This window comes from Branchiostoma belcheri, unplaced genomic scaffold (genome assembly GCF_001625305.1).
Source record: "Branchiostoma belcheri isolate BF01 breed outbred unplaced genomic scaffold, Haploidv18h27 scaffold9, whole genome shotgun sequence".
In the NCBI taxonomy this organism is placed as follows: Eukaryota; Metazoa; Chordata; class Leptocardii; order Amphioxiformes; family Branchiostomatidae; genus Branchiostoma; species Branchiostoma belcheri.
This window is the reverse complement of record NW_017804575.1, coordinates 3,424,647-3,568,825: the sequence shown is the minus strand read 5'-3', so window position 1 is coordinate 3,568,825 and position 144,179 is coordinate 3,424,647. Positions and strand designations below refer to the sequence as shown.

Below are 144,179 nucleotides of genomic sequence, written 5' to 3'. Positions count from 1 at the left end.
TCGCGGCCCGGGTAAGATATAAAGAATGTTCTACCTGTCTGAATCTGGCCCATTCCTGGCGATGACCAGTTTGAGTTTGGACAGCCCCCCCACAGGAACCCTGTCACTGCCGGTAGCAAACATCAGTAACTGTTTCTTCTCATCCTCACTGAACCCGTGAACCAGCTCCCAGAAGTCCCTGGGGAAACAAAATGGTATCCTTGTAGTTGTGTGAACCAATCACAAGCTTCCATACATATAGCCGTAACGTCTTAACCATGGGTTTATAAAGAAGAAAGGTAGTGATTGGCCAAAAATGCACACTTGTGAACCAATCACAAGCTTCCATACATATAGCCATAACATCTTAACCATGGGTTTATAAAGAAGAAAGGTAGTGATTGGCCAAAAATGCTCACTTGTGAACCAATCACAAGCTTCCATACATATAGCCATAATGTCTTAACCATGGGTTGATAAAGAAGAAAGGTAGTGATTGGCCAAAAATGCATACTTGTAGGGAGGGGGGATTTCAGTAAGAAGGTATCAGCACGTCGGCAGAACGTACATACTGTGCCTGCGCAAAAACGCCCATTTTTCACAGTTTTCGTTGGATTTTTTTTGTCAACGTTGCATCAGAATTTTAGTATTAATTAGTATTTTAATACATGTATTAGAAGACGGAGTGTTCCCTTATATGCACAAATACAAATCATATGAGACGTTCTGCCTAAGCGCTATGCACAATACATTACGGGTTTAGCTCAGGTGCAGTACGTTATGCCGATGTGCTTCATAATGTAAAATGTAAGATCCAGCATATTTATAATTTATATATAGACAGTTCCTTACTTCACAGTTTGGGAGTCTCTAGTGAAGCCTCCGTCATAGTCGGTGCTCTCTTCCAGTGCCTTGAAATCAAAGTCCTGTGGGCAACAACACACAGTCACACCATCAACCTCAGCTCCTTGTTTGTTGGTCTTTCACATATACTTTCAACTGTATTTTGAATGTTTAAAAAATCTTTTACAAACCTAAATAATACACTCAACAAAATTCTCTGAGCTTGTACAGGTCATACGAATGTTCTTGTAATTATGATGCCTCGTGATATGAAATAGAGTGTATTTGCCATGATTTTATGTCAACTGTCTTCATACCATATGCTCTGTCTTGCATTATGTTCTTTCAGTAGTTTCAATTGCAAACTTACAACTTTTCCTTCATATCAACAATATGCTAATTCTAAAAGGTAATACTTTTTTTAAAGGCATCCAGTGCAGTTTTTAGGGCTTGGAAAGCAGATTTTTCAAAGTCAATATTCTAGTCACTTATCTATATACTAAGTTCAAACAACACTGTCCCAATGTATATTTACATTCGTCGATGAAGGTTACACATCCAGGTAATACGATACGCCAAAAAGCAGTTACTCAAGCAACTGGATATGATTTTGAAAACGTCAGACGTTTCAGCTAGTATCCACTAGCTTTAGCCTGTGAGAGACTGAGAGACCAGAGGGGAAATGCAGGTTTATAAGTTACCTATTGATTGATATGCAAATAAAGTGAAGACAAATTTTTGGAAGTCGAAGTTTTGCATATCAATCAATAGGTTGTGCTTATAAACCTGCATTTCCCCTCTCGTCTCTCAGTCACTGACGAAAGCTAGTGGATACTAGCTGAAACGTCCGTTTTCAAAATCATATCCAGTTGCTTGAGTAACTGCTTTTTGGCGTATATTGACATTCATGGAGCAACAGTGCCCAAAGTTCCGACGAAAAACAGTTACTAGTACTAGAAGGACCTGGGTTGATTTTTAAGGGTACCACCCAGAAAATAAAGAATTAATCTTGGGGCTTGTTTTAAATGCTTTAAGTATGAAATACTGATTCAAATGTGCTAATGTGGGGCAGTATGTGTCAATATCATACAGATTACCTTCTTCAGAGTATTTCCAGTTTTGCCACCCTGAAATTGCATTGGATGCCTTTAAACAAGGTTTTTTTACAGTTGCTAAGAAAACCGTGCCTACCGGACATCCACAGATGAGCAGTTCTATCTCCTCAGGTCGGAAGAACTCTTCCAGTGGGGACTCGTCCGTCACCATGTGGAATCCCTGCCGGAAGGCTGTGAACTGCTTCTCCACGGACTTGTTCAGGATGTAGTCTGCATACAGGTCCACATATTCCTGCAACAGGCAGCACAGGGAGCATTAAAACATGGAAAGCTGCAACATGAGGTTTGCAAACTCTCTAATACAAGTAGTTTGATGTTCCAGGGATGATATAATTATGACAATGATGGAAAAGCCAACTGCTTACTGGAAGTGTAACAATACATAGATAACAGACATATTCAGGATGTAGTCTGCATACTAGAAAGGTAACATTTGTAAGGCAAATGCAAAATGTTTACCTTCGCATATGGTTTGCTCTGTTAATTCTTACTCAAACACATTCATATACTAGTATATGGTGACAGGAGTCTAAATCCTGATACAAAATTGCAACATTATGTAACCAAACACCAGTCACCATGGTGACAGAAGTCTGGTTCAGGTCATTGACCTTATTTGTTTGGAAAAGAAGAAGAGGAAACAGAGCAAAAACAATATGTTTTCCTTTGGTAAACATAACAAGTTTACACATTCCTGGAACAGGCACCACAGGAATTGTTTTAACAAAGCAAAGCAACAAGATTTATGTACAAAATATTATCATACAAATTCTCCTGGCTGTTTTATACATGTACAATAAACAGTGGATTACAACCTTTTCCAGTAACACACAATTTAGGAGAGTGACAACAACCAGCATTTAGATTTTAACACTTTTTGTAAAGAAGCCTAGGGTCACTAACCACTAGACCATGTGCACTCTACTAAAGGAAAGTTTCTCAGTCTGACCTGTCTGTTGTCTACAGTGACAGGCACATTGTTGCCGTTCTCTTTCAGCTCGTGTGTGGAGCTGCCGCCAAACAGGTCCGACATCCCCACACAGAAGGTGGCCATGAAGTCTTCCTCTACATCTCCCTCATACTCCAACATGCTCTTCAGACTTTGGTGCAACACCTATAGGAACAACACAGAACATGGCGATCAGAGATGGCAGACTTCACCCCCTCCCTCATACTCCAAACACAGAACATGGCGATCAGAGATGGCAGACTTCACCCCCTCCCTCATACTCCAACATACTCTTCAGACTTTGGTGCAACACCTATAGGAACAACACAGAACATGGCGATCAGAGATGGCAGACTTCACCCCCTCCCTCATACTCCAAACACAGAACATGGCGATCAGAGATGGCAGACTTCACCCCCTCCCTCATACTCCAACATACTCTTCAGACTTTGGTGCAACACCTGTAGGAACAGCATAGAACATGGCGATCAGAGATGGCAGACTTCACCCCTCCCTCATACTCCAACAAACACTTCAGACTTTGGTGCAACACCTTTATAGGAACAACATAGAATATCGTGATCAGAGATGGCAGAACATACAGAAACTGCACTGCTCCCTCTGCCAGAACATACAGAAACTGCAATGCTAAAACACTTCCTAGCAGTATCTAGAATGGACATAATATTTGGCACAAGTGCATTTCTTCAAAAGAAAACAAGTAAAATCTGAGATTTTATACCTCCGGGCTTTTTACTGTATATTTTTATATGTTGTTCACAACAACAATTGTTGCGCACCGCAGGACTAGGGTTTTAAACAAAGAATTTATCGAGACCAGACACCCCTTTGTGCGAGGGGTCACCTTCGTGGACGAGACCGACAATACCTAATACACGCCAAAGGTCAATGGTCGCAACCACTTTCACGCTCAAAGGGGTGTTCTGGGGGCACCAAAAGGCACCATTTTCCCGCCCGAAAACACATATACAATAAAAACAAAAGAATGTGCATCATCTGCAGCCCAATAGCAAGACATATACGGAGTCTCAAAAGAATCCGTCCACCCAAACGCGAGAAACAGCTGCGAACATGAAAATCTAAATCTCTCACAAAACCCTTCCGCGGAAGGATGTCTCCTCCCCTGGAGGTAATAAAACAGTTACATTATCTTTATCAACATCACAGTACTTACAGGATGGGAGTCTTGCAGGTCTAGAAACGTTCCTTTCTTAGCCATGAGTTTGCGGTAGACCACCATGGGGAAGTGGACATCTAGGATGACGTTGTTATAGATGGCCAAGCCTAGCACAATGCCGATGAGTTTGAACTGGGCGTCTGTCTCAAACGACGAGGGGTTGAACCAGTACATGTGTGTCTGGTCATCGTAGATAAACATTCCTGTCAACAAACAACAAATTTTTTTAAAGTTCTATGTGAGGGAAAGTTCATGGTCTGTCAAATTTACAATTTCAAAATCAGTCCTCAACATATTATTATACAGAGTAAGCCTGAGTTGGAAAAATAAACTCTGATTGATGTGAGTTGTCATGATGTCCAAATACATTTACATTTAACTCACAGCTCTTCTAGAATTCATCTGTATCTGTATCGCCGCTATATGGCTATTTCTTGTTCTCTTCTGGGCTGGTATTAGGTACTTAGTAGTTGGGACGTCCACCAGTTTATTACTCATTTTGTACATCATGCACAGTCTGGACATTTTTCGTCTGTATTCTAGTGACACCCACTGTAGGTGTTCATTATTGCAAGAAAGGTTATTTTATGCTAGAAACAGTTTATACTTTTCCAGTTCTGCCACTTACTACAAATGTTTATGAGGAGGCTGATGTACAGTACATGTACTTACCATAGTCTGCATTGAAGATCTCTTCCACGACCAGCTGAAAGAACTCCTTGGACACTCCCCCCTCGTCTATCCCCTGCTCGCCCTCAAACTCCACGTACAGCTGCTTCTTCAGGTCAGCCGGGTTCTCCATGGAGATCATCTCCAACTGTATTTGTATGTTAATTTGTATTTATGTGTATAGTTACTACGTGAATTTGTATTTTGTACTTTTGTTGTTAACGAGACTTGAAAGATTAGCTGCATAAAAGGGCTAATGAGTATTTTAACAAACTCAACAGACGGTCAAAGTCAGCAGGGGTACAAAGGTCAAATACAACCAAAACAACATGAAGCTAACTACTCATAACTTAATAAAAGGAACAACAGTCATCACAAGTAAACAGTCAACAATCAATAAAAACACTAAACAATAATAATGGAAGTCTATTACCTACCCGAACAAGAGCATCATCGATGATGTGGTCTCTGCGTACCCTTAGTTTGAGATACGGCTGTACGACTTGTCCCTGTACCAGGCTGTACAGCACCGTCATGCGCCGCTCGCTGAACATGCGTACTCTGTTGTCGTAGTACAAGGCCAGGCTTTTCGTCGCCGGCGTCAGAATGAAGGGATAGTTCAGAAAGGAAAATCTGTCCTCCAGCTGGCTCTTGTAGTAGGTGTAGTCCTTGTCCACCTCTAGTTGCTCGTTGAGGGGTTCGTTGTGGAAGTCTGTGAAGGGGAGCAGCGGGCACCGACAGTTTATGACCCTGGCTCCCACCTCCTTCTCTAGCACCTGCAGCGGCGTGGGTTTCCTCTCCTGGCCCTCGTCTGATTCCGACGACCCGTGCCTCCTGCGTTGTAACGACACGTCCGGTTCGTCCGTGTCTGCCATCTCCACCTCCCCCGCCAGGATACTTGCTATGTAGAAAATGCTCAGCACCTTCGCCGCACACGTGATGGCCGACTCGTCGTTGACCAGGTGAACCCGTGAGAAACTCCCGCTCAGGACCTTAAACGTGATGAGCTGCTGTATGGTCTCCACCAGCCCCCGCAGTCGCTCCGCGCTGTAACCCGAGAAAAACCTGGCGAGGCGCGCCTGGGCCTTGATGGGCAGCTGGCTCATGGCTCGACAGAACAGGGGTAACGCGGTCTCTAGATACTCGGGACTGTGTAGGTTTGGGTTCTCCAGGATTATAACAAACAAGTTCAGGTACCTAGGGTCCTGCTGATATGCACAGTGATACCGCAACTCCAGTTCCACATTGGGGGACAGGGAAATGAGTCCGTTCAACAGGGCGTTTTCCACGCCGCTGTTGTTGTGCCTGAACAGGGCGGCGTACGACCTTCTCACGGCTTCTACGTCTATGGTTAGTTCGTCCTCCTTGTGGATTTCCTTCTCGGACAGTTCTCGGTCGTGTTTCTCGATCTCGGTGCTGGTGTCAGGCAGCTGGGACTCTGGCTGGGACTTACAGAAGCTGTGTTTGAGGGCCTCCACGCTGGAGAACACCTCCCCGAGGGTGCGTATGACAGGAGAGAAGCTGCCGTCCTTCTCACAGCTGTCTAACATCTCCTGTAACCCCGTCTCTGTCAGGAACTTGGGTTTCCTGGCACCTGCAACATACAGATGGACAACAGGTAAACATAAGGAGATGGAGAATAAACAGAATGTTTTCAAAATTCTGAATGAGCCAAACCATAAGCTCCCATTGGCCTTCATTAATTTAAATATACATTTGTACCAATGCATTTCTAATACACTGAGAAACTAACAGTTCAGCAACAGAATGGAAGAAATGTGCTTATCATAATAACTTCAAATGATGGATACATGATGTATAACGTTAAATATGTATATATATATATATATATATATAGGTATCATAAATTGAAACTGAAAATCTTTGATAAGAATACACAACATTGCTACATTGTACACAGACTCCAAAGTAAGGTACTATCTGCTAGAAGCCAATAATTCATGTAAAAGTATCATGACCTGCAAACATATACATGTACATATTATTTACATCATTGCAATTTGCAACATATATCATTGCAACATACTATACATGCCAAAATGTCAGCCTTCAGCTGCACAAATATATATTTGTTTATGTCAAAACATAAACAAACAAACAAGGCTTAAATCAATTAGTTAACGCATGACTTTTGATAAAACATCATCTAAGTCCTGATTTGGTCAATAAGTCATTCAACTATAGAGTGAATATAATACATAAACAAAGGTCATATGAATTATCATGATGTGTTCAAAACTTTGAAAGCAAATAAGCAAACCAATATTGAAATAGTTGCTTACAAAACAAACAGCTTTTGATGACACAATACTTGAAACAGACATATCTCTACATAGAATTTGTATATGCAATATTATGCATGTATGGATGGATGAGTTAATGTATAAGCTGTACCAGACTGTGCACATCCATACATAGTGTGTCAGGATCATGTTTCAGTTGCATCTATTTTTGCTACACATTGCAACTGTCTCCTCACCACCACTTATCACAGATTCCACTTTAACAATCCACTCACAACATGCTGCTAACAGAAATAACTTCCTTTTAGAAACAGGAAATGAATCTTTTTTAAAAATGCATGGCAGTATGAAAAGCTTCTGTTGGTTGTAGTGAGTTGGAAAGTACTGAACTCTTGCCGGAGCAGTAGACACAGCTGTCCTTGTGGTGCGCAGCTGTCGTGTCATCGGCCACCTCCTCGTCTTTACGTTCAGCGTTTTCGCCGGTCTCTTCGCCAAGCTCCTCCGCAGCTTCTAGTTCTGATGCGAGCAAGAGGAGGCCCCAGTCCAGGCCTGCCCCCTCTGCCTCCCAGGCACTAGCCATGACTACACCGGTCCCCAGACAATGCACCAGCCACCATGGACACCAACATGTCACAACAGCAGGGACTCAGGGTTAGAGGTCACACCACTGTTATGGCCGATGGGGGAGGGGGGCACAGACCTTGTTGTTGTAAACGTCATATCCTTTGAGGGTTGCGTCATACCCCAACACATTAACATTATTAAACAGCACTCCTACTCCATGGCTCACAAATACTAGATCTTTCCAAGGCTGAAAAATGAAGAGTAAGGCCAAGGAAAAAAAATGTTGTGTTTCATGTTTTGGTCCTGAAAAAAATTAGGGTCGGTGGATAGGGATAAACTTTTTTTTCTTTTTCTCTAGTGATCCAACTTATACAATACAGTATTTAACAAAGTAAAAATTGCATGAGGACACTCTATTTTCAATGTCAATGTTGGGAAACCGATTTTACAATGTTTCGTCACTCAGGTGTCAGATCATAGGAAAAGGTCGATCAGCTCAAAAAATGTATGTCCCTTGCAGGCGTCCACCAAAAAAATGCTAGGGTCGGTATTATTTTCTAGGGTCGGTCGGGAAACAAGAAACACAACATTTTTTTCCAAGGCCTAATGTCTGTCTCCATGAAATAATAATATTTGACACACAAAAAACAATCCTCCCACCTTGTTTTTCTGTCCCTGGCAGATTGGACTTGTGGCTTTCTTCACTACACTGTACCGGAGTGGATAGGCTCTCTCGTACCCCATTGGTCGTCTGTCTGTCGTTTGTGGTACGAGCAACCTTCCTGGGTTTGGGGCTGCACAGTGGCGCTTTACTCTTAAACAACTCCAGGGCCTGCACGGCTGCATCATTCTGTATAAGAAGAAAATCACATGAACCATTCCACATTCATATAGGCAGGATTGCAACCTAAATACATGACCCAAAGTGCTATGGACAAAACATTATGGGTTTTGAAAACCTTGCAACATAATTTTGCCAGTTGCAGATGATATATTTTTGGACATTTGAAAACTATAGGCTGGATGTCATCCTTAAATACGGGAATACGACCTTAAACAACATGCTCTGCCAATGAACCATATATTTTGGATTTCACCATACATTCTGCCGACTAATATACGTAATACTAATATGATGATCACATGACTCTCACAATGTATGTGACATGAACAAGCTCATCGGCAGAACGTACTGCGCCTGCGCAAAACCCCCATTTTTCACGGTTTCCATTGGACTTTTGGTCAACGTTACATCAAACTTTTGCCTGTTGCAGACGATATCTTTTCTGACACAACATTTGGAAACTACAGATGGAGTGTTAACCTTTATATGCGCGAATACAACCTTATATGAGACTTTCTGCCAAAGTGCCATGCACAATGCATTACAGGTTTTGCACAGGTGAGGTACGTTCTGCCGACATGCTACATGAACAGGCCCTTACCTTGCTGAGTGGACTGAAGCTCCCACTGGATGCACAGGACTGGTTACTGCAGGCGGTGTTCCCACACCCCTCAGTCAGCTGGTAGTAGTACAGCTCAATTTGTTGTTTCACTGCAGCTCGCTTCCTACAGTGGAGGTGCACAGTTTCTATGGTATTAGCTCTTTACTGGTTAGATTTTTAAAACGGTGGTTACAAGATGCCACTTTAGTTATTTAACTTAAAAGATAAAGAGCCTTCCCACAAGTGACACAGGTGGCACCCATCTCCATTTTCAATAGCCCTGGGCCACACTGCAATGCAAATCACTACAGCAGGGGGCTAGTCTACTGGTATTTAGTTATTTGCTTTTATTATACTAGGCATACCTCTTTAAAAAAAGCTATGTATATAGCATTGGTACATAATTTACTAGTATATGCATGTCACAAAACATATCAGTTTTTTTTACAACATACTTACAGTTAACAGGATGAACAGATCATTAATTAAATGTAACCTGCATCTTATCTTGTATCTTATAAACTTATTTGAAAAGTCTGACAGCTCAGAATGTGGTACATGTATTACATGTAGCTGTCTTCCTAGAGTTTGTAGAAATCTTGAGTCATTAAGCAATAAAACTAAGATTTTCTGTTGCAGAGCTTACATGTCAGCGTCTTCTGGCTCTTCCTCTGTACTGTAGAAAAAAAACAAACAAACAAGATTTAAGGTCTTTGCAATCGTTAACTACAACAATTAACGACAATGCCAAGTTTATAAACCACGCTGAAGCTACTGTAAATCATTAAGTCTTTGCGGTGGTTTTATGTTTGCATTTTTTGCACTGAGCATTACTGCAAACATGTGGATTGCATCCCTATGGTTGTTTCAATAGCAAATGTAAAACACCACCTTTCCCCTCAAACCCCATGAAGTTAAAAGACTTAACACTGTTCTGTATCTAAATTTACAAAATACAGTACATGTAACTCAAAACTCAGCAGTGATGCAAATACATATAGTCTCGTACTTACAATAATTAGTAATAACAATTACTGTAATTAGTATAACTTCAGTCATTAAACTTTGTGGGGATTTAATTGTGTGGAAGGAGGGGTCCAAAGAAGCAAAAGGATTAGATGATCATAAAATGTAAAACTGCCACAAAAATAGTGAATAATTTCCAGCACTGAGAATCTCCAAGCAGATATTGGGGTAAAAAATTTGCCAGGCTTTGCTGATAGGATTAGAGACTGCCAGAGAGGTGAAGCCACCAGATATTAAACATTGCAAACTTCCTCTCCCAACATCTGCTTGGAGCTTGGTCAAATCTGTCCAATCATGGATGTTCTGCAAAATCATTCCCACTTGTTGATACCACAGTTGAACATTGTGGTGGGTGTGGCCATTGAATGATTGACACCTGGCACTGCCATATGTTAGAGAAGATTACCTATATAATCAGTTACTTGTTGCATCGTATAGATCTTTCGCGAAGGAAAGGAACAGACCACATCTGGATATAGAAGTACAGAAAACATATCTGCTTTCACTTTCACATCTCCTGCATTAGTTGATCTGTTTCTAGTGTTAGTGTGTATCATTTACACAATATAAAAGCTACCCGAGCTACTAATGTTCTTATCTACGTTAAATCATATATTTTGGTTGATGATTTGAGGTCTGATTTCCCTACGTGCATGTTGTGTGGTCTACTGCAGGGTAACGCAGTCACCAGCATAGCAGCACATACCCAGGTTCCAAGCCTGCCGGGAAAGCAGCAGCTTGCACCGCCTCCGATTCCTCCTTTTTGCTCATAAGATCGCTCCGTAACAGCCTGAAGTTTCAAAGCACCCGTCCGGCACACGAAGATCGCACGACATGGGCGTCTTGTGTGACATACGACAAGAAATTCTTGTCCCTTCGGCTGGATTCTGTCTTCTGCAGTACGTCCCAGTCGTTCACGGCGCATGCGTGCAGCAGTTTATCAGCAACCGCCATTTTGGATTATTCCACAAAGTTTTAGGGGAGAAAATCTTTTCAGTTTGAGGACGAAATTAGAAACTCTAAAATAACTTGGCGACAAAATATGTCCCCTTTGTTAAGTATCAAGTTATGTAGGTTCAAATTCAAGATGATTCTATTTCAATGCCAAATTCTTATTTTTGCCCTGTCATGTCATTATGTACCACTTACTTTAGGCTTGGTCCATACACATAATAGGGGTGTCTAAAGATACTCTGTTTTTAAAATGAATAATACAAACCACACCAAAACTTACATTATATCAAAAGACACGAAAAAATATTACGCATTTGTCTAAATGTTTTTATTGGGCCTTTTTTTGTAAAGAATTTTGAACTGCTGTGAAAGGAGGGAGTCGTGAACATTTGACACCCCCATTATTGTCTTGGATTGTCCTTCGGAAAAATCAAGGCGTGAAGAAACCAGAAAATGGCGACCGCGATGGAAGTTGACCCACCAGCTAGCACTTCTGGTGCCTCTAGCAAGCCACCACAGAAGCGTTTCGAGGTCAAAAAGGTGCGTGTGTATACCCAATAGACTTAAGACTTTGTAGAAACGAATTCCACCTACAGATGATGTACTGCTGGGAAAAAACGGGAAGTCTTTGTTCGGTTCAGTTGCCCCCCTCCCCAACTTTTATCCTTGCTGCGTGCTCGAACATGTACACAAACAAGTTTACAGACAGTTGTATGATAGCTCTTTCCTCTATTTGGGATAGCTTGAGACTGCTTCGTTGGCATGTATTAAACCAAGGACGTACATACCAACTAGGCACACAGTGTGTTATAATTTGGTGATACACATTCATTTGTTAATATAATCAAAAATTCCAGTGAGCTTATGTCCAAGTCAATTATCATAAAAATGTTATAATAAGAAAAGTTCTAGCACATAGGTACTTTTCTTTTATCTTGAGAGAGACTACAAATTTGCAGGTCACTTGGCGTACTATGTCATCAGACTGCTGTATTATCTGTAGAAAATCTTTGGACTTCATCAGTTGGATACACTTTTTAAAACATTTTGTCAGTATATTAACATGTTTAACTTACAATGTCTTACAGTGGAATGCAGTGGCTCTATGGGCATGGGGTAAGTGCACCACTCTTATATGCTGGCTTTAATTTGCCTTTTTCTTATTGATGTACATTCCCATATGAACAAACGTTAAGTATAAGTGTAAGTGTAACTACCATGATAGTAAGATCATGTTTAACCATGTTGTGTTTTTTCTTCAGACATTGTGGTGGACAACTGTGCCATTTGCAGGAACCACATCATGGACCTTTGTAAGTGAAGTTTGGAAAAGTACTTTGTATTAACTGCAAGTTTAATATATTATGAATAAGCTAAGTATGAAAACTGCACATCAGCTAATTTAGAGTGTGATTGTCTTATGTGGTATTGTTTTTTCTTTTCATTCATAAGTAATTTACATGTTTATTGAATTCTCATCCTGTAACTAAAAATTCTGTCATGTTATGCTGATGTTTGATCTGATTTTCCATGACTTTCAGGCATTGAGTGTCAAGCCAACCAGGCATCAGCTACTTCTGAGGAGTGCACTGTGGCTTGGGGAGTCTGCAATGTAAGAAGTCTCCTCATTGGCTGCTTTCCTAATGCAGTTAGATAATTTAAGCAGTCAAACAACATAGAGAACAATACAGACTGTTGCTACTGAAAGCATTGTTGCAATTGATTCTTCTTGTAAAATAAATTGTAAACATCATAATTCAATGTATTAGCTAGAAACGTTATTGATATTTTTTGACTGAAAATACTATGTGATAACTCACAGTCTGGTCCTTTTTCATATTTGACACACATTTACTCAATACTAATGTAATACATGTACATGCTTTTTCTTCAGCATGCATTCCACTTTCACTGCATCTCCCGTTGGCTGAAGACACGGCAGGTGTGCCCCCTGGACAACCGGGAGTGGGAGTTCCAGAAGTAAGTGTCATCAGTACTTGTACATGTGGACATGCCTTTGACTTTAAGTGTTCACCTGGCATTCAGATGGTCTGGGGTTCAAACCCCAGCCAGGTCATACCAAAAAACTAGAGAAATGACATATACTAGTGCTGCTTTCTCTGCTTAGCACTCAGCACTTGTGAGAAAGAGTATTGTAGTAGAACACACTCCACTACCAGTGTACTAGCCCCCTACTACTCGAGAAATGACATATACCAGTAGTGTTTTTTCTGCTTAGCACTCAGCACTTGTAGCATATGGTAGTTGAACACACTCCACTACCAGTGGACTAGCCCCCTACTACTACTAGAGAAATGACATACAGTAGTGTTTTTTCTGCTTAGCACTCAGCACTTGTAGCATGGTAGTTGAACACACTCCACTACCAGTGTACTAGCCCCCTACTACTAGAGAAATGGCATATACTAGTAGTGTTTTTTCTGCTTAGCACTCAGCTCTTGTAGCATGGTAGTTGAACACACTCCACTACCAGTGGACTAGCCCCCTGCTATAATGTGGCTAGAGGGCTATAGAAACATAAGTGAGCACCACTACTACACACTGAGAGGTGTGGTATTTTAATTACTGGGTAACTCCAAATGACTTTGACTTTAAATAAAGTTTAATAGTGTTGAAGTGATTGGCAAAATAGCACACAGGGGAGTTTCTATATTACTTTTCTGTCTATTGCACATGGAAAAGTTTAAGTCTGGCTTTGGAGTTCCTGTTCAAACCACGGTGGTGATATTCTGCTGTAACTGTTTTCATTCTTGTCTGTTTGCAGGTATGGACATTAGAGATGGAACATGGAGCTGCAGCATCTTTGGTGTTGGAGGGAGGCTGCTGGATGATTTAGTAGCAGCTGTTAAGACATTATATTAAAAAAAAAAAGAAAGACACATTCATGTACAGGCACTTTTTGTCAGTTGCATCAAGGGTAGATTTTTAACCTCATTGGTTACATTGGGTAAAAAAAAACACAGGAGTTTCAAAAACAACAGAAAATGTAAAGACAAACATAATGTTTTGGCTACAGTTTGAGTCTAGGGTGAAACCGAATGTTGTTCATGCATGGGTATCATGTTTTGTTTGGTTATTATATATTGACTGTTTTTGCTTTATCATATATAAGTGTTATGTATCTTCTGTGAACAACATCACAGTGAGACATATGAAAATTTGCAACATGCATCATTGTCCATTGTTGAGAGAAATAAAATGTTGATGATGATGAGCATTGCCATGTTCTGTAAGTATCTTGTCAACAATTTCCTGTACTACTGTGTACTAGTACTTACATCTTATTACTCTCCAAGCAGAGGTTTGGGGGTATTTTTAGCATGTTTTTAGGCTTTTTTATCGGGGTTTCTCTTTTGCACTGAATTTTTTTTCCCACCAAACCCAACGTTTTTGGTGGGAAAAAAATTCAGTGCAAAAGAGAAACCCCAATAAAAAAGCCTAAAAACACGCTAAAAATTAGCCTGGGTACCATCAGGATTTTCGCTACGCAACGCTCGATGGTACCCAGGCTAGCTAAAAATTCCCCCAAAACCCAAACCTCTGCTTGGAGAGTAACATCATATGACAAAAATGATACATGTATTGTGTCTTGTGATTTCTTAGGACAGCTAGACCAGCCTTTATTCGTACTCCTCCTGGGCATACATTAAACTTTCGGCTCTTCACAATCTGGTCCTACATGTGATTTACTTATATAAGTAGATCTGATATGTAACGTACATGTAGGTGTCTGAAATACATGTAGCTTCTAAACACACAGCATACACCCCTTTTCCACCACAGGCTGAAACTGACAAGCAACCAAATATTTCAAAGATAAAAAAACAGATCTAGATATTTGCACAGTTTCCTTGTCTTTTAAATCATACTAAAACATTGTGCATAATATTCCAGTTATAAATCCAATTTTGGTCTCACAACGATAGCTTAGCAATCACAGTCTAGTGGAAAAGGGGTCTTCACAGCTGCTGGTGAAATAATTATATGGAAAAGCCAGTCCCACTAACATTATGCCAATCTAGCTAATACAAGTAATAGTAATTACCAATACCCTTTGACACAACAATTAATAATATACAACTTATTTCAAATTCTAAGGCATAACTATGTACAAATATTGACATTTGTAAGTGGACAAAATAGTAACAATCTAGTTGAGAATGTAACTTATCATTTATGTCATCTAAAATGCATGTAGTTCAATATAGGAAAAGAACTATCAAGTACTGATTACACCTATCAAATTCCACATACATGTAATACTTTGCTTTGTAAAGTACAATTGTACTGGAAAGCAGCAACAATACTTTGCATTGCTAGCGATTCGAAGAATATGTGCACAAACACATTTTACATAAGTTACAAACATTAAGAAATTTACTGTGAGATAAATATCATTTCAAATGATCCAAAACTGTTACATTTGAATTGAAAATCATTACAAATAAACCCTAGCAGTGACTTGGAATGGACCCTATAAGCTTTTTCATCATAAATACCCGTCAAAACATCAATTCTTTTAATATAATAGAAAACCTATGGTTTCTAGTATTCCATGTTAATAATGATCAATAATGTGACTAAGATATGGCTCGGTGCTAGATGGGGCATAAAGCAACACTATCAACACACTTTTTGATACAAAAAAGTCATCTGCCAATCTCTAAAAATTGTGCAGTGATCGAGAGAACACAAGCCATATTGCTGACAAAAAGGTCCTCTGACTTTGGGCCTGTAGACTAGTTGAGCAAGATATGTTCCTGGTGAGCTAATAATGCAAATAAAAGAACATAATAAATGTTTGCTACCAGTAATCAAAGTTTACAAGTATGTAATCTTTCAGGTGAGCCCAGTCCATCCGAATCAACACTCTAACCCGAATCAACACTCTCACTGCTACCCGCATGTCAAATGTTTTTTCCACATCAGATTTTGATACAGCCAGATCTTAGTTATTGTAAGGCCACTCTGGTTTGACTTCTCAGATTTTCCACTTATGTTATTTTGTTACAGTATGTACCTTAATCAATTGATTAAGAGCTAGAAGTTAACCAGACTAGTTTTTGGCTCCTGTAGCAGCATTTGAGTCTAGCACAGGATGCCTGTTTCTTCTGTTACACCCATTTCATTTTCAACAATTCATGAATTTACTTGAACTAGATCTGGACCATCAGATAAGTCACATTTTGAGGTAGACACACCACACCTTATAAAATGTGTTTAGGACATTTCAACAATAACCAATTACTCTTCATTTCTAAGAATACCTTCTTTATCATTTTATCTTTTTGTACAAATCCACAGACCAGCTGAGTGCTTGTATTCATTAAATATATAGGTGCATTTTTGTAAAAGATACCACAATGTGTATATGTAACTAGGCCACATTATAACAATACAAATGATGACAGTGAAAGCACAATACTAGAATATAATACTATACATGTATACAGTAAAAGATTATATTTTATCGAATGATATGTATCAAATACACTCTGCCATTGCATTTTGTTGTACAAATCCAAAGAGTAGCTGAAGGACTACATTCATTCATTAAATATATACTAGGTTCATTTTGTTATAATACATAACACTTTATAATAGTGTTTAATACCATTTGCAATATTTGTGTTTTAAGCTTCCCGAATGATATGTATTGTAGTCATCTCACAACCATGGTTTCTATTATTATCCAGTGATTTGTGTCCACCAAGCCATTATGTGTACGTGTATCTGCAAGTGCACATGGATCTTTGTCAGATCATTTAACCTGTATTATATAATCATATATATATCTTTTATATAATCATATATATTTTCGGCAAAACATGCCAGCTTCGCAGGCACTTGGTGGTGACTGGATACGTTACATTGAATCACTGTTACTTATGCCCTGTTTGTACCAAATGTCGTTGTTTTTGTTTGTGACCTCCTGTAAGGCAGGTAGTTGGGTGGTTGTTGTTGTTGAAGTAGAAGGGAGGTCCAGTGAGGCTTCTGTGGTGTCCATCTGGTCAGTCAGGCCGTGTGAACAGTACATGTCGTCCACCTGCGGGCTTCTGTCCAAGTCTGTCAGAAGAGCCATGTCCTGTTCCTTTCCCTTCAGTTTCTATACCCAGAAAACAAAAGGACAATATGTAAGCCTAGTGTTAATAATAATATGATGAACATAAAAATTAAAGAAGAAAAGCTCAACAGAAAATTTGCCAACATTCATCAAAAACAACAGTTCGTTGACTGAGTTTCAGGGAAGCCTGACCTAAACTGCACTTTAATCGACTGGCATTTAATTCTTCAAGCTATTTGTTACCATGGGTTGTTATGTGATGGGTCCAACTAAACTGTGTAGACTGGGTTTTGGTTCGCAAGTTTCCATTGCAGTCATTGGTAGTTCAGACATCCGAGCCCTGACTTTGTCTAACACAAAATCTGTCTGACCCACCTGCAGCTTCATAATACACTGGTTCAAGTCTATCTGGTTCTGAACCAGCTGCATCTCCCGCTTGTACTGCTGGATCTGCTGGGACAGCTGTCTCTGCTGCTTGGCCAGTCGGCGGTTGAACCGGTACTCTTCTGTCACCAGGGAGTGGGAGGGGGGAGTCAGGAACGTCAGGCTGGCTTCCAGTACCGGTTGGGTATTCTCCGAGGGACTGGTGAAGACCCCCAGAGGATCTGGAAGAATGCATTTTGGTTACACCCTATGTTAACACACCCTTATGTTGATACATGTAGTATGTTCAGACACCCCTATGTTCAGACTCCCCTTATATGTTCAGACTCCCCTACATTCAGACACCCATATGTTCAGACACCCCTATGTTCAGACACCCCTATGTTCAGACCCCCTTATGTTCAGACCCCCTATGTTCAGACACCCCTATGTTCAGACCCATGTTCAGACACCCCTATGTTCAGACACCCCTATGTTCAGACCCCCTTATGTTCAGGCACCCCTATATTCAGACACCCCTATGTTCAGACACCCCTATGTTCAGACACCCCTATGTTCAGACCCCCTATGTTCAGACTCCCCTATGTTCAGACCCCCTATGTTCAGACCCCCTATGTTCAGACAATGCTAACTCTATGTCAAACATAGATGTGCCAGAATGTAGGGGTGTCTGAATGCATGTACATGGCTGCCCCCAATGTATTTCCATGGCTCAAAAGACGACTGTACATATAAATGTACAAACAGAAACAGAATATCATCTATCCATGACTTTTATCAGGTTGATAAATCAATCAAGGTAACTAGAGGTAAATCTCAGTATATACCAGTATTTACATACCAGTGAGGGGCTGTAGGTCAGCTTGTCCATTGGACGATACCATAGCCCTTGCCTGAGTGGGGTGAACCACTGCTACAGAGGGATGTTGAGATCTTACTTTTCCTTCCTGGTCTCCTGTAGTAAGACTTCCCGACATTTCACCAGAATCAACTGCAGCAGATATCTCTGGTGTACCACTGATGAAGGCACTGCCATTGTGACCATTCTGGTGCATGCAGGTTGAATCTGTTGCCACTGTAGGAGTGACAGGGGACACGGGCGTCTGAGTGGCCATCAACTCTCTCAGCAAATCTGAAGCCTGCGATGTTGCGTTCTGGGTCTGTACGTCAGGGCTGGTGTAGGTGGGACTGAGCTGGAGTGTGTCGCTGGGCGTCAGGCACATATCCATCGGACTGGACCACGTTTGAGGACTGTTTTCCCCGCTGGAGACCGTTTTGGCAAAGCTGAGTGGGGACCCACTGCTGGAAATGTCCTGAAGATTGTCAAACTGTGCTTGCTGTGAAGAAGGTGTGTCCGACGGACAACTAATGGACCATGTTGCCGTTTCACCGTGCCCAGTCTTGTCCCCGAAGTGGGATTTGTCGCCCACGTGTACATCTGATGACAGAGTGAGATTCCCGAGAGTTTGGAGCCCAAAGGTGGTCCCATCAGGATCAGACACTTCCTTATCTGTACTGCTTCCTGCCGGACTTGTCATCTTGTGACCCAAGACAGCAGCCAAGTCAACAGAACCACTGCTGGAGGAGCAGCTTGAAGACATCGGGGACAGAGACTCGTCCTTCAGGTTGGTGTTTCTTCCTGGGAGAGACAGGGTTTGTTTTGCTGCCATCATCCCTCGGTACTCCTTGTCCTGTCTCTTCCAGCGCTGCCTGCCTTCCTTTTCACTGTAAAAAAAAAGAGAGAAACTTATATGAATGACTACACTTGTCCTGATAAATTCCTAGTTGTACAAGAACTTAGTACACATGAATAGGAAATGGTACTTCTGCCTTGCCAAATGAACACCTGAATTACTCCATACTTTGTGTGTTAAAGTAAAAATGAAAGAAAATTTTTTGACACTGTCTGTAACGCAGATTGAAAACTACACGTTAAGGCAGTGCATATACAGTGTGTCCATTCTGGTCATGGTAATGAGTTCTTGTTTTTTCCCAGCATGCATTTTTTTACCATGTACAGCACAGGAGTTAGGTGAACTTAATATGTACCGGTACATTTGTCATGAAAGTTCATCTGTGTTGGTAGTAATCACAGTAAAACGGTACATTTGTATCTCTAAGCTTTGAGCCAATCAGTGTGATAAAATATGATGTTGTAGTAGTGGTAGTAAATGGTTTATTGATACAGAAGGAACAAATTGGCCTTGTAGTAATAGCTGAATTGCGCCGAAGTTGACAATCATCATGTTCAGTAAAACCAATAAAAAAGTATATATTATAAGACATGTATATACAAAGTTCAATATTATCGACGTCATTAACAATACTACAGATATAACGTGGTGGTTGGAGATCATCACAATTAAAAAACAGCGTTATTGGAGTAATTACAGGAAAGGCTGCTCTTGAACAGTTCATAACAGTTAATAATATGATGATGACAACAAGTGAAAAAGATGCCCACAAAGATAGCGTAGGGCTAGTTAGCTAGTCTGTTAGTCTTCAAGTGTACATTCCTACCTGAGCACGCTGAAGAAGCTGAGGAAAGCCTTAGGACGACTGGTCCACCTGTCCTTGATGACATACGTCATGCTGTGGCAGTAACCCAGATTAACGTTCCGGCGAATTCTGAAGACGGTGCTTGTCTGAGACGTCTCGTAGACTGACAGGAAGACAGGAGCTTTCATCAATCCTACTCTTTTAGTCCACAACATTCAAGACATCATGCCAAAGCAAGTACTTAACCAGTTGTAAGCAAACTTCACCCTTTGAAAAAGCAGGGCTTGAAATTCATTTTTGGGAAGAGGTGCACTGGTACACCCAATCTAAAAAATTGGCAGCAACTACTAATTTTGTTTTCTTATTTCATTTTTAAAGAAAAGCAGCACAAGATTGATTTTATTATTTGATGTTAAGAATATGCTGTATACTACTATACGTTTAACATGTTGACATGTGTAAACCTACGAAAATATTTGGGTGCACTAGTGCACCCACAGAAAAAAATTGGGTGCACATACAGCTCCAAATTTGGGTGCACCCAGTATTTCGAGCCCTGAAAAGCCTTTGTGGCCATATATAAATACTGGTATAGTATTGAAAAACAATGAACAAAGTAAATAGAGAAGATACTTACTGACATTGTGTGCATGGGAGACATACTTGAGATCTGCTTTCTCAACTTGATCGTAGACTGAGCCTGACTGTATTTCTGTAGCCAGGGTTCCAAACTTAAACATCCTGGAAGGCAAGGGATTACACTTAGTCTAAGTATTACATTTATGACAGCCATAGCCTAACAACTGTCATCATGCAATCTAAGACACTACAGGAGGTGGGACATACATGTAATAGTAAATAGCAGCGAGCTACATGAATGATTCTGCAACAAAAGAAACATCAAAGTGGACTCAAAGCAAAGCAAATGCATATATTAATGTTTACCTTCGCATATGGTCTGCTCTGTTACTTCTTACTCAAACACATTCACATAATTATACAGTGTATGGTGACAGGAGTCTAAATCCTTCCTACTATAAAATTGCAACATGATGTATCCCAACACTAGTTACCATGGTGATGGACGTCTGGTTCAGGTCATTGACCTTTTGTGTTTGGAGAAGAGGAAACTGAGCAAAAACAAGATGTTTTCCTTCAGTAAACATAAAATGGTAAATGTTGTAGTCCTTCGGCACAAGAACAACACAATTACACACCTCTGGTCAGCAAACTCGCAGACTCCCTGTAAGTTGTGTAAGATGACGACTTCATTCTCCCTGGAGAAGAAGGAGGACATCTCCTTAAACACAGACTCCATGTAGGGTCGTACCACTGCTACCAACACCAGAGGGGGCAGGAGGTTTCCTGTGCATGGGCCAAGAAAAATCAGGTCATTCAAATATCTTCTTTTTACATTATACAGTTAGCATAGCCTGGGTGCCGTGACACCCGTATATGTTACTCCACTGCATGCCGCAATGGTTGCAAAGTGCAATTATGGAGTAACAAAATTAATGCAGATGATACCCGGGCTATCTTTAGCATGGCTTGAAACAATATATATTACATAATACATATAACTTATTCTTCATCTTCATCTTTGCCGGGGCTCAAAGATGTTATGTGAGCCCCGGCTACACCCCCATATAGCCCCTGATGGGGCACCTTAGGGGGGGAGGCCTTGGTCTAAGGCGGGCAGGCCTCCAGCCTGGCCCGGAAGGACTCAACGGTGGGAGCCATAACTACCGGGCCAGGCAAGGCGTTCCATTGGGGGACTGTGCGAGGGAAGAAGGAATATTTGTAAGCGTCTGTTCGCTCATACATATACATAGATAATTCTGGACCTGTATGGGCAGGAATGAGCAAATTTGTCGCATGGCAAGTTCTTTGCTTCTATAACCACTGTAAGGCATATCATGTACATACCAGTTTTGTATGTTACAATGTAAGTACAAGCTGCATAAAACCACACTGAGAGGTTTGATTCACTCAGGATCTAGGAGGTGTGGCATGGGGTCTCTTCATTCTAACTCTAGTCTAACTCTAACCATGACCACAGGGCAACTATGCCCCTGTGTGTATTTTAATCAATCTTGAATCACGAATTTTACCCACCTTCTCCAACATTGTCTTCCACCAGTGGCTGGGTGTGCCCGTTGAAGTGAGCAAACTTGTAGCTGAAGAAGCCTGCCTTGTTGGTGGTGTTACGGCACACCACTCGCACACAGAACGACAGGTGGCCATCTGATGTACTGGAGGATACTGGAAAAGCACCAAAGTATTGCTTCTAACTTGACAAGGGTGTGTTTTTGTAACACCATATATGTGATCAACTTTCGAAATTGTCTCCATTAAGAGTGGGAAAAGGAGACAGTTATAGGAATATATATATTCATACACTGCAAATCGGTGGTTTTTTTTTCACGGATTTTACAATGACCTCTTCACAACTATATTATGATACTGCAAACATGCTTTTCCATTGTATTTTCCAATCGTTACAACTGAAAACACAAAGACCTCCTTTCCCTCTACAATTTTTTTAAATTTACTTATTAATAATCATGTTCAACACAGACAAGGCTCATGAGAGCCACTCAATAATATTTTGGGTTACTGTACAGACAGCACAAAGGTTTAAAAGGTTAGGAGATGGTATTAAGTAGAGAGTATCTGTGTGAGTTGTGGTATGTTATGGAGATGAAGTTCTCACCTTTCCCACTGTCCTGAAATGGCAGCAGCAGTGGGACATGCTCATACAGGATATGGAGGTCATCCGGGTGTACCAGGGTCTGAATGGTGTGTCCGGTGATTTGATTCTACAAATGAGGGATAGAATTACAGTTAACTAACTCTTCAGATATACCTCTCGACTACACCCTATGTTTGGTTTGTATAGACCCAATGTTCATGGAATACAGTTAGATACGTATAATGCTATTTTTCTTTTAAAAAAGAAAAAAATGGATACATGTATTATATGGTATTGTAGTATACTGAGGTGTAGTAGTTAGTAATACTATTTCTCGACCACAAGGTAAAAGGTTCGAATCTTTTGTATGCAACAGGTAGTTCAAATCGTTTGTATGCAACAGGTGGTCTTTTGGGTTGGTGTTATGTTACAAAATGCATCTGCACATTGATAAATACAAAATGTAGTAAATTATAACAAGCCAATTGTTCAATACATGTATCATCTGTGTATCATCTTTGTAACAGCAAAAAGAAAAATTATATTATATCATCGATGTTAAATTTCTAAGTAGAAATAATTAGAGATACAACTGTTTTCTCTGTAGCTAGTGTGGGTGTGACTTACCCGGGGAATACCGAGATAATGACTGACTGATTCGTGCACGTGGAGGATGGTTCCTCGCTTGTCCACCACCAGTAGGAAGCCATCATTGCTCTGTAATTGGAATCACAACATACATATAACACCCTGACATGTACAATGCTGTTCTATATTCAATTGTGCAGTCTTGTATATGATAAAATCAATGGTATCAGTAGTTACCAGACAACAGAGGTTGTGTCTCAATTGTCTTATTATTTCCAATTTGATGCAGGGTCTGACTTAGTGTCAGTGAAGTTCAGATCTAGTTAGACTAGATCATCTTCCATGCGATATATCAATGCTCACCTCCAGCAGAAGCTTCTGTAGTTGTTCCTCGGTCATCCATGATGGCCACTGAGCTTGGAGCTTCTCATCTGAGTTGGTCAAGTCTGCTCGCAACAAAGGAGGATGAATATTTAGTTAAAAGTGATAGTATGTAAGATTTTTGTGCCAAAACTGAAAATATAACTAATTGAAATTTTCTCATCTAGATTGTCATTTCAAATAACTTTCAACATTTTAGCTTCGCTATTTCGCTTTTCCGGTGACTCAGCACAGCAAGAGAATAAGTTGCACCAGGCCCACTGTATTTTTGGGAGGCTCCTAAAAAGAATATAAACATGTTTTTCTGGCGCAACGTCATTGATCTTTTACTCCCTAAATGTCAGTATGAACCCAGGTTGGCTTATAGCGAAAGAAAATGTATAAAACAATGATGCTTGAAATAGGGAAAATCTTACATAATATCGCTTAAAATATATATATAAAATTTTAAACAAGAAGAATCGAACAGAACTACACTATTAGCTCCACCCCTTGGGTGTTGCCAAAAAGAGATTTTTTGCTGAAAGCAGGTTAATAAAACTTACATTTTTGCACTTTAAGATAGTTGACTGCCAGGCGCAGTATGTCACATTTGTCCAGCTTCTTGTCCGGAGTGTTGGCAAGAGGGAGAAGTGTGGACAGCTGGGAGATGTAACTGGTCAGTTTGTCTCTCCGGTGCTTCTCTGCCAGACTACGGATCTTTCTGTGTAATGAACAATGAATAAGACTCCTGTCACAATTCTTCTTTTCATTTTCTCCTGTCCCACACATAACTACATGTAATAAGAAACTGAAAATCATAGGGCTATCAAATATTTTTGTGAACTTTCTGACAATATTGTAAACTTGCTGATTCTGTCTAATGATGCCTTTTCCACTGGTTCCCATTATGGCAACAGACAGGCATACAGCAAGAAATTGCTGATGCAAAATAAGATAACCTTTTCTGGGACCTTTGACCTAACTTCTTGTCAGTGTCTCCACCTGCTTTATTATTAATTAATGTAGTATGTAGAAATAACTAAGCAAACAAAAGCAAGTCAAGCTGAAAAGCACAAAATTTAGGCATCATGTTTTTTTGCCCATCTTTTTTCCCTGCGCTTGTATTACTCAGTTATTAGATTTGAGCGTATGTCATCCATAAAACCTTCTCGCTGTGGCCTATTAAATACATGTCATGTGCACACTGTTAATCCTATGTCAAATTAAATACTCAGGATGTACTCCTGGGAGTGGGGTCAAAGGTTAGTATGTTGTTTTTCTCCTCCCTCATGTCCCATGTGGCCTAGACTACTGCATCAAATCTTTTAATCTAGTTCTTGGGCCACACCAATTTAATTTCTTGGTTAACGGATTTTTCTAGAAAAATAATGGAGCGGGCGGGCGAAAAAAAGATAAAAATAAAAACAAGCCTAGGCATCCTATTATGGCCCAAAATGGTACGATAGGAGCCATGAAGTCAACACATCAGGCTGGTTCAAAATTTAAACAATGCATTTTGAACTTTTAATGATACCATTGCATTGAAAGATGGAATAACTGTAACAACTAGGAAGAAAAGGACTGTTTTCAACTGTTCAGGGCAAAATATGAGCATTTTGCAGTTGATTCTGGATTTTTATTTTTATTTGCAAATCAGAAAAAAATGAAGCGGGAGAACCTGTTAACCAAGAAATTAAATTGGTGTGGCCTTGTCTATACATATGTAGTAGATGTCACAGATACTTAGGACTGCAAAAGGACTGTGGCAAAATGAAAAATTCTTCCGAAGAGTACTGTTACACTTCTAAGTCTACAATGAAATAGAAAAGGCTATTACTTACTATCATTATTTGTTTATTAGATATTTAGCTAAAGGTTAGCAGTAAAAAGCTTGGCAATTTTTTTCTTGTTTTCCTACTTCAGTCCAAGATGTTTATGGGTCACTGCCCAATCTCTGACGTCAACACTGACCCCACCTTGACCTGAGGAATGACATCATATTTGGAATCATCCCAGCAGCCCCCATGTGTTTGTCATAACATCCTTCACACCTGTTGATGTTCCCACATGTAGAAATATCTTAACATAATATCCACAGACTTCTGAAATTTAGCTGTGTGATTCCTGATACCTTTTTGAGGTAGTGCTGCTGCTTGAGTTGGGAGAAGCTTGGCTGGCGATGTCAGGGTAGTCAGTGCTAGTAGTACTCGTGACACCTTTTCTCGATTTTAGAACAGGTCCATCGCCGTAACTCGTATCCTCCTCTTTGTCGCCTCTGCAGAAGAAATAGAAATTGCGACATCGTGTACATATATTAAAACGGGTGGCAGATTTGGTGACGCCACGAAAAAATTCTTGTTTTTTTGTTTACACGAGCATGGGGAAGTTTACGTGCAGAACGTCGTACCTTGCATGGCGGCTCTCTGCGCGACGTTTCATCCTTCCCAGCTCGGTGTGGCTCTGCCGCCGCCCTGGCAACCTTGGCTCCCGTGTGACTGGGCCGACGCCACTTGCAGGTCACTCTGAAGACATAAAACCGGTTAACAGGAGTGGCAGTGGAGTGTGAGGCACCTGTTTGATGCTTCTCCTGAGTACTCCGAGCTCATCTGGAACAACATCACGTGATTTTTTTCACCCTTCACCCCCGGATCCTCAAATCTTGATCCCAGGGCACTGCATGCAAAACACCCTGGGCACAAGATCGAATACTCTCCAAGCAGAGGTTTGGTTTTTTGTTACCTCCGGGGAAGGAGATATCCTTCCGCGAGGAGGTTTTACTATGGTTCGAAACATTTCTGTCAGCAGCTGTTTCTCGCGATCCGCTGGACGGATTTGTCTGTGGTTCGGTATACGTATTGCTGTTGGGCTGCAGATGATGCAGAACGTTTTTGTTTAATTGCATATGTGTTTATGGGCGTGGAAATAAAAGGTTTTTAAGTGCTCCGGACACCCCCGCCATGCTGAAAATGGAATTTACCATGTTGTTAAGGAATGGGGAGGTTTCAGTTTTGGGTCTTACCATTTAAAAGGGGTCAAACAGAGGGGTGTCTGCTTCCGATATGTATTTTGAAATATTATCGCAGTTGTATCTCGCGTTGGGGTAGACTGGACTCGGTGTATGTTCTTTAATGGGCTGTAGATGGTGCAGGTTTTTTTGTTTTTATTGTATATGTGTTTTGGGGCGTAAAAAATCTGAAAATGATCGCGCGCGGCGCTGGGCTGGCTGCCAGCGCAACTTCCGGGTGGGCCAATGGGTCAGGGGTCAACGCCCTCTTGCGCAATCTTGGATGTTTTCGGCGTATAGTACGACTTCTTAACTTACAAATACCTTGGTATACTGTCTCAGACGTTCTCGACATGCATTTTTACCGTGGGTACATGGTATGGGCTGCAGATGAAAATGTTGACCAGTCCTGTATTAACACAACCAGGAACGCTAAATCTAACACATAAAATTCAACCGGCCATCAACTATACAGAACGAACAACATGGAAAAATATACAATAAAAAGCCCGGAGGTATAAAATCTCAGATTTTACTTGTTTATTTTAAATTTTGGCGTGTTTTTAGGCTTTTTATCGGGGCTTCTTTTTTGCACTGGATTTTTCCACCTAATTTCAGTGCTAAAAAGAAACCCCGATAAAAAAAAGCCTATAACACGCCAAAAATAACCCTAAACCCAAACCTCTGCTTGGAGAGTAAAGATAAAAATGCTAATGCTCCTTGATTGAACTAAAACCAAAACTTCCTGGAACAAATTATAAAGGCGTACTAATGTTAACGTTACTGACTATCACAGAATTCTTTCAACTCTGATTTTGAAGTATGAACTTCAGAATAATTTCACCTCCTGCGAAATTAGAACCCTGCAAAAGTAACGGGTTTAGGCATTATAACTGATGACCTGCTTTCGAGTCATCTGCTTGGAAATGGAATGTGGTGTTTTTCGTTTTCTTTAGGTCAAAATGTCAATTTATACATGTATTACATTAAATCTCAAACAAAGCAGATGTTGTTTCGTGGTGGAAGATTTTTGGGATCGCTGAGTTTCTCTGAACGCTGGGCATCTCTGACAACCAACCACGCCGACATTTTTCTCTAATAGTGTGGCTATCAGAGGTGGTCAGAGATACCAGTGAGTCGCGCTCCTGGAGTCTAGAAAGCTCGAAAGCAGACGAAAGGCTTGCGATCTTCCACCCAACATCTGCTTGAAGATCAATCCTCGCAGTGCATGCTGGGATGCGTCTGTTCGTCGCCACCTTCAGCCATGATGTCCTTGTGACACCGTAAAAACTCACTTCTCGTTAGAAATCTCTCTTCTATCCAGCATTATGGTACAGACAAGGGGTCCAGAGGAATGTTGGATAAATCCTTACGGCGCTCTAGGTCGTCCGGAGAGTCTGATCGTGGATGAAGTGGACCCGCCGAACTATCTCAACCGCTACACCGGGATATTCGTGGTCTGGGGGTTGGGGACAGCTGTCCTTACAAATGTTTTGAAAAGACGACCATATTACGCAGGTGTGTGTGTGCTTATTCGTTGCAAACAATGTTTTCTGTCGTGATGAGCAAACTGTCATGTTTTGTAGACTCGCCAGGTGTTTGTGTTCTGTGTGTAGAAAGTCATGACCAGACCGGGGGGTCATAAATTATTGCCATGCCAGGTATCCCCCCACACGCAGGTGCGGGGTTCTAGTCCCTGATTGGTCCCGCATACATTTCCGTCTGGCCTTGCCCTGTCTGTGGACCCAGGCTAATGTAGTAGACGTCTGCACCGGCCAGACACTCATTTGTAGTTTATAGCAGGCTAGGGTAGAGAGGTAGGGTGTGGCGGCGGCGCAGCGGGCACAAGTTGCCGGGGCCTGCCCGGCTGTCCCGGGGCGTGAGGGGGTCGGGAACCGTGTGGTCGTCAGGTGAGCATTCGGACAGGGGGGACCTCTTTTTTACTTGCTTAACAAAGGTGGAATTAACAGACAAATTAGCAATTTGGTGGGAATTTTTTTTTCTTCTTGGAAGATCCTTTGCAGGTTTGACATTTGTTTGTCCAAGAACGTTATACTGCACTCTAACGGCCTTGGTTGTAGAAAAAATGCACCAAAATATGGTTAAATAATTATTATATCTGCTATAATTTGAGGATTGATATTACTCCTGTAGCAGAAGAATGTATGCAAGCATTTCTTATTTGAATCTTAATCAATCCTTTCGTCAGACGGTATTTAGTTTGATATCTTTTCCTTTCATTTCTTGTTCAAATATGTTTGATTTCAGAATGCTCTGTAAATGGTAATAATGATGTATTGGGTCTTTCTCTTGCATCCCTTGAGCAATCATTCATTCCAATCTGTAGTCCTTTCCGGAAGAACGTTTGTTCCTCTGGCTAAGGCATTTCGTCTGGATGTCTGCTGGCACGATCCAACCGGAAATTTATGTCGACTTCTTCCAAGCGCAAAGATCTCTCGTCTGCCTGCACATTTCCCTCTGAACAGTTCCTCGGGGCTTGCAGAAAGCTAGGAATCCTGCCAAGCTACAGACTCCGTAATACTAGTAACTGCTGTAAAGCCCTGATAAAATGTGCCATACTGACTGCCTAGAAGCCCTGGGGTGTGGGAAAGCCGGAGACTGAGGTTTTCCTGTCTATTCATGTATTGTGTTGCCTGTAATAATACAGAAGAGTGAAGATTAGGTGGTTCCAGCCTGCTAGTGTGCGTGTGTAAGAGTGGGTGATGTGGGAAAGTTCCTACACTGACCTTCTCCATTGTGTGGTAGGTTTGGGAGGTGACCTAGGAGTGGGACAAGGTAGGGGGGTCCTTGGGGAGACCTTGTGCCCCCAGCAGGGTGAGGTCACAGGTGTCACGGTCTGCTGAATGGTGGCCAGACACAACAAATGACAGCCATTGTTCTCCCATTGATTCCCTCTCCAGACGTTACACACAAAAGCACATTCAACCTCACAAAAAATTCAAAACATGACGGTGGACGAGAGAAATAGAGAGAGAGAATAGAAGAGAACTTGACTGGTTCTAAGGTCACAAGTAAGCTCAGTCAGTCCCATGCTGACAGTTGATAATTTGTAACTTAAGAACTTAAAGAAGTATCCAATTGTTTCCTTTGAATGGCCACAGAAAATGATGTTTCTTCTGTGGTCTTTAGCAGCCTTGCTGTTTGTCATTTTCATTCACAGAACAATGATTCTTAACATCTTAGCAAGCTAAGAATGATTTCAATTGGCTTCAAGGTCGAACAGATACAAAAGGGTTGACAGCTGTCAAGGTGTTGAGTTCCCTTGCATTCAGGTGTGTGTTTACACCTTTGGGAATACAAGCATGGTTCTATTAGTCAGTTACCACTTGTGTCCACTGTAATACATGCCTACAGAGTCACCCCTACTGCCTGTCAGGAAATCGTACTGTGTACCTGGGACAGGTAGTGAGCGAACATTTGCACAGTCTCAGTGGTATGAAATATGATACTGGCACTTGACTGTAGGGGTTTCCCTTGGATTCAGACATCTGGTGCCATTGTATTGGCTTCTTTACTGGATACCTTTAGGCCGTACGTCTATCAAAGTTTAATAAAGTTGTGTGACAGAAAATCCCTGTCAGTCTGGTCTAGCAGATCTACACTATTGTTCAGGACTGATAAGGGAGACAGGGTTTTCAAATGGGTAGACTTTGTACCTGACCAGTTTTCCTTACACTAGGGCATTGTTGGGCCTTCCCTCAGATGATATGTCTAGACTAGAAGGAATGTTTGTATTTGGTGTCTGACCCCAGAGCCATTGGAGTCTGGGGTTAAGTCTGGCAAAGGCCTGCCATTGGACGGTGTTCCCCACACTGTCTCCGCTAATGTCTAGACAGTGTTTGACATCAAACATTCAATCTTTTCCTGCCACTTTTTTTCTCTTCAACGCCCACACCTCAGTGGAATTTTTTTGTTCCAACAAACATTTACCAAAAAATCTTTACCTAAAATATGCATAATGTAATTCCTTTGATCAAAGAAGGCTGCACTTGGAGCCATTCGGTTTTAACTCAAAGCTCATTTGATACAGTAATAGTGTCCTCTGGATAACTTCAAGTCAATTATTGAGATCTCTTGGTGGATAGAGCAGGATTTTGGGTAAGCCCATGAGTGGATAAGGGCCAGTAGAGCCCAGTAATTGGCTATGGTTGGATAGCAGTGTTAACAGGGCCAATCACAAGGGCATATGTTCTGTTATTACCTATAGACCTTGTCCAAGAACTATGTCGAGTAACTCATGGTTACCTTTAGTAGGTATGCTGTCAATCAGGACTGGTCCATTGTTCTAAGAGGGGTCCTTTACCTGTGGATGCCAGTCAGGACTGGTCCATTGTGCTGAGAGGGGTGGACTCACCTGTTCTGTCAGTCAAATGATGGAATGTAATGGGGAGACCAAAAAGAGCATGAAGGATACCCCCTCCCCTTTTTTAACACCACCCCTCATAGTCTTGAATGGGATGTCCCAAAAAGGCTTGCGGGTAAAACCAGAAAGGCTACAGCTGTGTAAACAAAACTCAAGACCAAGGTCATTGCTATAAAGTTAGTTATATTATTAGCCTCTTTTTCTGCTCACCTGTAATATGATTATCTGTTTCGTTCCTGAATTAAAAAACTAGAAAGGTAACATAAATTTCCAAAGCAAATGCATAAAAATGTTTACTTTCGTATATGGTCTGCTCTGTTAATTCTTACTCAAACACATTCATATATGGTCACACAGGAGTCTAAATCTCTCCTGCTATAAAATTGCAACATCATGTAACCCAACACTAGTTACCATGGTGACAGACGTCTGGTTCAGGTCATTGACCTTATTGGTTTGGAGAAGAAGAAGAGGAAGCAGAGCAAAAACAATGTTTTCCTTCAGTAAACATAAGAAAGGATTCAAGACTAACATGACTAAGCTAAAAATGTTGTCCTTTGCTGTTTCCACAGGTGTCCAGCGGCACATTCTCTTTGGTGGCCTTGGCGCGGTGGCTGCCTACTATTTCGCCAAAGCTGAAAACAACAGAACTGCCAGAAGAGACTTGATCGTCAAGGACTACATCAAGAAACACCCAGAGGACTTCCCAGACCCGGGTACTGCTTCTGTAGATAAACTTATCTTAGGGTGTACTTGTATAGATTAGTTAATCAACAGCTCTGATAATCTGTAAACAGCATTTAGAGAACAGTAATATGTTATAAAGATCTTGCGACTTTTTTTAGCACCCACATCAAAGTAGTCCCTCCAAAAATAAATTTACTGTAATTTGGCAAGTAAATATCACAACATGACGGTATAATATAAGGCTATACTGTCAGTGGCAGTTTTGATATGGTAATGGTCAACATTGAATGAAAGAGAGTGTCGTTACTTATAGGTCATTTGTTTTGCTGTTTTTCAGGAGGAAAGACGTTTAACGATGTGCTGTACCCGTGGGCTCCCATCCGCTGAGTGCGGCCATGAAGACAACAGACCACCAGCCCCCCTCCCCCTTCAGAATTTCAGCAGAGTTTAAACAGCAGCCAGGCAGGCAGGCCCCAGCAGCTTGTGATGGTCCATACAGCAGCAGTCTTGCTTTCGCTTCAGCTAACCTAGTAGTAACCCGGCGTTTGGCACACAGCGCGTCTCCTGTAACCCAGCTTGTGCAGGGCTTTGTTTATGAGAGTAGCTAGCCGTGATAGTTCTAGTCAATGTGGTTTATATGTTTATAGAGATAAGCACTGATGGAATGGTGCTATTTGAAGGAATGGACCTTCCCGTATAAAGGGAAGGCATTCTGGAACGTTTTGAATTTTCCTACTTCTTTGCTCTGGTTTTCCCAAGATCCAAAGGCAGCCCTCCTTACCCTGACAGGCTTTGTTTGGCATTGTGCTTTAGGCCTTTAGGCAATTTTTATTTGTCAGCTGCACAGGGTATGGACGGACTGCCTCTGGCGTTTGGGAGACTTCTTTCCTATCGTAGTACCACACAACCAACAGTGTAACAACAGTCAGTGATGTGAAAGGATATTGGAAGTGCTTGTCGTATGTACTAGTCATTGTGATATCACCTTGGCGTGTGATATTTTCGTTCGTCTGTGTGCCTTGATAAAAGAAAGTTTGCTGTATGTGTGTGTGTGTGAGTGTGTCTGGAAAGGAAACATTGAACATGGGGTTATAGGACTCAGGCAGGGAGGAAGAGTGACAGATTGTGAATAACAATGGAAGAAGGACTTCACCATTAAATGGTGTGCTTGTTACCAAGAGAGGTCATCTGTGAGAAATTACATTGATCTGGTGTGCGTTGAACTCCTCGCCTGAGAACACAAGTGGCCGAAAGGAAAACAGTTGCCTGTATGTAGACTGGACTTGAGGAGGGATCCGACCTCTGGACTTTTTTCTGTCTTTTCTCTATAATGTGTTATGATAACCAGGAGTTCGTAAAGAATTGTACATAGAAGAAACTGGACTTGCTGCTGTATAACCTGTTGGCTGCTTAAAATAAAGAGTAGTATGGTTGACAACTCTTTGTCCTAGTCATTTCACAACAATTAGGCTGATACCACTTCATACAAGACTGAGCATACGCCACATTTATTCTACTCAACATATATGTTTATACACGACCAATTTTTAAAAATCTTCTCCAAGGTAAACATAAATACAACACAAATTCAAAAGAAAATTCCAAAACTTTACCTAACTATATTTGATATCTAACAATAATTATTTTATCTAAAACAACCCTTCTATGACCAGCCAGATGTGTCAGACTTTCTTTTCCAAGATGAAGAATTGATATCTGAACAACCACAGCAACACTAGAATGCAAAGTACTAACACATCGTTTCAGGTGATTTACACCTTTCATAAGAATTCAGGTACATGTATTAGCTTTTTTTTTTCAAGTACATAATTCTGTGTATTTACACCTTTCTTTTGGGATCTCACAGTCCAGTTATTGACTAATTTCTAAATCCCTTTAAAAAGATAACATACCATTCAGGATATCTTCATGTTTTAGCACCAAGTTGAAAGTTCACATCTTCCTAGTTGGTACAGTTTTCCCATTCAAGTTGAAAAATCCATTGAAATGTTAACCAGTCTGGTTTCTTGCAAAGTTGCAGGATGACTGTTTTGCTATGCACTTTGCATGCATGTTCCATCAATTTGCTGCAAAGATCTGACAACCAAGAACTTGAATTAGTGTGGCCTAATTGATGAATGATTCACTGCATCTCAGTGAATGTTCAACTGGTTATTGGGTACTGGAGTATGTGGCCATTAACGACCACTTGTTAAAAAGTTGCATAACTGCAACTTTTCCTCCTTATCTACAAGCCAAGTCTTTGAACTGAGTGAAGTAGTTCAGTTGGACCCCGGTGATTTGGACTGGTCGCTCCGTGAGCTCCGTTCCGGACTGGGGCTTTTCCGCGGAGAGGGAGACTTCTTTAACTTGGGAAGCTTCTTGACCGCAGCAGTCTTCTTGATGGGGCCCTTCTTGGGGTCCAGGATTCTCTGGTTGTTGGGGACGTCTCGAGGAGACAGGCCCATCTTCCCCGTGACGGCGACCACGTCAGCGTCGAGCGACACCCGTGCCTGTCGCTTCTTGTCTTCAATCGCCAGGCGAGCCTGTCGGATCAAACAGAGTGAACAAAGAGATTCCTCCAATCGGTGACCCTGTCTTTCTGTACCCTTAATAGTCTGAAAGTCTTGTATTGGTTCATAAGGTCACACCGCCTTAATTTTATGGATGACATCCACACGCGCATTGATTTTCGTCTGTTCTCAAAAAAAAAAGATCACGTCATCCGAGGCTCTGGCCTGGATAGTCCATGGTAGCTTGCTATATAGCGACGGTACGGAGCCCGTGGTAACTCTGGAGGATGGCACCCAGGCTACCAAAGCTCCACGACTCAAGACCTCAGTACATACGTACAGTGTAAAAAAGCCAGCATGTGCTTGCTTGTCGTATATGTCGCTATGTTCTGCCGCAGTTCTGCCGCAAATTCACAATACCAGCTTTGCCTTTGTATTCCTGTGGTTTAGTAGCATTTTTATTTTTGGACGGATTTTTTATTTTTTTCGCCCGTGCGCACTAGTTTGGGGGTCTTCAGAGGATGTCATCCATAAAATTAAGGCGGTGTGGCCTAAGTCAGTCAAGTCATAAAATTAAACTATTAGTGCACATTGTATTACATACCGATGGCATACAAGCCTCTTGTCTTGCTGATGGTCTTATAATCAATGAATTTTTTAGGATATCCACACACACACACGCCCCTCCCATCTTGGACCGGTGTCCAGTCTATCGTGGTTAGGGCAGACTCTCTTCGGGGCTGCAGGAGCTCTTCACAAAGTTCTTACAGGTCTTAGCAAAGCTCCTACAGGCGTAACACTCCCGCCGGGCAGTCTGTTAAGCTGGGCAGGGGAAATTAATAGTTAAGACAGCCTGCCCCAGCCACGATAGACTGGATACCAGGTCTGAGGATACTTAGCAAAATCACCATGTACACTTACCTGGTGGATCTCTGTCAGATACTGTTTCCTCTCATCATTTGCCTTGTGAAAGGCCTGTGGCAACAAAAGTACAAGAACATGTAAGCCATACAAACATAACATGTATATTTGTCTCTTATCAAAAGTCTTAATCTGTACAACCTATCAACCCAACATCTGTACATGTTGGACACATTTGATAGACCCAATTCCTCATGCACGAGTAAAGAAAATCAAAGAAAACAGCTAACCCATAGCCAGGTCCAAACTGTCTACATAGTCCACATGCCTCAGCAACTCCTGATAGGAAAAGTCTGGAGCTGACATTCAAAGGAAGTCTTTAATAGTCTTGGAATATAGCCAGGCAGACGGAGACTTCTTTCAGAGCGGACTCAAGACGAATGTATGTCAGGTGTGACACAAGATACTTGAGCTCACTACATAGCTCCGGGACAGTTGGTCAGCTATAGCTTTTGAAGTCCTCACTCTCTGTGAGTTGAGCTTGTAAAAGCATGATATTTCAAACCTATCACACAGTCACGTTGGCCGTCATACAATTTTGATGTAGAATTTTCTGTAGTTTGATGTAGGTAGTGGCAGAATCAACAGTCAAGAAGGATCTAAGGTAACCTTTCTGTAAGAAGAAAGCTAAATTTTGCAGGACACATGCATGATGAGGTAGATGTCTTTTATGTACATGTAGTGTATAAAGATCTTTATTTTCCCAGTAGGGTAAGAGGAAGACAGGATGACTATCGACTTGACCTTGGACTCCTGGTCTAGTCTCCACTCATAGTCCCTGAGTTGTCCCTCAAGACTCTGTTTCTCCTTCTCCATCTGTTTCATCAGCTTCTTAAGACTGGCCTATAGGAGTACATGGGAATAATCACAAGAACATGAATTATGAAGACTTAAAATTTAAAAGTATGTGTATATAGAATTATGTGGACTTTTCTTCAAGCAGATATTGGGAGGGAAGATTGTAACCTTCTTTACTGCCTCAATCCTACATGTCAGCAAAAAATTTAGCAGTCACAAAATATCAGATTAGGATCTTTGGATACCAGTAGCATGAGTGAGTGATGGTTTGGCTAATGGTAAGAAATAAGCATAAACAGAAGGTTGTGTTGTCTGCAGACCACATCAATGCTATCCTAACTCATACTAGAGAATTCTAATACAGAGAGTTCAGTGCAAGCATATTGAATGGAATAACCCTTAGGCCACACCAAGTAAATTTTATGGATGACGTCCGCGCGCGCATTGATTTTGGCCTGTTCCTAGAAAAAAAAACAAGAAATTCCGCTCCTGTAACTATGACCAAAGAGTCACAACAGTGCCGCAAATAGGTTTGTACGGACCAAAGCTTATGAAGCATCAAGCAAGACTTCCATTAGGAATTCAGTTTGGTACATGCTGCCACATTTGAAGGAACTTGCTGACCGCTCCATCTATCTCCCCAAAGCACAGGACGACAACTGCTGTTCCACCTGATTTATTGCTGTTTTGATGATGAATAAAAGACTTCTTGCTTGTTACACTGTGTCACCTCATTCAATTTGTGTCCTAACATTTGTCGTCTCTTAGTATATTTCTAATCTAGGCATCTTGTTTTTTAGGGCCCTTCTTGTTTTTTTTTGCCCTCTTGCATTAGATTTAAGGTCTCCAAAGGACGTCATCCATAAAATTTACTTAGTGTGGCCTTAAGTATATCATCAAGTGGTTGGTGAGATGCCAACAAAAGGTACAAAGATAAAAATAAATGCAACAAAATACCTTCAGCATTGGCCTAATATGTTCAGACTTGGAAAGGAAAAAAATGCATACTATATTTGTACAACAAGCATCTACATTAAGCTGTGGTTGAAAAAAAAAAGGACAAAACACTTTTTACACACAGCTCACTACAAACATAGCTACAGTAGCAAAGTCAAGAAAATTGTGCTTTGTTCAAGCGACTTTCATGGATATGCATTCCTTGAACTTAATAAATGGTTATAGACTATGAGGTGTATTATATAAGCTAGCCACTGCACAAAAAAAATCATATCAAATCTGAATTCATGTTCTGGTGATATAGCGTTAACATCTTGCAATCACATGTCACCATATACTAGTAATACGACAATTGTAAGATTTGCGATGTTTTGTCCACTTACATCAGACAGCTCGTCAAAGGTGCGAACGCTGGCGGCGTTTTTCCCATCCTTACTGTTCTGTTTGGACTCCTCCAGTTTCTGTCTGAGCAGGACGATCTGTCTGTCCAGCTGGCCGTTCATCTCCTCCTGGGTCTCATATCGCGTCTTCCACTCGTTACCTGCACGGATACAGAAATGCCACTGTAGTGGACACCTCCAAACCCTTACAAACATGATGGTAGAGGTAATGACAAATTGTAAATATTAGATTTAGAATTTCTTTTGAAGACCTCTTACCTCTCAGCACAACTTGTCTTGTTGTGTGTATGCGTGTAATATGATTGTATTATGTAGCTGTAGTTAAGTTGTAGTTGTACATTTGTACATAAATAAGTGTGTAATTTGGGTGTAATTTTTATTATGCAAAACGACTCCAGGAAGACTAGTTTGTATAGGTCATCTCAGTCTGTACAAACAAATGGAGATCTATCGAATACAGAAAGAATCTGTACACATGTATACCGGCTATACATGTACACATAACAAGTATAGCCGGTATAACTACCCTTCAGTGTAACACACCAACTTCGCAGGCATGCAGCACAGCGGCAGCTGGCTATATGCCTTAATATATTACAGCAAACAAACACCCAAACTCTACACATCTATCTGCAGGCATTGTTTAAACTTAAATTTTTCTGGTAATGATCATGCCCCAACTGTAAGTAGTGGGAGCAAAAAAAGTTTTTGAACAACTCGATCCTTGGTTGATAAAAAAAGACTGGTATTTGAATGCAGGGCTATTTCTTGTTCTTAGGCCATGTTGATTTGATAATATGGATGACATCCACCGGGAGCCCCAAAACTGATGCGCGCGTGCGAATAAAAAAAAAGTTTTGCAAAAAAAAAGGTCTTTTCGTTATGAAATCTACGTGGTCATGAGGGTTGAGCAAATGGCACAGAATGGTTTGGCGAATAATCTAGTCTTCAAGTTCATTTCTTTACAATTTCGTCTTTTTTCGTTTGATTTTGGCATTCTACGACATTGGTATAGTTTTTATTAATTTTTTTTGTAACTTATGGTATATTTTTGCTCATTTTGCAACTGTTTTGTACGATTTACAGTATGGTTGAAAATTTTTTTTTTTAAACGGCCGAAAATTCATGCGCGCGCGGATGTCATCCATATAATCAAATCAACATGGCCTTATCTGAGCTTAGTAATTACCTTCGCCAAGAAGGTTATGTTTTCAGAGGCGTTCGTGTGTCTGTGTGTGTCTGTGTGTGTGTGTGTGTGTGTGAGCACGATAACTCAAGAACGCCTGGATGGATTGTCTTGATATTTGGTAGGTGGGTAGGTCTTGATGAGACGTGGAACTGATTAGATTTTGGGCTCCCTAGCGGCTTGTTATGGTACTGCAGCTGAACTTCCGGTTGTGATATCTCGTGATCTAGACATGCTAGGCTGACGAAATTTGGATGGTAGGTAGCTCTTGTGCTGGGGAACAAGTGACATGAGTTTGGGCCCCCTAGCTGCTTGCTCTGGAACTGCAGGGGCATTAGTTGAAAAATGGTTAAAGGCGGATAATTCAAGAACCGATTGATGGATCGTCGTGATTTTTGGCATGTAGGTAGCTGAAGTGATGCTTGACATGATGATATTACAATTATGCAAATATTAATGTAATTTGCATAATTAATGAGGAAATTCTATAAATCAGCTGCATTCCAAGATAGGGCTATTCAAGCTTGTGACATATGTAATTCAGAATGGCAGAAATACAGGCAGATATCGATTATGCAAATGATGACTTAATTTGCATAATTAATGAGAAAATGTTATAATTACATATTGGTAATATCTGGAATTTCATACTTGGGATATTTGAAAGTTATGTGAAGGTGAACATAATTAAACATAACTTATTCAAATAAGGACCTCATTTGCATAATTTATGAGGACATGATATAATGGCATGCATTGATAACATAAGACTGTCTTCTGGTGTAGAATATGATCAACAGATATAATTGATGCAATATAGGATCCTATTTGCACAATCAGGGGGATTAATCTATAATTTCTTAGTCATAAAGGCTAACATCATTTGGCGAAGGTATGAGATCGTGGAACTCTAGTTGGTACATCCACCAGTTTTTTTAGTCATTTTGTACATCATGCCTAGTTTGGTATATGATGCAACACAAGATCATTAAGGAATTAAGCTCATTTTACTGTTCAGCGGTTTATAATTTAAACCAGCACCTACATATTTTTAGTAATACTAGTACATGATTCCTGCAGACCAATTGAGTAGCTCAATTTTCATGTAGCGTCACTGATTGGTCCTCCAGTGTAGAAGAGGAGGATGATAGATGATACTTGTGTATCATACTGTACAGTTTTCATCTCACCTTCATCCTCAACCCCATCAAATCTCTTCTCCAGTTCAGACACTGTCAGTTTCAGCTCTGTGGTGGACTGGTCCAACATTTCCCTGGGAGGGGGTGAGATAATTGGTGGGATTTTACGCAATTGTTCAGGATTCTTACAAAAACAACTTTCAAAAGTGTGTGTCATAATTAAGATGCTTTTTGTCTTGGAAAAGAAACTATATGAAGCTGGTGTATGGATATTTGTTTCATAAACTACACTATTTGTAGGAGTAGGCTGACCTGCATGCCAGGGAAAGAAAAGTAGGGACTTTTTGGGACTAAAAGATTTCGATGCGTGACATTGCATTTTTTTTATACAAAAACTACAAACATACTGTTCAAAATCTATGCAGCTCGAATTCGACCTAAAACGTAACATGACATTAATGAATTAGCTTCTCAACATTACATAAACATCCATCAAATTCCACAGTTTGTTGTTCTTTTTATAGTCGATTGCTAAAGGAAATAAATTACAAATGATCGTATCTCTATTATTGTTTGAACAATTTATCAAAGCTAATATCCGCGAAGGTCTACAACTACGCAATGGAAAAAGGTCTGTCGTCTCCTAGACAACATAGCAAACACAAAACGACACGATGACGTTATGCGTCCGGCGTACTTCATTTGTTTTTCCTGCTGGATCTCGGCACGGATCCGGTCCAGGTCGTAGTCGGCGAAGTCATCGTCGGATCCCTGCCCGTCCGAGTCCCGGTCGTCCCCTCTGTCCTCGTCCGCCATGTTGGAAGCCTGATCTACCTGGGTGACACCTTAGCTGCTCAGCTTGTCCCGTTGTTAGGCAAGGGCGGGGCTTAACGACAGGTGTAAATACAAAACGACTGTTTGTGGACCGGTCAGCCACGCCGCGGTGCGGTTTGTAACAGAAGCGCAGTATACGGGTTTCGTTATGTTAAGTGACAAATTTGAATCAAATTTTCATGTAAAGATGCCAGGACCTATGGGGGAAATTTTCATTATTTTAGGCGTAATTAATTTTATATATTCACATTTTACAAGTTGGGGCTGTATACCCTACCATAACCTCATCTGCAGTACCCCTCCAGACCGCCTCCAGAAAAGTGGCTAATGCGACCGTCAAATGCCAGAATTTCTGTCTTTTTGGGAATGGGGAAATCTTGTGAGGCTCCGAAAGGGGGTTTGAATTTTCGAGGCGTATTTGTCTGTGTAAGTTTTAAAAAATATGACCATTTCAAAATTGACAACGAAAAGATTTAAGTCCTTTCACCAAGAAAACTAACAAGGGGGTATTAGGTCATAAATGAACCGTTAATTCCTTTACAATTTACCAATACCTGCTCGAGTTAATGTCCTGTTACTCTCCCAGTAGAGGTTTGGGTTTTGGGGGTATTTTTAGCGTGTTTTTAGGCTTTTTTATCGGGGTTTCTCTTTTGCACTGAATTTTTTTCCCACCAAACCCCCCAAAAATTCAGTGCAAAAGAGAAACCCCGATAAAAAAAGCCTAAGAACACGCTAAAAATACCCCCAAAACCCAAACCTCTGCTTGGAGAGTAATGTCCTGTGGCCTCAAGTCAGTGTGGTCTAGAATGAATTGAACAGTTTCTTTACATAGCTTGAGACGTTAAAGACATTATTGGGAGGAACACGTATGAAAATTCTGTGCACGCAGCACACAGGAAATCCCCGCATATAAACTTCCCGTGCGGCGACCTGAGACTAATACCGCGGCAAATGTCCGTAACAAGTTCCCGTGATCTTTCAGCGGCTCCGAACGGAAAGTTGTGATCCTCTTTTCCAAGATAAAATACCCTAAAGAAGCGATTTTGACAGCGTTACCTCCACAATACAAATCTATTTTTGCTGCAGTGCTGCTGAGGTTGGCCACGCGTGTAAGCTTTTAGTCTCCAGTCGGCTTTGGAAGTTGGGGGAAAGGTTTATCAAAAAGGCCTGCGTCTCCGAGCCATTCAGTGAGAGTAAAACCCAAAATTCGGTATGATTGGCGTGTGCCATTTAATGTTCATTGTGTTATTTTGTTAGAATTCAATTATCATTAAAGGGCCGATGAATACACTCTACCTCTCTCTCTGGTTTATCGTATGCTGTTTTCTAACTGTCTATCAGTCTAGATTGTATCAGATGTCTAACAGATGCTCTGCCAAGAAGCCTGTTACAGTTAGAAAGATCACAAGTCACCCTGTCCTTGGTGCTGAATTCTGACGTAAAGCCCCTCGTAACGGTCGTCTGCTGGGTCAATGCGTTATCAGCTTCCCGTCGTCTCGGAGATACGGATGTATGCTTCTTCCATCGCAAAGCCGATCAACTCCAGCGGCTTAAAGGAAGTTGGAAAATGTCTTTCGCTCGGGCAAACTGACGTAAAACCGCTCTATTTCACCAAGTTCCGTATCAGATAAAATCGCTCAAAGTAGCGCACTTGAAAGCCGCTTTGCATAGTAACAGGCGAATTCATTTTGAATTTGAAGGGGACTTCTAGGTCATAGTTTATTACACCCTGGTACTACGTAAATAAAGCCGATATAGAAAGCTGTAAAGAAAATAAAAGGGTCAAAGCATCCACAAAAAATAACACCTTCGGAAATATTCGGTCAAAAAAGAGCAATTTCAGGAGTTATATATTTCCCCATTTCCCCTACTTGTACAAATATTTAATATCATAAAGAAATGATATCAAGCTTCACACCCGTAGGCATCTATTTACATTAATCCAAAAAGGTATCACCCCGAGAATGTACCGTTCAAAGCCTGTCCCATGGCCATTGTGGCACGCCAGTGAATCGGTCGTTCTGTGTGTATCTCCTCTCCACACCTGTGCACGTAAACGGTTCACCGGTAATGACTATGTTTTTATGAGCTGACTTGACATTTGGTTATATGGGGGTATTACGGAGGTTTGAGTGCAGAAGTTATGCATAGCCACACATCGTGGAAACTTCGTCAGCATTTCTAAAGTGGGGTCCGGTGTGGCGTAGCGGTAGCGTGTTCGGTTCAGAGGTCTCGGGTTCGAATCCTTCCCGATGTCACCAATTTTATGCCCTTGGGAAAGGCACTTAACACGACTCAGGTGTAAATGAGTACCTAGCTACGGGTCATCGAGTCAAAATGGTTCTGTTACAACGTGAATGAGACTGTTCTGGCAAACATCGTTTCTCAGGACTTGGTTTATCACCGAAAAGGAAAATATACATTTAGAGAACTTAAAGACTGATAACCCGGTTCCTGTTTTCCATTTACTGATGGGTGTATACTGATTGGTGCACTTTTCTTTGCATATCACACACAGCTATCTTTGAAAAAAAATTGCAGATATCAAAAAAATAAACATACTTTGTGTTCCTCTATTATTCTATCTGCATGGCGCCCCTATTCTAACTTTTATCAACCCATAAACTCTTTATTAACACAAAAACACAACTCCGAATTTTTGTGTTTTGACCATGGAACTGCTAGAACCTTGTGTATTTTTTTTGTTTTTATGATGATTATGATTTTGTTTTCGATGCATTGAACTTTAATGTTTTTATGATTAATGTATGTTGTCCTCCTTTGTTTTACTGTATGTAACAATGTCTTATCTTGTAACATGCTGGGCTCCTTTGGAAAATGGCTAGTGTAGGCTGAATGGGGCCACCCAGCTGTCCTGAGATTAAATAAATAGATAAACACACATATTGCATCAGATCTACTTTATTTTCAGCTCCCTTTCCGCTTCATAGAAGTCATCTGTGTATCAACAACTGTCTGTACACTGCTGGGCGTGGCTAACTGTCAATCAACTGTCATAGGACCAATGGTACAACGCCTAGAGATAAACACATTATACAGAGATTCCTACAAACACTTTAGCTACTGTTGACATGGTCTGTTAGAAATCAGGGACAGGTATGTATCATCCGAATCACTTAGAAAGAAAGCACTATACAAAGGCCCTATGGCAGTTGGTCACTGACACATTCACAAAACTGTACACCGACTTACGGCTAGAAATGACACAGTACAGTACAGTAGGGTTTTTACATACAGCATTCAGTGGTCGCTCCGAATGAATGCTAGAAAAGAACGACTTTTACACATACAAAAATAATATCTGCTTATGTACTGTTGGAGTAGGCATGCAACAAGGCTTTTACGGATAGCAAGAACAGCTCCTATTGTGAGTGGTAGTGTTTGGCAGTTTTACTGGAGTTCCTAAAAACTTAACATGAACTGCAGACATTAAAAGAAACGCAGTTAGAAGCACCAAGTGTGTTCTCTTGTATGGCTCAGAAGTATGTGGCAAAACAAATCGTAGTAGGAACCTCAAAAGTGCATGCTCACGCAGTAACTACAATTGTTGTTACTACAATTGCTGCTTGCATTTTGTGGAGCAAGCTGTTAACAATTGACCTCTGTGAGTTTGTTCATAGAGGGAATGGTTATGCTTTAACACATAATGTTTTAGGTATGTACTTAAACCTGGAATTCACAAGTATTTTTGACACATGATTCTGCATAATTGCACCTGTGGTATGACAAGAAGTAGCACGTCGGTAGAACGTACTGCGCCTGCGCAGAACCCTGGATTTTCGCATTTTTAGTTGGATTTTTGGTCAACGTTGCATCAGACAAAATGTCAGAATTTTGCCTGTTGCAGAGGATATCTTTTCTGACACAACATTTGGAAACTACTGTCGAAATGCTAACCTTATATGAGCAAATACAACCTTATATGAAACATACACTACGGGTTTCGCGCAGGTGCTGTACGTTCTGCCAACGTGCTACAAGAAGTACATGTACTAGAGACTTGTGCATTTTGAGTGGAAGGTGGTGTTCCAGAATAAATATTTTTTAATACCAATCTCATCATGATAATTTTTTTTTCATTTTTTCTTAGAATATGCATTTTTTTTGCTGTGTTATGTTTTTGATTTTTTTCTTTGCTGTTGTCATTGTTTTTAGAATGTTGAAGAAAACTTATTCCCAACACCAAAGAAAGGAGAATAAAGTTATAGCTCATTGTGCTTTAAGATCAGGAACATAAGTAAAGCTGAAGGCAAGAGTATGTATCTAAGGCATCTACAGGATACTGATATACGGGACAACCACTATGCTGCAACTCACATTGCTTGCACATGAGGGTTAATAAAGGTGTTCTTTTGCACTCAAGTTTGTACTAGTAGTACTCAAGCTGTACATCAGTTATGTTTTTGGCAACCCCTCAGGGGCAGAGCCTTCTTTTGTATGTTGTGAGTTTTACTCTACAGTAACAGTTCTGTCTCGCAGAGTTCACACTTGAGCGCTGCCATGGGGTTCAACAGCGTGCACGCTGGGCACACGTTCCCCACGGGGACGGGCTCTGGGATGGGCGCGCCCCGCGGCAGGTTACACCGACTGCACACCTTACTGCTGCATCTGTTGATGGCGGCGCAGCGCAGGCACTTCCATTTCCTCAGCGGGCTGGCCTGCAGTTGCTGCAGCCCCTGTCCCTTCCCCGCCGCCCCTCCCACCGCAGTTTTCTCCGACACGCTCTCCTGATCGTTGCTGCCGACCGTGGCGGCGTCGGAGAGAGGCTGGCTCTGAACTGTCCCAGAAGATTTGGCGAAGGCAGCGTTGTCGACCCCGACTTTTGGCGGGCGGGGGAAGTTGTCCACGTGAATGAGGCTGTGTCCACGCGGACGTTTGTAACAACGTTTGGCACTGAGGGAGTTGGTGGCACATTCCTTACAGAAGGCCCGGTTACAGTGTTTGCACTTGACGATGGCCGGGCCTGGACAGTTCACAACCGAGCACTTGGGTTTCCCGCTGGACTGGGCCGTGGCGAGGCTCGTGGTGCTTGCGTAGGATGGTGAGCGATGTTTTTTCCGTCTACCCAGCACTGTACTCAGCAACCTGTGTTGGGGGATAGAAAGACAAATACTTCAGCAGACATATACATTACTGCAACACTGTTTTTCTGGCAAAACTTATATTTACAATCTATGAAATTCTTAGTTTTCTTTGAGGTTGTATTTCTGAAGTAACATTATAGTATTTCACACCTTGATGTTTGACTCTTGACTTTGGTCTCTCTGCCCCGAGAGAAATGCACATGTGAGGCCGGCTTGTCCCAGGGGTCGACTTTGTGTGCCCCTCGACAGGGATTGCTGCCCTCCCCTTTAGCTTGAGTGGTTTGTCCCGAACTTGTCTCCTGTCTGTCAGTGGTTTGTGTTTGTCCTGAAGATGCAATAGAACAACAAGAAGAGGAAAATTACATTTCATAATTTAGCATGAAAGTTCATCTGTGTTGGTACAAATCATTATGAAATAAAGACTGAACTTTAACTTCCAACACTAGATATAGAATTGGGACTTACCCCAAATTTTCGGTTGACTCCATCAACCTTGTTCACGGAATGGACCCGTCTACTCTTGGAACGTGACGTCAGAGACACGTGACCGTAGTAGCGGGTCATACGTGATAACTTGTTATCTGGCACGTTCCAAGAGTAGACGAGTCCATTCTGTGAACAAGGTTGATGGAGTCAACCGAAAATTTGGGGTAAGTCCCAATTCTATATCTAGTGTTGGAAGTTAAAGTTCAGTCTTTATTTCATACATTTCATAATGTTTCATTGGCAAAACACTTAAAAAGCCCAAATGTTATGAAAACCATCATGGCATTCCTGAATATTTAAATAAGCGATTCTCTATGGATTATAAGATATAGAGTACCTGACAACTTGAGCTTATCAGCCCAAACTTATTTAGAAGAAAAATTATCACTTGTCAAAAATTGTTACTCTGCTGTAATTATTCTTCATTACCAGACAATAATACTGCATACACTATTTGTCAAAACCCTTCTTATGAAGTGATTCATACCTAATGATGTATTCTATGGTTCGCTAGTATTGGATCGATATAATATGACAGCGTGAACTACCAACAACGTAAAATTCTCCCCCCCCCCGATAATTGAGAATCCGTTCGTCATGGAATATTTATCAAGGAAAATCCCGGGCTCTGTTTTGTTCTGCCGGGCATTACAGATCCCGTATGTGCATTATCTGTGAAATTGATCCTCGCTGTCCCCGCCGCTAATCCCGAGACAAAGTACCGGGATGACCGGATAATCTCTTCGTATGACATCACTCAATATCTGAAGCTGTTGTCGCGATGGATGAAGTTTGGTCCCTACGTAATCCTCTGTGATCCATCATACTGTACACACGCTATTCTGTCTGCATACAGATGTGGGCACTAAGAACATACATGTATGCAGGAGTGCCTATAAGTAAGGCCACATCAATTTAATTTGTTGTTTCTCGGATTTTTTCAGAAAAAATATGAAGTGACAGGGCGAAAGAAAAAAAAAACAGGCCAAAGCAACCCATGTTAGCCGGAAATGTTACAATATGAGCCATGAAGTGAACATACCAGGCTGGTTTATAATTAATTATATATATATATATATCATATATATAATTATAATATATTTTGAACTTTAAATGAAACAAAGTTGCATTGTTACATTGAAAAACTTTAACAACTAGGAAGAAGAGGACTTTCTTCAACCGGTTGAGCCAAAATATGTCTTTTATAATTGTGCATTTTGCAGTTGATTTAGAACCCCCCAATTTTTTTTTTTGCAAATCAGGAAAAAATGGACAGGGCGAATCCGAGAAACAACAAATTAAATTGGCGTGGCCTAAGCTAGCAATTTACCAAATACCGTGCAATTTTTCATTTTGTATATTTACGTTAGCTTTTGTTTTTGATTTTGTCTGTTAGTGCGTTTGCTTGTGCTTTTGTAGTTATTTTCACAGGCTAGGCACCTCAGGGATATTGACAGGACAAAGTTAGGACAAAGGTCCCGGAAAAGGTTATTTCAGTTCCTGTATTCAAGTTCCTGCTACACTAACATACATGTCTTTTGCCTTACTAGTATATAAGAGCCAATGTATGTATGTATGTAAGTCCCATAACCGTGAGCGGTCGTAGGGGCATCATGACAGCCAGCAGCATGTCTGGACTTGACATGATGTTTCAGTAGGCTTATAATCTTGGCGGCGCCTATCTCCTCTCCAAGATTTGGCTGATACAGACGGGGTTCGCCAGGCCTCCGTCCGGGTGAATGATGTGAATCACCATGTGGCTTATACAAGACGGAGGTCACCAGGCCTCCGACCAAGTGATTTGAAGTGAATCACCAACTCCATACAGTAGTGTTTGTACCATCGCACACTGGGGCATGCCCCTACTCTTTTTCGAAAGGTGTGGTGGGATCTTTAACGTGCTCGAGGTGTGGCTCTCCTCAAACACGTTGCCTCCAGTTTACGCCCTATCCGAGGGACGTCCCTAACTGAAGCTAGGTACTCATTTACACCTGAGTGAAGTGAGGAAAGTCGTGTTAAGTGCCTTTCCCAAGGGCACCGAACCTGCAACCTCTGGGGTGTGAGCCGAACGCGCTACCGACTGCGCCACACGACCCCAAGAGCCAATGGCAAATGAATAAAACAAGAAATTCAAGTTAGCCTGGTAGCTAGACCTATTATAGCTCCCGAGTCCTACATGCTCTGCACTATTTGTGGAGAGGATGTAGAACTTGGGAGCTATAATAGGTCTGGCAACCAGGCTAATTCAAGTAACCCACTGAGTTATGAGATCTTTCATTTCATGTTCATCATGCACAACAGTTGTGTGTCATTTGGAACACTAGGATCAGTCGCCTGTGCAAGTCATGACCTTCCTCCCAGACACAACACTTCACATTTACTAACTGCCTCTCAACCTTCCCTGCGAGCCTTAAAGACTTAATGTGAATCTAACCAAGACAAACGCCAGCCCTCTGACATTCAGAAGGGTTTCCAAGTGACAGACTCCTGCAGATTGCCATTCTCAAAGTATCAAAAACTCCCCAGGAGTGTTTTCCAGCCTCCAACCTCCTGGAAACCAGCCAACTCTACATAGCACTGGGTTTTTACACATTCAAGTTTTTAAGGCTTGGAAACTAGATTTTTTTCTTTCCTGCTCATGGATTGTTCTAAACCGGGGAATAAGGGTGCTGCTCCCTCACATAACCAGCCAGCATCCTGATATCAATTTTAAAATTGACCCCTAAGTGGCTACATACACCTTAAGTCTTTCTCAGGACCTTTTCCAGTGATAATATAAAAACCAAACATCATAAAAATGCATTCTAGCATTACAAACTGTGTTACTCTTGTAAAATTTTGCTTCCCTCCCTCACCATGCTAGTGATCTGCTCCCTCATGCTTAATTCTTCTAGAAAAATCACTGCTGCTATCCTCTCTTTTTTCCCTGTGAACTGCAGGTGCATACTTCAAGCCCAGCAGTTAATTGACAGTACGCTCGCCTGCGTACAGGTTTTTTTACAAGGAGGACACTGCCCCTGTCATGTGAAGGATTACACCAGCCAGACACCAGGACTACAGACAGACAGGCTGATGAGATAGCGCCAAACGGTTGGTTTAAGGAGAGGTATTGATGGATGACCGGTGCAGTTACCTCTGGTGTATGGATCTATTTGTCACTGGGGTCTCTTCTCCACAGCTCTTTAGTGGTGTATAAAAGCACTTAGGATCTCTTGTCAATCTTTCATTAGGCCACAGCAAGTAATTTTTATGGATGACATCAGCACGCGCATTAATTTTCGCCTGATTTTGGAAAAAAAAAACAAGAAATTTTGTTGCCTTCTGACAGTGGTCAACATGCCGAAAATGTGCACAGATGTCTGATGCCATGCCAGAACATGGATGGCAGAAAACTATGAAGAGAGGAGAAAAGAAAAGGCTCTGATTTAATGTGTTTTTTTTTTACTTTGATGCAGTGATATGTGATGCTGGCTGTGTATATCTGATGTTCCCACTGAATCAAAACCATGCGTACAATGATTGAGTCAAAATTTGAAAATGTAGGACCCTTGTTTTTTTGGACCCGTCTTGTTTTTTTTCGCCCGCTCGCATTAGATTTGGAGTCTGCGGAGGATGTCATCCATAAAATTTACTTGCTGTGGCCTTATTAAAAGATCAAAGGATTTGCACATGTCTGCTAGCATGTAATGGTAGAAAACACGTCATGCTAAAATTGGAGTACAATGTAGTTTGCAGTTCAGGCTCCAATATGTCTTCCTCAGGTTGTATTGTGGTGGATCTTTTCAATGTAAATTTCAAAGGAAAAATTGGCTAAAAGGGATTACAAGAGATTAAACCTTACTAGTCTGTAGCATGAATATTTTTGCTATCAGGATTCTTTTGTTTTGCACCATCCTATGTTAAGAACCTTTGAACAAAAGGTGTCCCCAGTATACAGTGCATCTTCTTTTTACTTATGGCCAATGCAAAGAAGAAACACCAGGTCCTAACCTAACTCTATGGTGAGTACTGGCACAGTAAATCTTTAAATGTTTGTGGTTTTATTTTCACTGTTTTCACTGTGAATGTATTGCTGCTATACTACAGAATTGTTTACATGGTAAACTGAAGACAACACAAAAATATGCTTCCAACTATTACCATAAACCCAACTCCCAGGAGAATAAAGAAATTTAGAGAAGTTCCAGTCCTACCTATCGTTACTTCAATCACTATGTTGCTGCTGGATGTGATGCGGGTGATGGTGGACCGCTGGGAATCATGGGAAGGCTGTTGCCGTGGCGACTCTGCCAGGGCCGACGCCCCTCTGCTCTCCTCCAGGTCACTCACAGCCTCCAGCTCATCTTCACTCGACGATGTCTCCGAGGTGGCCAGACATGACGACTGGCTCTCGCTGTGGGCATGTGGCAACAAAACTTCTTTTAGGCCACACCAATTTAATTTCTTGGTTAACGGATTTTTCTAGAAAAATAATGGAGCGGGCGGGCGAAAAAAAAATAAAATAAAAACAGGCCTAGGCATCCTATTATGGCCCAAAATGGTACGATAGGAGCCATGAAGTCAACACACTAGGCTGGTTCAAAATTTAAACAATGAATTTTGAACTTTTAATGATACCATTGCATTGAAAGATGGAATAGCTGTAACAACTAGGATGAAAAGGACTGTTTTCAACTGTTCAGGGCAAAATATGAGCATTTTGCAGTTGATTCTGAATTTTTATTTTTATTTGCAAATCATGAAAAAAATGAAGCGGGCGAATCCGTTAACCAAGAAATTAAATTGGTGTGGCCTTAGCTTTAAGAAACACTAGTACTTGCATAATGACATGTAAAGAATATTTTTTCGTACAACTACCCTACAACATTTCCTTTGCCCAAAGTTCAAACTGTTCCAGCCAAATCTCTTTCACTGGAATTTATTTTCAATGATCTTCGACGAGTAATCTATTTTAACAATCAAGGAACTTATTGTCTTGGAAATGGTGATGCATGTTCAGATACTGCATATAAACTACCAGTACATGTACATGTATACTAATAGATTATCTATCAGTGAACTAGCCCCCTGCTTTCACAACTGTGTGGCCCATGAGCTAGAGAAGGAAAGATTGGCACTGCCTGATATGCTGAAAAGTGTGGCAAGGATTTTAACAGTGTACTAGTAGTTGTCATTACTGACATGTAGTAGTTTTCTGAGTTATTGTTACTGACCTGTAGTTGTCTGAGTTGTTGTTACTGACCTGTAGTTGTCTGAGTTGTCGTTACTGACATGTAGTAGTTGTCGTTACTGACATGTAGTAGTTTTCTGAGTTATTGTTACTGACCTGTAGTTGTCTGAGTTGTCGTTACTGACCTGTAGTAGTTGTCGTTACTGACATGTAGTAGTTTTCTGAGTTGTTGTTACTGACCTGTAGTTGTCTGAGTTGTCGTTACTGAGCCGTCTGCAGGAGTGGATGTGTCTGGGTTTAGTGCCCACCGGAGACCTGTTGGCGTTGATATCGTGGGGATCGTCTATCTCTGACAGAGCCAGGTCTGATGAACCATCGTCTGCTGGCGACCTGGAATAACACCAACAAGGCAATCAGAGACAGGGTTCTAGCTAGCATGAAGTAGCATAGGGCCCCCCTATGCTATAATTTTGACCCCCTACGCTAAATTCCCCCCCCCCACGCTATAATTTTGACCCCCTACGCTAAATTTTCAATACAGCATAGGGGCATTGTGACTGTATTTCTTTGTTCAAGAATGCCAGATCAAATGTGAAAAATTACCAATCAAGGATACATTGTACATGACTTAGAAATAACATTCTTTCCCTTTGGGTATCCCTCAAATTGTCCCTTTTTTATGTCAATTTTTTAAAAGCTCCGCCCCATCCCCCCTCGCGTTCTCTTTGCTCCCTTGACATGCGGCCAGTACCACTACGCTAAAATTAAATCCTAGCTAGAACCCTCAGAGATACTCATACTGTTTTACGACTCTTCAAGTCCTTCGGACAAAAACAGCAGCACTAAGGATGTACATGTGTACAAGGTGTCTGGCAATGTGATCCACTAAATGAATCACAGGTCAAAAGTAGTGGAGTTCTTCCATGAAGACAAGTGCTGCTCAGTCAAAAATGTGGGTACATCTACAATGTAATTTCTGCATTGGAAGTTACAGTTTGGGAGTTCATAATCCATATTCATATATTTGCTCATGATAATCTTTACCAATACAGATGAACTTTCATGCTAGAGCTGCTACAAAGCAGAAAAATAGCTCACACAAGTCTAAAACTTAAAAGGACATTTTCTGCAGCAATACAGCAGGTGACAATGTGAATCACAGTGCAATTTGTAGGTATGGTAGAATGTTTCAAGTCACTGAGGTACATGTACATGTACATGACTGTACACTGTATGTCTGCTGTGGGACATACAGTATGTACCACGTAAAGGTATATTTTCAGCTGAAAGATATGCTTGACCTAGTGGTAATACTGAAATTTGGTGACCTTCTGGCTATCAAGAAACTCTGTTAGGCCACAGCAAGTAATTTTTATGGATGACATCCGCGCGCGCATTAATTTTCGCCTGATTTTGAAAAAAAAAGCAAGAAATTTTGTTGCCCTCTGACAGTGGTCAACATGCCGAAAATGGGCAAAAATGTCTGTTGCCATGCCGGGAGGCAGATAACTGAAGAGAGGAGACAAGAAAAGGCTCTGATTTAATGTTTTGTTTCTTACTTTGATGCAGTGATATGTGCTGGCTGTGTATATGATGTTCGCATTGAATAAAAACCATTTGTACAATGATTGAGTCAACATTTTAAAATGTAGGAACCCTGTTTTTTTCTGCCCGCCTTGTTTTTTTTCCACCCGCTTGCATTAGATTTGGAGTCGGCGGAGGATGTCATCCATAAAATTTACTAGTTGTAGCCTTACTAGTGTTAGAGAAAACATGGTCCAGACCTCTGTCTGCTGACTCGGCAGCACATGATGTCAGCCAGCACCTCCTTGGCACCCTGCTGGTTTTCTCCTTCATGTTCCTCACTACTGCTGGTCTCCAGGATGGCCACAGCCTCCGCATTCAGCTTCACCTCACTCTGGTTGTTCTCGTCTACTGTGGAGGACAGAACACCAGGTTAGTGAGAGGAACAAAGGCCAGACTGTAGAAAAGAGGTTTGCAGATTGGAAGGTCATGGGTTCAAACCCCAATTGGGTCATGCTCAAACCAAAGACTTAAAAAATGGTACATACATGTGTATTGCTTTCTCTGCTTCACATTTACAGGTACATGCAGCTGAACACAACTCTACCAGCAATTTACACTGCCCCTTGAGCAATAAAACTTTCTTCAAAAATCAATTTTTAAGACTATTTACACTATTTTCCTGACAATCAATGCAACCATATTGCATGAGACCTTCACAAAAGGGAGACATACTAAATAAAGGATAATAGATATCCTCAGACCTCATCATATCAATTCTTGCCATGACTTTATATAATCACATTAACATGTTGTTTTATAATATAATATCTATCTCTGTGACAAAGGTATTTCCTCTAAAGCAAAATTTCCAAATGTGGTCAAAGACAATTTGATAAATGAATGGTAATCCTACTGACTGTCTTTTCAGTCCCTTCAGTCAATTTGCAGGGATTTTTTGTGTAAAGCTAGGTTGAATGTTTGCCTGTTGGCTGGCACTTTTCTATCCGTGATCAATGATTGGACATCAGGATGTCGGCCAGGTCATGCTCATCGTCACGGACCGCCGGTATGATTTATCAGAGAGGTCAACAACAAGGGTAATGACTGCGTTTGATTATCCCGGCGCTTTCGCACCAGACGATCGAAATTCTTCACAGTCTTTGAACCAGCTTTCTTTGGGAATGGGATTGTTAAAGGGATTTTATGGATCAATTTTCCTTTACATCCTGCGTAAAAGACGATAACGCCGGGAAAATGGATAACGTGAAGAAAAAAAATGTCAATTTGAAGTGAAACCATAAAGTAGGGCTCACTGAACGATGGGTTATCTTATGACAGTAGCTCTTAATTCATGATGCAACTATAGAGAGCTAATCATTCATCCAATGAGTGTATGTTTTCATTTACACGACTTTCCTCACTTCACTCAGGTGTAAGTGAGTACCTAGCTTTGGAGGTCCCGTGTTTGGGAGAGCCACACCCCACGCACGTTAAAGAACCCTCCGCACTTATCGAAAAGAGTAGGGGACCTTCCCGGTGTGAGTGGTTCAAACCTTACAGTCTGGTCTCGGGTTTGACATCTTTGAAGAGCTGGTGATAGTCACCTGTTATGTCAATCCTTCCACAAATGTGGTAAATCGTCATAAAATAATTAAAATTATGGAAACATACACTCATTGGATGAACCCATCAACTTTTTTTAGAGTCTATGAAGGGTTGTCATCAGCAAAAAAAGAAGATAGACAGCACTTTGCCATATATCCTGGACAACAATTTGCAGTTTGAAAGAGGTTGTCTTGTCTGAGACTTGCAGGAGATCTTTTAGAAAATTCCATAATTTCTCCACTTTTAACCATCTTTTTTTAATGATAAGAGTACCAGGCCTCCGCTTGAAACACAATCATGAAAATAGAAAAGATGCAGCCTGAAACCTATGTACGATACCATATATCAGGGGGTAAAGTATAGCTTGTATGGTCAAAAATGACTTTGAAAAGTTGTCACGGGGATTGAACCGCAGTTTTAAAAACATCCTTTCTAAAGTTAAATTGCCCAGTCATTGCCCTGGTCCACCCTTCACTACTTAAAGCATCACGTTGGCAGGCAATTCTCCCCTGGAATCGACAGTACAATTGCCGGGCGTATTGATCCTGGGGTGGGATGGATGGAGGCGGCATCATCACCACAACTCCACCTGGGACATGTTTTCATTACCCACATCGATCCGTCTCCCCTCAAGAACTATCTCTGCCAAGTTCTAACCACCAGCTCAGGAAAAAAAATCCTTTGTTCATTTCGGTTGAATTAGACCTCGCGGTTCCCGGAGGAATGGAGCTATTCATCTGGGAATTACCGAGGTCGGGATCTAAAAAGACGAGCAGCGTGATGAGAGGGGAAAGGTTATCCTTGATGAATTGCCCGCGGCCTTTGCGATCTCTTCTTGCCGCTATCTCTCACAGTCTGGGCATGCTACAATGAATGAATCTAGAGATGTGAAGAGTAGAAATCATTGCATAGCTGATACTGACATGATTAAATCATTGAGCCAAGTGTATCATGTTCACTGGAAGATGGTAAGTAGTAAGATCATACAGAAGTTGATCTGACAGGTTGGTATGTGAAGTTCGCAAAAGACTTAGTAAGGTACGCCAAAAAAACAGTTACTCAAGCAGCTAGATATGATGTTGGAAACGGTCAGACGTTTCAGGTAGCATCCACTACCTTTCGTCAGTGACACTAAGAGACTGCTGTGCAGGAGAAATGCAGGTTCATAAGCACGAACTACTGATTGATTTAGTAAGATGTCACACAGTGTCTAAGCTTATACTGTTGAGGGTGTGTGCTTTAGTAACAAGCTGAATCTTAAGCCACAATTTTTGGCCAGTAATATAAAGTTCAAGCAACACTAAACACTACTTTAAAGGAAAGTCTTCTCTGTTACCATGCAGCAACACCTGTTTGTTGCCATAGTGTGTTACACAATCTCTCGGGCCAGAGAGACTGGGGTTGTTTACCTCCGAGCCAGAAGACTAAATTTTAAAGGTGAGAAGTACCAATAGGAACCCAGGATTCTTTATCACTGTGAAAATCAGTTAGATATGAGCTAAGGATACGCTGGGAACATCTGCATAAATCAACAAGAATAGGATGTTCCCAATTCCCCTGACTTTATACATGTATTAGAGATGTTGGTTATCAAGATCCTGGGACCTTGACTAATGGAAGGGCTGGTAGAAATGTGGTTTAATCAGTCTACCTGTAGAAGATCCCTTTCCACTCCTTGCTGAGCATAGGGGTGGTGCCCATCTCTATTTCTGAAGCCCTTAGGCCACACAGTGGAATGTACAAGCAGTACAGCTGGTAGTGTTGTGTGTTTGACTTTCCCATACTCTTTCTCATAGATGCTGAGTGCTAAGCAGAGAAAGCTGTATGTACAATTTTTAAAGTCTTTGGTATGACCCAGCCGGGGTTTGAACTCATGACCTCCCAGTTACAAAGCGAGCACTCTTCCCAATTGAGCTATTGCACCTGTATGCTGTTGCAAAAAAAAAGTCTTCTTGACGTACCTGGGGGTTCTCCGATGTAGCCGTAATCACTGAGCATGTCCAGGATGTCTCCTACAAACTTGCAGCTCAGAGTGTCCACAGCCTGGGGGTGGATCACACACTCAGACACCAACTCTTCTACCTGCTTATATGTTTCCTACAAAAACAACAGTCTATGTCAAAACATGGCCTTGCCAAAACTATCTACACAACTAGAAAGGTAACATTTCTGTATCTGTATCTGTATAGCTGGTATAACCGCCTTTCGGCATAACAAACCAACACACATTTGCAAAGCATATGCATAATATTTACCTTCGCACATGGTCTGCTCTGTCAATTTTTCCTCAAACACATTCATATATGTGGTGACAGGAGTCTAAATCCCTCCTGCTATAAAATTGCAACATAATGTAACTTAACACCAGTTACCATGGTGACAGATGTCTGGTTCAGGTCATTGAAGTTATTGGTTTGGAGAAGAAGAACAGGAATAAGAAACAGGGCAAAAACAATATGTTTTCCTTCTGCGAAGGTAAACATAACATACTACATTTCTTTTATTTACAAAGTGTGTGTAGTCCAGAGGTTAGCGACCCTGCCTCAGGACTAAGAGGTTGGGAGTGCCAGTCCTGGCTGTTGTCGCTCACCCGACATGTACGCTTCTGTAAAGGGCCACAGTCCACTGTTCATTGTGCTTGTAAAAAAGAACTACTGGAATTTCCAATTACAATGAACCTGTAATTATTGTACATACATTCTGTAGCGTCTGTCTTCTCTGTCATGACCAGTGGGAGATTAGCTCTTCGATGAGCTAAAACTGGATCGAGATCACTTTCCTTTCCTTCCATTTATTACGTGGCACCGGTGCATTAATACTGATAAACGGATTAACTCAAAGTGCTCTTAATAGACTTTGAAGCTATTAGTTAACAGTCACTGTGCTTAGTGTGTAAGCTTAATCATGTTCATGTTTTCCATGAAAGTTCATCTGTGTTGGTAGTAATCATAGTAAAACGTTAAACTTTATTCCAACACACTATTTACAGGGTCGCTGAAAATTTGATCCCTGTAAATAGTGTGTTGGAATAAAGTTTAACGTTTTACTATGTTCATGTTTTATCTTCCAGTGGTTACTAATAGGTAACTTTCTAATGTATTTCCTACTCAGAAAGTTTCCAATTGTTCAGGCATTGGAAAACGCATAATTCATTGCAAAGTGTAACTGACAGCTCCTTCTGTGACTCCCATGTTTAATAACATTACAGTGTCATTTCGTCGATACACAAGGTCAAGGCATAGAGCAAATCAATATCTCATAAGATCAAAAGGCATGCGGGGAAATAGATCAACTGATAGTAGATCATAACGAAGGATGATTTATGACCAATCATACTGATGTTATAGAAGACCCAGGAGTTCAATTATAGCTTAGGCCACGGGAAGTACATTTTATGGATGTCATCTGCCTTGCGTACATGCAGTGGTAGAAATACTTTTTCTCAGTGTTCTGCAATACTGCAGAATGTCAAAATTTTTTTCTGCAATTCAGAAATACTTTATGCGAACACACTTAAAGGCCAGATTTAAACCCATGGGCCATGGCATATACAAAATTGCATGTTGGCAAACATTTGATTTGAAAAAAATACATGTAAAACTTGTATATTATCAAGTCAGTAGTAAACGCAAAAACTCTTACCGGTAAATACCATTGAACCCCTAGCCTGTTTTTTTTCAGTCTGCAAAATTGTTGGTTGCTTAATTTTTCTTCTGCAATATTGAAAAAAGTCTCTGCAAAATGCAGACTGCAGAGGGGTATTTCTAACAACTTATGTACATGTACCATATCTTTTCACTCTTAGCTTTACACTAGATTTGGAGTCTGCAGTGGATGTCATTTATAAAATCTACTTGCTGTGGCCTAACCAAATCTAAATGATTATAGAACGGAACAAACCTAGGTAAGAACACAACACAAAAGAGCAACGGAAGAAGTGAGACTGGGGTCACCGAGGTGTTACCTGCACCTGGCCTTTCTTTTCTAGCACCGTCCTGTCCGATCGCTGGATCAGGAAGTGACAATGCCCCTCCAGCTCCTCCGCTTTAGATACGACATCAGACAGCTCCCTGGGAAAAGGAAACATACTGGTAAGTGCCACTATAGATAGATGATTTGGTAATCAACCAAGTGTGATTCACAAGGGAAAGCATGCTGTACTATGTATTATCAGTATAAGTAAAAGTTGAAACAGTAGGTGTCAAACTGAAATTGAAGAGCAAAAAAGTGGCAAAAATTTCATATCCTTTTGGGGCAGATAAAAGACATTTCTATAGTCCCAGCCTCTCTAGTCTAATTGTTCCAGTGTGGCACAAACAAACATACAACACAATTCATACATTTTCCTGTTGCCTTTGTAACACATACATAATTTCTTTCAACATTATATATGTAGATAGATTTTGATGTTTTTTAAACACTTAACATGATACTTCATCAGTTTTAAGGTTAAAAAAACATGATATTCCCTACCTCTCCTGTTTCTCCAGTGTGGCGACCCTGATGATGGTCTGGTTCTTGACCTGTGCCTTGAGTTGGTTCTCCCTCTTGTACAGTCTCTTCCTCAGCAGCTCGAAGTGGTGCGAGATCTCCCGCATCAGCTTCTCCTCCTTGAACCGGACGGCCGTGCACATCTCGTGGACCGCGCTCCGCACCTCCGACAGCTGCTGCTTGTGCTTGATCAGCGCCTCGGCCAGCTGTCTCAGATTCTGAAGGGAACAGCAAAAGACAGCAACTCAGGACAGACTGATTACAGACTCCCGGGCACATTTGACCCACAACTCTTTAAGTGCAAATAAAATTGTACAATTAACTTTTGGGGCCAAATGGACTTGAGCTATTGGAGCATATATTTAGGTGGGAGGACTATACAGGTACATGTATGTAGAGTGTGTCTCAGACAGTGTAACAGCAGAAGATGGACACAACATTTTTGAAGGCAATGTCAGGGGATGCACCAAGGCCAGAGAGATCGATATTCCATTTCAGTTTGAAGCGAGCCATCTTGCTTGGCAATGGACTGCAGAAGCTTGCCCCAGGATAGCTATTACTAAATCCCTAGTGAATTGGAAGTCAAAGTAGTCGCCAACGCTGGCCTGGTTCTGTTGCCAGAGTGTGGAAGTACTCCGCATTCGCTGGTATCGTTGAAAACAACCATCTTATTCATAATCCAGGAAGACGTACTCTTGTAGGCTACCTGCCATTAATGGATTACAGTCCCCTTAGGGTAAAATTGTGTCCGGATCCCTGAGCGCAGCTCGCTCGTACTTTCTGACTCGTATCTACTGCCTATTCCTCAGGCGGGAAGACTACATCACGATGTGGATTACTTGAAACAGAGCCTGTTTGGTAGATATGGGCTGCTTACTATAGTAATGTACATACATCAGGGCTTGTTCAGGTTCTCGTCATTTTTGCTTTAGGATAGCAAATGGCAGGTCATTTGAAGTTAACGCTTGATAGAGTACAAACTTTAAGTGGCAGGAAAATTACTTTCTGGTACATCTTTCAACACTCAACATTGAAGGAAAATTGCCATAATCACAATTTTGTAACTTTTCAAAGGAATACAATATGAAAAATACCTTCCAATAATTTCCTATAAAATTTCTATTAACTGCAATATTGCCCTTACACATCATAGACACAGTCTATCGCACATATTGAACCTGATTTTGATTACATTTTCTTTTCCAATTTTCTGTAATCCAAACAATACTTCATCCATTATAAAAATCAAGTCCCTGTATTAAAACTGATGGCCTTTGCCTGCCCTTTCCTTGAGGAGTAATTGCACTGCAGGCAAACATTGTTATTCAATTTCTCCCTTGCAGTAGTTTTGCTAATGTTCTGTGACTCGGAACCGTTGGCCTTTATAACGTAGATTTATTAGGTTTTGCATGACGACTCTGTTCAACCTTGCTCCTAACCCTTGAAAGCTGACAGGCGTTGTGCATTGGCTACATATTGGGCTGAATCGTCATTGGTGACACATAGCCAGGAATAGCTTCGACAAGGCAGTATTCAAGCTGCCATTCACTGCAGGATGATGAACAGTTACTGGTAGTGAACACCATTGAGAAGTCTTTAACATTAAACCTTCTTTTCTGGCATCTCCGCTATCAGACCAGATTGCCTGCCAGGTCAATTTCATTGATTTTACAAAAGTTCATGTGTCAAAAGTACACTTTGCTCCTAGCAAAATACTTTTGCTCAATGAGTCTTGACAATCAAAGGGCCATGTATTACCCTAGTCTTTTTCGAAGGTCAACTTATGATGATTAATTCTGCCGTCAGAAATTGTGTGTTTGCCAGCAATTCTTTTAGTTTTATTGATTCCGTGTGCAATATGGCCAGTTGGCCCACAGAGAAATGTCTGCGAAAAAGATGGGCTTGGAAAGGATCCGTATGAATCATACTGACGTACCAAAACCGTTTCTTGTGAACAAGCAATACTAACATTGGTCCGTAAATTCTGCTGTCAATTTGAGGGTCAAAGTCATCGAAGTCCAGTTTATCTTCCACTGGTCATGACAGGAAAGACAGACAGTACATACAGAACAGGTTCATTGTACCAGGGGAGTTCCCACAGCTCGTTTCAATACGTACAATGAACAGAGGACAACAGCTTGAAGTCTTGAAGAACTGCAACTCTTTCTAGTGGTGAGCCAAGACTCAAAAACTCTTGACCCTCAGGTCCAGAGGCATAGTTGCTCACCCCTAGACCACAAATGATGGGTTGCGGTCTCATTCGGGAGATCACGAATATGCAAATGAGCACATGCAAAATTGTCCCTCTTTTGTCAGATGTGCTTCTGACTTATGTACATGTGCGAACGTTTGCATCAATTGTCTGCCGGTCGTAGCGGTGCGGACCGTAGCCAAATGATGAAACACACTCCCCCCCCATGATCTATACTGATTTGTCCCCACAACCTCTTTCCTTTGACTCCACCAAAGCCTCATATCGTGACGGGTCTTTTAACTTACAGAGTTGCTATTATGCTGCGCACACAAGGCAATTTCCCAGGCTAAGGGAGAAATTATACCTTGGAACACAAGGTCACTTTTCCAAGCTATCTCTCTCCATCACAGCCAGCCCATATCAACACACAGCCACAGGAGTGCTCGTGCTTGATTACCTGGCTTTGGACTTGTCAGAGTGGATTTCTTTTGAGGACAGTGTCCACGGTGCTAGCTCATTTGTTTGATTTAAGTACCGGTGGGCAGCCAGGGGAAATTTGCCATCAGGGCTGCTAGGTGAAGTGGGACAAGGCGTCATTTGTCAATTCTATTATCCAAGTTCAAGTCCTGGATGAAGGGTACTTGAGACGTATCAATGGTGTGGTTCTAGAGGACATGGGACTTTCACACCTGTGAACAACTAATCAGGATGGATCCAGACCAAAGCATTGCAAGGTCAAGTGAAGGGAGATTTGGAATAAACCAGTACAGTTCAAATGGTTTGAAAAGGTGAAAAGCCCAAACTTTTCCAACAGTTCATGTCCTGACCATGCATGCTTGATACAGCATGTCAGCAGAACGTACTGCGCCTGCGCAGAACCCTGGATTTTCCCGTTTTTCGTTGGATTTTTGGTCAACATTGCATCAGAATTTTCACTGTTGCAGAGGATATCTTTTCTGACACAACATTTGGAAACTACGGTCGAAATGCCAACCTTATATGAGCGAATACGACCTTATATGAGACATTCTGCCGAAGTGCTATGTACAATACATTACGGGTTTCGCGCAGGTGCAGTACGTTCTGCCAATGTGCTGCTTGATACCATGTCCAGCCTTGTTTTGTTTATATCTCAGAGGGGTTCAACTTTGACACCTTACCCACAATGCATTACACAGTGCACGTGCAGTGGAAACTGTGAACCAGCTTGTATTGGATGAGTTTGGCATAATCTTGATTATTCAAAAGTATGACGTGATAAATATCAGGCACAGAATAACCCAAAAGTGTACATGAAAAGCGTACTAAATAATCAACACCAAAGGTAACTGTTACACATGATTCAGAAGTGGCTTTAATGGAAATGACTGGATTTTCAAAATTTTTTAATGACAATTTACCACATTTGTGGAAGGCCATTGACATATATGTAACAGGTGACTATCACCTTTTCAAAGATGTCAAACCTGAGACCAGACTGTAATGTTTGAACCACTCCCACTGGGAAGGTCCCCTACCCTTTTTCGTTAAGTGCGGTGGGTTCTTTAACGTGGCTGGGGTGTGGCTCTCCCAAACACGGGACCTCCATTTAACGTCCTATCCAAGGGACGTCATTAGCCGAAGCTAGGTACTCATTTTCACCTGAGTGAAGTGAAGAAAGTCGTGTAAAGTACCTTTCCCAAGGGTACAACGTCCGTGCGCATGTTCCGACTTGTTCGGGTACGACCCGGAATCGAACCCGGGTCTCCCCGTTTCATAGTCCAGTGATCTACCACTACGCCACACTTGGGTGTTTTACATCAACAGACAAACTGAGTCAACAGAGTTGTCAGAATAGCAGGAAAGCACCAGACGGCCTTCCATACTGCTTTGTGTCAGAAACAAATTGCACATGTCATCTGACCTGACAGCAAGGATTTGTATCTTGATACGTCCCCATAATGTTGATGGTATGGCCTTGCTTTGTGGCACCATAATCATAGAGGGTCGTACCAAAGCTGGGGGCTGGAGGGGTGAGATCCATCAACCTGAAGTCACATTATAACCCTAGGCTTTGATGACATCTCGGGAAAGATACGGATAATGTATGGAGGAGGAGAACAGGACATCTATCTATGCATCTTTGAATCAAACAAGGAAGAAACATCCATCCAATGCTTAGATTGGTAGTATCAAATTTCGGTCAAAGGCCACGGTATGGGAGGGCACTCACAAATCCATCATATTCCAACATCAAGATATTGGAAAGAGATGAAAAGGCAGTATGTATTGTCTCTGGGGGGGAGCTTTTCTCGTATAACACAGCTGGTGTGTGATTACTTCAGGCTTTCCAGTTTTCCTTTCGATAAATCATAATGCTTTTCTCATAGGACGACAATCTGCTATAAACAAATATTATTTTCCACCTTTTTTTTAATGTAAATATACATAAATCAAATTTTTTTCTTTCACTATGTCCCTGCTTCTTTAATTTTCACATTTGGTGACTACAACTGAAACTATCAATGACAACTTTGCAAGAAGGAACATTCTATGCACAACAGGAGGTGGATTTGGGTGCATAAATTGTGCTTCATGATTTATTTCTAATCACTTTGCGATACTCCTTCCCCGCGGGCTTGGAAAATTAATCCGCAAGTCCATTCAATTCTGCTGACTAGTGCTGTGTACTCCCATTAGACCATGTCAAATATAAAACGGGACAAAAAATCCATACGTTGTACAATACTTTTTGTCGGCTTTTGTGTCACGACATTAGATATGCTCCAACCTGCAGCCAAAAAGTTTGTAAAAAGCTCACCAAACGTCATGGTCTGACGGCTTCTCTGAGAAATTCATACGATGCCGGCATGCTTCTTAATTCTGCACCATTGATTATCCCTTTTCTGATCAAGTAGGACTTAGGATGGGCATTCAGAGGGATTTGCACTGCAGACATTATTATGCTGGCTTTTGGGCATTTCATCAAGAAGGTATCTGATATTGGAGACCATCCCCAGAACTCTCATCAGAAACTCTGGGAAAGGGCTGTTTATCAAAGTCTCGCCAACAAATATTCATTTGTTTTTAGTACGCACTTTTGAATGGGCAGTCTGCAAAATGCTGGCTGAAAACTGCAAACTGTACTGTGCATTCAATTTTGCCAGATTTCAACTTTAAGCAAAAAATGTACCTCTGATGATGGTCAACATGACAAGACAATACGACTATGTCAGTTCAGAGGTGTCTCAACACATCCACATAGTGTCACCCGGACATTTTGTTTCACTTGACACTGTAAGGATTTTAGACACTGAACAAGACTATTTCTTGAAAGGGTTGAAGGAAGCCATATACATCAGGGCCCATCACCCTACATTGAACCGCGACGGGGGCCAACATCGTCTGCCAGATACCTTTGACCCAGTGTTGACGTCACACTTCAAAGAAGCCATGTGACACGCTTCACTGGGTCAGTCTACTGAGGAAGACCAGAGTGACTGGTCGAAAGCTCTAGGCGAGAGAATTTTTTGTGTTGGACCAAAAGTTTTAACTTTAAACATGTGGGAGAGTATGTTGTGGGGTAGCTTTGAGTGGTGTTGTAAAAGTGACACAAGTGTGGTACCGTGGAGTGTACAAAGTGATAACTAGCTATTACACTAGTGTCACTTTGTTACTGAGGAGTATAAGACTTTGTGAATGTGTTTGTAATACCATGTTCTGTTGCTTCAGTTCTTATTACAAACATGTATGACGTATATGGCCTGCCTCTATTTTGACAAGTTCTTGTATGTTTTGCCCATCTTGTTCCTTCTTGTGCTCTCATATTTGGGTCTGAAGAGAATATCATCCATAAAATTTAGTTGCCGCGGCCCAACATCATCAACAGGGTGATATCAACTACCGCAGTCTCCAACACTTGATTTATAGCAATTTGCCACTTCCAAAGCACCTAGTAATACAATCTGGGCCAGGACAAATAACTGTAACTCATTTAGGAGGCACGATACCATCTCTGTAACCATGACAGTGGTTTTGATGGATAGACCTGGTCCAAAACCTCTGGGTCAATGATGTTCCAGTTGTTCAGTTCCAAGGCTGGATGAAGGAGCTTGGATGAATGCTAAGGAATCTGTTTTAACCTTAAGTACCACCAGTTGAGTAAGGATCTTACAGATGGTTATCAGAACGTCATTAATGTTAGGTTGTGGCAGTAAGGTGATGAATAGAGTCTGAATTCGCAGACTAGGTCACTGATAAAAGGGAGATAAGCTGTAGAGGTTACAGTCAAGTATTAGTTGTGGACGGAAGAGGCACAGAGTTCGAGGCATAGTGGGAGGGGTGCATAAGGGTTAGTCTATGACCCACACTGCATGGAACTCATCAAATGTCTCATCTTTCTTAAAATATGGACTCAAAACTAAAACCTAATGTATTGACGGTCCCAGCTAAGACGTTTAAATCACCAATGAGGCTTGAGGTTTCTAAGGATGTACACTTTTCTTTGAGGCAGAAAAAAACATTTTCATCACATTTTTTTTAACAGAGCGGGGTAACAATTATGAGTGGTACCAAGGCTAGTGCAATGCAGCAAAGTTCGACAATGAATTAGATTTCTCACTTGGTAGCCACAAGCCTCAAGAACCCCCCCACAAGGCTCAAAGGTCCACTTTTCATCTAAAGGTCCAAGATGGACTGATTCGTATCACCAGCGGGGCTAAAACTGTAGAAAAACTGCTTTGTCATTGAATAAAAAGTGTCTGTGGTTTTTCCTTTGAAACCCTCTCAAAAACGAAAGAAATGTCATTTCAGAAGGTTTAATTTTCAAAATTTTCGAGGGGAGCAACATGCCCGTAGCCAGGATTTTGAAAAATGAACCTTCTAAAATGGCATTTCATGCATTTTTGAGAGGATTTCCAAGAAAAAAAATCAGAGATAAATTTTTATTCAATGACAAAGGGAGCAGTTTTTCTACGATTTCAGTTCATCTTTTCAAGAAAAATCTTGGACCTTTACATAAAAAGTGGACCAAAAAGTGGACCTTTGAGCCTTGGGGGGGGGTTCTTCCGAACCCCGCGAACCCCCCCTGGCTACGGGCATGAGCAAGCCCCTGGGCCCTCCTAACCTTGCACCTATGATGCTCACTCGTCCCTCGGACAGTGGGAAGAACCTCCCCCCTTTAAAATCCTGCCTACGGGCATGGGTATACCATCCAACCATCTCACCTGCCTCTCCTTAGCTGCCACGTCCTTGACCAGGGCGCAGTCGTGTCCCTTGTGTTTGCCGTACACCTGGCAGTAGATACAGATGATCTCCTGGTCTGACAGGCAGTACACCTTCTTTGGCTCATTCTCGTGCTCATCACAGGCAAGACACTGGGAGGGGGAAAGAACAGACATTCCTATAATACATTGTGACTAGTGCTGCGTACCGGTTCACTGGACTTGGATCCGGACTTGTAAGAATGTTTAGGTTCAAGTCCAAAATAACCTAAAAGTCAAGAACCGAGTCTGGACTCATTACCATAAAAGACCATTTCACATGCCCCTTTTCTTTCCAAACCACCTAAAACCTGCTGCAAAATGAAGAAAACATTGCCATTGGGCATCGTCAAGTACCAGCCTCCATTTTATGTGGCCAAAGTTTCACCCAGACAACATTGCAAGGTTGCCAACATGCAATTTTGTATATGCCATGGGTTTAGGTCTGGACTTACAAGTCTGGAACTGAACCGAAACCTCTGGACTTGAATCCGGACCTGAACCTAAATGTGGGTTTAGGTATGCAGCACTAATTGCGACTGTTCACAACTTAAAACACTTATGTTCAACTCAAACAAAGGCAATTGACAGATGCTCAAGAGTAAAAAAAAATTGCAGGCTTATTGTGCTGTGAAGATATTCAACTAAAAAGGCAACTGACTGATGCTCAGGGTAAAAAAATAGCAGGCTTATTGTGCTTTGAAGAATGTAAATGAAGTAGTGAACAGTTCTCCAACTCAAAGAAAGTAGACTCATTGAAATTTATGACCAAATCTCTCGGTCTTCATCAGCTGTCTGACCCAAGTACTGTAGACATGATTTTTTTCCCCCACATGTGACGTCAGCACTAAGTCAAAGTTCAAGAGATTCGGTCAAAAATTACCAACTCAGATGAACTTTCATGCCAATAAATGGAGTAGTAGAAGCACTTTCAGAAGGTTTTCCATTATTTCAGAGCTTGGAATGGCGCCTCCACTCCACAGGACGGCAGCTAAGGATCCACCCACAGAATAACCCAACCAAGCGCTGCTAAATGAACTGCTTTTCCCCACAGACTCAGTTTGCACGGTTGACCATTGATTAGTCTCGGTCTACCCCGGAACCATGTTCAGGCCCAGGACTCCATGACTGATGAAAAATCTATCCCTGAATCAGTCTGACAGAGTAATCCTCCCAGCAGGAGTCAACATACTCCTTCCATACCGCTGCGGGCGACAGGCCCACACAGAAATGGGCTGCAGTCAGCTTCTGTTGTTGTCCTGCTTCTAAAAAATCACCTTTCTTGTGTGAAGCTTGCCTAGGACAACTGAATTCTCCAAGGTTGTCAATGTTCTGGGTTGTCATTCATTCAGACAACTTACTTTTGTCTTCTGACTAAAGTTCCTGTTTTCTCTCTCTAGATCATTCATGCACTGTGTGAGCCTGTGCTGATGTTGAAGTAATATTTGCCCCTGGCTCAGAGAATTCATGCATTTCTCCTGGATTGTACTCTGTACCACTCTACTGCAAGTAATGAGAGCACCCAGTTATGGCATTGAGGGAATATTTAATAATAGCATGTATTTTGCAATTCCGGGCTATAATTCCAAGCAAAACTTGAAACATTTGTGTTAAAATGTTATGTTTTTGCGTTTTTTTTTCTTCTGCGAGTTGGACAATCTATCCTGACCGAGAGCCCGCCGGCCTTTCATGTTGTTGCTTTAGGCAATTTTTCTCTCTCTACTAGATATATTCCCGACTTCAAGGCCATGCCTGGTTCAAATGAATCCATTACACTCTGACCATACAATGATGATAGGGCCTTCTCGTCGAGTTATAAACACCATTTTCCAAGCCAGGGAGCACAAATAGCCCCCGAGCTGCATCCTTCAAAGTGGTTCGTACTTCAAGAGCTTCTGACGATACACAAAGGACATTTTCTGTCATCTACCGGGGAAAAATCGATCCCTTTTGGAGGAATAATGTAGATTCACTCAACTGAGCTCCGCAAAACGCACGTCCTTCTGAACACTTCAAATGATACAGCAACTCAGAAACGTCAACTTCATCGCTTTATGTGTAAATTTGTCTTCATAACAAATTCAAAGACGTGACCCAGAGGATGTGCAGAGCTATCATACTTCATGTACGCCCTGCAATCAGATTATCTGCCAGAGAAATTGATTTTTCGCTTCTGAGCAAAGAAGCTGGCAAGGTCAACCAGCATGGACTTGCCCTCTCAAAACATTCAGTCCAATTTGAATTCAAATGTAAAATACCTTAGAAAAGTTTCGCTGTGCTATGGCGGACTTAAACTTAAAAACAGTTGAATCTGAGAAAAATGTGAATACATACTACTAGTACAGCATTAAAAAAAGTTGCATGCTATTTTGCAAAAACATGAGTAGTCTGGCTCTATCATAAAATCTTTTTGTTTCAAGCCCATAAATATGCAGTAACTTGATATGATAGAAATGCTGCTTGCATTTAAGTTAACTTGCAGCAATTACTTTAATTTATACTGTATCAATAGATTTTAATTCCTTCTATGGCTGAATGATACAGTGATGCTTGATTGCACAAAGGCCAACACAATCAACAGAATGGCACTCCAGCAATCATTGGCAGTAATCAATGTCATTAACTTTAATGAGTTGTTATACACTGTTCACTATGGAGGAACTACTTATTTCTGGCACTCAGGATAGAATCAAACAATTTATTTTGATTACATTATACCCTTTTTACTAACTAGTGAGTCATCTATCATTATTTCCTGAAATGTCTATATCTGCGTGGCATTGCAGTCAATGCAGCAATTAAATCTCCACATACATTTACACATATATCTTAACCCAGTAAATGGACCAGTGTAGGTTAGGTGCAGGTGGACATCAGAAATACCTGCACAGCTCCAATTTTACCTGCACTAACCTGCATATACCCAGTACGTGGACCAGTGCAGGTAGACATCAGAAATACCTGCACAGCTCCAATTTTGCCTGCGCTAACCTGCATATACCCAGTACATGGACCAGTGCAGGTTAGGTGCAGGTGGACATCAGAAATATCTGCACAGCTCCAATTTTACCTGCACAAACCTGCATATACCCAGTACATGGACCAGTGCAGGTTAGGTGCAGGTAGACATCAGAAATACCTACACAGCCCCAATTTTACCTGCACTAACATGCATATACCCAGTACATGGACCAGTGCAGGTTAGGTGCAGGTAGACATCACAAATACCCGCACAGCTCCAATTTTACCTGCACTAACCTGCATATACCCAGTACGTGGACCAGTGCAGGTAGACATCAGAAATACCTGCACAGCTCCAATTTTGCCTGCGCTAACCTGCATATACCCAGTACATGTACCAGTGTAGGTTAGGTGCAGGTGGACATCAGAAATACCTGCACAGCTCCAATTTTGCCTGCGCTTTTTGCCTGCGCTAACCTGCATATACCCAGTACATGGACCAGTGCAGGTAGACATCAGAAATACCTGCACAGCTCCAATTCTACCTGCACTAACCTGCATATGCCCAGTACATGGACAAGTGCAGGTAGACATCAGAAATACCTGCATAGCTCCAATTTTGCCTGCGCTAACCTGCATATACCCAGTACATGGACCAGTGCAGGTTAGGTGCAGGTGGACATCAGAAATACCTGCACAGCTCCAATTGTACCTGCACAAACCTGCATATACCCAGTACATGGACCAGTGCAGGTTAGGTGCAGGAAGACATCAGAAATACCTGCACAGCTCCAATTTCGCCTGCGCTAACCTGCATATACCCAGTACATGGACCAGTACAGGTTAGGTGTAGGTAGACATTAGAAATACCTGCACAGCTCCAATTTTACCTGCACTAACCTGCATATACCCAGTACAAGGACCAGTGCAGGTAGACATCAGAAATACCTGCACAGCTCCAATTTTACCTGCACAAACCTGCATATACCCAGTACATTGACCAGTGTAGGTAGACATCAGAAATACCTGCACAGCTCCAATTTTACCTGCACAAACCTGCATATACCCAGTACATTGACCAGTGTAGGTTAGGTGCAGGAAGACATCACAAATACCTGTCTACAACTACAACTACAACTACATGTACATGAGAAGATGTACTCACAGGTTGTATCCCCAGTGTCCGTCCATACTTGTCCTCCTCCCCAGCCAGGATCTCCAGGACCCCAAAGTTCTTGGGCAGTCTGGTGGCGTCGTTAGACAGTCCCGGGATCTTGGTGGTGGTTTTACAGGTGGGGCAGCAGATGTGGCCCCTCTGTCCATGGTTCACCAGCTTTACTAGACATTCTACAGAACACAGATATGTTACACAAAATCAGGTACACGTACAGTAGTAACTTAGTATCTCATCTAGCAGATCTTTTCAAAGTGAAGAAATTCACTAATAAGAAATTGATGGAATCCTTTATTGAAATATGTACATGCTTTGACAGATTTACGAAAAAATGTATAAAAAAAGTAAAAAAACTAAGATTATGTCAAGCATCACTTCAACTACCTACATACCAAAAATCATGACAATCCGTCATCCGGTTCTTGAGTTATCCTCCTTCGAAAAATTTTCAACAAATGCTCCTGCAGTTCCAGAACAAGCTGCTAGGGGACCCAAACTCATGCCACTTCTTCCCTATCCCAAGATCTATCTGCCATCCAAAATTCGTGACCCAAGCATGTCCAGATCACGAGATATCAAAATCGGAAGTTCTGCTGCAGTACCTAGGAAAGCTGCCAGGGGGCCCAAAATCTAATCATTTCTAGGTCTCATAAAGACCTACCCACCTACCAAGTTTCATCCCAATCCATCCACTGGTTCTCAAGTTATTTTGCTAAACCACACACAAACAAACACACACACACAGACAAACGCTACTGAAAACATAAGGCCACACCAAGTAAATTTTATGGATGACGTCCTTTGGAGACCCTAAATCTAATGCGAGAGGGCGAGAAAAAAACAAGGGCCCTAAAAAACAAGATGCCTAGATTATAAATATACTAAGAGACGACAAATGTTAGGACACAAATTGAATGAGGTGACACAGTGTAACAAGCAAGAAGTCTTTTATTCATCATCGAAACAGTAATAAATCAGGTGGAACATCAGTTGTCGTCCTGTCCTGTTTTCGTGTTATGGGTTTCACGTCAATCTGACAATTTGCGGCACTGTCGTGACTCTTTGGTCATAGTTACAGGAAGCGGAATTTCTTGGGTTTTTTTCTAGGAACAGGCCAAAATCAATGCGCGCGTGGACGTCATCCATAAAATTTACTTGGTGTGGCCTAACCTGCTTGGCGAAGGTAAAAAAAGTTATTCAGGGTCATTCACCTTCCTCAAAGGCGCAGGCATTATCATGATGATGATAATCATTTTAATGTACAAGCTTAACTGGATGATATCTGCACATGAGGAGTTTCTGAGAAGGTGAATAATTCACGTCAACAAGCTTGTGGCCTCACAGATGGGATAAGGTGTACATAACACTATGCTCTCCCCCCGCCGCCCTTTACCTGTGCAGTAGGAGTGTCCACAGCTCAGGTTCCTCGGCACGAACAGCCCGTCTCGTGAGAAGGGATGATAGCAGATGGCGCAGCAGTGTCCCCTGGGCTCGTCGATGCTCCTCACATCCAGCGTGCTCTCCAACGACAGCATATTGCAGCAAAAAAAACTCTCTCTAAAACTCTACCAACTACCGACTACGTGAACACGTCATCATGCAGGTTCTGTAAGAGAAGACAAGAGAGAATCTCGGTTAGTTAGAAATCCCGCTGGGACGAGAGAACATTGTCGTAAATCATCAATCACCATTCTCCGAATATCGCTATCATCTACGAGGTAATAACACCCTCCTGTGTGGCCATGAATAAGGTGCAACAGTGACAGCACACGCACTGGTATCACCAATTAGGATCATAGCGCATAACGCGCAACACAAATTCACCACTGGGTACTCCGAATTCCAGGTGTTAGCAGGCGATAACGGACTGACGGATACCTGAGCCATTCCTTTTGTGGGCGGGATTTAAAAACGGACCCGGCTGGTACGTTTAGCACATCCAAAATTAATGCCCAGTTGAAAATCAGATTATCCGGCCTACACTCAAAGGACCCGAGCTATTCACATCCTGGTATATACTATTCATCATGATCAGGGGAGGCTGTCCCAAGCATATATTATCATGATGTTTCAACACTTGAATGTTGTTAACTATAAGGACTGCTCCATTATGTTTGTCTGAAGAGAGAAAAATCTAAGCTTGCAACTGACTGAGAGTGTATCAATTTTGTTTCACGGTTACCTATAAAAAATATAACATGGTAGTATAATGTTTGTGCTGCTTTAATGGCCCAATAATGTTCATAAACATGTAGCCTTATATTAATGAATGTGCCAACTTGAATGCCTGAAAACATCATCTGTCATATCACATCATATCATACAATATTACAATCCCCCACTGTTTTACGCCAGTGAAAAATCGCTCTTGGGACCGAGCGCACGCCGCACGTGTACGCAACCGTGACCAGAATCCTCGTTCTCTCGGCGCGTAATTCCGCGTACAAAGGTACTTAATTGGGACGGCACAGACTGTGCTCGGTAAAGCTTACTAGAGGGGGGAGTTCATTAGGGAAGATAGTAATGCATCAGTGGGGCAATCACATCTTCCAATCAGCAGTGGTAAATGATGCATGGTACTGACGTAGAGAATCATAACATGTGGGTATGTCGTACATTGTTAGCTGGGGGATATACTCTAGAACACTTCCATCAAAGACATTCAAAATCAGGGAGTACATTAAATATTGTTTCTTCAAGATAGAAATCCGTTCACAAGTTATATGTACATATTATTAGGGAACTGATATCTGTGCATTATCTAATGAAACAGAATTGCTGGCACTCTTTTGTATATGTATAATACATTGTCAATTGCCTAGCAGGCGCAATACTGTACAATGTACAGTGTAGATTGTAATGTATTGAAGGTAGTTAGACAGTTGTGATAACTAAAGAATAGAAAACAGTTATACTGTAACAAAAATTTGAGCTGACAAATACATTTTTGTTTGGGATTTTCCATGTTACAATTATATAACATTTTTTCTAAGCAATACATTGTCCTGTTGCTTCTAACATTTTTTTTTTTTAAGTCAGAGTAACAACTAACTAATTTCGAGTTGCCTCCAAGGTTCTGACCACAATCTTAAAACGCTAGTCTGGCGTTGTTTCCCCAATGTCTGGTCTAACTGTCTTGACAATTTCCCCATCTTTACCCAGCACGCCAGCAGACTGCCAACTTTACTAATGTATGAGGCCATTACAACCGTTATGCCGCGCATGGGGACCTGTAACTAACTGGAATAACATGTTCATGTACGTGTACCTGCTGCTACTTTGATGAATAAATTATACCAAACTTTACATACACCGCTGTGGTGCTACAATAATGTACATCTCCTGTAATGCTTTCAACTTCAACACAATGAAATCATTTTATTTTCACTTCAAGAACTTCAGAGTCTTGCTGCAGGAGGGGAAATGACTTGTTACCTTTGCCAAGAAGGTTAATAAATTGTTTTCAGAGGCGTTCGTGTATGTGTGTCCGTCCTTCCTTCCTTCACGGAACACGAGAACTTGAGTAGGCTATATATTGGATGGTCTTGATACTTGGTAGGTCTTGATGAGACCTCAAAATGATTAGATTTTGGACCCCATAATGGCTTGTTATGGTACTACAGCTGAACTTCCGGTTTTGATATCCCACGGGGAACTCTAGTTTGCAATGTTTTAAAATTGTGATGTGCCAGGCAATGTTTAAAGACAGAACGTATGTTTATACCTGTTTAGGTACATATATTCATAATTATGTTATTAGTTTTTAGTAGAGATAGAACCTTAGATTAGTAAAAGTAGAACTCTATGTTAGAACCTGGTTTTATAACATTCTCCAATATCTTCTGTACCCATTATCCTTTAGCCTGGATGCCAGACCCAAAGCACACTGGACACAAAAATATCTCAGTGTGCAACACTGAGATATTTTGTGTCCAGTGTGCTTTGGGTCTGGCATCCAGGCAAATTATCCTTGTGTTTGCAATTAGCCCTCGGGCATGAACTTGCAACAATAAAGAACTAATTCACAGTGCTTTGTGCTTGCTACATGGTCATTGCGAAAACCACGAACATCAAACCACCGCAAATGTTTCCAGTTTTACAGGACTGTAATTCACTTTATGTTCACGGTAGCAAAAGTTCACGGTCGGAGAAAAATGGACATGTTCACGGAACTATATATTCACTGCGGGACAGGTGCAGGAAAAAGTCCAGGAATTATTTGTCAACTGTAATGATAAGTTCACGGTACAGGAGTGACAGTGAAAATAGTGAACATAACAGTACAGTGAAAAAAATCAGGAATTACAGTAACTATAGCTAGCGAAAATCACAGCTGCCGCCAATTACACGATACAGGACGTCAAGTGCACCTGAACAGCCTCATCACCGCGGCACGTTGCAGAAAACGCGTGCTGTGGCGACGCTGCTTGTTAATGCCCTGACCTCTGCACCGTGCACATGCCCACCATACCACCCAACATCCTCTCCTAATGCTCCACTAAATTCTTTGACCTTGGAACGTGTGAGGAGGAAATCCTCCGCACACGCACCCTCCTAGTACTAAAGAGCATGACTGTGAATAACGTTAACCTTTAAAGTTGCATTATTTAAATTGAGCATATACATTGTGCTTCAAATCTATGTTATAGTACATGTACATAATAAAGATAAGTTACATCACTGCCTTCTGTCTCTATATTGTATGAAACTGACAGCTATTCCGATTCGAAGACATCCTCATGTACCGTATACATACAATGTATCTGCCTTGTGGTCAAGATTTTGTGGTCAAGAGAGAACTTGAAAGTATTAAGCAATACAGAATTGTATTTACTTACAATTACCACTTGGAGGAGGCCTTCAGAGAAGCATTTAGATGGTGGTATAACAGCAAACGTAACGTACCGGGGGAAGACAGTCTCCCAGCTGACAAAAAGTGGCTACACCCGTCAGCAAGAGTTGACGGAGTAAACCCAATGTTAGCTAAACTAACACCAACTGCCCGTGTTTGGTAGATCCTGGCCTTCCGTCCGTCTCGAGTTACCATCGTCTTGTAGACGCAATGTTTGGGAGGTGTAATTCGACCCCGGGTAGCGGTGTCAGAGGTTTGCGGGATGACGTCTACTTGTGACTAAAGAAGGGGGCAGGTTCAACTAAATGATACAAGTGACGAGGAAAGGGCAAGGGTCACGCTGGCAAGCAAAACAAGCTCTTCCTACCTTCTAGTGACTAGCCGAGGTTGGCACTCTGGGAGTCAAACTCTACTGCTCAGGTTTCCACCACTTCTGCAGGCTGTGGAATGATACCTTAGGCCACACCAATTTAATTTCTTGGTTAACGGAATCACCCACTTCATTTTTTTCTGATTTGCAAAAAAATAAAAATTCAGATTCAACTGCAAAATGTTCATATTTTGCCCTGAACAGTTGAAAACAGTCCTTTTCATCCTAGTTGTTACAGTTATTCCATCTTTCAATGCAATGGTATCATTAAAATTTCAAAATTCATTTTAAAATTTTGAACCAGCCTGGTGTGTTGACTTCATGGCTCCTATCGCACCATTTTGGGCCACAATAGGATGCCTAGGCCTGTTTTTATTTTTATTTTTTTTCGCCCGCCCACTCCATTATTTTTCTAGAAAAATTCGTTAAACAAGAAATTAAATTGGTGTGGCTTTAAGGAGCTTTACCTTTCTACAGGCATTTTAGTTCATGGAATGAATCAGCCATGCACCATTTCGTTCTGCCAGAGCATTGTCACCAAAAAAAAAAGCTCTCGACCAACAACCAATAACTTCTAATACCACTAAATATTATAAGAATTTTCATTTTCAACATATGCCATAATCAGATATTACAAACATACCTGAAAATGATGTTTTCACCTAATAGTATTATTATTACTGTATATCTGAAAATATTATTATTATTATTATTATACATGTTTTTGTGGACTGGTAACAATATTGTTTTGACAGCAAACTTAAACCAGTGTGAAAACTCAGAACGCAAAATGAACACTCCAAGAAAATTAACCAATTTACAGTAACACCCAAGAGTCTACTGGTAGTATGAAACGGCCTGCAAGTGTCTTTCCCCAAGTGATGCTAATTGGTTGAAAAAGTCCTAGGTACAAATGGTGGTCTGTCCGTGCCAGACGGACAAACATCACGTGTACTTGGTGAATCCATCTCCAATGTGTTATCTGTCTTACATGTATCCTACACATGTATGTGTGGTCTTGTACATGTTGCTAGCAAGGGTAAGTAGTGATGCATACCGGTTCACTGGAATTGAATCCGGACTTGTAAGAATGTTTAGGTTCAAGTCCAAAAAAACCTAAAGTCAAGAACCGAGTCCGGACTTATTACCATAAAAGACCATTTCACATACCCCTTTTCTTTCCAAACCACCTAAAACCTTCCGTAGATTGCAAAATCTTTGCTGCAAAATGAAGAAAACATTGCCATCGGGCATCGTCAAGTACCGGCCTCCATGTTACGTGGCCAAAGTTTCACCCAGACAACATTGCAAGGTTGCCAACATGCAATTTTGTATATGCTATGGGTTTAGGTCCGGACTTGAACCTAAACCTCTGGACTTGAATCCGGACCTGAACCTAAAATTGGGTTTAGGTATGCATCACTACTAGTACTACTGTGCCACAGGAGACGCTAAAAGTAGAAGGGCGAACAAGAATGAAGCTGCCAAATAATGACTACACTGTAATTGAACTACTCAGTAGATGTAGAGATAAAGGCCAGCTGTACAGGTCAAGCCTGTCAAGGTCTCTTACAAATTGTTCCCAAATTAGAGTCAAATCTAGGTTTTAAATAGCCAGGTATCCATCCTATTGGGAGTATTGCACCTCTGTTGGCTTCTTTGATCGCTTCTGTGCAGAATATTTGGGGGACTGTTACCAGTGATACTGTAAAGTTCATTTCATTTATTTCGAAACCTTTTACTTCTAGCCATGCTGGGCTAGTCTTCCAAGGCTCAAAGTCAAATGCATAAATTTAAAATGACATAATACAAATGAAACGTTACATGGTACAGGAAAAATATGTAGTAAACAAATCTAAACAAGTAAAATCTGAGATTTTATACCTCCGGGCTTTTTATTGTGTATATTCTTATATGTTTTGGGGACATCAAAAGGCACCATTTTCCTGCCCGAAAACTCATATACAATAAAAACAAAAGAACGTGCATCATCTACATATACCAAGTCCACAAAAAAATCTGTCCACCCAAACGCAAGAAACAGCTGTGAACATGAAAATCTACATCTCTCACAAAACCCTTCCACGGAAGGATGTCTCCTTCCCCGGAGGCAAAAACATACTACATCACAAAATAGAGAAACGATTGGCACTTGTCAACATTCTCCTAATATATAGGGAAGAGCTCTGATTGGCCTCAAGTAATACAGTCCCAAATACTGCCAGAAACACTTTATAAGAAGGACTTATTTCAGCACAGTATGATTATTATGGAATTAAAAAGAAGATTATACATTCACGTCAACATCTGTTACTGCTGTGGTAATGTATTTCAACTAAGCTGCAATTACAGTACTGGAGTCATTGACTTTGACGATTACATTCACATGGGGATGACACAAGTTCCATGTGCATCGAAGCATCATACATAAAACATTACATTTATGATTTAATAATCTGATTTCTGTCTAGAGCTACTGCCTAGGGGATACTTACCCCATCATTCCTGAAAAATTCATGAAGATTGAATTATGAGACAGACAGTCATACGTTTAACTAGATTAGGTTGGTCTTATGTTGGTATAACTTTCATTGTATGTAATGGAGCTGCAAATCATGGTCTTTCAAGTTGGTTCATGTTTTCTGAACTAGAAATTGAGACTTAAAATTTGGCTTATAGTAAAACATAACATATGTCATAATTGCATGACTATTCAGCTAATAAGTAATATTACAAAAAGGTAAGCTTGTCTGTAAAGGGTATGGCAGGAAGCTGAGAAAACATAATTATTATTCCCATAATTACAACATAGCAACATTTTCCTTAGGGTATTACATGCACAGATTTGCTAAATATGTGTCTTATGTTTGCTATACACAGTTGTGTACTATATAGTCTAGTACACATGTATTATATTTTAGAGAAAGTTAAGCCTATATCTATAATAAGTCTGCCTTTCTAACAATTCAATCAATCAATCAATCAATCAATCAACTTTTAACAAAAGTAATGGAAGAGTTGCTTCTGTTTGTTTCAAGTTTGATTTCATAAAGGAGTATGTCTAACATTAACTTTCACTTGTTCCTAATCTAATTACAAATCTTACAATCACTGGTGGAGAAAGAGTGTTACGGAAAGAGCCAAAAACATTATTAACCCTCCCCGTTTACCTAACACAGAGAGTTGAAGTGCTAAAAGACATCAGTACCTTGTCAATCTGTACTCTGCACCTGGGTCACTTTGAGGTATAAATTAAACCTCACCAGAGTCAAGTTCTGCATGTTGGCCCTCCCGTACAGTTACAGGACTGGGACCTTTAATCTGTTTGTCCTTAAACAGGTTTAGTCGCCTGACTTGCACACCTGGGGCATGGCAGTAATAACGGGGGTATAATTACACAGTGCCCGCCCCAAACCCTCTCATCGCCCCGACTCTTGTGAGATCCTGTTTTAGGCTGGGCCAATTATGTGGTATTGCTCGGAAAAAAGAGGCCGATAATTGAAGCAAAGAGGGGAAATCTTTGATCTTACAAACAAGCTACCCTTCTGTCTTCACGCACAGGTAAGAGGACAAGTGTACGTCATGTAAATTGATTTTCTTTTTGCTGGGATTTAACATGGAGTGGAAAGGACTTTTCATGTTGTTTTAAGTTCACAGTCAAAACAACACTAGTATTGTAGTGGTGTCTGATAATTTTGCTGTAGAGACTGAGGAACTGCGGAAATAAAACCACCACAAACATTTCAAGACTTACAGTAATATACGATACTAGTTTTCAAACGAACGACCGTGATTATACCACACCCAAGATATAATTACAGGTTTTACCTCTGTAATGTCTATGACTTCATAGTTAATACCTGAGTGAATTACTGTCATAGAGCCGCTACCGACAATTAGCAATCGCTCGAGAAGAAGGGATGTGAGTCAAACAAAACAAATAATTTCGGTCCCAACATCAAAGCACTGAGCAACTGCACAGTCACCCTGTCTGTTAAGCATATCAGTTTTCTACCAGGCTGTGCCCTGCCTAGATAAAAGGCAGCCCACCCTTGAGCGCATACTTCTGCAGAACAAGTTAAACCTGGACGACATATTACAACATGCAAATGGAGAAAAACTCTCAACAAACTTGCAATGTCATTTTGTGACTAAAACTTAAAACGTAGATGTAATACGTTACTAGGAACATAACGTACATTGTAGCTTAAGAGTCGTCTCAAAATTATACTTCTACAAATAATCAAGCAAATAATTGTAATGATGATGAAATGCAAGATTATTTTGATGCATTCATTGTTATATGTTAGTATATGACTGTATGTAAGAAAGTATGTAGTACTGGATATAATATATTTTAATACCATAATTGAAACTGGTCTGTCAAAAACCACCTTGGAAGTACTGTTTCCAGCATGACATTTGACAGTTCAAGTTCACAACAATGTGAGGGATTCTAAAGCTTATATATTGCAGGTGGTACCTATCAACAAAGACACATGCCCACCCATACGTATACAATTCTAGCATGAAACAAATCTTGGCCTAAAACAGGGGCTACGGGTGTAAATATCATTTTATTGAAGCCATTGTACCGTAGCCCACACAAAGTCGAGAGCTTTCTATTTCTAAGGGACTAGCTGGGAGCACATTTGTCTTCTATCAGGCAGAATGATTACGAGAAACCTAAAGCAGGTTTTGGTAATTAAGGTCTGTCTGGCGCTGAAGCAAAACAACTACAGGACATGGGGAGGCTTTAACTCTCCAGCACCGCATATCATTCATTCTTACTCCGCAAAAAAAAGCAAACACGCTAGTTATGGAAGAAATAATACACCTGACCTTAATAGATCTGTTTATAGAACTGTGCCGAAAGAACGCGTGTGTAACATTGCTTATCACCATAATTGTATTGAAAATAAATAAAACACCATAGGTGAAAGACAGGTACAAATAACCGGGACGGGACGAGGGGGGATACAAGCTCAGCCACGTTTGGGATTGCATTCTCGCCGCAAAAGCGTCACCTTCTTTGGCGTTAAATAGCGGCGAGTTGCAGAACTCCAGTCAGAAGCTCTGAGGAAGGTGTCTGATAGACATCGAAACGTAAGCAGGTGAGAAACTCTATGGTTGTGTAAGAAGAAAATTCTATACCCTAAGTATCTTCCAACCTGATGAAATTATTTAAGGCAGGTACAAATGGCGAAAGTGGAAAGGTATCTACAAGGCTTTCATACTAATCATAGTCAAAGACTCATTCATATCAACAAATCACAATAATATAACAATACCTTATCATAGAAATTAGAAGTAACTTACCACAAAATACAAAGTAGATGAATCATTATCTGAACCAAATTTCTTGTCTATAGATCATCCGACTCTCAGAGGTACATATCCAAGAAAGGTAGGAGTATTCCTCCAGAAATTACTTACATCTGAGAATGTGGCAGCAAGGAATTTCCTCCCCCAGTCTACACCTTATCCTCGGTAAGCTTGCTCCAGAGATTATTGGAATACGAAATCACATTTCACAAGCCGGGAGACAGACAAGTCATCGCTGAAGATACGGTTATACAAACCTCGGTGAGAATTCTAATGGGGTCTGCAGACTCTAGAACACAATGAGTGAAACGGTGAAGTCAGATACTGGAGTTTCCCCGCTCACAAAAGAAGCAGCCAGCCCCACGGGCGCTGATCAGATGCTCCGCGGGACGTTCACCACTTGACAAGTCCTCGGCCACTCGGTACCAAACCCGTGCACGCACAGGAGCACCCCTGCTAGCTGAGTTATGAGTGGGTCTGGCTCTTGTGCCAAGTCCAGCACATGTCATTTAAATTTCAAATGTTATTTTTCAGGCCACCTGAGAGGCGGCCCGGGGACAGTCCACCGATACCCCAGGTAGGGGGGTGTTTTAGTAGTCAAACGGGTTAACCGAAGTAAAAAATGCTTCCATGAGTATATTTTCTGGGTAGAATTTGTAGTCAAACGGGTTAACCGAAGTAAAAAATGCTTCCATGAGTATATTTTCTGGGTAGAATTTGTACGGAACCGGCGAAGAATTGCCTGGAACAGACTGGGGGCTTCCAAGTCAACACTTGAAAGCATTTAGCTTACTGATGATAGAAGGGAATTCAGCTGGTCAAATTCAATAAAGTCTCTTCTGATTCTGTGATCAGTTCATCAAGTCACAGGCAGTGTTGGGGACAAATCATTAACTTCAGAGGGTGGGGTCTTCTCATAATTGCTTAGAAGTTAGATCTAGATATTCTTAACAAAAACATTGTATAGTTAACCTGTCGGTATATATTTTTTTTGCTTTAGTTTCTTGATATTCCAGCAAGGGAATCTTTTTTGATAAGATTACATACAATGTAAGAGCCTTGACCTTCTTCATATGCACTACTGACTGTATTTCCTAATCCATGCAAGCTGGTGTGTTACGCTGAGGGGCGGTTATACCAGCGATGCAAATATGCTTTTGGTGATAGTCTTAAAAAATCAATTTGAAAAGCTCCAGACAAAGCCATTCTCCAATACATCATCTTAACTCCCGGCTCCAAAAATAATCTAGCTGGACAATAATTGTGGCGCATAACCGAGAATCATGACAGAATGTCCAATCTCACATCACTTGATGAATGCTCTCGCTTCACCTCCTATAGCCACACAACAGGGATGAGGGGGGGAAAGATCAATAATATCTGCTAGACCTTTTTCAATCCAATTTGAAAAGCATCGACGCTCTGCCTTTCTGATGACAGCTATTCATTGTTTCACAGGTCCTGCCGTGGTCACAAAGAACTTTTCCTGGTAGTCTGACCCGTAGGAACGATCTATGGTCAAACTGGCCTGGTGGCATCCTTGGGGGCCTGCATGCCCTTTTTCGTAAGGCGTAATTAGGCCTTTTTAGTCTTCGTAATCCGTAGGCAGCCTCCCCAAAGATTAACGTAATTCGTAATAGAACATTAACTGTAAAGCGTAAAGTCGTAATCAGCTCTGAGACGATAACGTAATTCGTAATTGGCGGCAAAAATTTTGCGTAATTTGTAATCACTACCCCCCATGCAGGCCCTCATCCTTATTTCTGATTCTTCACTCAACCCCCCCCCCTTCCTCTGAGGAGAAAATAGATCGCACGACGTCTCGTATCGGGCCAGAAAAGAGGTAAATGCAGCTGCCTTTTCGATCAGACACTTAAGTTTGAGGGATCAATAGAGGCAGTTGCCTTTAGAGTCAACTGCCAAAGGAATGGGCATTTATCTGTAGCCTTTCTGATGTGGTGGGCAGGACGACATTAAGAAAGTCTGCGGGGAAACTAGTGGTGCATCTAAAGTACAGGCCGTGAAAACCACAGCTAACTATTCGACTAGTAGCCATAAACATTAGGACAGGCCTTTATATACATCTGATAGTGAGAAAGGTGGAATAAAAGACTTACATGTACGAGTACAGACAACTTTTACAATCACTTTTTCTCTGTCAAAATGATGATGTTATTAAACAAGATAATTTGTAACTTGCTATAGGAAGTTGGTGAATGATATCTCTCCATGACCCTACAGACCAATAGTGAATCTCCCCCAACAGGAAAAGGGCCCTTCTAAAGCCAGTGACAACATTGGGAGAGAGTGGTGCCACTGGCCTCCCCTGTGCAGGTACCGTCTGCACAGTCCAACATAGCAAACACTCCAGGCAACCTGTTGTTGTAGAAGTGTAGGCTTACAAAAAACACATGTGGGTACTCAGGTTAACACTACGGCCCATTCTGACTGTAAATTGTGAAATGTTCGCAACAATTTTATTTCGTAGTGCCACTACACCGTAAAATCATGACACATTTACCACAAATTTATTTTAAGTACCATGCTCCATGATTGTTTCAACGGCAGCCACAAATACTGGTAAATAATGAAATAGAAGTTATCGAGTGATAACTTTTAAAAGAATCCATAAGTACATACAGCCAGACAAGGTTATCTTTCAACATTGCGTTCACATAACGTGTGGCCTTTTTAAAATGTTAACCCAATCCCAATGGTCTCATAATTACTGGTTGCTGACATCTGTAATTGCATGTGGAAAACACTTCCAGACTGTATGTGTCGTGACAAATTTTCTATAAATGTCAAGTAGAATATTACAACTCAGGATATGTGTAGTCTTCTGGTTCAACAGTATTTTACCATCATATTTTGATGTATGTACCAGTAGGCCTCAACAAAGCATCTAGCATAAAGGGCTATACTTCTAGTCTAGTAACCATGCTTTTTTGTGTAAAAGAGTTATGATATGACGAAGAATACTTAATATCCATATCAAAGGTATAAAACATATTTCACTGATGCACTGCGCCTAACTGTGCACTGTCAGGCAAGACTGTGACGAATAGCATCACTTGGCTGAAACGAGCTAAAAGAGATAACGATGATGACTTCAAGACATCATATGTGCGTGTACAGTAGTAGTGCCTTTTATACGTACACACTAACCTTACTACAAAAGATACGGCCTCCCTCCGCTGCCATCCGTAATGAAGAGTATTGATGCTAAGAACGCATCATCTGCCCATATCAATGAATCATGGGAAATAAAATCGGACGCGCGGCGCTCGGGCGTGGCGGGGAATGGGTTTGCCGATGCCTGACGAATCTGCCCGGCCGCGCGGGCTTCGATTGGGATAAAACTGTGGAACTGATGACGCCTTTATAAGGTCATTTGTCAGGACGGATAAAGGGGGGGATTTCTGTGTGCCTGAGCATCTTAGCCAAATGGAGCCCGTATATACGTCACGTTCGCCGTGTTTACTCTGTCGCCATGGAAACCCGCACGCCTTACTGCGTTACACCTTGGTACGGCGGGACATCTCAGTAGGCATTAATCAAAGGAGACAAATGTTCCCAACACATAAAACTCTGGTGCTGGCCAATATTGCATACGTCCATAGGGCTTAAGCCACATATGATGGTCTACTTCAGCTGATCTGCACTATTTATCTACCAGTCACTCTTCTAGCACTCCCCTTTATTTAAACCTACATTTCTTTTATTACACTATGAAATAAATCGATTTTTCACAGGGCATCTCTACCTTTTTTTTTTGTTCCTGCACGGCAGAAAAGTATCTACACTGCTGCTTCACTGTACATCATGATACAAGTCCCTATCGTCCTCTAGTTAACTCCTGTTAGAGTGAGGCAGTTGAAAATGGATGTTACTGAAATTCCCTCAAATCATTTTCATGCCATATAGGGTTATATAGCTCTATCAACTTTCCCCACGCTCTATAGCTGCTACTATTAGATAAAACCTGGCTCTTACAGCAATATTATATCAAAGTTAGGCCACACCAATTTAATTTCTTGGTTAACAGATTTTTCTAGAAAAATAATGAGCGGGCGGGCGAAAAAAACAGGCCTAGGCATCCTATTATGGCCCAAAATGGTACGATAGGAGCCATGAAGTCAACACACCAGGCTGGTTCAAAATTTAAACAATGAATTTTGAACTTTTAATGATACCACTGCATTGAAAGATAGAATAACTGTAACAACTAGGAAGAAAAGGACTGTTTTCAACTGTTCAGGGCAAATTATGAGCATTTTGCAGTTGATTCTGATTTTTTATTTTTTTTTGCAAATCAGAAAAAAATGAAGCGGGCGAATCCGTTAACCAAGAAATTAAATTGGTGTGGCCTTAGAAGAGATAATAATCATAATTTTGAAGAGATGGTAACCAGCAAAGGTGGTAGGATGAAGAGTAAGCTGGCTGTAACCTTGGTGTGACCTGCGTCTGCCTGCTATTCATGACGGCGTATAAAAATTCCTATCCATTAGTTTGTGATCGCTTCTCCACGTATTCCACAGGAAAGATCATCCGGGGAATCTAAATGCGCTTTTGATTGATCTGACACCCCTGACACAAGCCGCAGTCAAATTTGATCTCTACATTCATTTCTGTGCATCGATATACAGCATCAAGTATCATTTGTTCACTCCTCATTTATTAAAGGGCAGTACCAGTATTCTTACAAATCTAGAACGCTTGAGAGTAATTTTACTCCAATCAATTTATTGGAAAATTGTCCAATATATGATCTGTCATTTTCTGTTTTAGAAACCTCAATCCTGGCAAGCGCTACATAAGCGCTGCTTCGTTGTATACTTTACAATATCCATATAATTGATTCATAAATCTACAGTAAGATATACCATCAGAAATAACTGTCACTATAAAAATGTCGCATTGCTGCAAAGTTTTTCCAATAAAGATTGACTGCAACAATTTCATAAGCATGTAAACTAAGAGGCATTAGGCTATTGGACTGGAAAGCTGTGGAGATTTATGCTTCGAAGGCCTAGGAAAAAAAATGTTGTGTTTCCTGTTTCAGTCCTGAAAAAATTAGGGTCGGTAGGTAGGGATTATCTTTTTGTCTTTCTTTTTTTTTGAAGACTTTGCAGATCTCTACATACTGGAGGTACTGATCAAACTTATACAATATAGTTTAACTTGCATGAGGTTAATAGTTTCAATGTCAACGTTGGAAAACCGATTGTACAACGTTTCATCACTCAGGTGTCAGATCATGGAGCTAGAAAAGGTCAATCAGCTTGAAAAATTTATGTCCCTTGCAGGTGTCCACACAAAAAAAGGCTAGCTAGTGTCGGCAGTTTTTTCTAGGGTCTGTCGGGAAACAGGAAACACAACATTTTTTTCCTAGGCCTCATAGTTTCAATGTCAATGTTACAAAACCGATTGTATGTCGTTTCATCACTCAGGTGTCAGATCATGCAGCTAGAAAAGGTCGATCAGCTTGAAAAATTTATGTCCCTTGCAGGTGTCCACACAAAAAAAGGCTAGTGTCGGTAGTTTTTTCTAGGGTCTGTTGGGAAACAGAAAACACAACATTTTTTTCCTAGGCCTTACAGTTTCAATGTCAATGTTACAAAACCGATTGTATGTCGTTTCATCACTCAGGTGTCAGATCATGGAGCTAGCAAAGGTCGATCAGCTTGAAAAATTTGCAGGTGTCCACACAAGAAAAGGCTAGTGTTGGCAGTTTTTTCTAGGGTCTGTCGGGAAACAGGAAACACAACATTTTTTCCCTAGGCCTAACGGCAGGCGGCACTGCCTGTGGTGCTGAAATGTTTTCCATCGTTATCACCGCCTCCTAATGGCACTGGGAGTAGGATGTGCTTCCAAACGTCCCTCCTGGGGTTTACCTAAAAATGACATTCCGACGCACTTACATCAAGCGTTTAAATTGCCCCGCATTGTTATACGGGATTTAGGGAAACATCAGTGAGTTAGCAAACTGTGCCCTGACGATGTTCACCGAGACACGCTTTTTAGATTTACACATTAATCTACCAAGGGAACAACAAAGTGGGACATGCAGATAACGCTTTTGTTAACTCCAGCGTACTTTATGTATCGAGTGCCAGTTAAATAGTAGAACTTTGGCCAAACTCGATTGCTGTAAAGCAGTAATTTAGAATTGAAATTTGCATGGGAAAACAATGCCTAATCGCTTGAGTATCAAATCTCTCCAACAGTAGTTCCATTCGTACTGTAATTGTAAAACAATCCAGACAAGAAAAGTCAGTCTACTAACATAATTCCGCCAAGTTACACAAGACTGCCACATTTGAAAAACAGTGAATTTCAAGATCTACAAATGCAGCATCAGCAATACTTGAGGTGATTATGACATTCTTGAGTTCAATGAGTTGATAATACTTTATTTAATGTCATGGTCTTAGGATACCTGGCTGACTTACATGTACATGTACATTATAGTACTGACTAATATATTGACTAATTTAATGATTTGTTATATTTTCATCTTCTTGTAGCGAATCCTACTTATCTAGTTTGGCTCACCGTATTGTTTCTTACTTATGCTAAACTTAATTATTTTCTTAAATTGATTCATTTTTCATTGTACTTTTTTATCATCTTTTTATTACTTCTTCATTGTTATTTATATTTCATTCAACAAACTGTAGAAATTGTAAAAACATGAAGGGGAGGACTTTAAATAAGCCACTGCGGCTTTTCTTCCTGCCCTTGCACATTTATTTCTTTGTATTATTTTGTATAATTTTTCATTAGGTATGTATGTGCTAAATGAAAATAAATAAATGATAGACTTGAAACCATACTGATGAACACTGGCTGACACGAAATGTTATTGTTCCAGATTTATCAAACACTCCACCACCCATGACAGACATGTTGGAGAAACAGCTAGCTTTCAAGCTACCACATGTACTAGTTAGTTCTTCATACTGTAAAGCTGGAAACATTCTTGGTATCTTTGGGTTTGCGGTTTTGGGAGTCACTTGACGACTCAAATTCCTTACACCAGCAAACACTCATTTATATATTATTTTCAATTTGATATTACCACCGTTGTTATGCTTGTAATGTCTCAATTCCTAACTGTGTCAAGAAATTTAAGTGCTGCAAAGATAACCGAACTTACAGTAGAAATAAATTGCAATTCCCAGTACCGTGCGCCCTCCCCGGCCATGCTATATTGATCTGTCAGAGCAGACTTTCCCTGGTTGGATACACATTCAATCCCACGGAACATTAAATATGATAAAACAGCCACCTGCCTCAACCGCTAAATAAGGGCACGGACTATTAATTACAGCTGTCTTTCAGAGGAGCGACTACTGTAGATCTTGAAACTTTTGCGGTTAGTTTTATTTTTGGAGACCTTTCCCATGGTGAATTCACGACACCACATCCAATGTATTACTACTGCACTACAGAATTGTTCGCACTACAAATTTAAAACACGGTGAAAACCTCTTTTCTTCTTCAACCATGAAATAAAAACCGCTGTGAAAGTAAATGAATTTTACAGTGCATACTGCACACGGGAGATAACCACTGTTATAACAACCATGGTTTCATCCTAGATTCCTACGCTCCGTGATAATTACAGCACCATCTTCTAACAGCCAACAGGAATTCTAATGCATTAGACTGTGCCCCATAAAAGTAACTGTGTGCCAAAAGTAACATTGTATGTGTGTCATGAAAATGCCATTTTGTAACAGTGATGCAAAGGACAGAAAGCATATGCCTATAGCTAGAAAGCAATGTAGGAAACCAAGCCCTCAATTTCGACCTGAAGCACAAAATCTAGCAAATCTTAACCCTTGTCCTGCTGGCATTCCTGGCACAATATTTTTCAATATTTTCATGTCTTGATTAGATAAAAAAAACCAAGATTTTTTTGCCCTGCAGTGGCATAGTTACTTCCGCATTCGTTGTGTTTCTCTGCGGTGTAATCCATTGCACGAGAAATACCCCCAAATTGTACCTATGCAGGGTGCTATATAGATGGTACTGTATGTGCCGCGCAACATATGTTGCGCACAGCAGGACAAGGGTTAAGAATTACACATGTACATTCATAGTGCTTTAGACATTTGATTTTCATACAACAGGTGCTCAAGACAATAAACATTGCTTAGGCCACACCAATTTAATTTCTTGGTTAACGGATTTTTCTAGAAAATTAATGGAGCGGGCGGGCGAAAAAAAATAAAAATAAAAACTGGCCTAGGCATCCAAAATGGCCCAAAATGGTACAATAGGAGCCATTAAGTCAACACACGAGACTGGTTCAAAATTTAAACAATGAATTTTGAACTTTTAATGATACCACTACATTGAAAGATGGAATGACTGTAACAACTAGGAAGAAAAGGACTGTTTTCAACTGTTCAGGGCAAAATATGAGCATTTTGCAGTTGATTCTGAATTTTTATTTTTATTTGCAAATCAGAAAAAAATGAAGAGGCGAATCCGTTAACCAAGAAATTAAATTGGTGTGGCCTTAAATCAAATATATAGACATTACTAGCAGATTAGCAGTAAGTTGCTAGTCATATCTTGTTGCGTATCAACAACTGAATGGCATTGGCTAATTATTATTATTATTTGCAAGGGAGCAGTGTCCATTTGTGTACCCAAATACCGGTACTTCATACATGTTCTTGTACTGAACAAAAGGCAAACTTACCGGCTCTACCATCAGGATGAATGATGTTTATGCAGCACCTTGTATACGTAACACTACGGTTGCACTAGCACTGGTCAGTGCTTAGTGCAGTGTCCTGTAAACCACACTCCCACACACGCTATGAAACACTAGTGAGGGCAAATTGCGAGCCCGATAACGAGCTGGCATAACACAACCTAGTGCACGTTGCCGCCGCGTGCCTCCGCTTGATTACAAAAGGATGAGGTCCACTAGATACCCGCTCCATCACGATAACTGTCACCCGCGGCGTTCCGGTTTAAAGCCAAGATGACCCGGGTGAAAAATCGCCACAATTATGGTGGCCCTTCAAGCTGGTAGAATTGACTCCACCACACGAGATAGCACGCTGGATGTGGACCATTCATTCTCGCTACCACCTGGAAGAAACGGCCATGAACTGGCACTTACGAGGTGGTAGACGTGACTCTTATTCTAGAGTGGGGACGAACAAGTTGCCAATGGTTCTGAGAGCAAAAGCTGAAAGTAAGGGCACGTATACAGATGAATGATGACGATATATCTTTTGGGTCAAGACAGTTAAAAATGGTTTGGTAGTGTTGTAAAAACTATAAGATCATATTTTCAGAAATGTCTTTTATTGCAAGTGGAAAGTTGTAACTTCAGAAGACCTTAAATGGCTTGGATCCTAAAAGAGGCATTGAAAATACCAGTGTTGTGTTATTGTATGCATAGGCTGACATATAAGTATTTTCTTCTTTCCAAGAGTTTCTTGGAAACAACATGTTCATATTATTCTAGTATCGATTATAGAAATATTGTGCATAACAAATGCTGGAGTCATGACCCCGTGTCACCACACATTCTACAGATTGGCAGATCAATTCTCGTATTTTGCCAGGGGGCGATTTGCATTTCATTTGGAGGAGGAGGATGGCTCTCTGAGCACTTTGGGATGATGACAGAGGAATCAGAAGAAGATGAGTGATAATGCAGCAGCTGCATCTGTCTGACACACATGCCATCCACCCCCCCCCCTGCCAATAAATCTACATTCACCAATCACAGCTGTCCTCACTGGTAATCAGGTTCTGACCTAGCCCAGTAGGAGTGTGAAGGTACAGTACTCACTATAGCATGTTGGCAGAACGTACTGCACCTGGGCGAAACCCGTAATGCACATGTGCATAGCACTCTGGCAGAACGTCTCATGTAAGGTCGTATTTGCTTGTACAAGGTTAACATCCCGTCTGTAGTTTCCAAATGTTAAGTCGTAAAAGATGTCTTCTGCAACAGGTAAAATTCTGATGCTTTGACCAAAAATCTAAAGAAACCTGTGAAAAGTCCGGGTCTTGCGCAGGCGCAGTATGTTCTGCCGACATGCTATTCACTGTCAGTGTTTTCATTTTCATGATGATCTCTCAACCGTAAATATATGTCGGTAATGCATAGACTTCTCAACTATAAACTCGAGACACTGTGATTGCCAAAACCACCTTTCCGAAATTGAGTTCCGGTGAAAATACATATTTGAATTTACAGAGCGTCATGTGTAGAACAGTCTAAAATTAATGACATGTCATTTTGCATCAACAGGCCCAAAAATCATGCAAGATCTTTTTCTTTTTTCTTTTAGGAAAATTGTCACTCTTTGGTAGATTTGAGCAATCACCGAGTCACATCAATGGTACAACGATGTCACAAGACTAAAATTGGCTAAAAAAACTTCAGGCATGAACATAAATAATGTATATACCATCTTTAGCCTTGTGGATCAGTCTGACTGTCTGTGAAAGGTTGATAAGGATCTGTGCCTTCTCCATTAATGTAGTATAACTTACAGGGAGCACTTACCTAGAACTCCCTAGGACCCTGCTATCAGCTATTAGAGAAAGGTACACCTATACTGGAATACTGCAGCGTCTCCAAGCAATTGGGTGCCATAAAGTCGTCACCCAACCACTAGGAACTTACGACTGTAGGACATGTAATTACACAGAGCTAACACGTATATTGGAGGATGGAAGTATACTGTCAAATCTGTACTAGTACATGTATGTTGTGGCCACTAATATACTTTTTCCCTCATTGACCTAAGACACTCTGATGGGTGCAAGTATTGTCTACTGTGGCCATTTTCTCCAATTCTCTTGAGTGGCCCCTTAAGATAGTATCTTAAGGGGTATCGGATACTACTAGTTCGACTGTACTGAAAAAATAGGACATCAAATGATGAAGATCATTGTATCAACTAGAGTGCGAGTATAAACAAACTTACAAACGTTTTCTTTGAAATGTCCCAAGGAGTTGACACCTGGCCAGATGTTGACATCTGTATCGTTTTCGCAGCAGAAGGAAACGCTGTCTTTCTCTCATATCTCCGCTTGTCTTGGGAGCACATTAACGTCCATCTGCCATGCCTATTCCTGTCTACCTTTCCTCCGACTGCGATAAATCAAGCTCCAGGCTGTGGGAGATGCGACCTGCATGCATATTTCATGCCACACTAAATGTGTTGCCAGGGTGGCAAGTGGCTAAGAACTGGTCCAGTGGGAGTCACTATGAAACCAGGGCTCTAGCCAGCTTTAAAATTTTTTTCCGTCAGCCCAGGTTTCATCATCGGATTTGGGGAGCGGAGTGCTGTAGGTGCGACACGAGCGCCTTTGGCGCTCGCAATCTAGGGGGTCCAGTTGCATGCTCCCCAACTGCCAAGGAAATTTTGGATTTTCAAGCCTTCAAAAATGCAATTTCCCACATTTTTAGAGGCGAATTATGATGTTGAGAGTGGTTGTCGGTGGTCCTTCGGTTGTTTTCATATTTTTAACCAAAAGTTTTGTTCATTTTGTCTGTCAAGGACAAGGTTGACGGGTTGGTTTTAACAAATTTCTGTCACACGCTGCAAAGTTCCGGTATAAATTGACGGAAAAACTGGTGCTGGCTACAGCCCTGTCTGAAACGGTTGAAACCCCATAATCTTAGTTCTTACTGAGAAATGGTTGGACTAAAGTTAATGACACTCTGCTGCCCTGCAAGGCATTTATATCATCTATTATTAATTTCTTTTCAACATTTTGCAGGTAAATAAAAACTAGTACACTCACAAGCATATTCTGTCTGTGCAAAAAGCTCGTACCTCAGGTCTACTTGTATCATTATCATCATCATCTTAAACACATACTCTGAATATTAACTATCTTTCCTCAGGTGTTTTGTACCTGCATGTATCATCCTTGTCCCAAGGGAAGTATATACACTGTAGGGCTATGAGGATTTGTGAGCTCTAGGCAAGTCAAATATGTGCATACATTTCATTTGACATGTTAATCCTTCTTCAGTTAAGTTGAACTTTCCTTGCAACTTGTTCATACATACGTGTGCCTTGCAGGATATCAAGAAGAATATTGATAGACTACATTGGCAAGACTGCTTGTAGAATGTTGCATTTGTTTTCAGTGTGATTGTGCTTACTGTAAATTCATTTATATTTGCAGGGACTTAGTACAATGGAAACATGTCTTCAAATAAAACCCTTGCAAACATATCAAGTTTTATAGTATTTGCAATACATTCAGATATCTTAGCTCTGTAGATAGAACAATACATGTATTACATAACAAGGCAAACAGAGATGGCAGACTTCGCCCCTTCATCCAATGGTGAATTTTATAATTCATTACACCACCCCTCCCCCACAGATGATCAATCATGAACAGTCCCTTCCTACCGAAATCCTAGCTGAGATATTCAGGAGCCTTTATTGAAAATGTGACATTTGCAAGCTTGTATATCCCGCCTCTGTCGTCTCGTAACCGTTTTACGAAGCACGGGGGAGTGATAAGTTTTTGCGCCAGCGAGACCACATGCCGTGTAAGTCCGTGTACGAGGTCTAATGGCCCCTAAAATAGCCGCAATTATTCATCACAATGCTGTTTTAAAACCAACAGACATGTATACGAGAAGAACAGCTTTGCTCACAAAATATGGTCTACATTATATACATCAAAAGCATTCTCATATTCAGGAGAGGTAATGCTATGTATTTTGGGAGAAATCTTTAAAATACTGTACATCTCGAAATGTTCACAAAGGTTTTATTTTTATGGTGAGCTTTCCGTCATGAAATTACGATGCACGGTCAATAAGACATCAATATGTATTATATATAATATATTTTGCTACTGTAATACAGTATACTGTACCATTTTTTCAACTGCAAACTTTTGAAAACAGAAAATAACACAAAAACTTCCTTTCCCCTCAACTACAAAAATAATGAATACAAAAGAACAATAGAAAATAAATGAGTACAAAGTCCTGATTACAATGTGTGGTCGTGCCACTGTGACAGAAAAATGCATTTCAGTTGTATTACATGCTACACAAACCTAGCTATAGTCAGTACAAAAATATCTATACGACATGTGGAATTAAAAGCCAGTCAAGTAGTAATAACATTTCAATCTGCTTTCCTTCCAGCTTGAGCCCCCCCCATGTCATAAACAAGTGCTTCGGGAATGATCTACAGTATAATTATTTGTATTGCACGGGAGTCAGGGGTGGCGCTCCGGAGGCACGATATTGAATGCCAGCAGCTATATCGCCATGGCAACAGATCTGACGTGGCAATAATAAGCAATAAAAATCAGTCCGGGGCAGGCCATCGGTCTGACTCCCGTGCCAGTGGTAGTAATAGGCAGCTGGGAAACAGTCCCGCCGCTACGCATTACCTTGCAATATATGGCCAATTTGGGGCAGGAATTGCTGTTTTAGGGGAAGTCCGGGAATGTAACGATGAGGGAAAATGACGGTTGTGCCGCTGCGAGCCCGCGCTTTGGTGCGAAGGGACAATGAGCATGATATGTTCCAACTGAGCAAAATGGTGGGATAACCACCAGCTTTTACCTCTAGATGAGGATGATGAGAGTTATTTCCCCTATGTCATCTATTTTTATTGCTATCATCTTTGAGAAAGTAGAGAAACTTGCGCGGCTGACTTTTTTTAGGTGTTCTTTTGAGCAAGCAAAATAAGTCTTTGGATAGTTCTAGTTTGGAATTTAAAAAATACAAGGAGAAAGTCGAGAAACTAGCTTGGCTGACTTTTTTTAGGTGTTCTTTTGAGCAAGCGAAATAAGTCTTTGGACAGTTTCTAGTTTGGAATTCGAAAGTTTAGAAACTAGTTCGCTTGACATTTTTGGAGGTGTTCTTTTAAGCAAGCAAAATAAATCTTTGGATAGTTTCTCGTTTGGAATTCGGCTTTACTAGCCTTTAGGAGTAAGCTTTTTTAAAAGCCTGCTATAAGATGATATGCCAGGGATACCCAGAGGCAATTTGACAAGGTTGCAAATTGTCCAAAAATTGTGTTATCTAGTGGGTTTCCCGAGAGACTGGTACTCTGTTGTTGGGTAGACATAATTATCGTCCTCATTATCTTTTCTTCACTACATCCGCTGGTGTCCATGTTTGGGGAAAGATGTCGACGCTAAAAGCCCGGCAGTTCCCACATCAAAGTCTACCGGTTGTCTACTAAAGATAGGATTGTGTCCTGAAATAAACCACAACACTGTGGGAGACTAGGAACTTGGGGGAAGAAACAGTCAGGGTAACAGGGCTCCTCTCTAAGTTAACTTTTTCCCTGATTCCTATTGACATACCTTACCTTAGAGGCACGTTGGCAGAACGTACTGCGCCTGTGCAAAACCCTGATTTTTTTGTTGGATATTTGGTCAACGTTGTATCAGAATTTTGCCTGTTGCAGACAATATTTTTTCTGACATAACATTTGGAAACTACAGACAGGATCTGATAATAACCTTATATGCACGAATACGACCTTATATGAGACGTTCTGCCGAAGTGCTGTGCACAATACATTACGGTTTTCGTGCAGGTGCAGTATGTTCTGCCGACGTGTCACCTTAGAGACCTTAGATCCTCCTGCAACTTTGTTGCATAGGTTGATTTGGTGGCTAATTTTGTTCTCTCCAGAGGTTGTGGATCCACTGCTGCCATTTCCTTAAAGTTCCCTCCCATCAATTTAGATTGTTCCTTGGAGAGTAGCTTCAGGTTGTCCTCTTGGACATCTGCCTTCTGATTTCTAGGTCTTCTAACTTTGGCCACATAACATGGAGGCCGGTACTTGACGATGCCCGATGGCAATGTTTTCTTCATTTTGCAGCACAGATTTTGCTCTCTATGGAAGGTTTTAGGTGGTTTGGAAAGAAAAGGGGTATGTGAAATGGTCTTTTAATAGTTTTATGGTAATAATTAGCTTAGTCCAGACTCGGTTCTTGACTTTTAGTTTTTTTTGGACTTGAACCTAAACATTCTTACAAGTCCGGATCCAAGTCCAGTGAACCGGTAGGCAGCACTAACTTTGGGCCAAGCGGCCGACCTGTCTAGGCCCTAGAGAAACAGTCTGGATTCCAGCCTAACACTGCATGGCTCTCTTCTGAAGAATGGTGGCGAGTGCTCTCACAGGGTGGTACATTCCAGGCTGGTCGGACCACCAGCTTGTCCTATCTAAACCATGGCAAGCATTTCTATCAACAACCAGAAAAGGCACCACGCAACAAATTAGGACACGGCCAGAAAAATAACAGAAATACAACTACAGAGGGAGCAATCTCATTATAATGCAGTAAGTTTACGACTAATATATATGCAGTAAAAGTTGCTATAATGAAGGTAACATGCTCAGAGGGAATTTAAATAGAGCCGCCCCGCCAGCACTTTATAGTTTGGAGACCCCTGGAGACCTCAATCAAAATTGATGATTGAAAGTCGCGACCTCAAAATGTAGGTCACATATTAGCTTTGAGGTGTACAGATTATCTCAGCTGATATTACAGAGGGCCACCCTGGGCTAATGCAATAGAGCCCTGCCTACAAAACAATCGGCCACATTTTGCATATAGCGGTAGGAAAGAATTCAATCAGTTGTCAGGTCTTAAGCATTGTTATACAGTATCGGTACGATTGGTTAGAACTTAGAAGAACAGTTAGACTTAGAGAGCAAGTCTCTTTTGGTCATTGGTCATCAAGTGATGAGAGAGACAGCACAATCCTGATACTGTGATAGGAATTTGCCTAAGAACATCAGGTCACTTTTCTTGATTAGTACATGTACCTGTATGGACTTCCTGATCTGATTGCTAAACTGCAGTCACTGACTTCCAACTTAGTGTCAAAATCGAGGGTCTACAGATTCAAACCTACAACTTTTGCGTTTCTTAATTCTGGTGTCCCCCTGATGCAAAAAGCATCTAAAATTCTGATTCAATTGGCAAAAATTCTGGACCCAGCATACTGCAGAATATTGCAAAGTATAACTATTATTAGTCATTAGTCAATTAAATCATGTGCCAGGATGAACCAATCGGCATGATTTTCTCCCCACCTCAGTTCTGTATCACTCATGCCTGGCAGACATGTAGTAGAACAAGTTGTACTAAATCTAATTACCAGGATGAACCAATCAGAGCCCTTTCCTCCACACCTGAGGTAAATCAGTTCTGCTTGCCTACAATCTAATCTGCTGTGTACACAACAGGTGCAGCCACAGAGATAAGGTGAAATTAGATGTTCTTCAGCCTTCAGGCATGACTCCCTTTTCTAACTGACATGCTCACAATTTCGTATTAATTAATGAATCATTAAAAAGACACTTATCTCCCGCATGCATTGTCCCGAACGATTAAATCTATGCCAACCAGGATAAAAGAAAATTGCAAGGGGAACTGTTCAGCATTGTTGTCTATTGAACCAAGGAGGTTTGAGGTCATTTGAACCTCCTTACCTGACGACCTAAATACATTTGTGCTCATTGGGACTTATAGATTGAATGGTAGTAAAGGTGTTGCCGACATACAGTATATGAACAAATGGTTGTAAAAGCTATATATAAAAATAACATATTTTGTTGACGTTCATACGTTATAGATTCATTTCAAAATTCACCGAATACGACTTCTGTTATTGTAAATATGCCATAAAGGCTTTCAAATTCGCATCTGCAACCTACTACTAGTATTTGGAGAAAAATTTCAAAGACCTCCAGTAAAGATGTACATTTAATCATAAGCAACTGGGAATGTGCATTTGTATTGTACATGTATTACTACTGTAACACTACCACAGACATGTTTTAACAGTGAACTTTTAACACACCAAAAGAGTACTTTCCCTATACCATGAAACTTTAGGTCCCCCAAAAAATAAATTTCAATTTACAGTAAGTTACTGTAATTATTTCCAAACCTCAAAAATTCCCACTGCTTGTCCAGTTCCCTGTGGCGCTAACCCATTTCTCCCCTGTCCACTTCAAAGAATATTGCCATTATTTCTCCACCAGCGACTAAAATGCCATCTCATTGTTATCGGCAGATTGGCGTGAAACTTCAAAGGGTTGACGAATGCTCGGCTACAATTGGTGGGAAAGCTGCGACAAAATATTGATGTTTTGCGATGAAACACTTCGTGATAAATCCAAAATAATTTCATATAGTGGATGCGACAGGGGGCCTACAGAATGGGAAATATTGATCGGAAGTGCGGAACTAGCGAACAAGCGATATCGAGAGATATGAGTCCATTTTACACTTGGTCTTGTTATACAGGTCATTACCGTGGAGAATTCTACGATCACACAAGAAATTTGTCTCCTAATTCATCAGGTATATCACCGTATGTTCATAACTTCATATATTATACATCAAACAGAAATTGTTTCTCTCATTGAAGTCATCTCCAATATCTTTATATCACTTAAATAGATTTCAGACAGCTTCAATGTATACTTTAAAGATTATCAGTCACAAAAGTAGTAATAAAGTTATTTTCCCCTTCAACTTTCTCCCTGCTGCCTAAACCCATACCAGTTTATTAAAAATGAATATTAATAATGAATACAAATATGGTAGCCATTTTAGCAGGCTGAAGGTTAAAAAAGCACCAGACTATATCAAATGTAAGTGTCACAATTCATCAATCAACCAATCGTAGTAACTGTTGACTATTGGTCATTTTACGGTCCTCTCCGACTGCTTAATTGTAGGTTGATTGGGACAGGGGAGTCCATAAATTCCTATGGGGGGGACACTGGTCAATTGGAATTAAAGGCACTCCAAGAGTCTATAAATAGTGATTAACACACAAACATGCTCCAGTCGAGGTCTGGGGACAGCGCCATAAAACTGTTTGATTTGACCTGTTGAAATCTAGACCATATACTAGTATACAGTACTGTAGAATTATTATCACCAAGCAAGTATGCCCTGACATAGTTTAGTGTAACAAGTATTGCATTTCTATTGCAGACTCCACAGGCCTTGTATACTGTGATAGCTACCAGGATCTGAACAGATTCCTTGCCATTTTCTGTTCATTTTGCCTTAGCAGCAATGGCAGAGTCATGCAACCAGAGATATTACGGTAGGACGACTATAGCACCCACCCTTTACAGCTGTTGGTCAATTAACAATTTGCCTTGACTGCAAAAAAGCTTTAGCTCCTAGTAATTATTGCTAAGGCCCAACACCAATTTAATTTCTTGGTTAACGGATTTTTCTAGAAAAATAATGGAGCGGGCGGGCGAAAAAATAAAAAAATAAAAAAAAACAGGCCTAGGCATCCTATCAATAAAAGTATCATGGCCCAAAATGGTATGATAGGAGCCATGAAGTCAACACACCAGGCTGGTTCAAAATTTAAACAATGAATTTTGAACTTTTAATGATACCACTGCATTGAAAGATGGAATAACTGTAACAACTAGGAAGAAAAGGACTGTTTTCAACTGTTCAGGGCAAAATATGAGCATTTTGCAGTTGATTCTGAATTTTTATTTTTATTTGCAAATCAGAAAAAAAAAGAAGCAAGCGAATCCGTTAACCAAGAAATTAAATTGGTGTGGCCTAAGCACCAAATTTGTTACAGGGTTAGGCAGCAGGGAGAAGGTTACTACGGTACCATATACTAGTAGTTTTGCTCCAAAATTGTTAGCATCCAAAATGTGCCAAAAAGGTTTCCTACATGTACAATCCTTCCTATTCCTGTGTACCCAAAGTTAACAAGTAACTCTGTAACATGTTTCTTTTTTTTACATTTCTCTGATTACAGTTATGAAACACCAGCCTAGATCAGAAAGCAACAGATATACGAATACATATACTAGTAAATTATAAAAAAAATGTGGGAATAAAAAGTCATCTTCTTCATGCTTCTAGATCATCAAAAAAAATTTTTAAAAAGTGTGTGGAGACTTCTAGTAATTCTACCCAATAAACAGGTACTTTCAACTTTGAGTGCATACCTATACATTAACATAAATACCTGTAAGGTTGACTCTAGTAAACGAAAACAAAATGTGACAATGAAGGCCCATACAAACTGTACTCATTGTGATCTAAACTCAGTCTCCACTCAGATGTAAATGCCTTCAAAAGTCAAAATTACAAAAGCCCCCCAACCAGAAAGAAAATAGGCAAGACTGCCATTTAAAAACAAAACTCTAGCCCTTTTGAAGCTAGCTCTTTTCTTATTTTGGCAGCAAGCCTTTACATGACAATGACATCAAAAGGAGTGGGTCTCTCCCCCATCTGTGAACAGCTTGTCCCTAATATAGAGAGCCTGTCGAAAATCCTTTCATATGCATGCCAAGTGCGTTAACTTCAAGCACATGAAACCGCCTTCAAGCATCTGTTGTTTCTCAACTTTTGGAGGTCAGTTCGGCCAGTTTCCAAGCCGTGTTGTTTCTGTGTTAGGACTTGTGCATACCGTGGCTTCTGGAGGAGCCGACAGACACGTAAACAAAGTACAGAAGGCGGAGGAAAGCGTTTAGACAGAGAGAGGGGGACGCCGCGGCCATAATTGTCACCAACCCTTCATTTGCACAACAGTGGCCCGCTGCAGAAAAGAGCATCGCAGTCGGCGCCTAACGATTTTAACGTGGTTTGCTGAAGTTTGCCACGAGGCTGGTGACTTTTGGAAGCATTCCAACCCTGTAGTGAAACCCTGCCCTGTTCACAGAAACCGCAGGATGGGAAAGTTTGGCTACGGTTTCTCCACACTCAATCCGTCAAATTATTTTATCGTCGGTACGGCGGCTCGGTCGGAACTTGGGATCAGACTACAGACATCCCGTAAACCAGCTAAAAATATCAACTATATCAACCAATATACAAACTCTGACAATGAAACCCCCCGTAGAAATTGCCATTCGCCTCAGCTATGCAAAAACATCGCAGAATCGGGGGAAAATTCGGACAGAAAGGGACACATCTTACCTGGTTCTCATGCACACTACTGCTCACTACGGCTGCCGATGCACCTTATGCACGGTTCCCGCTCAATCCGCCAGGCGGCGCTTCTGAGCTGTTGCTTTCCAGGTCAAAGGTTACTACATGACTCAAGGGTCAGAAGGTCATTGGTGGCGCGAGAAATCGTCCGATAGCGTGATCGTCACAGTCCCCTTTATGTTTTGTCGCTGTGCCGATCTTTACGTACATACCTAGCAATTTTGCTTCTAGAATATTGTGGAAAGATCTCTATAGTACCGATTTGGACAATAACGATGGCTGACGGCGGCGAAAGTAACCGGGGAGACCAGGAGAGAGGACGGCGTCCCCTGCGTGTTTGGGTGGACGGGTGCTTTGACATGGTCCACTTCGGCCATGCGAACGCCCTCCGTCAGGCCAAGAAGATGGGAGACTACCTGATCGTGGGCGTGCACTCGGACGAAGAGATCAGTAAACACAAGGGTCCGCCCGTCATGACTGAACAGGAGAGGTACAAGATGGTTCGAGCCGTCAAATGGGTGGATGAGGTGCGTGTTTTAAAGGGGCAAATTATTCTACACGTCTAATCTAATTAACTTTCCCAATCGGTACAGATTGCCCTATATTAGGGTCATCTTTTCCTTAGCTTACTTGCTATTCGTAGTTGGAGACGGATTTTACAGACAATTGGCTGGAAAGAGCAGTCCGGGTTACCATAATGCGAAAAAATGGGCGTGGCGCACGCTATCCGGGCCTGGGTATTCCCTTGTGTATTACACACGGCCCCTGCGGCTGTTGTGGCCGTATGCTGGTTTTACAACTACACATGTACTATGGACGGAATTAGACAGTTGTTTAGCTTCAAGACCTATTATAAGCGTTATATAATTTCATTAGGTGGAATTTCTAATTGTAGTAAACGGTATGGTTAACTTGAGAAGTGTCACCAACATTTTGCACATAAACGCAAACATGGGAAATCTAGTGTCCCAATCTTACGTTAATATAATACGTGTATCATGTTTGTCAGCTTTTCTATATATAACTACTAAGTGATCTTTGTCCGACTGTGCAAAGGTGAGATTGCAGGTAGCATAGTGCAATGTCCACCTGCCTTACATGTCAACAATGTTCGCTCAGAGTGATTTGTGTCAAGCCAACTGGAAAATTGTGGTGTAAAATTACAGATCACGTAGCTCTTCCACCACAAAGATCAGTTAGCATTTGAATCAATTTTCTAGCATCCAAAAATACAAGCAGAAAGAAAGAGGTGATATAGCTTAGATAGAGAGAAGATTGAACAAAGAGACTCTTTTTACACAACCAAGAAGTTTATTCAGCTGACATTTTGGAGATTGTCTGTCACCTTCCTCAGGGCAATTCTGTTCACAACAAACCCCAGTGTTGCTGCACCAGAGAAGATTGCTTTTTGAAGTGACAATAAAAAAAAGCTTAACACTGTACACTAAGAAAAAAGTTAAAATGTAAGCTTATAAAGAACACAAAAAGTTACTCAAACAACTGGATGCATTTTAAAAACTTTAACTTTTAAGTAGCTTCATGATGTCATTTTGAATCTATGGTAAGGCCACACCGACTTAATTTTGTGGATGACATCCTTGCGCGTGCATTGATTTTTGCCTGTCGTCAAAAAAAAAAAAAATGATCACGTCCTCCGAGTCTGTGGCCTGCTTCTACTAGTTCTAGGCCTGGGTAGTCCTTGCTAGTTAGCGACAATAGGGAGCCGGCGGTAACTCTGGAGGACAGCACCCAGGCTGCCGAAGCTCCAGGACTCAAGATCTCAGTACAGTATAGCAGTGCCGATTCATAAATTCCGCAAAAAGCCAGCATGTGCCGGCTTGACGTATACGTCGATACGGTTTGATACTGTCCCTGTGTAGCTCTGCTTGTCAATTAGTCAATTTGCTGTCTGTCCATACAGGCCAGCGGTGATGGTTTCTTTTCGGTTGTCGTCTGTCGCACCGTACGTTGCCTCGGTGCCAGTATGGGCGTGCTCACTTGTGAGAGAGATACGATTCGGTGCCGTATCTCGTCGGTACAGTGTGTTTGCTTCCGCTGCTATGTGCTCAGTGTGCACAGTTTGCTGCCGGTACAAATCAGTGGTGACGGTTTGTGCTTCAACCGGGTTGTCGTCTGTCGCACTGTAAGTTGCCGAGTCAGCCAAGTCATTACTGCTACTTGTGTGCTCGTCTGTGAGAACACTACTACTAGGATTCGGTGCCGTCCCTCCTCGCTGATACAGTGTATTTGTCGCGGCTACACCATAAGGCATTTCCAGATCTTCCCCGATCTGAAAAGCAGGTTGTTCAGATAGTCCTTCTGGTAGGCCTGTATCCTCACCGTCAACTGCACTTTCCTCATCGCCCGGTAGAGGGGGTGGTGCTGCCGAGGCGTATTCGTGACATTCGACCTCCTCAGCTGCATCGTCATCGTTTTCGTAGTGATGAACCTGAGCTTCTGTAGTACCAATCGTGTCCGCTGGGGGCGTTCCTGCCACGCGGTGTAAACTACCAGTATATCGGGTGGCTCCCAATTTCATCGCCGCCCATAATTCAGTTCCTCTCAGATGAGTGAGTGAAGATGCGTTTGGTTCTCCTTCCATTGAATGTTCTGTTAGCCTGGGCAGGCGGTGAAGAGGGATGGAGACGGCCATGGCCCGCGCCTCCGCGCCGCGTAACGCAGCCCTGGCGGTGCCGCCATTCTCTCTGCTCCTTCCTCGCCTTTTTCTCCAAAGAAATACATCAAAGAGCATCACGAGTGTGCCGACAATTACAGAAGCAATGACAAGGATGAGTAGTAAGGGGGTGGGCTTTGCTTCTGAGTCTGAGTTGGTGCTTCCAGCATCACAGAACTCCGGGAGATGAAACGATGGTGATCTTGACCCATTGAAACAGCAGGACTGGTTTGCCTGAGAACCCTCACAGATGTCGTCTCTGCTGTTTTTATGGTCCTGTGGTGAAAAATCCTCGGATGGGGATGTTGTTGTTTTCTCAGGTTTCTGCCCGTCCTCGGCCGGCCGGTGAAGGCACAGCAGCAGGTCTATTCGGACGGACTTGGTGCTCCCCGGTATGTCCCGCACACATGTGTACAGTCCGGAGTCTGCCGCCGTGAAGTCTTCAACCGGGAGCATTTTGCCGGGAAGGACCCAGCGACGCCCTGTCGGGGTGATCCAGGCCGCTGGATAATCCGCGTACTTGCCCGCGGGAACCTCAGGGAGATGAAGGCTAAGGTGCTCTTTGACGTAGAAGGTTTTGGGAGCAACGCCGAAGTACTTGTGCCTATCTTTGATGAAGAAATACTTCCCTGTAAATCTACGGCCCCCTTCCAATGTGTCAACGACGTAACTCCACATCGGGGGCCAGCTGGGTATGTTCTCGAAGTTGATCACGTTCTTGCGGCTAGAATTCATCTTCTCATCCGGACAGCGCAGAGGATTGCCCTGGAGCGCGTAGGAAGCAGACGGGCGGATGGAGGCGATATCTCTGGGAATCTGGCTGATGTTGTTCAGCATGAGTAGAACTAACAAGAGCCGCTCGCTGGGAATCAGGCGGACGGCCTGCGCGGGAACTACCGACAGTCGGTTCCCGGAAAGTTCCAGGAACTGCAGACTTGTCATACCGTGGAAGGCCCGCGCCGAGACGGCAGAAATGAGGTTGTTGGAGAGAATGAGATCCAAAAGCGTGGCGAGGGCCGAGAAGGTGAAGTTGTGAAGGGAAACAATGAAGTTCCTGTCCAGATCTAGGAAGAGTAGTTCCCGCAGAGGTTGGAAGTTTTGCGGGGATAAGTTGTTCACCCTGTTGTCATCAATGAACAGGTACCGGATGTACGGGGCTGAGGTAAAGCCAGAGCCGAGGCGGGATATCTTGTTGTGAGAAAGTCGGACGGTGTGAGCGTCTGACGTGATGGCGTCTGTCGGGACCTGCGTCAAGTTGCGGCCGGTGTAGTCAACGGTCTTCCCGACAGCAGTGGACAGTACAGTCAACACGAAGAGGGAAGTCAGCAGGGAGCCCATATTGCATGCGTCGTGTCAGGATACTGGGCAGACAAGGGATCCCTGTAACCATGAAGGAGAAACGAAAATGGATGTCAAAGAAAGTTTGCCGATAAGGTTTCAGCCATGCATGATTAGAGTACGCTTAGCCTGACAGCCAGTCTACCGTAGGCTTCCCGGTATCTCTACGGCGCTCCGAGTACTACCTGCCCGCCCAGGTTCGTTAGCGCACGCCTTTTTTTTTCTATGGATTGGCTTTGAATCAGTTTGCCTACAGGATGGCAATGCATGTACATGTAGTTAGATAGGTCGGCAGAAAGATCTAGTAAGTCAGGAGAGGTCGTTTATGCTTAGTAGGAGCATAGAAGCCAGAAGAGGTAGCCTGGTAACCAGTCTGTTCAGAATTTGCTTCATCTTACGATTTAGTTTACTCCACCACCAAGTTAAGGTGTAAATATTTTAGCTTCAGTTTTTTTTTTTAAATTTCACTATACCTCCTGAATGGCACAGAATGTCAAACATCTATGAGATAAGTAATTTTACCTACCTGAAATGTCAAATGACACTCTCTCCCTCTTAGATACCACTGTTGTGTGCTTTTGCCGTTTTTGTCAATATATAGACATTATCATGTCCTTGATAATTGAATATATTATAATATATTTCTGGACAGGAAGCGTGCGTCCGCTACAGTCATTGGTGAAAAAATATCGTCCAATGTTTTTTTTTGTGCCAGTTCCTAGTAAATTGTCTTTTACCAAGGACTTTTTTCTTGCACTTTATACTGGGCTAATTGGACATGGGCACGTGTCCTGGCTGTTATGCCACCAACACCAACACGTGTTTGAGAGAAACCTTGATTTTTACAATCATCAGAAACATCTTTTTTTCAATATTCCAACATTTAATCACAATACGTGGTGAAGTTTTTTTCAACTTTTCTCAACACATTTCAACACAAGGGACAATACAATACTCATTTTTACCTGAGTAAAGTGTGGAAAGTCATGTAAAGTGCCTTTCCCAAAGGCACAAGATCGGTGGTACGTCAGGACTCGAACACGGGACCTCTTGATTCCGAGTTAAACACTTTGCCACACAACCCCACACATGTTTTATGCTTCACCCATCTCAAGGTTTCTTTCACAGCACGTGTTGTTATTGCCAGTTTAATAGCTAGGACAGGTTCACATGCACCAGTTACATTTTGTTAGAACAAGGTTCTGTATAATGTCCTTGGTTAGAAAAAATCACTTGTTCTATTTCCAATTTGTTAACAGACAATTTAGTAGGAACTGGGACAAAATAACATTGGACGATGTTTTTCGACCAATGACTATCGCGGACGCAATCATAAGGCCATATTGATTTAATTTTATGGTTGACATCTGCGAACGCATTGATTTTCACCTGTTTAAAAAAAAAAGATCACGTCCTCCGAGGCTCTGGCCTGGTAGTTAGCGACAATACAGAGCCAGTGGTAACTCAGGAACAAGATCACCCGTGCACATACATACAGTGCCAATCATAAATTCCATAAAAAGCCAGTATGTGCTATTTCATAATACCAGCTTTGTATTCCTGTAGTTTAGTAGCATTTTTATTTTTGGCTGGAATTTTTTTTTATTCGCCTGCGCGCGCTAGTTTGGGGGCTCAGCAGAGAATGTCATCCATAAAATTAAGTCGGTGTGGCCTAACCAGTATTTAAACAAGGTCAGGTTTTAGCTAAAAAAAGTCAGTTTGTGGTCAGAAATCCAGCACTACAGCAGTACTTGTGTGCATTGCGTTTGACCTGAGGGCCCTCCTGTTGTTTCAGGTTGTGGAAGCGGCACCATATGTCACCACTATTGAAACCCTAGACAAGTACAACTGTGACTACTGTGTCCACGGCGATGACATCACCATGACAGCTGACGGCCATGACACCTACTCGGAGGTGAAGAATGGCGGGCGCTACAAGGAGTGCAAGCGGACAGCGGGGGTGTCCACGACAGATCTGGTCGGTCGGATGCTGCTGTTGACGAAGACGCATCACGACCACGAGAACGAGGCTCAGCCGCCGCGAGACAAGGTGGAGGAGCTGCGTGAGAACCCGCAGGCCCGCAGCCCGTGGACGGGCGTGTCCCAGTTCCTCCCTACGACCCAGAAGATTGCGCAGTTTGCGGAGGGCGGGAGCGGTCCGGAGCCCGGTGACAGGATCGTGTACGTGTCAGGAGCATTCGACCTCTTCCACGTCGGCCATCTCGACTTCCTTCAACGCGCTCGCCAGGAGGGAGACTACCTCATCGTGGGCCTCCACACCGATCCCGTGGTGAACGACTACAAGGGGTCCAACCATCCCATCATGAATATCCACGAGCGTACGCTGTGCGTGCTGGCCTGCAGGTACGTCTCCGAGGTGGTGATCGGCGCCCCGTACACCGTATCGGAAGAGCTGATGGAGCACTTCAACATCGACCTGGTCGTCCACGGCCGCACCAACATCATCCCCGACCCGGAGGGGCACGACCCGTACAAGGTGCCCAAGGACCTGGGCAAGTACAAGCAGATCGACAGCGGCAGCGACATGACGACCACCAAGATCATCGAGCGCATCATCCGCAACAGGCTGCACTTCGAGGCACGCAACAAGGCCAAGGAAGAGAAGGAGATGCGCGTGTTCGACGCTCTGCAAAAACAAGTCAAGTCGGGCCGAAAGTTGATCGAAGAATCGTCGTAAATAATCACAATCAAGATGAGAGACATTGGTGGTTATGTTTTCACCTTTCAAAAGACTTTGAAAGTCTTATGTGAAGGTGTGTTCTCCCATTGAATAGAAAATGGACATTATTTGATTGAATTGGTACAAGTCTACAGTCAAAGTTTTATTGAAATTGAGAAGCACACATCTACATTTCTAGGAAATAGACTGAGATAAAAGACTCTTACTGGTACCTGCCAAACTATGTTCAGGGCATTACTGTAAGTCTACAAATTTCCGCGGTATATTTAGATTCGCGGCATTCGCGGGGACCTTTATACCGCGAATCTATTTCCCCGCGAATATGTTTTGCGTGAGTACGCCCCCCTCCCCACATGCATTCACGACGGTATGCGAAACACACGCGATTCACAAATCACTGCAAATCAACTTCATTCTTAGCAAATGTTGAGTACCAATTTTTTTTTAAAGTTATACTGATGTCAAAAAATTATAATATTATGAGACACCGAATCGCGATACTGCGGCACTGGCCGTGTCAATCGTGTACCGCCGAAAAAAATCTATGCGTGCAGAGCGCCGGCCATGCGCGCCCGGGTGCTTGAAAATTGCGGGAACATCGGGCATATCTACAAGTATTTTTATGAAAAATATAACGGCTGGTACCTGGGAAATGTTAGTTGGTTATCTTTTTCTTCTTCTTGTTTTGCTGGATAGAAACGTTCACCGTGGGCCTACAAAACCGAAGGCGACCTTTGCATACTTCCGGGTTCAAAATCTCGCCGAAGACGGCATAAATTTGCTTAGTAATATATATATTCTTTCGATTATGCATTTCTTCACTAGAGTATCGATGTGTAGTCGTAGAAAATAGCATTTTAGCGCTTATTTCCGAACAAAGAAAATTGTTTACACGTGCGTCAGATCGATCGTCAGCTTTACCGCCGGCAGTCTCGCGCGGTGCACGAAACAAATTTTTGCGCCGCGTTTTAGGAGATAAATGCCGGAACACGAACTTTTATTATTTTAAATATACACTTTACAAATTTTTGTTTGAAAAATAGCTAAGGAGAAATCGCGAATCTAAAAATACCGCGGATTGTCCATTTTCCCGAAACCGCGAACTTTAGGCCCCGCGAATCTAAAGAGACTTACAGTATGTTACCTTGTGATGTATAGAATATTGAAAACTTAATATCAAACTGCATTTTTGGTGCAATGTTTGTACTTTTAGATTTATCAGAATCACCTTTCACATGGAAACTGCATGTTTGGAAAATTGCATGTTTACATATGAGGAGAGTAAAGCATTGAAGGAGACATACTTTATGTGTAAAAGTGTTTTAATCTATTTCTGGCTTTCTCAGGTCAAGTTTTTGTGCAATTTGTTTTGCCTTTTATTGATCTGAATTTTTTTTCATAGGGTTTACATTTATGCAAATTTTCATCTTATCTTGAAATTCATTGTCATTTTCCCAACTTCCAACCCCTCTTCCATTGTTCTCTCTCAATCATGTAAAAGAATTATGGCTACAAAATATCTTCACTGATGTTAAAATTCATTGAGTTGCAAAACATGATCGAGGTCCAATAGCAAGCTTTGTTCTTCGTTGGTCTATTCCAGTTACTATCATGTTTTACCCATACATGTACTTTGAGCTGTAGTGTATAACCTCAGGGGTTAGATCACACCTGTTTACTGGGTTGTTTCATCACAGGATAAGAATAGAGAAAGAAATTCAAATCAACGAGACCTCAGTTACATGTATTTCATGTGTGTAATGACCAGTATTTCTGTCATGTCATCTTTTTCTCTATTATGTAATGAAGATGAATGTGGTAGATTTCTCTTTGTAAGAGACGATGTTAAAGTTGTATTCAGCTGAATTTTCCTCAGTGATACACACACTTGCAAATTCTGTGTTTGCCAATTCATCCTTCTGTTAGTTTTAGGTTACTAATACTAGTAATAGACATAGATAAATCATCAGATTTATCTTAGTTACAGAATAAGTCATTGGAAAGACTTTTAAAGGCATCCAATGCGATTTCAGAGCAGCAAAACTGGAAATATTCTCAATAAGGCAATCTTTATGATATTGACACAAACTGCCCCAAATTAGCATATTTCAACTTTGGACATTTAAAAGTGCAGAAACAAGCCCAGAGATGAGTCCTTTGTTTTCTGGGTGGTACCCTAAAGATCAGCCCAGGGCCCTTCCAGTTCCGTAGAATTTTTGCTCCATGAGGGTCAACATACATTGGGACAGTGTGGTTTCAACTCTGTATGTAGCTAAATGACTAGAATATTGGATTTTAAAATTTCAGGTTTCCAAACCCTAAAAACTGCATTGGATGCCTTTAACCCTCCCCCTGCTAGGATTTTGTTGGTACCAATTTTGTATTGGTTTGATAGTGTTAGGCAGCAGGGAGAAGGTTAAGAGGATCTACTTTCTAGCCCTGTGCAAAAAATGTAACATGTAAATTAGTCCGGTAAACAAAGGGAAAAAGTCCTCACCTTTAGTTATATCAATTAGTTATATATTTAATATACATGTATTCTGTAATCAACAATGTTGGAATACAAATAGCAAAATTGTCTACATGTCGGAATGCTGGGATATATCTGGTAACCATGTATAGATTCGGAATGTTGTAATATAGATTGTCAAAATGTGTCTAAGCTAATGGAATATCCTTGTGGGATGTGTACACATTGTAATCTGAGAATGTAATGTTGATATTGTATCATGATGTCCTATGTTGGTTCGGGTTTAACTGTGTACCAAATGTGGGCATTTTATTACTAGCAAAGTTTACTGATATTCAAATTAAATGACAAGCGTCTTTGAATTTAGCAACAAGACATGTGTGGCGTATTACTTTAGAATTTTTTTTTTTAATTTAAGAATTTCAATTCTCTACTTAGGCCACACCTATTTAATTTCTTGGTTAACGGATTTTTCTAGAAAAATAATGGAGCGGGCGGGCGAAAAAAAACAAAAAAAAACAGGCCCAGGCATCCTATTATGGCCCAAAATGGTACGATAGAAGCCATGAAGTCAACATACCAGGCTGGTTCAATATTTAAACAATGAATTTTGAACTTTTAATGATACCATTGCATTGAAAGATGGAATAACTGTAACAACTAGGATGAAAAGGACTGTTTTCAACTGTTCAGGGCAAAATATGAGCACTTTGCAGTTGATTCTAAATTTTTATTTTTATTTGCAAATCAGAAAAAAATGAAGCGGGCGAATCCGTTAACCAAGACATTAAATTGGTGTGGCCTTAAATTCCTGTATAGTCGCAAAATTTTGAATATCATATCTGAGCAAAATAGATAGCTGTTCATGCTAGTACATTGGGACATATCAAAGTCTAAAGATTATAACTCAATGGTGAAAATCAGGATATAGACAGCTGTTTGGCAAGTGAAAAACATGTAGCCTGTCCTTACAATGAGAGGGAGAGTCAAAAAGACTTAACACAGGTTGAAGTGTTTACCATCCACCAGTCTTTAGAGACCCTTCCCCTCTGTCAGGTCATGTGAAAGTGGTTTGGTTAAAAGGCTGTACTTAAGGGCTATTTTCTGGCTGTTGTCGCTCTGTCTGATCCGTCCTATATTATTTCTTAAGGGCCGGTTCACCTTTGAGCTTTAAAACCAATTGTAGTACTTAAAAACCCAGGAGAAAACTTCAGTGGATTTCTGTGGTGTTAACAGTGTTTGGGCATCCGGGTTTTTCCAAAATCCCGTGGTCTAACAAAACATAGGGGAAAAGTCGTACACAAACAAGTTTGCAGGTGGTGCATTGTCACTTAACACTACTTTTGACAACATAGCAAGTACTTCATATCATGTTTTTGTTTACCTAACAGACAACTGAAAAAGCTTGATAGTTTAAAATCATCAAGGGGTATTATATTCGTTTTTAGTCTTTGCTGTTTTCTTAGTCCTGTGGCAACTTCAATCTTGTTCGTCCAGTCTAGTTTGAAAAGATTGTGTCAAAACAGTAACACGGATCTATAAAATCTATATCCTGTTGGAGATAACAATCTTTTGGCCTACAGTAAAGATGCCCTCAACAAGACTCATCTTTCTCAATTTATGGTAACCATTCTGACCTTCCTGTAATCTTCTCTGACAGTGTTTGGTACTGGGCCAAGTGAGGCAATAGGTGCAGAGTGTCTTTTGCAAGGATATAGCATTGGGGGATGCTTGGGATTCGAACCAAGAACCTCTAGATTCTATGTCTGGAACCCTAACCACCTATGTCTGAAAGAGTAGCCAATGTTTAGCAGGACTGGGGCCTGATAACACTACTATGCCCCTGGGATGGCACCTGGCTGCTATATGCACTTGGGTTGTTTGCTACTGCAACAAGATTTGAACTGGTACACTACATGTAGATGGTTCTGAAGTTTAAAGGATGCCCGTGTGCATTTTGTATAGTTAGGCCACACCAAGTAAATTTTATGGATGACGTCCTTTGGATACCCTAAATCTAATGCGAGAGGGCGAAAAAAAAACAAGAAGGGCCCTAAAAAACAAGATGCCTAGATAAGAAATATTGCACTGCTGACAGGACCGTCCTGTCTGTTAATAGTTCCAAAAACGGCACTGTTTTGGAGCTATTGAGAATTGACAGGATTTTTTTCAGTGCCATTTTGTTTGTTTTTTCATTTTTGTTTGTTTTTTTCTTTTTTTTTTAACCAGGCACAGGCTTTCGGCGTTACGGGTTTCACGTCAATCTGACGATTTGTGGCACTGTCGTGACTCTTTGGTCATATAGTTACAGGAAGCGGAATTTCTTGTTTTTTTTTTCTAGGAACAGGCCAAAATCAATGCGCGCGCGGACGTCATCCATAAAATTTACTTGGTGTGGCCTTACAGCAAAATGAAACATGCTTGAAAGTCCTTCAGTTTGTCATTTGGTGCAGGATACACTTGACCTTGGCTGCAGTTTCAACAAAAACCTTTGGATTCGACAGCTGAGTCCACAAGTTGTTATGAAAAGCTTTCTTCTATACAGGATCAATAATACATTGAATGCAATGAAATTTTTTTTCTCCACAAAAGCCTGAGTCTATGCATTTCAATGTGCAAATTGTAGCCCTGTATTAAGGCCCGATTTACATGGGGCAAAAATATCATTTGGCCTGTGTCGAATGCTGTGCTTTTTTAGCGTGTTAACAACTCCGCGCTTGTCGATTTCCGTGTGGCACATCCAGGGACGCCACGGGAAAATTGCGGCACCGTGCGTTGGAGGTTGTTTAAGCGCTAAAAAAAATCTGTCGCACAAGATGTGACGTGCGTTATTCAACGCAGGCCAAATGATATTTTTGCCCCGTGTAAATCAGGCCTAGCTTACGCTTTTGTTACAACCACAACAAAAGAAAAAGTCTGACGCACGAATCATCATTTGCAGTGCTCCATGCCGTTTATTTGCAGCAAAAAGTTAACAGACAAAAAAGGGGGACACGGGAATAAAATATTAGGAGCAAAGGAACACAAAAAAACTTGAAATAAATGATCTTCAAAATAATTTACAGTAATGGGCAAAAATTGATACCCTTTCTTTTGTTTCACTTGTCCAAACTACCTGTACAAACTACTGGGAACAAACCTATGTCACTGTGCTTAATTCTTACATGCCATTAATTAAGCACACCATTTAGAAACATTACCCATAATATCTGTATGTATTTACATTATACTGCATAAGGCTATATAAAGCAAGACGCTGGCATCAGTCTACGGCATTACACAACGGCAACTACAATAAGAATCACATTTATAGGTAACATCGGATGGCCTAACACATCTACTAACGCTCAACTGTGGTCAAACAGAACCTACATTTTCGCAGTATTTTCTTTCCCTTACCGTGTGCCCTTGAAAACCTGTAGAAATTGCCCCCGACCAAACTAGTCACCAGGATAAATACATATCTAACATGTAGGATCTACTGTGGGGAGGGAATATTAGGTACACTCTGAAATAGTAATGCTGAGAATCTGTTGATGCATCGGTTGGTATGCTCCAGTTAACTTCTGACACCAGGATTGGAACGTATATCCATAACTCTGCACAACAACAACAAAACGACACAACACGGATTGTACATCGATTCTTTCCATGGTGTAGAAGCATCAGGATGGCTAGTACTAATATCAAGCTATCGTCTCGCGCCAGAAGTCAACCAGCGAACAAGATCTCTTTCCTTCGCGTTGTTGTTCAAGGTTTAAATTGCATGTACTCACTGATGGGGTTAACATATCTAGTTTATCGTGATGTACAATGTAGCTCGCACTGACACAGGTTACGGCATCAGTCTTGGTAAGAGTATTCAGTACTACACTTGTGTGGGATAGGTCTTGAAAGCTACGGTACTATGCCTCAACTACTTTTAGTGTTTGTAGCATAAGCTGGTTATAGTGAGATCTGGCAGGAAAGCTTAGTACCCGATGATGTTCTGTTTTATGTTGTTCTATGGTAATTCCCAATCCTTCTTTTTCTCCGAGTAGCTTTGATAGTGAGCTGAAAAAACAATCCTAGGCTAACTTAAAGGGTTCTGTGATGTGGTCGGCGGGTTGTCCCTTCTCGTAGCGCGCCCACATGCGTCTGTACAACCTCTCCATGTCTAGAGCGTACTGGTGGCAGTCGAACAGAGGGCTGGTGGTACGGAGCTTCCACACCTTGGCTCTTACCCTCCTCAAGCTAAGTAAGGAAAGAAAATGTCACAAAGTAAGTATGTTTCAAACACTGTACTGGTATATTGCCTTTAGTCAGTATTCATGTAGGGCCTGCCTAATAGTTCATTACATATTCATGTTTACCGAGGGAAAACATAATGTTTTTGCTCAGTTTCCTCTTCTACAAATACATAAGGTCAATGACCTGAACCAAACCTGTCACCATGGTAACTAGTGTTGGGTTATATCATGTTGCATTTTTATAGCAGGAGGGATTTAGACTCCTGTCACCATATATATGAATGTGTTTGAATAAGAATTAAAAGAGCAGACCATATGAAAAAGTAAACATTATGCATTTGCTTTGCAAATGTTATCTTTCTAGTTCATACATGCATTTCATTTGAGACTAAGGGTTCAGGCACAATATCAGGAAAGTACTTACTAGTCCACATCATTCCCCAGTTGGACGGCGATGTCCTCGTATTCAGCGCGTGTGTGGGCCACCAGCTCAGGGCAGCCCAGGCAGTTCAACTGTGAGGCCGCTACTCGTGAGGCCAGGGTCTCTCCTGTGAAGGAAGATGGAGATATCATTATGTGAACTGTGGCAAGTATGGAGGAAATTGCATTTGTCAGGCATATACACATGCAACAACCCTGGTTATTCCAGCTCTACACTGTTCAGAAATGCCATCCCTTCTATGGCTCTAGCCAGCTTGACATTTCTTTCTGTCCGCCCATGTTCATCAATGGATTTGGGGAGGGAAGTGCCGTAGGCAACATAGGTCCGAGAGCATGCTCCCCCTGGGAAATTTTGGATTTTCAAGCCTTCAAAAACACAATTTCCCACATTTTGATAAGCAAATCATGCTGTTGAGAGCGTTTTTACCGAAGATTTTTGGTCACTTTGTCTGTCAAGGTTGACAGATTCGTTCTAAAAAATTTCCGTCACATGCCGCAAATTTCCAGTAATTGACGGAAAAACTGGTCCCTTCACCCCATTCAGAGATAACCTAGCTCACCTGGTAGGGTGATCATGGGAGTGCCAGCCCAGAGGACATCCATGCCCGTGGTGTGGCCGTTGCAGAGCGGGGAGTCCAGGCACACGTCGGCGAGTTGTCCCCGCCGCACGTGCTCCTCCTTCGGCGCCACGTGCGAGAAGATGATGCGCCCGGGCGACAGGCCCATCTGCGTTGCGGCGTTCAGCACGTTCTGTTCCCCGACGGCCGGGAAGCGAAGGAGCCACAGGACGCTGTTGTGTACTCGGTTCAGAATCTGCAGTCAATCATAAAGTTCTGCTTGTTATTTTCAAGACATCTTTTTTCTCAATTATCTCCATCATGATGCTTAACAAAATCTCATTAACTAAATGACTGTGTAAGTGACTGTTGCCTTCCTTATCTAGTAATCAGTATAAAAATGAAATTAAATGTACATACTGGGAGTCATAATACAGGTACATCTAATCAGGAAGGCTAAAATTTACGTCTATCCATTGAATGAACCCACCCAATGTGTACTCTACACAACAAAATTTTCCAACAGAATAATCACATGCAAGGCAAAGTACAAGGGCCAGAAATGACTGTAAAATAAGCAGGGAGGTGCAGTACTTACATTGACCCACATCTGCAGAGTGGCAGGGTCAATCTTGTACAGCTGGTTGAAGTTACAGTACACGACGCTGTCCTCCGGCAGGCCGTACTGTACACGGGTCGTCACAATCACGTTCGCGGGGGGTTCCTCTCCTGTAGCAGCCTTGTTGTTCACCTGGAGAGAAGGAAAAGGAAGATTACATTCCATCACTCTATTAGAAACTAAGATCCACAATATTTTTAGTTGTTCCTCAAGCAACTGGACAAATGTCAGACGTTTCAAGTAGCATCCACTACTTTTTGACAGTGCCTGACAAAAAGTAGTGGATGCTACTTGAAACGTCTTGACAGTTTTCAAAATTCATCCAGTTGCTTGAGTAACAATTCCCTTGTGTATCTCATTACCTGGATGTCTAACCTTCATCGACACAAGATTTACAATATTCTGACAATTTTCATCAAGGTCCTGCAAGTGAAGTTTCCATATAAAGAACTAAGTAGCAGCATTACTCCCTCAGGTCCTTTGCTGCAGGTTATAGGCATGGCTGGCCGGTGAAGTTGCTAACTCTTAACAGGGGTATTGACATTTGCTGTGCCCAAGAACCACAGGATAGAGGCAAATGGTGAGCTACCATCAAGCCCCAGCATCAGAGTGCAAGTATGTCTAACCCTCGGTTACAGGGAACAACAGATGATAAACCAGATAGAGACTAGAGAGAGAGAGAAAGAGGCCTTTGCAGGGTCCCATTACATACTGGGGGCAGTGTTCTCACCAGGCCTTTGAGCATAGGGGCCCCCTATGCTGAGATTTGGACCCCCCGTGCAGTGATTTCGACCCCTATGCTGTCTTTCAACCAGCATAGGGGTGTTTCTTGAGGGGAAACTTCATAAATCTTGCAAAAAATGAAAATATAACTTTAGATTGAAGCTATAGCAAAGGGAAAACCTTAACTTTACAAAATCTGTCCCCCAATAAGTGAGAATAATTTTCTCAGGGTTATGAGTTTCAAAATTTCTGGACTCAATACGCGACTTGCGCTGCGGAAGTTGCCCTTCTGTACCTGACCCCTATGCTGTGAAAAAAAACCTGGTGAGAACACTGTGGGGGATGTGGGGTACTCTGCAGGGTCTATGTACCAGATTCTGTCTGAGAGGGCAACAAACCTGTGAGGTGGCCAGGCCGTTCTGTACCACGACCCCGTTCATGCAGGTGGACACCTGTCCCTGGGTCACCATGGTCTGCATCTGTGCCGTGGTGGTGTTGATCTCGATGATGGGTGTCTCCACGACCTTCTCCTCCTCGTTAGCAGAGGCTGAGTCCCCATTGGTCAGGGGTAGATGAAGAGGGATCTTTTCCTTCTTTACCTATAAAAGTTTAATCAAAATATAGGTGTGGTAGTCTATACACATACAACATGTACAAACATTCAAACTGTCATGAAAGTTCATCTGTGTTGGTAGTTACATGTTTTAAGATCAAATTTTTGTTACAACACAAAAGGGAAAATCTCACCTAGAGCTTTGACCAGTTACTCTGGTCTTCCTCAGTAGACTGACCCAGTGGGACTAGTCACATTGCTTCTCTGACCCTGGTGTTGATGACACATACTAACAAGCCACATGACTAGTCTCACTGGGTCAGTCTACTGAGGAAGACTAAGAGTAACTGGTGAAACAGCTCTAGGTGATATTTTCCCTTTTGAGTTGGAACAAAAGTTTTACCTTTTAACAGACAAACATTCAAACTGATTTAATATAATATAATAGGCACTTAAAGTGGATTTGTGCTTTAAAACACATTTGAAGAGGCTAATCATGCAATAGTAATGACAGAGAGCAACGATGGAGTATCAACTATTCAAGGCCACCCAAAATAGATTTCACACACATTAGTCTTCATCTGCCATGTACTTGGACCACTTCTTGTGGGTGTAGTTCTTGTATTGCTTCTTGACCGCACTAAGTCTTATTTTAACAACACAATATATTATAACTACGTATTAGATATACATGTATTTGAATTATGCTTCTATATTGATGTATTTTTTACTTGTTATTGATGATGTAAATTTTGATGTTGTATATGATGTTGTATATGTGTTTTTGTATGGGGGAGGGCAACTTGTAAAGGTGCGTATGCACCTGTTTTGCCCTCCCTTTCACTTTGTGGAAAATCATAATAAACAATCCATACCTTGACATCCTGCATCTCCAGAACAGGCTTCAGGTCTGTGGCGTTGATGACGGATTTGTTATCGATGATTTTGACTCCCGCTGCAGTCGTGCCCAGCACTGCACGCTCCTTGAGATGGGGGAACATCTGTGCGTGGTCGCCGACGAAAAAGGTGTTGGGCATGTAGGCCAGTTTTTCAGAGTACTGATCGGCTTGTTCGATGGGGGAGGTGATGATGTCAGTGATCAGGTAGTCCATGAAGGAGGCTCCGCTGGTGCCTGGGTAACCCAGCCACATGGACTGAAAACAACATCGCAACAGAAATGTCAGCATCAGGGAGAATTTCAGGATGGAAAAGATGTTGACTGAGGAAAACACACTCCATAAGACTGGCAACAAGTCATGCAAATGCAAAAGGAAATTTTCTATTCATGTTAATTGGTGATAAGATGAAAAGCCTCTCAATATGCCTGCTGTGATGGAATCCGAGCGATTGACATAGTTTGGCCCAGGAATGCGAGGGCTAGGTCAGACCGGAGGGAGAGATCTAGAGAGAGAGGTCCTGTTGGTGTTTGTCCTAGAGTAGGAAGTTCATTAAAAGAGAAGTTCGTTACAGTCAGACTCGGCTCATCCGTGACACGTGGTGTCAGAAGTGGGATCATATGCAACACGTTGGCAGAACATACTGCGTCTGAGCAATCCCCCCCTTTTTCACGGTTTTCGTTGGATTTTTGGTCAATGTTGCATCAGAATTTTGCCTGTTGCAGACAATATTTTTTCCGACATGTAACATTTGGAAACTACAGACGGGATGTTAACCTTATATGCGCAAATACGACTTTATATGAGACGTTCTGCCGAAGTGCTATGCACAATACGTTACAGGATTCGCACAGGTGCAGTACGTTCTGCAAACGTGCTTGCACATGCCTGTATATCTGCAATGGACCTATACCATTATTACGTCACAGTTTGTTTACCGCAATGAATGCCGGTCAATCGACGTTTATATTGTACAGGGGTGCGTAGTGCGGTGTGTGTTTGTGTAGCGTTAGACTTAATATAAGGCCTGTATACAGTACTACTTTCGTCTAATGTCACAACTAAATCACCCATTACGGCATGTTATGCTGTGTCAACAAGACTAGACGCAGTAAAAATCAAACATACCTGACTTTGAAAACTTTGAAATGATCTCTATTCTTTAACTGACCGTTCTAGAATATTCTTTAGAACAGGTAAACAAACTGTGACGTAATAATGGTATAGGTCCATTCTCTTTGTCATTCCCTAGCAAAAAATCCTCACCTGGATGGGTGCAGGTCTCAATGCGAAGATCTCATTACGAGCGCCCTTGGTGTATCCGTTCATGTTGACCAGGATGTGGATGCCATCTTGGTGGATGCGGTCGGCAGCCTTCCCGTTACAGGGGATCTGCGACAGGTCCACAAAGTGCTCCGACTCCTTCAGGATCTTGGCTCGGAATGTGGTGCCGTCATCCGGACTCAGAGCATAGCAGAACACCTGGACAAAGCGGAATGAAGTTCTCATGAGTCTTTTGATAAATTCACACTGATGATATGCCAGAGTAGACAGTGCCGCAAATCGTCAGATTGACGTGAAAACCGTAACGCCGAAAGCCTGTGCCTGGTTAAAAAAATGAAAACAAAAATGAAAAAACAAACAAAATGGCACTGAAAAAAATCCTATCAATAGTTCCAAAACAGTGCCATTTTTGGAACTATTAACAGACAGGACGGTCCTGTCAGCAGTGCAATATTTCTTATCTAGGCATCTTGTTTTTTAGGGCCCTTCTGTTTTTTTTCCAGCCTCTTGCATTAGATTTAGGGTCTCCAAAGGATGTCATCCATAAAATTTACTTGGTCTCACGTCTCATCACTTGTTCCCATGATTTTACAAACCTTATTTTACTTCAGCTTGCTACCAAAATATACATACTGGGAATGGACTACTTTATAACAATTTGGAAGCTCCTCTTCAGATGTTTAGAACTACTGTAGCACTGGTTCGTGAATAGTTTCAGGTTGGTAAGACACCGAGTAAAGACACTCTTTTTACACAACCAAGTCTTTTAATCAGCCGACTCATTGTAGATACATTTTCCTGTAATCCAATCACGCATATGTGTAGATATGTAAATATTGTACGTTTGAGAATGCATCTGTAGCAGCGACACCTGTGCTGCAATGCAATGTGAAGCAGCCAGAATTGCCCTGAGGAGGGTTGAGTAAAAGACTTGGTTGTGTGAAAAGAGTCTCTTTACTCTGTAGCACTGGTTTTAAAGCAAAGAGTTAGTGGAACCTTAGGCCACACCAATTTAATTTCTTGGTTAACGGATTTTTCCAGAAAAATAATGGAGCGGGCGGGCGAAAAAAAATAAAAACAAGCCTAGGCATCCTATTATGGCCCAAATTGGTACAATAGGAGCCATGAAGTCAACACACCAGGCTGGTTCAAAATGTAAACAATGAATTTTGAACTTTTAATGATACCACTGCATTGAAAGATGGAATAACTCTAAAAACTAGGATGAAAAGGACTGTTTTCAACTGTTCAGGGCAAACTATGGGCATTTTGCAGTTGATTCTGAATTTTTATTTTTATTTGCAAATCAGAAAAAAATGAAACGGCGAATCTGTTAACCAAGAAATTAAATTGGTGTGGCCTTACCTCGACATTTTCCTTGTTGTGGAAGCCAGGAATACTCTGCATGAGGTGGGAGGTGGGGTGGTTCCCGAAGTCGGAGCTGACATAGCCTATCCTCAGACGCCCCTTGCTGAGTACCAGGTCCTTGGGGTGGTCGTAGGGTGGCTTGTGCAGAACATTGATCTGGTGGAGAAATCACAGATTTAAGTCTCTAATTTGTGGCATACAAGAAATGACAAATTCTAAAAGCCAGGTTTCAAGAACATACACGGCCTAGCTCTGCCAGTTCAGAGGTGTCTCAACACATCCACATACATGTAGAGTCACCCGGACATTTTGTTTCACTTGACACTGTAAGGATTTTAGACACTGAACGAGACTATTTCTTGAGAGGGGTGAAGGAAGCCATATGCATCAGGGCACATCACCCTACATTGAACCGCGACGGGGGCCGACATCGTCTACCAGATACCTTTGACCCAGTGTTGACGTCACACTTCAAAGAAGCCACGTGACAAGCTTCACTGGGTCAGTCTACTGAGGAAGACCAGAGTGACTGGTCAAAAGCTCTAGGTGAGAGAATTTTTTGTGTTGGACCAAAAGTTTTAACTTTAAACATGACAAATTCTTGTTTGTAACTCTCACTGCGTACACCTTATAATCAGTTTCTTATCTAATAACACTGACAATTTTGTACATGCACCTTGACTGCCTGTATAGGTTTGAATATGTAGGGAGGATGAAGCTTTTAAAGTAGTCTTTGTACAGTAACACGGAAAATTGAAATTTCTCCTGCTGCCTAACCCTGTAACCAATAGAGAATATTTGTAAACGACTAGTGTGTTAAAGGCTAAGACGAGAGCACGTCGGCAGAACGTACTGTGCCTGCGCTAAACCCTGATTTTTCACGGTTTTCGTTGGATTTTTGGTCAACGTTGCATCAAAATTTTGCCTGTAGCAGACGATATTTTGTCCAACATAACATTTGAAAACTACAGACAGAGTGTTACCCTTAAATGCGTGAATACAACCTTATATGAGACGTTGTGTCGATGTGCTACATTACATGATTTCATGCAAATGCAGTACGTTCTGCCGACGTGCTGTTTAAAGCTAAGACGAGTGTCCATACCTTCTCCAGGCACAAGTTCCCGTGACGTGCTGCTATGGCCTTCCGGAAGGCGTGGGACAGCGGGTATAGCATGCTGTGGTGGGGGTGGACAGACGGCAGACGGTTCTTGTCCAGCTGGTCCGCTACGATCGCTACAAGCTTCTTCATGCGAGCGTTATAGTCCGTCCAATCACAGACAATCTGTAGGCAGTGGGCCAGGTTGCAGTAAGCGTCGGGGAAGTCCGGTTTCAACTTCAGCGCAGTTCTGTAGGAGGCAATGGCTTCTGGGATCTGGCCAGAATCCTGGGAGAACACAGAGTAATAAAAGTTAGACTTTCAAACAACAGCCTTCTTACAGGTCATTCAAAACTGATTTCACATCAAGTTTGAACATTATGATTTTTTTCACAACTGAAAAAATCAGGACTGGATAGCTGTTAACAGATGGAGACTCAAAGAATGAAGGTCAACTTTTGGGTATACATGTACTTGACTCCAGGACAAAATCTAGCTGATAGAAGACAAAATTTTCTGACAAAATCTAGCTGATAGAAGACAAAATTTTCTGACAAAATCTAGCTGATAGAAGACAAAATTTTCTGACAAAATCTAGCTGATAGAAGACAAAATTTTCTGACAAAATCTAGCTGATAGAAGACAAAATTTTCTGACAAAATCTAGCTGATAGAAGACAAAATTTTCTGACAAAATCTAGCTGATAGAAGACAAAATTTTCTGACAAAATCTAGCTGATAGAAGACAAAATTTTCTGACAAAATCTAGCTGATACAAGACAAAATTTTCTGACAAAATCTAGCTGATACAAGACAAAATTTTCTGACAAAATCTAGCTGATACAAGACAAAATTAAGCGCCTCTTAGCTGAAGGGATTTTTGATTTAGAATAAACAATTTAGATGTGTACTATCTAAAGTTGAAAGAGAAAACACAAAGGTGTATGGACCTTGTGGATTGACGCTAGGTTGCTATGTGCATCAGCGAAGGCTGGGTTGATTTGGATGGCACGGGTGTAACACTGCATGGCTCCCTGGATGTCCTGCATTTCCTTCAGAGCATTCCCCATGTTGGAGTACGCATCTGCAAAGGTGGGCGCAATCCTGTGGGAAAAAGGAACAAAAATTAGCGAATTTTTTCCTCAAGATAGATGTTACTGTAGATTCAGTTCATGCAACTTAGACTTTGTGACAATGCCAAAAACAAGAACGTCTTTGTTGTAGTGCTCGGAGGCAGTAACTTTGGAATACAGAACAAATGTTTGCTGTATAATGAATTCATGGTTCGAGGTCACAGTAGAAACAGCTAACTTAAAAACACTGCAAACAATTCAAGATTTACAGCAGTCACTAGTGATGCATACCTAAACCCAATTTTAGGTTCAGGTCCGGATTCAAGTCCAGAGGTTTAGGTTCACCTAAACCCATGGCATATACAAAATTGCATGTTGGCAACCTTGCAATGTTGTCTGGGTGAAACTTTGGCCATGGCCACATAACATGGAGGCCGGTACTTGACGATGCCCGATGGCAATGTTTTCTTCGTTTTGCAGCAAAGATTTTACAATTTACGGAAGGTTTTAGGTGGTTTGGAAAGAAAAGGGGTATGTGAAATGGTCTTTTATGGTAATAAGTCCGGACTCGGTTCTTGACTTTAAGTTTTTTTTTACTTGAACCTAAACATTCTTACAAGTCTGGATCCAAGTCCAGTGAACCGGTATGCATCACTAGTAGTCACAGTGCTCTTCATGGTCATAACCACCTTACAAATCAACTACAGTAACACCAAAACCACAATCATGATCTTCAGACAAAAACGGCTCAAAGTCAAATGACAGAAAAGCACAGTGATGGCCAAAAATGGTAAAGACAAAGACCTGATAGCTTCCTTGTAGTGCATGAGCGCCTCTTGCAGCTTGCCTTGTTGTTGCAGCACGCTGGCAAGGTTGGAGTGGGCAGCAGCAAACTCAGGGAACACCTGGAAGGCATTACACAGGTACTTAGTATAACCTTGACGGTTCCTATCAAAACATCATAACAATGGTAGAACCTTTGTAATGAGTTTACAGCAACCACGAGAGCTTTACAGTGAATCTTTCTCAAACTTTTGGTATAGACAAAGCTATCTTCTGTCAGCCATTTTCAAGTTAAACTCCATTTCCTATGTAAAGAATCCTTGTCTTAAAACCTTTGGAAGTCTAGCTTGGAATTCCAAATTACTAATGCCAAACAAATGTCTAGCATGTTTGAGTGACACTTGGCATGGTACATACTTTAACTAATAATCACTAGGCGTTCTTGAGTGCAAAACAAATCCACATCCTTGCATTCCAGATGTAGACCAGATGTATGTCAAAAGGAGAGCCCACGGGACGGAAATGACTGAAAAAAATTGTACCTCCAAGGCTTTATGGAAATGACTGAAAAAAACTGTACCTCCAAAGCTTTACGGAAATGACTGAAAAAAATTGTACCTCCAAGGCTTTACAGTACAGCTTGACGGCCTCCTCTGTGCAGCCTTGTTCTCGCTTGATGTTGGCCAGGTTGTTGAGTGAGTCGGCATGGGTGGGCGACAGTTGTAGGGCCGTATTGTAACACTCTTCCGACTCCGCCACCTGGAAGTGACACGACTTGTACTTAAGTCTTCTCTTCAAGACACCAGCTCGAAGAAGAGCCATCAACATTGTGGCATCTGTGTCGTCCACAGATGTCATGATTCTTAAAGTCTCTACAGAAGGTTCTACAATACACAGTACTTTGGTCACATATATGTGAAGGTGGCAACAAGTTTGGAAGGTTTTCAACCCTGGAGGGAGGCCAAGTGAGTGCATTCTGGACATATCTCACTGTAAGCCTTGATCTCCTTGATCTGAAGGCCTGTAGTAGGCTGGGGACATAACAACAAGCACAGCTTTGTGTCCCTACAGTTGCCTGCCAACCATTTTACCCCATAAGGTGATCGTAATGCTAAGGCCACACCAGTTTAAGTTGTTGCTTCTCGGATCGCCCTGTCCATTTTTTTCTGATTTGCAAAAAAAAAAAAAAATTTTTTCGGTTCTAAATTAACTGCAAAATGCTCAATGAAAGACATATTTTAACCCCAACGGTTGAAGAAAGTCCTTTTCTCCCTTGTACTTAAAGTTTTTCAATGTAACAATGCAATTTTGTTTCATAAAAATTTCAAAATCTATTGTTTTAATTATAAACCAGCCTGGTGTGTTGACTTCATGGCTCACATCGTAACATTTCCGGCTATCATGGGGTGCCTTGGCATTTTTTAAAATTTTTATTTCGCCCTGTCGCTTCATGTTTTTTCTGAAAAAATCCGAGAAACAACAAATTAAATTGGTTTGGCCTAAAAAAACATGTTTACATGATGTCAAGCCTGCCAATGAACACTGCTTCTGGGCAAGTCTTGGTACATGTGATCCCCATGTTGAACATGAATTTATCATCTATCATAGTTCTACACTCAATGCTTGACTGACAGACTTAAGCTGAGGTTTGCCAATATTTTCTATTGACTGTTGTTATCAGACATGCATACCTTGCCCTGTTCCTTGAGGGCATTGGCCAGGTTGCAGTAAGCATCTGGGAAGTGGGGCTGTAGCTCAATGGCGCGCCGGTATGTGTCAATTGCCAAGTCGATCAACCTACATGGGCAAAAAAGAACACAGAGGTAAACATTCAGGTTTTATCAACAATTGCATTCTTTTGTATCCACCCGAAGAGCACACACGGCAAGTTAGAAGCTGAGAGTAGAATTTGCTACCAACCAGGGTTCTAGCCAGCGCGACGTAGCGTAGGGGCCCCCTGCGCTATAATTTCCCCCCCCTTCGCTAAATTTCCCCCCCTACGCTATAATTTTCACCCCCTATGCTAAATTTTCAATACAGCATAGTTCTCACCAGGCTGTTTGAGCGTAGGGGCCCCCTACGCTGTGATTTTGACCCCCTACGCTGTGATTTAGCCCCCTACACTGTGTTTCAACCAGCGTAGGGGTGGTTTTTGGGGGCAGAAGCTTCATTAATCTTTAAAAAAAGGAAAATTCAACTTAAGAATGAAGCTATAACAAAGGAAAAACAAAATCTGACCCCCAATAAACAATAAATAGTGTCTTAAGTGGTTAATATGAGTTACAAAATTTTGGGGGGAGAATATCAGACCCATGTTTTGGGGATCTCGATGCGCGACTCGCGCCGCAGAAAGTTGCCCTTCTATGCCTGACCCCTACACTGTGAAAAAATCCTGGTGAGAACCCTGATACAGCATAGGGGCATTGTGACTGAATTTCTTTGTTCAAGAATGGCAGATCAAATGTGGAAAATTACCAATCACGGATACATTGTACATACCTTAGAAATAACATTTTTTCCCTTTGGGTATCCCTCAAATGGTCCCTTTTTAGGTCGATTTTTAAAAGCTCTGCCCCATCCCCCCTCTCAGTACCGCTACGCTAAAATTAAATCCTAGCTAGAACCCTGCAAACTATCTTCTTTCCTCTTTTTTCAAAACTACAGACCAGTACAACTGATAAGCAGCACTACGTTTTCCACATTTTCCTTAAGCAAAGCCAACAACAGTTACCACCAAAACCAAGCTGCTAGCTTCCCCATGGCACACTCAATATCTGGCTACAGATCCTTGTTAAAGACAGCATGGTGCAAATAAACCCAGAACTTGACTGATATAAAATCCATACTTGGACATTTAGCCAATTGACCGGACTTTCATTGCGTCCCGAGGGCTCTACCCCAATCGATACATTAGAGTACACTCTGATAACAGTTTCCTTTCAAGTCGGGAAAGAATTAGTGCCGAAGCCCCCCTTCCTTAATTCTGTTTTAAATAACCAAACACAGAAAAAAAAGACAAATGCAACTGAGAAGAAAAGAAGGAAATAGGTATCTACCTCTGAAAACATCCTACCAATCTAACAATTACACCATATTCCATATCAAATTGATTTATTAATATTCAAAGTAGAAATAAATCCCCGCAGCCCTCCCCAACAATTCTCTAGGGGTCACCGAGACCACTGCAAGGCAAATTAAATCTCCCTTTCCAATTTTGATCCTGGATAGTAATCATAATGCAGACGTTTCATTGCCTTGGCTGGCCATGCCATGCATGCTGATATGATGCTGATATACTAAGTCTAGATTACGTTCCTGGCATCTACATTAAAAATTCATAAAGCTATCATCATCGTCAACAACTTTGCCAACACACAGTGCAACAGGTTTACTTTTGTGTATCTATACACAATGGCAAGTACAACAACAAACAATGTTTCGACATTTACTTGTCTGACAGAAGTGCAGTGAAATACTTTCACACACATAATTTAATAAAAAAATTTGACTCTCGGTGGCAAATGTGCTGATGTTGACACATTGGCACACCAAATCCGTAGTGTGTTTTTGGCACACAGTTAGACAGATTAGCCTAAGAGGCTCGGTGGGTGTCACTCCACCGTACAAGGTGGGAAAGTCATGTAAAGTGTCTTTCTCAAGGGCACAACGTCGGGCCACAGTATTGAACCAAAAATCTATTGCCATAGTATTGCTTCCGAGTCCAACGCTCTAACTGTTGCACCACCAATGCCACACACACATAATTGGTACACATATATTTTCCACTAGAGATAGAAAATGGACGCTATAGAAAACTACCTGTGCACGAGAGATTATGTAAATATTGTACAATGAATGCAGTGGAAAACTAGAGTTCCACGATCTCATACCTTCGCCAAATGATGTTAGCCTTTATGACTAAGAAATTATAGATGAATCCCCCTGATTGTGCGAATAGGATCCTATATTGCATCAATTATATCTGTTGATCATATTCTACACCAGAAGACAGTCTTATCTTATCAATGCATGCCATTATAGCATGTCTTCATAAATTATGCAAATGAGGTCCTTATTTGAATAAATTATGTTTAATAAAGTTCACCTTCACATAACTTTCAAATATCCCAAGTATGAAATTCCAGACATTACCACTATGTAATTATAACATTTTCTCGTTAATTATGCAAAGTAAGTCCTCATCTGCATAATCGATATCTGCCTGTATTTCTGCCGTTCTGCATTACATATATCACAAGCTTGAATAGTCCTATCATGGAATGCAGCTGATATATAGAATTTCCTCATTAATTATGCAAATTACATTAATATTTGCATAATTGTAATAACACTATGTCAAGCATCACTTCAGCTACCTACATGCCAAAAATCATGACGATCCATCAATCAGTTCTTGAGTTATCCGCCTTTAAACATTTTTCAACTAATGCCCCTGCAATTCCAGAGCAAGCCGCTAGGGGGTCCAAACTCATGTCACTTGTTCCCCAGCACAAGAGCTACCTACCATCCAAATTTCGTCACCCTAGCATGTCTAGATCACGAGATATCAAAACAGGAAGTTCAGCTGCAGTACCATAACAAGCCGTTAGGGGGCCCAAAATCTAATCAGTTCCACGTCTCATGAAGACCTACCCACCTACCAAGTATCAAGACAATTCATCTTAGCCTTCTTGAGTTATCGTGCTCACACACACACACACACACACACACAGACACACGAACGCCAACGAAAACATAACCTTCTTGGCGAAGGTAATGATATACATTTTGTCCTCACTATGAGACCGAAAGAAACAGATTATTTCAGACAGTTACAACAATTTTTCCATCCTTTCGTCACTTAGAAGATCACCAAAAAACTGCATTTCTACTAAGATCACAAAACCCACTAATTATGCAGAATGTGGGACTATTCACTATCCACTGCCTTCAAAGAAGAAGTCAAACCCCATATATGATAGCTAGCGTAGCAGTAGAAGTAGAAGTTTTTTCAGACAGTTGTTACCCGTCTCCTGTTACTGTATTGCAATGAGTATTATACTTGATTGTAAAAGCAATTAGCCTTCGGGCATGATTTTGCGAATATAAAGTTAAATATATACTAGTCTCTACATTTGGAGGTGTAAACTTACCCTTGTTCGTAGTACACACAGGCTAGGTTGGCATGTACAATAGCATGGTTAGGGCTGAGTTGGAGTGCTCGCAGGTATGCTACTGCAGCTCTGCATAGGGGACAAAAAAATCATCAATACAGACATGGTAGGTGTATATGGTGTGATAATGCCTTGGCAGGTGCTATAACCACCGAATAAAACCACCGAGTGAGCGTAGCCACCTGGCTATATGACAGACATGGTAGGAAAGTCATTATGTGAGGACAGGAACTACTTCTAAGGACAATTTATTCTTCAGCAACAATTTGTAACAATAGAACACATGTTGATGGCCTGTCACAATTTTTAGAAACAAACTTAGGAAACCCTTACTAAAGAGCCTGAAAGCAGAGAACTTCCAATGTCTTTAACACATCCTGGTGAAAAGTCATATTCTTGCCAAATACAGTACAAGGGTAATTCTTCATTTCCAAAAATAACATGTCAAAATTATCTTATACCTGGTTCAAAGTTATAAATGTTACACTTTGCTTTCACACTGGCATTATTCCTAGATCCTTCTGACTTATGGTTATACAATTATAATGTTGACTACCCCAGGGAAATTTTGGTAATTACTTCAGATCGGGACATGTAGTAATTAACCATTCAAAATTCCTCCACCAATGCAATTATCTCATCCTCTTGTGTTAATCACAGAATGGTGGCATACGAGGTTTGCATACATTGTGCAACAATATGGTATCTGTATCTGTATCTGTATAGCCGGTATAACCGCCTTTCGGTGTAACACACCAGCTTTGCAGGCACGCGGCGCGGCGGCAGCTGGCTATATTACACTGATTGACTTGTTACACCTAACCCTTGAACTTCTAGCTCTAGACATTGTTTAAAGCTATCTATTGACAATGCCCCTACTGTACTTGGTGACAGTAAGTTCCACTCTGCAATAGTTCTAGGAAAGAATGAATTCTTGAACACCTCAATCCTTGGTTGATAACTCTGGTACTTGAAGGCATGGCTATGGTGATGCCACCTTACATAATGGTTAAGACTACTACACTGACTCTTCTTCTAGTTCTAGTCTTACATCTGTTGTCAACATTTTGAGTAATACTGCTCTTGGTAAATGACCTTGTGTAAGGCCACACCAATTTAATTTCTTGGTTAACGGATTCGCCCGCTTCATTTTTTTCTGATTTGCAAAAAAAAAATTCAGAATCAACTGCAAAATGATCATATTTTGCCCTGAACAGTTGAAAACAGTCCTTTTCTTCCTAGTTGTTAGTTATTCCATCTTTCAATGCAGTGGTATCATTAAAAGTTCAAAATCCTTTGTTTAGATTTTGAACCAGCCTGATGTGTTGACTTCATGGCTCCTATCGTACCATTTTGGGCCATAATAGGATGGATGCCTAGGCCTGTTTTTATTTTTTTCGCCCACCCGCTCCATTATTTTTCTAGAAAAATCTGTTAAATTAAATTGGTGTGGCCTAATAGCCAAATCAAACAATAAGAAAAAAAAGGTGTTCTTAAATTTTCTCCTCCCTAGCACTTCAGCATTGAATTTGGTGATATCGATTACAACATGGTGAATTGATTGATGACAGAATGCTGATTGCTACTGGCAATTGGAAAGTGGCTTTGGACCAAGGCCAGATATATGTACATGTACCTACCAAGTCATAACTCACCCAAAATCTATTTTCATCTCAAATATTCTTTATACAATAGTCATCGGAATTGTGGAATATTATAGATGAATCTTACCTGTCAAAGATTCGTGCCTCTTTCAGCACGTTGCCGAGGTTGATGTAAGCGTCCAAGAAGTTGGGGTCTAGCTGGACGGCCTGGAAGAAAAACCATTTCATCACACTTAGCCACTCATACAGGGTCACATAAACCTGTAAGTATAGCACATACAGTAAGCTCCTCTTCTGTAAATGTCTTGGCTGCCCCGATGACATTTCTTGACTGAATTCAATATCTGCTCCTTCAGGTCCCTTCGCAGTTTCCTTCTTGCTTCTGATTCGTTAGGATAGATCCGACATGGGAACATCGGCTAAGTTTGCGCTAGATTCTAATTTCTAGCAGCTATGAATGTTGGTCTCTCCAGGCTGCCGCAATGTTGGTGTGCGCAACAATTGTCTCCTGAGGGAGGACTGCCAAAAGACGGCGGTATCGGCACATCTAACGTTTGCGTTATTCTCAATCGATTGTCATCCTTGAAAGCCGGTCCCTGTCCATGGGATGTTCCAGGAAGTAGAGATGCCACAGATGGGGCGTCTTATCCTACCGTCCTCTGGGGACATGGCCAGCGGCAAATGACAGGTTAATAACTCCTGATGGCCAGTTTAGGACCAATCCCCATCCCTAATCACAGACCGCCCTCCCATGCTGCTACAAGATGACTTTTCACACTTGAGCAGTGCATCCTCTGGAGGCTAATATATCCTCTATGATGGAATGTTCGCGGTTGGAATACGGCTGAGCTTGAAACTTTCCGGTGAAGCAAAAATACCACCCAGTCGCCGCGCCAGCATGCTTGACAGCTTTGATCGGTGGTTTTACTCCGAGTCCCACTTAACAACTGCCTGCAAGCCTGAACTCTGTCGGTTCGTCACAATGAAGGGAAGTGCACTCTAAGCTGATGAAGGATAACCTGGATTGCGGCTAATTGACTGTCAAGATTCTGCTGTGAAACATGGTTATTTCAATGGCAGATAATTATGATGGTTGAACCCAGGATGTGATTGTTGCTTCACGGAGAAATTTTGCGGTCTAATGAAGTCATCGCAAATTACTGTTCATTTTCCATCAGATAGGTGAACCACATGGCACGAGGATGTGCATGCACAGTTAGTCAGGTTTTCAAGGTAAATGCTCTGGATCATGGCCAATGCCAAGCGAAGCGTAATGTTCACCTTTAAGATCAACTTACTTTTGGAGAGAGGGCACAGAAATTTTCAGTATGTTTAGTGTACTGAAATTGCTGATGATCTGTTCTTTACACTGATGAGAGTTACTCAAAATGTTCTTCCTGTAAAATCCAGCAAATGCTGCCTCCCCCCAAACCACCTATTCAATAGACTGATCCTGGCTGTCCATCAAAATTAACAGCCCAACCAATGAGAGATATCTATCAAACTTGTGCATTTTTTTTTACATTCTGACACAAGTGACTACAATATTGGTATATTCCTTCTCTAAGACTTAAAGTTAATTGATCTTGGGATGTCATAATTTCTTAAAATGAGAAATATATTGCTTAAAATGAAAACTATGTCTCAATCTATGATTCTTTTTCCATCCATAGGCTGACCTATCCAAGTCAGGCGACTGATGGGCTTAAATCTACATCTTACCTGCCTACTTGACTGATAGTCGCCCGTGATGTTGACCTATGAAGGTCAAAGCCATCCATACAGCTCCCATGCCTACTCCCCACTAATGGATCTGACTTGCCCAATAGCTTTATTTATCTCCCATAGACTCGGCCCTGACTACAGCTTTCAGGATACTTCGGGGGTGAATTACCTCCCCACACCTTCTCTGTTCTCCTCCAGGATGGATGAATATTCAAATTGGGTATTGAACCGGGCCCTTCAAGCTTAACAACACAATTTTACGTGACACGGTCTTCCATTTTTATGTCGGTGTGTAACGCCCGCGTGAATACCAAAGTGGGGAACCTACCAAAGAAAGGCATTCCTCGAGGATAAATGGTGACGTTAATAAGTCCCAATGGCTCACAAGTAAAAGAAATGAAGCAATAGAATGTTAAGAAGGTTCATTCAAGTTCATCATGCCCTACCACTATCTACAGAAGCATCATGTCTGTGATGGAATAGCCAGGTCTGAGTCCATATCTCTGGGCCATGATTTCTCCTCTCCATAAAAGGAATGATTCCTTGCGCCGCCGTGCTTGCAATTTTGCCCGAATCTATTTTGTATTGATTTTAGGGGCTGCGGTAATAATGGGGTATTGTAACGAGCACTTGGGTCCTTCATCCACGCATCAAAATGGAAACGTCTCCAAGTTATGTATTATGAAAAAAAAAAGTGACGTTATTTCGAAGTTGACCCTTGTAGAGTACATACATTATTAGTTCATGCAACTATAGACAAGATTGCCTCGTTTTTGAACCTCTGGTCAAAATGTTTTGTTCTTGCTATATTCTCAATGACAGTTTTTTTTCACATCTCAAACTTTGTACCATAATTATGGCAAGGTGCCACATTACCTGATTAAGGCTCTCATAAGTTATTGTTAGAGAGTTAGAGAGTAATCAAGAGTACTGTCTGAGGCTAATTTTTTTCTCTTACCTTTTCAAAGTGGTGAATGGCCAGCCAGATCTCGCTCTGGGCATTGAAGACGCAGCCCAGGTTGCTCCAGGCCACAGCGAAGTTTGGTTGTGTCTCGATGGCCTTCAGGTAGCAGGCCTGGTGGGTGGGCAGCGGCACATCGGCAGTAGGAAGGGGGGAGGGGAGGAGATGGCAAAACAACGTGCCATGCACACATGGCAAGAGAGGGGGAGGAAGGAAATGGCAGAAAAATACATTGTCAGTCGGGGGACTTTTGGTGGGGATGGCGCGCCACTACCTATCCTGCAACTTAGCGCGCTCCTGCCCTGTCTACCTTCTACGCCTGAATGCAACAGACCTACGCGCACTTCGACCCAACGCGCCGCAATGACTGCACCAGCATGACCTTTGTGATGTGCTTCAGCAAAAAGTCATCAAGTTGACTGTCAACACAACAAGTTGACAAATGAAACAAACAAACAAAAAAAGACTTAAGACAATGTTTTCTGAGAAACAATTTTGAGTGCTGTGCACACTGAAAAAGGACATGCCTTTGCCTAAGTCAAAAGCTTGCTGCTTGCATGTCATGTACAAAGTGGTCCACTGTGCGTTTTTCAACTGAAAGATTAGAAACACTGTACTTCACAGATCTTGGGCTAAGAAAAAGACGACCATGTTTTGGTGGTGGTATTTTGTCGTAGAACTTTGTACATGTGTCCCCATGCTCTGCATCGCGCACCATCGCTGCCGCGCACGCCGGACACATTGCTCATTGTTTCCACTTTGCCTTCGCAAGACCTGCTCATGTTTTCTATCGCCTGGTGCCCTGCCGTCTCCAAAGTGGACTTTTAGAGCTGAAAAATAAAGGGATTGACAAAGACTGCTTTTGCGGTCAACACCTGGAAGAGAGAAGACATTAGCAAGTCCTGGCCTAGAAGTAACAAAGAGCAACTGCTGACGCTGCCTTGCCCCGCGCTACTGTGCTAAACCTAACCACCCTAACTTCAATTAGACAGTAACGCGCGTTTCTACGCTGCGCAATGAAAGTGGCATGACACTCTGCAAGAAATCAATCCCTCTAAACTATTCAGTTAACGAGAGAAAGACATTATCGTGAGAATATCTGAAATCAATGTAAAAACCTACAATTTCATAAATTGTTAGCATTTGTTGTACCTCGTCCAACACATATATACAATAACTTTCGACAGGGAGGGGGGGCCGAACTTTGTCATCACTAACAAGGCACTTTTTCATAAATACCAGTATCATTTACATTCCATGCAGAAAAAATATAAAATATATGTATATATAAATATACATTCTGACAGATCCTTACGTCCGTACGCTGGGGGTAGGGGTTGAGGGAAGATGTGAAATGGTAGAAACATGATCTTGCACAAACCCACCACACAACACGGACCGGTGACGCCGCTCTTGGAGTCGCTCGGCGCAATTGGTACTCCCCTTTGCGTTTTCTGCGGCACTTATTGCACCCCTCTATACCTAGTCTAGTCAAAGCATGGATATAAAAGTCAGGGGGAAAGAAATTGAGAGATGTAGTTAGTATTTGTTGTGAGAGAAAAAACAATGCAAGTCCAAACTGCTTTAGAAGCAGGGAAATGACTTTGCTTTGCCTCACATAAAGTGTGCCTAAAATATCTAGTCGTGGCATAAAAGAATTTCTTTGGAATACAACAAAAGTAGAAATTTTCTGTGTGATGTGAGCAATTTTTCTCAGTTTGTCTGCCACTTCTCTGCTTGGGAAAGAGTTTGGACTGTACAACTGATAACGTAAAAGCTATGTGAAACACACCGTGAAAGCTCAAAGATTAACTGCATGCTGCATGGGACAACTATTCCATATCGCTGCCATGATTTCCCTTCCTCAACAGATTGGCAGGAAGACTACTTTTACAGTCTTTCTCTCGCTTTCCTTGCCACAAGAATGGGCCTTCGTGGGGTGGGGTAGGGGTCGTTGACACCTCATCTCCTCAATGTCCAAAGAGCTGCCCTGGAAAGGCGCGCGGGGGGTCGCTGCTCGCGCAAGGTCGCACTGGTGGCTGGACAATGGTGCTGATCTTTCATACAAACATCTACAGTTCTTTCACAAATGATAGTTAGGACGTAAAACCATCCACCAAAAACAACATCAAAACCTGAGAAATATTTGTTTTACAGCTACAATCCAGCCACCAGACATCACAAAATGCACCGCGCACGGCCAGCTAGACATTTACACCGAGGCATGTTGCAACACCCGCCGTCTAGCTGGCCTCTTAAAACGCAATACAAGACAGTCCTGGGCTTCATTTAAAGGGGTCCTTACCTAACCAAAAATGGTCAAATACGCAGCAGGTTTTCGGGAGGTTTTCACGTAGCGCGTCTAGCTTAAATGTAGCCCAGGGTGACATGTTTCTCTTGACTACATCCTGAATGTGTTCAGAAAGGGAAACCATGCAGCCCAACCAATGTTACGCATACGCTCGCCATGGTAATACATGTGCACAAACCAGCCAATCTCTTGACTGGTGGGGCAGCTAAAAAAAAAACACAACCGCATGCAGCAGGCAGACAACCAATCTTTGAGCTTTCCTACACACATCACCTGCTAAGAAACCCCAAAAGGACAGCTGCCTTGGCCAAACAGAAAACTTCTAAATGCAGTTTCAAAATTCCCTTTAAAAAAAATCTCCCTCTACAGATTACAAAATGAAAACAGAAAAATATACTAAGCTCTGCACCTACAGGTCTATTCTTTACACCAAAAGCCAATAATTTCTTCCCAACTAAATGCTTTTTCATTTCAGAGCATTTTATCTAAAAACATAAATTTCTGGAGCAAAGTTATATTCTAGGCTTATCTTAGTAATCAGCTTGCTTCTAATTGATTTACTGTAGTTTTAATACTTTTTCTTTTCGAGCCTGCTGATAGCAGGAGCTTGAAATGGCAGCGTCTCCTTTGGGGTGGGGTGGGGGGCATGATCTGTACAGTGTTTAATACTCAGCCGGCTGGATGTACCTTGGCCTCGTCCAGTCTCCCCAGCGCCTTCAGTAGATTTCCCAGGTCGCTCCGCACACAGTACAGGTCCTGTGGAGAACAGAGACAACTCAATCAAGATTTCAGCAGAAGAAGGAAAGGCCATTGGTCTAGAATTCATGAATGGCTGAATGACTTGACAACAGACAATATACATTATCTATGCCTTTCACTTCTATACTTCTGTTGCGAGAACAGAAATTAGTCTACTACATGGAACAACTTTGTGAATAGCTGACTGAATACAATATTTTTGCAAGCCAGTCGATGATTGTTTTAAGAATATTTATTTTAGTTTTTTCATGTCTTTCAGAAGAAAATTTGTGTAAAATTTGGAATTGTCAGTAACTGAATAAATCTTTGTAGCCAAAAAGCATTTATCCTGTATAATTGTCAATATTTCTGTTCAAGAAAGCCAATTTAGCCTAGCATATGGCTTACGGAATAGCTGAGTCTAATTCGTAGGTTCTGATTGTCTATATTTTCTACATTCCAGTTTCAGCTATCTGGCAAGAATGTCTTGTCTTACAACGTTAGACTCCCTTCTAATAACATCCTGGCTACCCATTGTATTAGGGAGAAAAGCCAGACTACTATGGGTCAGGGAACAGTTTGCCACCCTTATCAGCATGCATACTTGTTTTGTTAGGCAACAGGCTATAATTTCATGGGGAGGGGCGGGAGGAATGCAGACTATCGGGATCCCTCCTACCAATACTACAATGCCGACACATTGGATTTGTTACTCTTTCTTAAAGCGATTATTTTCTTCCCATAACTCAATCATCATTCGCTTACTAAGATCTGACGGCTTTTACACAAACTGTTTCCTCCGAGGTATTTTCCATATTATTTGTATGTCTCTAGAGTTTTGTATTATCTTAAGATGTACTGTGTTTTATGGGTTCTTTTTTACTTGAAATAAAGAATAAAGAAAGAAAAGAAATGCTGCTTTCTCAATAAAAAAAATGAAAATCAGTGCCTTTGACGTGCCCTTGCCTTTTGTCAAACAAACACAGCTTAATCATGCGACGGAGCAATAATATCTAATCAGAGAGTTATACTTCACATCGATATTTATCGCTGCATGGATTTCCAGACGTGGTGCAATGATTCTGTGGCCGGGAAAAGGCTCTCAGGCTTAGCCAATGGGCAGCTATCTCTCCATTTATCCAACTCCCATGCATCGCTAAGTGCGGCATGTCGTAGCTTCCTCGCGTTAAAACTCAATCTTGGCAAGTAGTTTCAAAAGCTGTATAAAGGTCTGTGTGGAGAGACCTAATGTCTGACTACTGCGGAATCAATGCGCCAGAACGGCTGTCATGACAAACTGGCTCATCTAGAGGAGCCTGACCAATCACCATCTGATTACAACTGAGACATAAACTGTCTGTCTTTTTCCAAAAGGAAATCTTGCCGGCATTGTAACAACTGCTTCTAGAGACTAATGATTAACCCCTAGTGCTCTTGAATAGACAATTCTATCTGACTTTTTCATCATTTCATGAACTCCGTCTACAGATTACAAAATGAAAACAGAAAAATATACTAAGCTCAGCACGTACAGGTCTATTCTTTACACCAAAAGCCAATAACTTCTTCCCAACTGAATGATTTCATTTCAGAGCATTTTTACCGGTATCTTAAACATAAATTTCTACTGACTAACCCCTAGAGCTCTTGAATAGACAATTCTGAGTTTTCATCATTTCATGAACTCTATACAACCAAAAGGTACATTGTAGTATAGAAGTTCAAAGGCGATATATTAAGCCAGCTCAATTCTTGTTCTGAAGACATTTAGAAACCAATGCAGGGGTGAAAATTTTTGACATATTCCTACAAATGCAAAAACTACAATTTCTGTACCTCACCATTACAATGATTTATCCAAATTCAATGTAGGATTATTTGATTACTACTAAGTGTTGCTAAAATAACAGTTAATCTTGATACAGAACACTCTCCAGTTATCACTGCAGTTGCATGAATTTATATCAAGCTCCTAGGCCAACAACTAATGTGTCTTATCTATGAAAAGGAATGAAGCAATACCAACCGAACTTACAGGGTTATACTGCAGTGCCTGACAGTATGCCTGGACTGCACCCTCCATATCCCCGGCAGTCACCAGCGCTGCGGCCAGGTTGATGTAGCCGTCGATGAAGTCTGGCTTCAACCGCACGGCGTGCCGGTAGTTTTCTAGCGCCTCGGGAAGCTGTCCTCTCTCCTTGTAGACGTTCCCCAGGTTGGAGTAGGCCTCCGCTAGCATGGGGTTCTGCTTGATGGCCAGCATGCTGAAGTGTGCTGACCTGTGTGCAACATAGTGGGACAGCACATGTCAATCAACTGTGACTATAGATTCAATGGCAAACATTTGCTGAGCTTACTATGGCTGAAAAAAATTATCATGCTGAAAAAATAAGCCTGAAGTGCGCTGACCTGTGTGCAACATAGTGGGACAGCACATGTCAATCAACTGTCACTATAGATTCAATGGCAAACATTTGCTGAGCTTGATATTATGGCTGTAAAAAAATTATCAGCATTATCATATGCTTATCGACATGCTAAAGTGTGCTGACCTGTGTGCAACACAGTGGGACAGCACATGTCAATCAACTGTGACTAAAGATTCAATGTCAGACATTTGCTGAGCTTGATTTGGCTGTGAAAAAATTATCATCATTATCATATGCTTATCGACATGCTGAAGTGTGCTGACCTGTGTGCAACATAGTGGGACAGCACATGTCAATTAACTGTGACTATAGATTCAATGTCAAACATTTGCTGAGCTTGATATGGCTGTAAAAAATGATTATCATGATCGTATTAAGTTGGCTGCAGCAAGGATGACATCTAGTTTTTCCTAGTGCCTTTCATCTCCAGCAAGATGACATATCTGTTTGTAAAAAATAATGTTTCTATAACTTGTAAAAGAACTATGGAAAGACTGGCAAAGACACAAGTTGCAAGAAATTGCTATCTATTACACTTAAAGCTTACGGCACTATATAATATATATAAATATATAATAATCCTTTGGCAAATAAGGCTTGTAATTCAAAATATTTCCTTTGTTGCACGCTGCCAACCACGCTCCCTTTGGTTACTTAAAATATACTTAAAAGCAGGATGATTTGCCAGAAAAATTAGCAGACCAAGGAAGGTCCCTAGTCCACAGGGGGACCTCTCCTTACCAGTATGTCTCTGACAAAAGTAATGTGAGATTCTTGTTGTAGAAACCTCCAGCCTACTGATCACTGTCAAGCAGGATCTTTAGAAATTTGCTTCATACAGGTACATTAATATATATATATATTTATTTACACAAATAAAGCAAAACAGTATTTTACTGCTTTATCAACCTCCACATCCTGGTGTAATGTGGACACCTCTGTCCACCAGACATGTGCGTCATGCCTTTACCTAGGGCATATCAAATGTTAGCAGTGCCTAGCATAACCTTAGCCGCTCCAAAAATAAAGCCCTCTGAATTTGAACTCGAAAGGCAAACAATTCAGGCAACGTAGCTCTCTCAAGGTCCACCCGTCCTGCCAGAAAAGATAACTGGGAGAGAAGCAACAAGCCAAGATTTCTCAATTTTCTATAATAAGACCAGTATTAGATGGATGTAACACATGTGAAGTCAACACATTGTGAATCCACATCTGCAGTTTCTAGCAGAACTTAATTATTATAACAGGGCTAACATAGAATCATCCACCTCAGTCTTGTGTGTTTGTCTAAGACTTTTGTACATTTTAAAGTACCTATAATATATCCTTGAGGTTGGAGTGATCAACCCATGAACAAAGATAGATTCCTTGTCTCTGCATCTAAGGGAATAAAATAATACAAATATCGAAGGCTGAATCATCAGAAAGAAGAAGACACCACAAGACCTGGTGAACTTCCTTCTGTCTGGTCCAGGCCGGTGGTAGTGCTGGCTGGTGGTCCTGGTCAGCCTGTCCGAAGTCAGGAAGTCCGGTTCTGACCCAACCAGCTGGCAGCACTGATGACCGGACACCACACTTGGAAGGACTCTCCTGCTGCGGGACTTCATAAATAGTAATTGCTAGGTGCCCACAGATTGGCCGCTTGATAATTATACTGGTCCAAAACCACACAGTAGTCCTGCAGACTATTAACCTGGATGATGTGAGCTTCAATGGAGATGAACAATTCTCAGGAGAACACGTCCTCTAGGTTAGATCAATCAGCTGTCATCTCCTGGTCTGGGCTTCTCCGCCTCTTTGTTTTAACGCTAAACTGCATCAGTTTGCAGATCCGCAATGCGCAATGCCTCTTCGTCCTGCCCTTTAGCACTGGATGGTACCACACCACGTCAACGCTTCGCGCTCCTGGTCATGTGAAAGAAGCGCGCGGGATTGACTGAAGAGATTGTCTAACAAGCCTGGGGAGGGCCTGCCGAGATCTGGGGCTGGAATGCCAAGAGGGCACCAGACGCTGGGCAAAGGTCACATTTGGACAGGCTCCACTAGTCCAAGCTGATAGATTCCCAGCCAATCTGGGCTGTAAATGCACCCGCTGTCACTGGATATGCACTGGCACAGATCGATTTCAGGAACTCCCATAGACCTTCTGGGTAGGGGAGGAAGTTAGGCTCAGGGCCTGGGCCTTGCTGTTGAGCAAACAAAAGTGGAGGCAGAGCAAACACGCCTCTCCCAATCAGGAGCGGATTGGGCAGGATCCTGTTCACGCAGGAATTCACTCCACTAGGAGCACAAAGGACGGGCCTACATTCGCTAAAACAAAGGTTTACATTTAGTTTTACCACCATATCATGGCAGACAAAGAGGGCAAACTTTTGTTTCCTCATATACCCACCCCAACATACATCCTAGGTGTTGACAAATATATGACTAGAATGTACTACCAATGCTTGTCAGTTGTCTATCTCTCAAAGTGTACACTGTGATAAAACAGTCAAATTTTGAAATCTAAAAATCAAGCTGAAGACACAAGATATCTCTGGCATGATGATGTGACTAAATCAGAAGGAATGGGGGAGGGGGGCATATCATATATACACTGAGGAACTAACACATGGAAACAGGTCCTGAACTGTTCCAGCTGCTGAAAATACATGTCAGACATCTACCAAATTTCACACCACAATGCCCTAGACAAATCCCCCCATAACGCACACTTAAGCTTCTGCCAAAAATTACCAACTAAAAACCTGGAGGACACTTGAATGCTCACCTTTGTAGTCCCCAGCTATCCATTATTCCACAGGGTTAAAATGAGGGGCAACTGGTGTACACAAGCCTAATTTGAAAGCCGGGCAATTCCATTTCCATTCAAATCTTTAGGTGAGATCAACTTTATGACAGAAGACGTAATGAGCTTGCAAGTCTTTTAAGTCTAATGACTGGCTTATCATTATGATACAAACATTAACATGTAATAGAAATATTACCATTATATTAATTTGTGTATGTCTATCAGAAATATATTCGTCCCCTCCCCTACAGAGCTAAATGGACCAGTCTAATGGAAATGATGCAAAAGATAATGTATGAGTAGCCATGTGGCCAGGCTGCCCATTTTGGGCTGCCCTATTGGGGCCCTGAATATTCTCCCTCATGCTGCCTGGCATGCAGCACCCTCTGGGGAAATGAAACTGGTTATTGAACTGTGAGGAAGGCATTCAGCTGCAGCCACAGAGTTCAAACAGACCAGATTGATCAGGAGGCTCTGCCGGACTGCGGAGGGATTTCAACTTTACTACATTATCCGCAATTCTAACAACAATCCTGGAGACATCCTGTCGCCTACACTTCAACTAATCAAATCACGAGGAAGGCGAGTTTTCTTTTTAACCCTGAAGGGTAACAGACAATAAGGAGGTTAGAGAAAGAACCTCCATGCAGACAACTCCTTATTTCCCCATTCATCATCAATGAAATCATAAGCCATTCATGCTTTTATAATCTACAGAGCTATTAGGCTTTTCCTGCCCACATTGAATGCAAAGGTTACCACAAATGTGTTTGAGACACTCCTGTGATCTGTCTCGTTTCCAGATCACTAGATGTCTGATAAGAAAACCTCTCATGTCATCTTCTGAATAGACTCAAGGAAGGGCGTCTGTACTACTCAAAGCTACTTTTCCCTTTAATCTGCGTCACACTTGTGGCTTTCAATCTGGTAGGGCCCGACCCTGCTGATGCCAGAGTGACGCACGCCAACGGCGAGAGACCTTGCAATTTCCCAAGGAGAGATCGTAATGACGATATTAAGTGGGATGGCCAATACTCCTACGTCCACACAGACTGTCAGTGTCACCTTCAATACACACACGTCACACGGCTAATGTTACCACAATGAACCTAACAGGCTGTATCCTTCATTGTCTTCCCCCAGGCTTCCTGCTAAAGAGGGGAAGTCCATAGAGTACAATGCCGTGAAAATTACAATTGACCCAAAATTGTATCGGGCAGCTCGCCACCTTTTTCTCAGAGCCGGAAACGGACAAGATTAGAGTCCGGCTTTCTCAGAATTCCTAATCTTGGAAGGAGCAGAGTTATACATACATGTGTGACTCACTCTAAAGGCATACATACGCAATGAATGGGCAAAGTAAGGCCAGCTGTTGAAAATGGAAGTCATTGCCCTCCCAGCATGATTGGAACAAGTGAATGGACCAGACATGGCTCTCTGTGTGGTTTGTATAGGACCAAGGTATCACTTACTTTAGATGTGGTTTACTGTACATTTTGAAATATTCGTGACTGTTTTATATTCGCAGCTTTCAATACTGTCTTCTGTATGCATCCTCCCCCTTTCTTCAATGTGAATGCATTCTTTCCCCTTATCACAAAATTTAGTCCCCACAAACTTTGTTATAATTCCCCTGGATACATGATGTAATAAATAAATATTAATTGCAGTACTTAATGCAAATGAAAGTGGGTGTAGGAGCCACTTTCACTATTCTTTGTACGTATTGTACAAACTGCAGTTTAGTGACAGTTCATACAGTCTAATAAAAAACAAAAATTAGCAAAAAAAACTTGTGTACAGTACTACAAAATTTTCATGGATCCCTCCTCAGTTAGCCAGATCAAGTTAATCTCCAAGCAGATCTTTTGGTGGGGGTAAGACAGTATCAAATTGGCCAGTCTGTGTCCATTTCCCCACCCAAGGGGTGGGGAAAATATACAGACTGGCCAATTTGATACTGTCTTACCCCCACCAAAAGATCTGCTTGGAGATTAAGATCAAGTAACCAATGTAACAATGAAACCCTACACTAATGAAAGCCAAGAGATTGGCCTTGAGGTTGCCATGGCTTGTGGTAAATAGAATGTATCCAGTCTGAAATGGCAGCTTCCACTCGAAAAGTGTCCCTTAAACTCAGAATCCTCACCTTACATACCAGATACCCATGTTACCAGCAAGTTTGAAGTCATTACTGTGGCAAGTTCGATCTCCAATTGCTGAATGAATGACTCTTTGGAACAGTGCAACCCTACTCTTAAGCGTGCGTTACTGGTTTTTGACATGGGACAAAGGAACGATAAGTTCTAAGGGGATTATGCAACAGCTTTGCCTAACAATAGTTTTGCTTCGGCAGGCACTACAGTATTTAGGAAAAGGCCCGAGTATGAATGTCACACCACGACCACACATTTTCTAAAAAGTACTGAGTGCTAGAGTGCCCGATCCATTTCAATGGTAATCAATATCAGAGCTACAGTACCAGTAACGACCTCAAGTTAGTTACTCTTCACTCTGAAGCAACATTTCATTCAAACTCGAACCACAACTACATCTGCGCCGCCTGCTTGCAAAAGAACACATTCAGTTTACTTTACAGACTACTAAATTTGCCCAACGTTACATACCTTGAATAGTACATGGTGAAGGAGAATGTACTTTTGAAGTCTCGCTGGTAAGTTGGGAGGGTTAAGTCTCTTCCTGGCG

At 41.5% G+C, this 144,179-nt stretch overlaps 7 protein-coding genes across 17 annotated transcripts in view; 3 read left to right on the top strand and 4 right to left on the bottom strand.

Annotated features, from left to right (window-relative positions):
- LOC109487687 (ubiquitin-protein ligase E3A-like) overlaps positions 1–10,994 on the bottom strand; it is a 13,365-nt gene extending 2,371 nt beyond the window's left edge. The window contains exons 1-11 of one of the 2 annotated variants that reach the window (XM_019791710.1): positions 10,759–10,994; positions 9,673–9,702; positions 9,027–9,150; positions 8,242–8,431; positions 5,191–6,347; positions 4,757–4,901; positions 4,082–4,287; positions 2,887–3,051; positions 2,014–2,169; positions 832–905; positions 35–178 (exon numbers count right to left, since the gene is read on the bottom strand). In XM_019791710.1, the coding sequence (XP_019647269.1) occupies positions 35–178; positions 832–905; positions 2,014–2,169; positions 2,887–3,051; positions 4,082–4,287; positions 4,757–4,901; positions 5,191–6,347; positions 8,242–8,431; positions 9,027–9,150; positions 9,673–9,702; positions 10,759–10,823 (2,456 nt within the window). In that variant the 5' untranslated portion in view covers positions 10,824–10,994. Of the gene's footprint in view, positions 1–34; positions 179–831; positions 906–2,013; positions 2,170–2,886; positions 3,052–4,081; positions 4,288–4,756; positions 4,902–5,190; positions 6,348–7,407; positions 7,680–8,241; positions 8,432–9,026; positions 9,151–9,672; positions 9,703–10,758 lie in introns of those variants that run through there. The other variant, XM_019791712.1, reaches the window with a different exon arrangement.
- A 415-nt stretch (positions 10,995–11,409) lies between these two features.
- On the top strand, positions 11,410–14,242 carry LOC109487751 (RING-box protein 1). Its single transcript, XM_019791818.1, has 6 exons — positions 11,410–11,546; positions 12,095–12,122; positions 12,269–12,319; positions 12,548–12,618; positions 12,901–12,986; positions 13,792–14,242. Exons 1-6 carry the CDS (start codon positions 11,460–11,462, stop codon positions 13,802–13,804), a joined length of 336 nt encoding a protein of 111 aa, XP_019647377.1. The 5' UTR covers positions 11,410–11,459; the 3' UTR covers positions 13,805–14,242.
- Positions 14,243–14,526: 284 nt separating this feature from the next.
- Positions 14,527–40,539, bottom strand: LOC109487634 (hypoxia-inducible factor 1-alpha-like). Its single transcript, XM_019791639.1, has 19 exons — positions 40,305–40,539; positions 39,659–39,741; positions 37,265–37,422; positions 35,871–35,969; positions 35,127–35,180; positions 33,978–34,238; positions 26,025–26,128; positions 25,749–25,892; positions 24,181–24,338; positions 23,618–23,700; positions 23,294–23,383; positions 22,688–22,793; positions 22,090–22,236; positions 21,192–21,339; positions 20,612–20,715; positions 19,996–20,137; positions 18,317–19,200; positions 17,467–17,696; positions 14,527–17,133 (listed from the first exon to the last, which is right to left on the bottom strand). The coding sequence occupies exons 1-19, from the start codon at positions 40,421–40,423 to the stop codon at positions 16,894–16,896; spliced, it is 3,354 nt and encodes a 1,117-aa protein (XP_019647198.1). The 5' UTR covers positions 40,424–40,539; the 3' UTR covers positions 14,527–16,893.
- On the top strand, positions 27,833–33,129 carry LOC109487748 (NADH dehydrogenase [ubiquinone] 1 subunit C2-like). 2 transcript variants are annotated; one of them, XM_019791813.1, is made up of 3 exons: positions 27,833–28,139; positions 31,578–31,721; positions 32,030–33,129. In XM_019791813.1, exons 1-3 carry the CDS (start codon positions 27,950–27,952, stop codon positions 32,077–32,079), a joined length of 384 nt encoding a protein of 127 aa, XP_019647372.1. In that variant the 5' UTR covers positions 27,833–27,949; the 3' UTR covers positions 32,080–33,129. The 2 variants fall into 2 exon arrangements, 1 of the variants encoding a protein (XP_019647372.1); XR_002141264.1 differs by lacking the exon at positions 27,833–28,139 and adding an exon at positions 28,370–28,531.
- Positions 40,540–44,403: 3,864 nt separating the features above from the next.
- LOC109487691 lies at positions 44,404–100,987 on the bottom strand. 3 transcript variants are annotated; one of them, XM_019791719.1, is made up of 12 exons: positions 100,922–100,987; positions 71,788–72,000; positions 70,386–70,567; positions 66,224–66,373; positions 58,808–59,043; positions 58,299–58,404; positions 56,296–56,431; positions 52,987–53,134; positions 51,443–51,592; positions 50,226–50,425; positions 45,697–45,871; positions 44,404–45,547 (listed from the first exon to the last, which is right to left on the bottom strand). In XM_019791719.1, exons 2-12 carry the CDS (start codon positions 71,927–71,929, stop codon positions 44,917–44,919), a joined length of 2,256 nt encoding a protein of 751 aa, XP_019647278.1. In that variant the 5' UTR covers positions 71,930–72,000; positions 100,922–100,987; the 3' UTR covers positions 44,404–44,916. The 3 variants fall into 3 exon arrangements, with proteins under 3 accessions (XP_019647278.1, XP_019647279.1, XP_019647277.1); XM_019791720.1 differs by having other exon boundaries at positions 52,987–53,137; positions 58,305–58,404; XM_019791718.1 differs by having other exon boundaries at positions 52,987–53,137; positions 100,922–100,986.
- Positions 100,988–101,050: 63 nt separating this feature from the next.
- LOC109487715 (ethanolamine-phosphate cytidylyltransferase-like) lies at positions 101,051–107,881 on the top strand. The gene is made up of 2 exons (XM_019791767.1): positions 101,051–101,460; positions 106,741–107,881. Exons 1-2 carry the CDS (start codon positions 101,209–101,211, stop codon positions 107,641–107,643), a joined length of 1,155 nt encoding a protein of 384 aa, XP_019647326.1. The 5' UTR covers positions 101,051–101,208; the 3' UTR covers positions 107,644–107,881.
- Positions 107,882–113,044: 5,163 nt separating this feature from the next.
- LOC109487681 (UDP-N-acetylglucosamine--peptide N-acetylglucosaminyltransferase 110 kDa subunit-like) overlaps positions 113,045–144,179 on the bottom strand; it is a 37,349-nt gene continuing 6,214 nt past the window's right edge. The window contains exons 1-19 of one of the 7 annotated variants that reach the window (XM_019791704.1): positions 144,101–144,179; positions 138,280–138,532; positions 136,203–136,271; positions 133,202–133,318; positions 130,646–130,725; positions 128,894–128,983; positions 125,432–125,537; positions 124,359–124,499; positions 123,762–123,862; positions 122,835–122,988; positions 121,892–122,173; positions 120,784–120,942; positions 119,401–119,616; positions 118,114–118,392; positions 117,084–117,284; positions 115,942–116,094; positions 115,347–115,599; positions 114,770–114,893; positions 113,045–114,349 (exon numbers count right to left, since the gene is read on the bottom strand). The exon at positions 144,101–144,179 is cut by the window's right edge and continues 87 nt beyond it. In XM_019791704.1, coding sequence (XP_019647263.1) covers positions 114,184–114,349; positions 114,770–114,893; positions 115,347–115,599; positions 115,942–116,094; positions 117,084–117,284; positions 118,114–118,392; positions 119,401–119,616; positions 120,784–120,942; positions 121,892–122,173; positions 122,835–122,988; positions 123,762–123,862; positions 124,359–124,499; positions 125,432–125,537; positions 128,894–128,983; positions 130,646–130,725; positions 133,202–133,318; positions 136,203–136,271; positions 138,280–138,532; positions 144,101–144,114 — 2,958 coding nt within the window. In that variant the 5' untranslated portion in view covers positions 144,115–144,179 and the 3' untranslated portion in view covers positions 113,045–114,183. Of the gene's footprint in view, positions 114,350–114,769; positions 114,894–115,346; positions 115,600–115,941; positions 116,095–117,083; positions 117,285–118,113; positions 118,393–119,400; positions 119,617–120,783; positions 120,943–121,891; positions 122,174–122,834; positions 122,989–123,761; positions 123,863–124,358; positions 124,500–125,431; positions 125,538–128,893; positions 128,984–130,645; positions 130,726–133,201; positions 133,319–136,202; positions 136,272–138,279; positions 138,533–140,128; positions 140,477–141,452; positions 141,584–144,100 lie in introns of those variants that run through there. The other 6 variants (XM_019791705.1, XM_019791702.1, XM_019791703.1 and 3 more) reach the window with 6 other exon arrangements.

Coding starts and splice junctions, on each gene's coding strand:
- LOC109487751 (XM_019791818.1), top strand. CDS start 11,460: ATGGCGACCGCGATGGAAGTTGACCCACCAGCTAGCACTTCTGGTGCC. Junction 11,547..12,094: donor AGCGTTTCGAGGTCAAAAAG/GTGCGTGTGTAT, acceptor AATGTCTTACAG/TGGAATGCAGTGGCTCTATG. Junction 12,619..12,900: donor TGGCTTGGGGAGTCTGCAAT/GTAAGAAGTCTC, acceptor CTTTTTCTTCAG/CATGCATTCCACTTTCACTG.
- LOC109487748 (XM_019791813.1), top strand. CDS start 27,950: ATGGTACAGACAAGGGGTCCAGAGGAATGTTGGATAAATCCTTACGGC. Junction 28,140..31,577: donor AAGACGACCATATTACGCAG/GTGTGTGTGTGC, acceptor CTGTTTCCACAG/GTGTCCAGCGGCACATTCTC. Junction 31,722..32,029: donor AGAGGACTTCCCAGACCCGG/GTACTGCTTCTG, acceptor GCTGTTTTTCAG/GAGGAAAGACGTTTAACGAT.
- LOC109487634 (XM_019791639.1), bottom strand. CDS start 40,423: ATGGCGGACGAGGACAGAGGGGACGACCGGGACTCGGACGGGCAGGGA. Junction 25,893..26,024: donor GCAGAGAGCCGCCATGCAAG/GTACGACGTTCT, acceptor TTTCTTCTGCAG/AGGCGACAAAGAGGAGGATA. Junction 17,134..17,466: donor AGTGTATTATGAAGCTGCAG/GTGGGTCAGACA, acceptor TTCTGGGTATAG/AAACTGAAGGGAAAGGAACA.
- LOC109487691 (XM_019791718.1), bottom strand. CDS start 71,929: ATGCTGTCGTTGGAGAGCACGCTGGATGTGAGGAGCATCGACGAGCCC. Junction 59,044..66,223: donor TGGCAGCTAAGGAGAGGCAG/GTGAGATGGTTG, acceptor TGTTCCCTTCAG/AATCTGAGACAGCTGGCCGA. Junction 51,593..52,986: donor TGCCGAGTCAGCAGACAGAG/GTCTGGACCATG, acceptor GTGTTATTCCAG/GTCGCCAGCAGACGATGGTT.
- LOC109487715 (XM_019791767.1), top strand. CDS start 101,209: ATGGCTGACGGCGGCGAAAGTAACCGGGGAGACCAGGAGAGAGGACGG. Junction 101,461..106,740: donor CCGTCAAATGGGTGGATGAG/GTGCGTGTTTTA, acceptor CTGTTGTTTCAG/GTTGTGGAAGCGGCACCATA.